Source organism: Perna viridis, chromosome 9 (assembly GCF_037379345.1).
Source record: "Perna viridis isolate PV_CMFRI_1.1 ecotype Kerala chromosome 9, ASM3737934v1, whole genome shotgun sequence".
Taxonomy (NCBI): domain Eukaryota; kingdom Metazoa; phylum Mollusca; class Bivalvia; order Mytilida; family Mytilidae; genus Perna; species Perna viridis.
Genome location: NC_142453.1, coordinates 7,584,975 through 7,729,153, shown reverse-complemented (window position 1 = coordinate 7,729,153; position 144,179 = coordinate 7,584,975). Strand labels below are relative to the sequence as shown.

General features: G+C 33.2%; 3 protein-coding genes and 1 pseudogene across 11 annotated transcripts in view; 3 read left to right on the top strand and 1 right to left on the bottom strand.

The window, feature by feature from the left end:
* The window catches only part of LOC148606528 (uncharacterized), a 22,038-nt gene extending 12,242 nt beyond the window's left edge, over positions 1 to 9,796 (top strand). For 3 of the 5 annotated variants that reach the window (XM_088544237.1, XM_088544239.1, XM_088544236.1), the window contains exon 2: positions 7,147 to 9,796. In XM_088544237.1, coding sequence (XP_088400363.1) covers positions 7,212 to 8,210 — 999 coding nt within the window. In that variant the 5' untranslated portion in view covers positions 7,147 to 7,211 and the 3' untranslated portion in view covers positions 8,211 to 9,796. Of the gene's footprint in view, positions 454 to 3,364; positions 3,570 to 7,146 lie in introns of those variants that run through there. The other 2 variants (XM_088544238.1, XM_088544235.1) reach the window with 2 other exon arrangements.
* Positions 9,797 to 27,419: 17,623 nt separating this feature from the next.
* Positions 27,420 to 35,901, top strand: LOC148606527 (uncharacterized; annotated as a pseudogene).
* A 38,373-nt stretch (positions 35,902 to 74,274) lies between these two features.
* On the top strand, positions 74,275 to 97,122 carry LOC148606526 (uncharacterized). 3 transcript variants are annotated; one of them, XM_088545621.1, is made up of 10 exons: positions 74,277 to 74,379; positions 84,677 to 84,727; positions 86,572 to 86,736; positions 87,672 to 87,817; positions 88,052 to 88,144; positions 88,426 to 88,492; positions 91,094 to 91,251; positions 91,780 to 92,912; positions 94,073 to 94,129; positions 95,429 to 97,122. In XM_088545621.1, exons 1-10 carry the CDS (start codon positions 74,319 to 74,321, stop codon positions 95,610 to 95,612), a joined length of 2,115 nt encoding a protein of 704 aa, XP_088401747.1. In that variant the 5' UTR covers positions 74,277 to 74,318; the 3' UTR covers positions 95,613 to 97,122. The 3 variants fall into 3 exon arrangements, with proteins under 3 accessions (XP_088401750.1, XP_088401747.1, XP_088401748.1); XM_088545622.1 differs by lacking the exon at positions 74,277 to 74,379 and adding an exon at positions 77,131 to 77,289; XM_088545624.1 differs by lacking the exon at positions 94,073 to 94,129 and having other exon boundaries at positions 74,275 to 74,379.
* Positions 97,123 to 98,302: 1,180 nt separating this feature from the next.
* On the bottom strand, positions 98,303 to 143,573 carry LOC148606525 (carbonic anhydrase 1-like). Of its 3 annotated transcripts, none has more exons than XM_088544193.1 (8): positions 143,269 to 143,573; positions 105,863 to 105,886; positions 104,861 to 105,037; positions 104,450 to 104,595; positions 103,711 to 103,803; positions 102,908 to 102,974; positions 100,282 to 100,436; positions 98,303 to 99,607 (listed from the first exon to the last, which is right to left on the bottom strand). In XM_088544193.1, the coding sequence occupies exons 1-8, from the start codon at positions 143,360 to 143,362 to the stop codon at positions 99,413 to 99,415; spliced, it is 951 nt and encodes a 316-aa protein (XP_088400319.1). In that variant the 5' UTR covers positions 143,363 to 143,573; the 3' UTR covers positions 98,303 to 99,412. The 3 variants fall into 3 exon arrangements, with proteins under 3 accessions (XP_088400319.1, XP_088400317.1, XP_088400318.1); XM_088544191.1 differs by lacking the exon at positions 143,269 to 143,573 and adding an exon at positions 131,732 to 131,932; XM_088544192.1 differs by lacking the exon at positions 143,269 to 143,573 and adding an exon at positions 123,951 to 124,258.
* Between the last annotated feature and the right edge of the window lie 606 nt (positions 143,574 to 144,179).

The following is a 144,179-nucleotide window of genomic DNA, read 5'->3' as shown; positions in this document are numbered from 1 at the left end:
AATGTGTGATAAAAATTCAGAAATGTATCGCAACATATGTTTACATACATGTACATGTATGTATAAAACTATTACAGATTATTAGATAGTGTTTTTCGTGTCATTTCCGTTTCACTCCCGAGAGTGAAGCATCAGGTCAATCGAGGTACATGCACAAGTCTAACTTGTATTTCATTGTCATAAAATTTGCACCCCGAGATGCCTTGGTGTGAATATCAGGTCTTTAAAGGACGTTGTAATTTAACAAGATTGGTACTGGAATGGGAACACGAGAGGCCTTCGCTGCTTGACATGGAAGCACAATTGGCCTTGATGTTTCAGTGCACTAAGCGACGGAGTCCTCCATGATGGAGGCGAGCTCTTATCGGAAATGTTTTTTAACTACACTACTACATGAGGGAGACATTACCGGCCATGTCAAATTTGCGAAATCAGACGTACCTGTCACCAAATGTACGTATATATCTTGCCCGTAGCCGAATTTTTATGGAGATCAGAGGCCGTTTTTTGTATTTATAAGTTTTCCTGTCTGTAATAGTGCTTAACCAATTTTAAGCTCTTTTTAACAGTTTTTTAAGCTGTTTTGCTTCCATGGGGGTCGTCGTAACCCTCCCCTCCCCCTTTTGCTTACGGGTATGTATAATTGTAATGGTAATATGCACTTAAACTGTTTATATCCTTTATACAAGTCAAATTTAATTAGGGGGTGACATCTGACGTGGAGACGACTGAGGTGTGTGACATGTTCAGGGAAATTCGGAATTGCGTTTATAGAAGTTTTTGGTACTTGGTTTTAAAGTGATTAGATTAAACTTGAGCTACTTGCACTTTACTTAAGGAAGAAGATAATTAACCGCTGTAATAATTCGCAATAGTTCCTATTTATTTGAAAGTTCATAGAATTTCCATGGAAGCGACTGACATTTCATATGAGATGTTACGGCATGGGTCTGAATTAAGCTGATATTATTTACTAATTGCTTTTACTCTGAGTTGGTGAACTATTTGTTTTGCAAAATACAAAGTTAAGAAGACAACATTGAACCAATCCCCATATTAAAACCTGTCAGATTCGTACGTCTTTTTGTTTGAATGCAAAGATAAACATTACTTTGAAAAGTTCAAATAATAGTTAATGAACTCTTCACTGGAAAGGTTTGAAAGGTGACCGGATATTAACCTCTTTATCAAAGGATTGTCGGTTTCCACAATATCGGAAAGACTGATAGGAAGGCTGATTGAGATATCATTGTTTTTCGAAAAATAGGGGGATATGGATATAATCGGTGGGCCAAAATATGTTATCAACCGTTACGTCGGAAACATTATCATTGAATTGATTTTTTTGTTAGGTTTATTATTATTATTTGTAAATACTATGGCAAGCCAAAGTGGACAAAAATGAGCATTTTCTAATATTAAAAATGAATTTTTTAATGTTACAAATTCATTTTCTAATATTACAAATTAGATTTCATATATCACAAAACACTTTCTTGATATTGAAAATCATTTTTTAATATTAAAAATTCAAATGAATTTCTAATATTAAAAACCTATTTTTGAATATTAGAAAATGATTTTTTTAATATTAGAAAGTGGATTTGTAGTATTCAATGACGATTTTTTAATATTAGAAAATCATTTTGTAATATTAAAAAATGCAACTGATTTTCTTATATTACAAATTCATTTTCTAATATTACAAAATGTGTGATATTTTATAATATTACTAAATCATGAATTTGTAATGTTAGAAAATGAATTTGTAATATTACAAAATGAATTTCTAATATTAAAAAATCTTCTAATATTACAAAAATGATTATGTAATATTAAAAATTCATTTTTTAATATTACAAAATATTGATTTTTGTCCACTTTAGCTTGCCATAAAATACTGTGAATTTCGGGGATGTCAATAACAATTAAAATGATTGAAGGTGACTGTAATGTTAATTTCTGCTTTGTTAGTTTTCTTCAAATTGATTATAGTGGATTATGGGAAGTGACACCGAATAATTCAGTAGTTTACTTTAAAATCATTGGTAAATTCACAAAAATGGAGATGATTGAAAATAAACATGATAACTCAATATTAACTTGAATGGATTTGCTAGACTTTCGATCAGCATCAAAACTTACAATTACTTTTAAAATGTACATATTACATAACATTATTGTAATTGTCTTATTTTAAAAGTGATACAAATCATACTAAAACTGATACCAGTTAAAGTTTAAATTTCATTACATAAAAGAATTTAATCAACTGTCGGTGCAAGACCGTTCAAATGCTTAGTGTTAATTTCATCTCGGTTTTATTGAAAACCGTAGACATATCCTAATGCGAATGATACATAATCTGTTTGAAGATCTCTGGTCATATTACGTTCAATATCAAAGTATTTTTCCATTTAGTTCACCGCATTTTATACTTGTATACTTATATATTGATTACGACAAAGGTATTTAAATCTGAACCCCATCAATAGTACACAGGAAGTAGATATAGCTGAGAGGTTTGTTCGATACTATGTGACGTCACGGAATTGCCCTACTAAACTTTTGACTCCACACAAGGAACAGTGACCGGTGATAAGGTCGCGTCAGTTATGTATTCAAGTAGACTGTATAGTGGACCTGTTTGAGTGTAGTGTTCATGATGAACAATATCATTCTAATGAACACTGAATACTGTCAGTGCTACGAAAATTACATTATGTAGAAGGGGAGGGGTCAGAGGAATGTGTAGGGTAAAAAGGGGGAACTATTTTTTTTAAAATCTGATATTCAGTGAAAATGGCCATGTCACCTATTTCCATAAAAAGGATCTAAACCATGTTTTCTCGAGGAAAAAGAAGACCAAATTAAATTTTTAAAAACATTAATAAATCGAAAATGGATGGCTCATTTTAAATTTTTGTTTTGTTTTTGTTTGTTTGTTCGTTTGTTTTTACTGTTTGTGTTTTAAAAGGAAGTTATGCTATGATAGAAAATTAAATGTTCTGAAATGTTTTAAAATCTTCTTTATGTACATCGTGGAAATTTGTTTTTATAATTGCCGAAACTATAAAATGTCAAGAAAAATCCGCGTGTTTAATTCGGCAATAAAAATCATTATCAATGTTTGCTTATGTGATAAATAAGTTTGATATTTCCACTTATTCAAGGACCGTTGCTTCTTTACCCCTTTCACCCCTGTTATTCACACAATGTAAATATGTTAGTTTATTCACCTTACCATAACCCGACCATCCATTGTTATTTAAAAGAGCCTTAGCGAATGGCGATATCGATCGAGCAAGTTCACCGCCCACTGTGTGTGACATCGAACGGTCACTGTCCGGTGAATTACACATTTACACACGTAAAATGATGTAGAACACTTAACATATATATACAATTTCTATCTAGCTTTTAAAACATAAGCCTTGAGCGTTAACAATAGTGTAGTTGCGTATTTGGACTTATAACTTTTTTTTTTAATATATGAGGGAAGGAAAATAATATGATGCATTTCTCGAATAGTGACGCCTCGATGGAAGTTACCTCAGATTCTTCTAAAGGTAACATATTTTTTGTATTTCACTTTTATTTACTTAAAGTTGACAAAAACATTTTTCATAAAACTTAAACAATAATAAACTTTCTTATATAATATATAAAATTTAAAAAAAAAGATGAAATATGAATGGTTACTGTGAGAAGAAAAAACTTGGTGTTTATCACGATGTTAGTTATCCGACGTTTTTTTTTTTTTTTTTGCCACTCGATCTAGACTTTGAGAATGATGAGATGTATTTTTTCTTTCATTGTTTATATTGTATTTGTAAGGTGTAAAATTTATTAACTTATAGAACTATGCGAAAAAGCAGTTTAGCTTTCTTTTATATTAAAAGATCTAGATGTAATCAAGATTTGAAATTGATGATTATTAGAAATTTCAATTTATATTTAGATATTCTGATTTCAATTGAGTGGTTTCTTATGTGTGTCGAAGCCGACCATTAGCTGGTTTTGGCGACATTTGTGTTTACATCCATGTTCTGCTTGAATTAAGATGTTACTCTTTTATTATCACTAAAGAAGACGCGTGTTCATTCAAGGACAGCAAATTATATTTTGAAAGGTCATACGTTGTGCCTAGGGCAAAAGTGTTGCTATCAACAATGCTTTACCTCAGCGAAATTGTTCGCTGGCTCAACTTTGGTTCTACATGTACAAGTGTACTGTGACTCCAATCAACACTCTGTTATAAAGATGTTACCGTTATATATGTTTTATGACAATGTACAATATAATTACATATTTACTGGACCTTCGAGAAATCAGGGCTTCTCCTAAAATTTGCTTTCCCTCTGCTGTGAAGTGTGTATGTGGTTTATTCTGTTTTGTGTTGTTTTTTTTTTCGTATTTTTTACTTGAAATTCGAGATTTGGTAAAAAATATATGTACATGTATCTCTGGCCGACAGATGGAATTGTATTACGGTTGATGTACACGTATTTATATATTCGTGCAAATTTGTTCTGTCCTTGTCTCTTCTTTACTCCGTCCTCACACTTTTCTTTGTATGAATCTGTTGCCACAATTTTTTTCCTTTATTTGAACATATTGGTGCATGTACATTTAATATGTATTGATTTGAATAGTACATGTAGTTTAAATGCTTCACGTGCGTCTAAGTAGGGATTGATTTTTGTACTGAAACAACCAAAAGATTCGGATTTCCGGTTTCGAAGAATTCAGGATTGGCCTACCGACTTGTTGAAGGGAGCTTCAGTGATTCTTTATATCTAATCAGCCAATTTTTCAACATGAATTTAGGGGCGTCTTCACTTGATTCAGTTGTGGGCCGGTCAGCTTTATGAGATGCATATTTTTTGTTCATTTTGGTAACAAGACTTACGGTACAAACATGACTATATAAGTCAACATGCATTGCATACGTTTGTTTCTATTTATATCCCTTTTGAACATGTAGCTGTTTTCTTCATCATTACCGCATGATCGTGGCGATCAAATTATACATGTATAAGTCTAAAACTAGAAAACAAAGTGAGGATAGCTCAGAGAACATAACATGTAAGATGGACGGTACAAATACAGTAAAACCTACCTAAACGAGCACTGAATAATCCGAATATATGTGTAAACCAAACACGTTTTAGTTTAAAGTCCTTTATAATCGATATGCATTGTAAATGTATTTTACACCTTGATATACCAAGTACCTGTCTTTACCGTACAAAAGTTGTTCAGTTTAGACAGGTTTCACTGTATTAAGTACAAATGATGGAGGGGCAAGATGAAAAGGGGTGATGCATGTTTAGATAATCCTTTTTCAACGCTTCAATAACTCGGTCAGAGCACATCTCGGTCATAACATTACCAAGGCCACGTTCGATTGATCTGCGTTCTCCCTTGACTTTAAGGTTAACTAAGTAATATAGTAAAATCATATTTACATAGTGTGTTATCTGATAAAAAGAAGTATAGTAATTAAAATGCATTTAAAAAAAAAAGATTGTCGGAAGAGTTCAAATAAAGGTCATGAACAGGTCGATACTGTATTTTTAATTGTTAAGCAAAGTAAATAATAAATCATCGTGTACTCTTCTCGCCATTGATCGATTTCCCAACACTTGTATGAATTAAGTTGTGATCGGTCGTGTGACGAAGTTACACAGGACACATTAGCTGATGATCATCCGTTGGCAGACAGAACTCAGGGGTTTCTGGGGAGAAAGTGGTGTCACGAGGCGGTCAAAAAAAGACTTGAATCAATGACCACAAAAGCCATTTCTTTGTCATGTTGATACACGATGTATTTTTTCTTCTATTTTCCCATTTTTACCGTTCTTCTCTTAAAAAAAACCAAATTGAATCTTTCGAACGGGACAACTTTGAGTTAATCCTCCTTAAAAGCCAACATTGTTTACACTAGTTAATAAGATACTCACCAACACAAGAAGACTTCCTATGAATAATATATAAATATTCTAAACTTAATCTTTCTTATGAAACAAGATTTTTTTTCAGTAAGTATTGATAAAAGGGAGTGGGGTGAAATCCTTCCCTTTTTTTTTAAATTTGAACTGAGGACAGTAGTTTGTTCCATTCAAGACTAGATGGGTTGTACAATTGCCAATTATAATCATTCAAACGTAATTGACAACATTTTTATGCATTGTTGGACGTATCTTTGTTTTTTGTTCAAATGCATGACTTCCTGTGACATAGTTTGAATTTTAATGAGACAGGGCTAAACTGCAGCACATTCTTATTATTGTCACCTGTCTTACATAAACGTGTACATGTTCTTTCACAAGGGGAGACATTTACATGTAAAACATGTACAATATACATATACGTGTATCGCAATGTAGATGGAAATGCATGTGCACATGTACTTTCCACATACCACGTTATGCAGAATAGTCTTATATACATGAAACCATTCGATATTCCTAAATGCATGTGTATAATAATACTTATTCATTTTCAAGTCTACAATTTAAACTTTGATGTGATATCTGTATGTATGATACCAGCATTAGGTGTCAGTTTGAGGTTGTTGTACTCGTTTACTCTTACGAACTCAAACCGGACATGTATCCTATACATGTACATGTGCAAAATGGTATCGAACAAGTATGATTCAGTCACCATATGAAACTGGTCGTTTAGTTAGCCAGTGTGATTTTCTTTAAAATCCTCTGAAGTGTCGTAATATGATAGTTCATTTTTAGCAAGACTGAAAATACCGAATCTCTCGCGTCATTAACAACCCTATAGAGAGAAAACTTAGTTTCTAACTGAACGCGGTCACTATACAAAATTAGAATATAAGAATAAGAATAAGAATAAAGGTCCAAGCTAGCGGAATGTAAATGCATACAAAACATAAACAACACGTGACATTAGACATATATACCAGTATGAACGTGTACATGTATTCTGACCTGCCATCTCTCTGAAGTGTATATTTCTGAATGCAGCGTGCATTGAGCCTTAAGTTATATAAACGTGTGCACATACTTATAATTATTTGCACCCTAGGTTTTATCACAAATTTACTGCCGCCGTATTCACTTCCTGATACACCGATTAGACTTTAATTTCTGCTTTTTATCTTTTCAGGAACTCCGTATCCAAACCCTTTATCACTATTTCTGAGACGGTCCAGAGAGGTTGTTGACGAAGAAATGGAACAACCTCTAGATCTTAGCCAACGCGAACCAGACCTTGAAGAACCAGTATGCCAATACACAAATTGCTCATGTCCACGTAAACATTTATTATCATTGGATAATAAGGAGTCAAACTCCACCCCTTTCAGACCACGCTGTGAAACAGCTTCTTCATTGGATTTTTCTCAGTTCCAAAAACGAACACACGAACAGACAGACAATAATACACAATGTCATCCTAAAAGGAGGAAAATAGAAGAGTACAATAAAAACATATCTCGATCCTCATCAGACACAAATTTGTACGGGTATGGAGGACCATCGGAGACATTCAGATCATACTCACCGTACGCTAGCGAAGAAACTAGTCTAGCTCAGAGAAGTTCTCCCGAGGAGAAAGTTCATTCGTATTGGAAATCTAGTCAAGTCGTTACCTCAAGAAACACATATCCATGTGCCTCTCGGGAGTCACAAGATAACACTGTTATTGACGTTAGAACGGTACCGAGTCATACCGAACGTCTTCCAAAGAAAAGATCTCACGCAAGGAATTTATCATACGAAAATCTGTATCCAAAGCCTCAACATAACGAGAGCAAATTGTCTCGAACACCTAGCCCCCAAGAAATGATTATTGATAATGAAATGTCTCAAGGCAGTGCTGCGGAAATCACAAAACCGAATACGGATATAGTTCTTCCGGAACTTAATCCAGGCACGAAAGTAAAGGGAGACGAATTAAGAGCATCAATTATGAAGGAACTACGGGAGAATCAAGACGATGAAGACGTAGACGAATTCAGGAAGAGGTTTTTCGGTTCCCTTTTCTCTCGTGCCAAAGCGCCATCTGGGAAATCAAGTCCTTTAGATATTTTGATATCAGACAGATGTAAAAGTGAATTGGATTTCAGACCAAGAAGTTCCCACATTGACCAAATTTTGAGAGGTGAAAAACAAGGAAAATTGTGCTTAATGGATATTGTTGAATTACAAGTAGAGATTGGATTAGCATGAAAGTGGTGCTAAGAGTAGAATTAATATATTTATAAATGTTAATTGTTCGTATGATAGTAATAGAGATATATATTGATGTTAGTGTATAAAAGAGTCGAGAATGTTTCTCAGGTTGGCATCGACATTTTTTATGCTTGTTGATCAAAGAGAGATAACTGTATTTTGTTCTTAAAACTGTTATGTATTCTTTATTTATTCCCACTCCTTTTCAACCATGTTGAAAAATTTGACAGCAAAATATTGTTCAAGTGTTAAGTGTTCCTTTCTTGTTTTATATATTCTTTCAAAGTATTTTAAGCTGCAATAATTTTGGAGTAAGATTTTTCTAGTCAGAAATTTACGAGACCATATGGTATGAGAGCGTCACTATTTGGTGGTAAATATGCTTATTTAAATTTACATTTTTATTTGTATATAATTGTTGAAGTACAGAAAAAAATGTTTACACGTGCCACCCATTCCTAGTAAATTACTAAACCTATCTACAGGGTTATCGTCTCTTTATAACAGTGTAACTTCATTATACAGATATGAAAATTAAGTTTAATACATTTTAGCACTCTGGAATAAGTCACTAATTTTACAGCTCAAGTAAAAATACATTTTAAGATGATTAATATGTAAAAAAAGATTTGAAGATAACAGCTTTTTAACGAAGGTAGCTTTTGTAAAATGGTGGAAATTCAGAATATAACAAAAAAGGAAAATTAGTACTTTAGCCAGTTCAAATTTTAAAAAGGTTTTCAATGATTTTAAAGTAGAAAAAAGCTTCTCCTGAAAATATGAGTGTAGAAATTTTTGATTTCCTGTGTAATTTTGTTGTGAGTTTTTCCTCTTTCTCCTTTTAGGTAGGTAGACCTACTCTAAAGGACAAACTCTATTTTCAATATCTTCAAATTCTGTCAAACATTTATTAGAAACAGAATGAAATAAATCTCAGTTACTTAGATGCTTATGAATTAGATGAGATTTATGTAAAATGGTTTGCACAAAGGTACATGTACCAATGATTTGTAGAGTTGTACCCTTCAAACTAGGTCTTCCTCCTTAAATTCATTCGCACCGGACATTTCGTCATTAATCATGATAAAGCTTTGAAACACAAACATTTCTTGTATATGATGAATGCTTGATATGAGATGATATTTGTATCAAATGATTGAGGATTAGATGTAATTTGTGTATTTATTAAATTATGACAGTTCCTTTTCAATATTAGGCAAGGTGCATGTAGAAAACTTCTTTGTTCTTGCTTTCTTCTTGTTTTGAAACTTATAGATATTTATTTGAGTCCATCATTTCACTGATAATTACATATAGGCATTTTAATAAATGGTATGATCGTTGGAGGGCGGAATGGTGTCTTAACTTTTCTTATTTCGCTCTCTCTCTTCTTAGCTTTAGATTCATGATAGTACTCGTAAATCCTGCCTGCATATTGGGAGGAACTGTATTTGTTTGTTATTGTGATAAATGAGTGAACCTGTAGTTAACACAGGTAAATTCATATTAACACCGGTTATTTAAGAGGTTTCCAACTTCTATATGTGACCACATTGTTCAATTAAAAAAGATGAAAAAAGTAATGTTTAGTTTAGTAGTTTAGATGAAAACAATCAGAATGATAACTACAGCGAAGTTCCAACAAAAGCTGCTGTTGATAGTCCCCATTTCTTCTTGACAGTTTGTAAACCTAGCGGAATGAATCAATCATTAATCTCAGCTTTCTAAAAACTAGAAGTTATCACAAATATTCTTGAACATGCACAAAAAGGACATCGTACACTCATGGCATTTAAGGAGGTAGGGACATAAATTATAAAGTCAGTGATATGTTTGTATTATATTCAATTTCACCAAAGCTTCTCAAGCTTTCGTTTGAAGCAGAATAAAATGAATCCAAGTTAATTATATGCTTACATAAGATTGATGTAAAATCCTGAATTCTGAACACAAACGTTCCATTGATTTTTAAGGGTTATGTCCCTTACCCTAGGTCTACCTCCTTAAATAATTTTTATATAATATTGTAGGAATTTACCTCTTATACACCAAAAACCAACCTGTTGCTCAGATAGTGCTCGAATCTTGCAGACCGACTGCTTTAAATCTACACTTCAGAAAACGTCTTGCAATGCACCAGATTCAATGCATATTAGGTAATTTTCTATTACCAACTGCTAACCGCGATTTTTTTTTCATTGGAAAAAGTAAAAGAAAACTAAGTAAATGTATTTGGAGCGGTCGACCTGAAAATGTGTTTGCTCGAAGTGCAAATTTATGTTTGAATCGTTTGTGATAGATTTCCTTGATAACATGAGAAAGCAAGCGCTCGTGTGATCTTAAAACTACAAGACTCCTATCAGTTGAAGGTGTCAATTTCCCGGTTCACAGATTTTAAAGATAATCAAATCCAGACAAGCAGAGCTCCGCTCATCCCTGTTCGTTCAAAATTGAACATCTGTAGATCATTGGGTAAGGAAACAAAAGTATATTATACATATTCGGTAAACCCATTCAAGAAAAGTAACTCTTGCATTAACGAATAAGTTGGGATTTTTTGTAATAAATATCAACGCATTTCCCTTTTAAAATCGCTAAAACATTTTTCCACTGAGCGCACAAGAAAACATCTAATGTACATGTATGTTACCTAAAACTGCAAACTACATGTACATGTGCTTGAAGTTTGGTGTTGATAGAACTTCACTTCGCTTTATTCGTGGTAGAAGTCATTACTCGAAGATTTTATTCATCGCTTCGGAGTACTGCCGCTTATATGTTTAAGTACAACTTGCTATTGTTCTTAGATAGAAATTATATATTCGATTCACATTATTCAGCAATGATTACACCCTAAAACAAGTCGTTTAGTGTTCAACATCTGAATATGGGATAACTTGTGTGTTAAGAATAAAGAGAGTTTCTAACTGTTGAAGCTGTTTCTCTGTATGTCAGATTTACGCTGTATTAGATGTTACCATTGTGAAAAACTGTTAATGACAAATTTCTGTTACGAAATTGAATTATAAAAATAGGTAGAGCTTTTGATTTTATGTATGTGATCATTTTAAATGATAGTTACAAACAATCAATAAAAAATAAGTATAAAAAATTGTATTGTTTTGTTTAATGATTTAAAGTGGCTGTGTCGTTACAAAATTTCATTGGCTGGCGTGAAATATGGTTGTGTCGTTACAATATTTCATTGGCTGGCGTGAAATATGGTCAAAACAAGAGAAAAAGCACAAAGAAGACCCATTATTTGAACGTATTATACTAGAAATTCGAAACATAGGTACACCAAAAATTACCTACAATTTTATAAAACACGTAAATGTTTTACAAACTAAATCATAAACTAAATCATGGTCTATAACGATTATTGAAGCCGAGTTCCGTCACCATGGAGACAATGAACTCCGGGAGCCAATCAGAAGGTAAAATATATAGGTTTTCCGATAGATTTATACAATATTCAAAACTAAGAAAACAAGGACAACTATTGAATTACGATACAATTAAAATACAAAAAACACAAATTAAACAAGCCCCGCAAGAACAACTGCATAAAAATATGTAAAGAATAACATTGGACTCATTCCTCAGCACAAAAAGAGCACTGCACATTAGGAACACCGGTGGATTAAACGATCGTCCTCCACCATATTCAAGTTGCCGATTGCAAGAAGCAAAGATTCAATAGCAATGGAATTTATTTGTGTTGGAGAAAAACTGTATTGAAAGTGATGTAACCGTCCATTTCCATCATGGAAGCTTCCGCAAATTATGTAGAATATTGAAACCACGTTGAGTTACAAATAATGACATATTTTATACATGAATGACGAATTCCGCTAACATAGACGTTTTAGATTGCAGGATGCCATTGGCGGGGAACCACGGAACTAAAAATGCACAGGTGTTCTAAAATCCGTTGAAATCTACAGAGAACATTGAAAATGAAACAAAACTAATCAATATAGTCTGAAACTGAGTTTAGTTTAAACATATACCATGCAAAGGGGATTAGACACAAATCTTACTTATGAAGTCTTTTCCCGTTAATTGATCGATTCATTTTATCATCCATTTCATGTTCATCACCTGAATATAGCTGAAATATTGCTGCTCGGGCGTTAAACCCCAACAATCAATCAATCAATTCATAAAAAATCTTTTTGTTAAAATGCATGTAGTAGAAATGTCATATGAAGCAAATAATGTAACCATTGTTATTATTAAGTTAAGGATCGACCCCACCACCACCACACTTGTTCTTTTCTTTAATTGTAAAGGAATTACAACTGACTACCAAACCATGAATTTGAGGTACTAGAACTTCAGATATGTGTAAAACAGACCTGAATATTATATGTAGGAAAAGGAACAGATTTGGCGAAACGCAACAAATGCCCCACCGTATAACCTTGATAAAAATAGTTAACATCACGGGTAAAGATACATAACTCATAATCATTAAGACTTAGAAACATGTATGGGTTGTGTTTCCTTAGACGATGTTTTATTACTTTATCATGGTCTCAGTCTTGTATTCTTTGCCCCATAGCCTTCTAGGTACCAGTATCGTATTGCATATCCCTGAGAGGGTAATATGTAAGGACCATAAGAGTTACGGTTCAACGCTCAGGTAGAGTTGCTGAAATTTTGCAAGGAAACTTAAAAACCCTTAAATAAGCAACCATACCATTTTTACTATTAAGAATTTCCGATTTGATGCTTGGCCAATCTGAAAAGCTTACAAAGGGTACATTCCACCCAGGTTAAACAACATACCTATTTCAAATCGTGCCCCGTGCAGGTCCGAGTGTCAAAAGAATAGGCCTGCAGCAGCGCTAAGCTTGTCATAAAAGGCCACTAAATAGTGCTCAGAAACCTAGCCGGGGCTAGGCGCTCTGCCCACAGAGCAACTGGGAAGTGTGCCCCAGGTGGTGGAATGGGATACCCCTGGCGTGTTACATGCTGGGGTTGTCAGGCTATAATACGGAAAACCTGACCGCAAACCATAGTGGTGCACCGTGTTGGAAAAAATTCCACGTCTCTTGGACGTTAAAGAACCCTTCTGTGGTATTCTCCTGGAGTAGGAACCATAGGGCTCCGCCACAGGAGGCTAAATTGCCCGACCCTATCCATCCCTCCCTTTTATCTTGTGGCAATCAAAATTTGTCGACTCCATTATCCTTGTGTCCCATCCCTTTTTCCATTTCATCATCATCATCATCATCATTTCATGTTCATCACCTGCATATAGCTGAAATATTGCTGCTCGGGCGTTAAACCCCAACAATCAATCAATCAATTCATGAAAAAAGCTTTTTGTTAAAATGCATGTAGTAGAAATGTCATATGAAGCAAATAATGTAACCATTGTTATTATTAAGTTAAGGATCGACCCCACAACCACCACCACCACACTTGTTCTTTTCTTTGATTTTAAAGGAATTACAACTGACTACCAAACCATGAATTTGAAGTACTAGAACTTCAGATGTGTGTAAAACAGACCTGAATATTATATGTAGGAAAAGGAACAGATATGGCGAAACGCAACAAATGCCCCACCGTATAACCTTGATAAAAATAGTTAACATCACGGGTAAAGATACACAACTCATAATCATTAAGACTTAGAAACATGTATGGGTTGTGTTTCCTTAGACGATGTTTTGTTACTATATCATGGTCTCAGTCTTGTATTCTTTGCCCCATAGCCTTCTAGGTACCAGTATCGTATTGCATATCCCTGAGAGGGTGTACGTCAAAACATGAATGCTATAAAAATATAGTGCATTTTCTTTTTGCCTCACTACAAAGTAATGTTTTGTCAAAAGATATGAACAATGACTTATAAAATAGAGCAAACATCACACTGTAAGATGAAGAACTTGTTTAAAATCTTACATAATATCATAAAATATGTTCCACTGAAAAGGTTGGTTTGATGAGTGCAAAACGAAAGTGAAAGTAGGGGAAATGGCTATTTATAGTTCAAGACTACTTTTCTGTCCGATCTTCGTGGACTCACCCAATTTTCTTTGCGGGAAATTATTTTTCCACATGTCCTTAGAAATGTTACATAAGTGAAAGTTTTATTGAATCAATTTACATATTTTTTTTAAAAAAATCCTAAAAATATGCACTTCACGATAGAAGTCTATGGGAAAATTAATACGATACTGAGACCTCTACAGTATACCTTAAATTTTCATTATTTTTTTTAAAATAGACAAGGAGTTTCAATCTAACTTTTGACCATGTTTTTGAATTAAGGAAATGTCAAAAATAATTTTTAGGTCCATTTTAGAAAAAAGGCACGAACTGTGGTACATCAGGACAGGTCGAACTTAAAATTGACTTTTTCTACTTTCACTTTTATTTCGAGTTCATAAAATAGACCTCTTTTCTGAAGCATTATTTTTCTTGAAAATACTGTTTTTCCTCAAAAACAGGTTTTCTTGTGTCATAGCTTGATACTTACCCTGTACTTTTGATGAAAAATGATAGTCATTTGCCAAAAAAACAAAAACAGGAAAAGGCAAAAAGTAAGTGCACTATATTTTTTTTAGCCTCCATGTTTTGACGTACACCCGCTCAGGAATATGTAATACAAGACTGATACCTCTTCTCAACGTGCAGGGGAGGATACAGAACTTTTGTAAAATTGAGGATTCAAGAAAAAAAGGAGCTTCCAGAAAAGTGAGAAGTTTCTGAAAAATATTTGCTCATATTTGTCAAATTTTTGTACGACATTCAACAAATTTTCCAACAATAATTTGATTGCAGCAAATGGAACCTCTTTAAATCCCCCACTGTATCGTACATTCTTGTTTTTGTTTTAAACAATCTCAATTTCCATACAGACCCGGGAGTATAGAAGCTGTATCGGATTAGCTTTTTGATTCCTTTCTGGAATATTTAGAAATTATTGGGTTTGTGGGGAGTAAAGAATCAATAATTTCTTTAAACCCATACCTCAGAATATTCATGCTTCCCTATTTTCTGTTTAGAAATAAACAGTGTACCACAACTGTTCCTTGATTGTTCTTTTGTGACTTGTGGCGTTATTTGTTAGTCAGAATTAACAGAGTAAAACTAGAAACGTAATATTCAATTAATTCATAATGCGTAGCATAAATTTTTATAAGTCGACAACGTCTTGGAACCATCCACTCATTTCGATAGATAATTCATTACTCAATTTTTTACATCATGAAACAATGCAAGAAAATACTACAAACAATGTAATTTTGATTATTTTTTTTAATTTTCAAAATAATTAATATATACAATGTATATATAAAATAAAATTATGACCCCAGCATAGTACAATGGTTAAAAACACACTCTTGTCATTATCGCTTAATTATCAAGATAACGATATACCAAATACACCTGCTTAGTTATTGTATAATTTTTAATAATAGAAAATTTAAGATTTTGTTTCACTCGTTACATTCTATTTTGTAAAATACCATAGTTGTATGGATGCACATGTATATGATTCAGTAAATTTATATATTTAAATATAGTATCTTAGTTTTTAAATAGCCCAAATTATAATTTTTGTTTGATCGACTGATTTTTGGTGTTTAACGCCAAAGCAATATTTCAGCTGTATCCGGGTAATGAACATGAAATGGACGAGAAATGAGCATGGGATGACATGAAATGATGCTGTAATGAAAAACGGGATGAAGCACGAGGATAATAGGGTCGACGAGTTTCGATTCCCACTGACGAAGCCAAGGCTTCTTTTCTTGTCGAATACTAGAGCAGGGTCTTTTACATGCGAGGAACGTGGTATTTTTTTTCCAACACGGTTTACCACTATCGCTTGCGGTCAGGTTTTCCGTATTAATGCCTGACGACCCCAGTATGTACATGTAGCATTCCAGGGTAACCCATTCCACCACCTGGAGCACACAAATCAGTTGCTCTGTGGACAGAGCGCCCTAGCCACGGCTATAATTTTGAGGGCTAATAAGGAGGTAGACCTACAGTAAGGGAAATAACTCATGAAATCAGTGATATGTTTGTATCACATTCAATTTCACTAAAGTCTTTCATTTGAAACAGAATGAAATCAGTCCAAGTTACTTCGATGCTTACTTGAGATTGATGTAAAATGCTGAATACAAACGTTCCAATGATTAGTAAGAGTTGTATCCCTTACCCTACTATGTAGGTCTACCTCCTTAAGTCGCCTGTTATGACAAGCTTAAAGCTGCTGCAGACCATTTTCTTTTGCCACCCGGACCTGTATTAGACTAATTATTTTATCTGTTTTAATTCCATTAAATTCATGAAAAATTGCCATCCTTTGCCATAAAATTCACATACTACACGACCATTCTATTCTGACATCTTTTGCAGCACCATATAAAGTACGTCCAATGCTCTACGCCACTAGGCAGCTAGGTTATATAAAAAGATATAGTTTTTATTAACCGAGTAATACTTCCTGGTAAGTAAATCTAAAGCGAGGACATCAATTTTTATTGTCATCAAGTTGAAGCTGCACACCAAATTTCAAGTTGTTCCCATGGAGGACTGCTCAGTCTTTTGCGACACAAAATTACTTAACCCTTATCACACAAAACAAACCAAAAATGAAAGCTGATGACTTTTAGGTGCACTCTTATCTTAAATCCTTGCCTGATTGGTTCAATTCCTTTTTTTCAATTGAAATTTTCAAAAACAAAATATGCAACTAAACTGTCACAGCTGATCCTCAGAAAACTAAACACGACTAATCGCCCCAAGGTCAAGCTTCACTTGATATTGTTCCAATAAAAGGTAGGTGAGAATTACTTAACATTTATAATACATTTGGTCCAAAAGAAAACAATATGTAAGGACCATAAGAGTTACGGTTCAACGCTCAGGAAGAGTTGCTGAAATTTTGCAAGGAAACTTTAAAAAACCTTTAAATAAGCAACCATACCATTTTTACTATTAAGAATTTCCGATTTGATGCTTGGCCAATCTGAAAAGCTTACAAAGGGTACATTCCACCCAGATTAAACAACATACCTATTTCTAATCGTGCCCCGTGCAGGTCCGAGTGTCAAAAGAATAGGCCTGCAGCAGCGCTAAGCTTGTCGTAAAAGGCCACTAAATAGTGCTCAGAAACCTATTGTGTAGGAGGAGTAAAGGATAAGAGATGGGTTCGTCCACGTCCATATTTTCATAAATGACAAAGTCCGTGTTTTGCTATATGAAACCTACGCATTTATTTTGTCAATAATCTAGAATAATGAAAGTTTCCTTAAATTTCGCAGAGTGCTGTAGGAGGAGTAAGAGGAGAGAGATTGGCACCCCCTCAATCAGAAGGTATGAAGGAAGGACGGACATTTTTTATCACTTCACATCCCTAACTTTGAGTGGGGGTATAAAAATGCCGTCAAAAGTAAAATCTGTAAAACTTGTTAAATTCGAAACCCTTTTGGATGGAAGGTTTGTTCAGTTTAAGGAGGTACATGTAGCTCGGTTCCTATGGTAAGAGGCATAACTCTTGAATCAGTGATATGTTTGTGTCTTATTCGATTTCACCAAAGCCAATCAAGCTTTCATATGAAATAATATGAAATCAGTCCAAGTTACTTTGATGCTAACATGAGATTTAAGTAAAATTCTGAATACAAAAAGTGAAATGGCCAATCCTTAACATGACATACAAGTACACCTTCAAGGAAGAGGCATTGTAATATGCATATGACTTGTCCTATGGCAATCACAGTGGCTTTTGTTCCCCATTTAGATGTTTAGTAACACACCTTAATGGATATTTATCAACATGTGCATAATTCAATTATTGATATCAATAAATGGAGAAGTTTTCTAGACAATCCAAAAGTATATTCAAAACAAATCGTATGTATGTTCAAATTTGCTCTTCGGGCGATACCAGTCTGCGTCCATACTTGCCCCTCGGGCAATGCCAGTCTGTTCACACTTGTTCAAAGGGAAAAAAGAAGACAGACAGCTGGTTATGATATACTCGCTTTCTAAGGAACGGTGAATATAAGTCTAGTAAGGAAAACTTGAAGAATGAAAGGAAACATTCGTCCATAATACCATTCATTGAACAACTTATCGAAAGCTGAAAAAAATATACTATGACTGGTGGAAGAATGGATAAATGTAGGTCTTTGCTTCTGTGACTTTTGTATAAAAAAAAAGAATACGCAGATTATTTTTAGTTTATTCTTTATTTTGCATAAATAGCTCGAGATGAGGCCTTTAAGATAAGGAAGAGACGATGCTCATTTTGTCCGCTGTGACTTTTAAAATATTTGCTGTTATTTTTGTAATATTCAATTGAGTATTTAAACGCATGTCAATCATTAAGATATTGCCGATATGTTTAAGATTTGACATAAATATTAAATATGATTCAACCCTTGATTAGAAAAACTCAATTGTGCCATGTATAACTACATATATTTATTTTTGATATTTCGTTTAAGGAGGTAGACCTATGACAAGGAACACAACTCTTAAAAATCATTGGAATGTTTGTATTCAGCATTTAACATCAATCTTATGTAAGCATCTAATTAACTTGGATTCATTTTATTCTGCTTCAAATGAAAGCTTGAAAGACTGGTGAAATTGAATATGATATAAACATGTCACTGATTTCATGAGTTTCGCCCCTTACCCTAGGTCTACCTCCTTAAAATGTTGTACTAAATAAAACATGTGGCGTTCCATATAACCCTTGTTCTTAGGAGATGAAAATTATATAGAATGTACAGTAAAACTCTAAATTAAAGGAAATAACTCTGTAAATGACATTAAAATACAATAGAAACTATGAATTTTCAGTATGAATAATATCTTTAGAGCAGATAGGTTGGAATAAATAATTAAACAATTTATCATGTAGATCTGTAAAGAAAATTAATTACAAAAATAAAAATGTGTAGCCTTTTTTTTTTTGGGGGGGGGGGGGTTGTATAACATGGAACATAATTTGCATGATTCTTACAAAGACTGCTACTCAAGGCCTTGTATTTGATAAAACTTCTTGGTGTTAGATTTGGCTTGCTTTGCATTTCGATATTTTTCATTTTTAGTACATGTACTACCTGTATACAGTGTATTTTCCTGTGTATTTGGTTCTAATGCTGCCGATGCGAGATTACTTCTTGAAACACGTGTTGAACGTGACTGAATTTGCAATATAAACATAAGCGGAATTTTTTTAGTAGACTAACTATTATATGGGAAAATATAGACCCTTTTGTGCTAACGTTGAGGTAGTCGATGAGTATGCGTAGAGCATGCTTAATGTACACTTCCGCGAGGAAAAATATTTTTTTCTACCCAAGCCCTACCTCGCGGAAGTGTATATTGAGCATGCTCACCAACTTACCACAAAAGGGTCTATTTCAAAATAAATTATTAGTGATCATTTTTAATCATATTTTGACCCGTTGGGGACATTCATTAGAAGCATTTTAGGCAAAAAGTACCAATGATTGAAAATTGCCTTTTTGAAGCCATCTTGTAAAATTACATGTGAATTCTTTGTAATATTTTTTTTTACATGTACAGTATTCTAACAAAGTATTGTTACAATGTTACAATTGCCTTCAATTAGCAAATATAGTTGTAAACAGTTATTTTATAGGGACTTTATGACAAATTCGAATAACAAAAGCGTCGGAAGGGACTAATGATGTGACACATGTGATAGATTATTTGCATAATTTATTTCTCTCATTTAAATCAGTAATTAAAACCATAGTGAAAACGTGGAACACCAAAGAGATAATAGGCGAAGAACAAGAAACTGGAAGGGTCTAAAAGGTACAAACACGTGCAAGCATTAAAAACCCCACGTAAAAGGGGGACTGAACTCAGGTTGTTCAGGTGAGTGAATGAGCAGTTTCCTCTTTTTAAGCTCATATCTTGTAAACGAGGAAAATCATCTTGAACTGGCATTAAATATAGGTCACTCAGGTCATAAAAGCCCGAAAATCAGAAACATGCATGTCAAAACCCCACATGCATGATATCAGTCAAGGATGCTGTCTCTATATGAAAAGACCATTATTTAATCTCTGCATCAATGGCTTTGCTCAGAAATTTTTCTATAGAATCGTAAAAAAATGAGGTTTCGAAATGCCCTTGAAATGTTCATTTTCATTGCATTTCAGTGAAATTGTAACTCAATAGTCCATAATGATATGGAAAATCTCGTCTGTTTTCCTTGATTCTGATGGTGCAACTAGTTAAATTATACTATCAAAATGATGGGTTTTTTTCATAGCATGTTTCACCTACTGCCTGATTCTTATAGAGACTGACACTTAAGTGTTGATAGGATACCCTTTTACATTACTTTTATTGCTGTACCTATCTTCGTCAAAAACAGGCAGTGGTAAAACATAAAAAATATTTGGACACTGTAAGTTAACTTTTGTTAAGTCACAGCTGATACAAATGACCAGAGTTGTCCTATTGTTTGGTAAAATGAGTAATAATTGTATCGAAATAAACTACATATGTACAATTCAGAGGCAGCTACTAGTGAATCTTATTGGAATCCTATTGAAATTTCACTATATCTTCGCCCCGTGCAGGTCCGGGTGTTAAAAGAATAGGCCTGCAGCAGCGCTAAGCTTGTCGTATAAGGCGACTAAATAGTGCTCAGAAACCTAGCCGGGGGCTAGGCGCTCTGCCCACAGAGCAACTGGGATGTGTGCCCCAGGTGGTGGAATGGGGTACCCCTGGCGTGTTACATGCTGGGGTTGTCAGGCTATAATACGGAAAACCTGACCGCAAACCATAGTGGTGCACCGTGTTGGGAAAGATGCCACGTTCCTCTCACGTTAAAGAACCCTGCTGTGGTATTCGATAGGAGTAGGAACCTTTGCGCTCCGCCACAGGAGGTTAAATTGCCCGACCTTACCCATCCCCCCTTTTTCCAGTGGCAATCAAATTTTGTCGACCCTACTGTCCTTGTGTCCCATCCTTTTTTTTCATTTCATGTTCATTTTATCATCCATTTCATGTTCATCGTCTGAATATAGCTGAAATATTGCTGCTCGGACGTTAAACCCCAACAAACAAACAAACAAACACTATATCTTCAGACCGATAGAGATATTAAGAATCTAACATAGCTTGAAATGCAAGACAGAGAAATCTCAGAAGACCAAGGGTAAATTTTCGATGTTCTCTACCAACGTTATGCCGAGCTAGAGAACAGTGAAATCTTTCTTGAGGGCGTACGATATTCCCTAATCTGTCTAGCAGTGTTTGATTTTTTTCTCACTTTTATAACTAATTTTGTTTGTGATTCGCGCGCCAATTAAAATGCTCTACCAGGCATACATGACGTCATGAGAATGTTATATTGTGATGTCACAAACGTCGCTTGTTTTAACGCACCCGTTGGTGAGTATCTCACTTGATAAGAAAATAGGAATATACTTGTCTCTTTGGCGAGAAGAGTAATACAGATCTAGAGGACCCGTATGGTTATGAATATTCTATTGAAATTGTGCATTTAGGAAACGCATCAATCAAAAGTACTTGGTCAATACTGGTAATCAAAAAGAAAGAAACAAGAATGGCTGAGAAGTGCTGAATATACATGCATGTTCCATTTTTTTTCTAATTTATCCTGATCCTTCAGTTTTGTACTTACAACTTCTATCTTAAATATTTGGAGGACAAACAATTTCTCTAATTTGACAAGTTAAATATTTAAAGTGTTATTTGTGCAAATACGTAATTAAGTATTAAACTACGGAAGCCGGTTAGGGTCATTTGAAAAAAAAAATATGTCGAAATTACGACACACTAAGTCGAAATTACGACATACTATGTCGAAATTACGAAATATTATGTCGAATTTACAACATAGCTATGTCGAAATAACGACATAGCTAAGTCGAAATTACGACATGCTATGTCGAAATAACAATATAACTATGTCGAAAAAACTACATAGCTAAGTCGAAATTACGACATAGTTAAGTCGAAATTAAAACATAGTTAAGTCGAAATTACAACATAATATTTTGATATTACGAATTAATCGCGCGCAGGACTGTCGCGGGATTTCCGGAAAATGAAGCAATGGCGACCGGTGGAAAGAAGAAAGGTATGTGAATGATTTTTCGATATTTTTACGCGTTACTATGCCAGTGCAGAATATTCATGTATGTATTATAATGACTATAGCATATCTCTAGATGATACTACTAATATCTTTATGTTATAAATTGTAGACTAGTTCGTAACCATACAGAGCATTTTTATCCCTCAGTCGTTCTCCGAAAAAACTACATTTCATGAAATTAGTCTGTCGCATGCGTTTATTTTCAACAAAATACATAACACATTGCTTTAAATGAGTTTTATTTGGAAGAAGCGTTTAGTTATTGATAAAAACGTACATAGATGTGGAGATATAATGTATTTGAGTAAGTATGGACCTTTCATATACCCTAAAAACCCTAAAAAAAACAATGTCACCCACAATAGGTGTATGATTTTAAGACCTGTACTAGATTAAAGCTCACACTGTCACGTTTTGGCTATCCCGTTTAACTACATTTTTATATAAACACAGTGAAACGGTAATATAAGTATCGAATCGAATCAACGCGTACTTAAAACGGCTATATACGTAGCTATACTTAGATTGATACGTGACCAGTCCGGTTTGTATTGGTCTGCACAAAACAAACGGTACGAAAATTTAAACGTACTAAAACTTAGAAAAAGGTATCGCAAATGTATCAATGCGCACTAAAAGCGTGTTAATGCCTAATAAAACACTAGTCCAAAGGTGTGAATACATTTGAGTACGAAGTTGATACATTCTGATAGGTTTTGTCATGTTATGTTATGTTAGATGATACATATTTTAGGCTTTACTATACAGAGGTATTTTGCGTTTGTCGTGCGTTTCCTTCGCATTTACCATTGACGACATTGTTATTAAGTAAAAATCCACGTTTGACAGCATTTTCAGCATTGGTTGCATAAATCTGCAATACTTAGAAAATATTGTGAACTAGAAGAGCACGGTTTGCCAATTTCGGTTCGTGTTTGCATAAACAAAGATTGAATATAAAGATTGATTTTATGCTTCATCTTTACTGATTGGTCAATATAGGTCTCGGAATAATAACAGAATAACCATGTAAATCTGAGGAATGTAATTATGAACAATTCTGTTATATTGCAAATTTAAAAATTAGTTACTTGAGCTTTTGGTTTGCTGATTTATGAGTATTTCACCTAAAAGATTGAGTTATGTATGCCGTTTCAAGCGATATTTGTAAGTTAAAACGTGGTGACACGTGATAGTACGTAGCATCTACGTACAAAACTTTAAAGCGTATCATAGCGTACTAAAACGTATTTGAAACGCACCTTACCGTAGTTCAAACGTACTGAATCCTAGCGAAACGGAGTAAAATGTACATTATACGTGACAAAACGTTTTGAAACCTAACACAAAAACCTGAATCATCCGTAACATAACGTAAAAAATTTGTAGAAAAATGTGAAAAAGCGTATAACAGCTTAACAGTATAATAATTATTGACCCTTATAAATGACCGATAAATGACAAAAGATTAAATAAACCTTTCAAATTAAAACGTAATAAAACCTAGCTGGCGAAACGTGACAGTGTTACTGGGGAATAAATGGTTGATAGAATATCACACAGCAAAGTAGGGCCACGGCCAAAAATATATATATATATATATATATATATATATTTAATTCTGGTTTGATTTTGAAAAAAAGCATTATGTTCCTCAATAAAATCTCTGCCTTGGTTTTTAATTAGATTTTTGATAGCTCTTATGGTTTCCGAGTAATTAAGGGTCAAAGGGGCCGAATTTTCATTTTTCATTGGAATTTAATGGTTTCTTCTCTAAAATGTAGCTTTAATCCACAGCTTTCAGTAATATGGCAACGGATTTGACGTATCTTAAATCGTTGTAATGAAAACTTATAGGGCCAGAGTTGGGCTACATGTATGACCACAAGTTTAACTTTTGATTCTTTGTCTGATTTTGAAAAAAAAATCATGCATTGTTTTTTTTTAAAGAATGCAGTATGTACTAACATGTGCCAAAGATGCGTAGACAATCCACAATTCTCTTCATGTGTCCAAGGCAAATTACTGTCCATATAGGTCCCCCAATATTCTCTGTGGTATCATGCTACACTCGGCGTAGCTTTGTAATTAAAAAATCATTATGGCCCGGGAATTTTGGAAATATATATTCTGGCTTCCATACTTGATCAGTAGATAGATCTCGGTTACACGTAGTACAACAGGATTAATTATGAATTAGGTCACCTTGACCTACATTTTCTGCTTGAGCGACTTGGTTAAAACGATCGGAAGCATGCCTTGGCTCCACGTGCTTGGCTCATGGACACAACTTCTAGTTTTATAAAATATTGAAAGGGGGTGACCATATCATGTATCCCATTTTGAGAGGAGGCCTTGTAAGATTTATTGAATAAATGATTTAAATCGGAATAGTTCGAAAACTACAAAAGAGTTAAGTTATGATTCCAAATTAGAACTTCATATGTACGAAACTGTTAGGAGTTTAACAAACTTTATTTCATTAAAATCGGTCATATTTACTTCATGATTTGTGGGGTAATTATTGAATTGGAACTTTGGGACGTAAAACTCGGCTAAATGTCCCCAACTTGGGGATAGTGAACCAGTTGCGTACTTTCGGAAAAAGTAACAAAAATAAAAACACACATTTTAAAGATAAAATAAAGGTTTTATGCAATGACTGATTGGGGGCCTTGAGCGACCCCCCCCTCCCCCACCGAGACCCCTCGCCGTAATTTTACGTACAAATAAAACAGGCCTATTTACGCCCCTGTGAACCACATTCAATTTTATTGGGCGTTTCTTTTCCCCTTGTAAATCTGGTGCATGTCGACAAGACCTACAAAATGAAATGTATTTTTGTCGTAGGTTTTCTCTTTATTTCACATCCTGGCATTTTATTTTTTCCCATTAGTACTTATAATATGACGAAGGTGAAACCTTTTAACGCTCCCCAAGAAACATTAATAAAAAACAACTTAGTTTGATATTTTTTGTCAGCTCTGATTTGATGATTTAAACATATTTTAGTCAATAAATAAATTGAATAGGATTTGCAAGGCATATATATATCCTCTGCATACAAGGCAACAAATACAACATGCATATAGAAGATATTCACATGACTTGAAAACACACACACGTATATATATATACGTTATTGCGCGTGTCACGGTTAATGGTTCGATTGTCGTGGTCCGAAATGTCTTTGGGTCGTTTGGGAAATCGCATGGACTTATGGGTAATGGTACTTTCGTAAACATTGGAGCGCCTTCTGTTGACTGTTTTGACAATTCATATTTTGGAAAAAAATATGATATGTTTTTAACTTAATCAAAAACGTTACTGAGTCTAGTTCTGTTCTCAATCACATTTTTCGAATTGTACGAAAATGAAGTTGTCATTATACTGTTTTTAAGTTCCTGAATTTACATGCACAAACCGGATATTGATGCCTTTTCTGCCCATAAGTATACATGACCCAGTTGATAATACAGCCATTTACTTTATATATACTTCATATATAAGTACTGATCAATGGCGGATCCCGAAATTTTCATAAGAGGGGCCCACTAAACAGGGCCAAACATTGGCCCCCCTCTGGATCCGCCACCGCTAATGGAAAAAAATCGTAGAAACAAGTGCCCGATATAAATTCATTTAAACATGCTAGGTCAATGAAACTTGGTGTATAGTTGCATTAGCATCACTTGATTACAAATTCATAGCCGCATTATGCATAAATCCTCCAGTCACGGTCAATCGACTTTAAAAATTTAATGTTTTTCTGCTTACATCAGTTGAAGATGAACAACGTATATGATAGGTCTATGATATTTAGAATGCAGTTCCATAAGCATCACCACATCACAAATTGAAAGCCGCTTTATTCATAAACATGCTTCACTCCTCCCAAATGTTCTTGATAAAGAATCGTAACTGTCTTTATTTTTTTTGTCTAGAATATCAATAAGTTCAAGATCACAAGAAAGAACCCTATTACTTATTTTCACAAAATAAACGAGTTTCTTTATTCCAAAAAAATTATAAATGGCACAAATTAATAAAATTTTATCCTTTGGATTTTTTAGACATCATATAAAGACATTACGATTGCTAAATTCTATGAAATGAATATATATTTTTTTTGCTATGGGAAAAATTGCTTCTCGAATACAATGGGTGAGGGCAGTAAGTCCAAATATAAACGTCGCGTTTAGAAAATGCAGAATAATGACCGAAAAGCTATTGTAAAGGTAAAACAGGATACTCTAAGTTGTATTGTGGTAACGTCCCCCCCCCGCCCGATATTTACACTTGCTAATTTTAACGATCTTTGGTTTTTAGAGGAAACATTGTATCTGGAATTGAATGGGATGACAACAAATATGTTCTGGATGGCCATTTTAATAAAACAAAAATTGAAATTTTTCAGGCAAATTTTTACGCTTGTTTGGATTTCAACAATATTTGGTTTACACCGGAAATGATGATTATGAAAATTTTGTAAATGGCTTAAGCCATGATTTAACATCTTTAGATTGTTTTTCAGCAAATTTATAATGTGCCTTGCTTCGTTGCTTAGTTCATAGGGCATTGTTTGCCGTAAGCGATTCAGGTTTTTGTGAGCCTCTTGTTTTTAATATTATTGAGTACAAAAAATTATTTGTTTCTTTACATTTCACAGGGAGTCCAGTTATGGATATGGAGAAAGAAATTATTTCCTTCTTAAAGACAAGAGGCCATACTGATGACCAAATTAAAGTCTTGATTGATAATAAGTTGGTAAGTGCAAATGAGGTGCCATAGCAATGAGGGGTGAACAGTTGGGCCCTTTCACCCTTCTCCCTCTACTCCTCTTCTCCCTTTCCTTCCCTTCTCAAAATTCTGCACTTTTCTCCCACTATCATATCATAAGCTATATGAAAAGCATGGTTTATCTACAAAAAAATTACATCCACTTCAGAATTAAAATAATGCATGTATTCATGGTTTTTACCCTTGTTTTCTTAAATTTTATGAAGCTTCAAATGGTTATAAACATTATTGGCAGGGGCATCGTGGATCAATATCCTTGATAGAGATGATTGGATATTTCAAAGATCCAGGAATATGTGACATTCCTCTATCATTTACAAGAGTTCTACCAAATGGAGAAACTGAAAAGGCAGAAGATTCAGGTGGTGTATTAAGAGACTTATTAAGTGAGTTTTGGCAGTTGTTTTACGAGAACATACTCTTGGGAGAACAGTTAAAGTACTAACACTACGCCATGACTTTGGTGAAGAAGAACGGAAATCAGTTGCACGTATATTGGTATATGGGTTCAGAAAAACTGGATACTGGCCTATTCAGATATCAAAACATTTCTTTCACAATGTCTGTTGGGTCATAAAACTTGTCAGATGGAAGAGCTTATGAATGACTTTTATAATTTTGTATCTGTACCAGATAAAGAATTTTTGTTAAAGCATGTTCAAACTTTTCAGAAATAGACATGGATGATTTAATTGAGGAATTGGAGATTCATGAGTGCAAGAAAATTCCATAAAATGACACTTATAAAGTTATCCTGCAAGAAATATCCCACAAAGAGATATTACAATCACCAAGGTTTGTGATAGATTGTTGGAAAGATGTTTTTGCTAATAACTACATAAGATTAAAATGAATTGATCTAAATGATATTTATGGACAGTTAGAACCAACCAATAAAAAGGTAGTACAGATTCTCCAGTTTACAGAACCAATGGATGCACAATCATCAGAAGTACCTAATTACCTGAAAAATATGTGAAGAACTTAAATCATGGAACATTGAAAAAATTCCTTAGGTTTTTTACTGGATCAGATCTGTTTATAAGTAAGTGTATTAAAGTGGAATTTGCAGTTATGCAGGGCCTACAAAGGAGGCCAATTGCTCACACATGCGGATGTATACTAAAGTTATCCAAAATATATGAAATTTTATGAATTTCCGTTCAGAATTTGACAACATCCTAAGCGAGAACTTTTGAATGATGGATATTGTGTAAACATATCATCACTTGGTGTTCATCATCATGTTGTTAAATGAGAATACATGATATTTGCAATGAAGATATTGCTTTTTTATACGACTCTTTTCTAAGCTAACTATTATCATGAGTATATTACCATTTTAATATCGTAATTGATAATTTTTCACAGTGTTTCCTTTACAAAAATCCAAGTGGTTGAGAAAACTTTACTTGACAAAATTAAACTCAGCTCAACATTATCTACAAATATGATCTCCTTATAAGAATTGTTCTTCTTTAACATCAGAATTGATGATTTTCATAGATTTAAAAAAAAACCTTACACTAGTTCGGGCTTAAGCTAAATAGCAAATGAGATGTTTTAAAAGACTTTGTGATCTTGTTAAATGTTTGATTTGTTTAGTGTGAACTCCAATTTCACTTTTATTTATTTGTTGTTTTATTTTACTTCTATATGGATAAAGAATACATTTGATTTGCAATAAAGACATTGTTGCAATAATGTCAATTATGAACTTGTAAACATAAATTTTATATTGAGTCTTAAAGCTAAAGCTAAATAGCAATGAAGTATCGGCAGACCAGATAAGACTTCCATCAATACATAAATATATATCAGATTGTACATTTGATTTGCAAATAAGACATTGTTCCAATAATGCTTAATTTTAATCTTGTTAACATGTATAAATTTTATATGGAGTCCTGTAGCTGAATCTAAATGGCAAATGAGGTAATACATGTATGTATCTGTAGACCAAGGTGTGACATTCCAGCTAATAGTTATGGAACATGCTTTATGATTTTGTTTTTTTATGTATATACTGCAATAACCTTGTCTGTCTGTCTGTCTGTCTGTCCGTTCGTTACAATTTCTACAGGAGAGAATGCTTAGTTATTTGGTATATTACTTTCTCATGATGACTTGTACCATGTCTCCCTTTTTTCAGGTTTGTTGCTAATACCTCCATTTTACCAATCTATTTTGTAATTTTTTTTATATCTGCATAATGTAAATTTTTGAAACAAACTAATCAGCTGCTATTGCAGGGAATACTTAGATATATGGTATATTGCTTTCTTATGATAATTTGTACCGTGTTCCTTTCAAAGCTTTGACTGAAATTGTTGAGTGGGGGTATCCTTAGCATGATGTAGGGTTCAACATCTTGTTTTAATTTTATGTGCCAAGAACACCCGATTATCAATAAAGACATTGTTTCATTTTAATGTTATTTTTATTGTACTCAAAACAATTTTGACTGTATAATGCATTCACCTTTTCTGTATATTTGTCTGACATGTAACAGCTTTGCATTTACATTTACCATGAGTCATGAGCAACCCCTGCAATTGAAAATAGTTTTGAGTTTAAAAGTGCATTAAAAGGCATTTCCCATTCCAAGGAGGCCTAAGGGTGTAGAAAACACTTTTTATACCCCTAAACTGAAGTTCAGGGTATGCCAGTTTTGTTCGTCAGTCCTTCTTTCTGTCTGTCTGTCTGTCCGAATTTACATTATCTGTTAGTCCTTCTAGGACGATGATAATAAGGGTGTTCTACATTTATGGTTTTTATATGTATATGACCACAGTCATAACCCACTGAACATGTGTAACAGGTAATGCATATTTCTGAGTTAAGTGTTTATTTTCTGTACCATCTTTTGTCAACTATCCGTTTTTAGATGGTGACGCCCACTTCTCACCATCCTGTTATATATTATATGGTGTTTACATATCACAATTGGTTCGATTTGCTTGTATTTCTAACAGTGTTTTAAATTTCAAAAAAGAGTGATCAATTGCAAGACAACCAAGATTCTAGCGGAAATCAAAAGACAAAGACCAGGAATGAAAAACAGAGAAACACAACAAAGAACAGAATGTGACAAAAATAATACATACAAAGTAACATCAGTAAATGAGCTCCTATGTATGGACTGAAGATGTATCGTGATTCACCACCCGCATTGGAAGAATTGGGATTGATATTACATACGGTGAGGGTATAACTTTTGCGGCTTTAAACTGGTCTGGAGCTGGCATGTCAGTTAACTGCTAGTAGTCATTTTCTTTTACATTTGTATCACGTTTAAACAGTTGAAACTGTTTTAACAAGGGATTCGGGCGTTTTTGAACTGATGTAAGTTCGTTTATTTGTGTAAGATTTTTCCACAGTGATTAGATTTTACAGGGAGAGGGTTATGTTCTCGGCAGATTACTTTGACACCACTGCATTTTGAAGTGATTTCAATTTTAAAATTCTATTGCAGAACTCGAGATTGAGGACTTTAAGGCTAAAACACCTGACTGTTCTTGCAAAAACTCTCCATTCAAAAATGGTTCTTTGGGTCACGTCGTTCCGGGAGATTTAACCATAATTGAAAACGAATCTCTGAGTAAAATCCTTTCTAAAGGTCCCAAATACCGTGAACCACGCTCCATAAATTGGAATTATAACTTTTAAGTTTTTATGGATGCCGTGGAGGACTACGCAAGAAAATGGAGAAAACGAGAACACGAAGACATTGATTAGAATTCTGTCAGAGTGGTTAAAGGCCGTGAGGGCTTTAATTTTGAAACGAATGAAAGTTTTAAGTAGGCCAATGAGTGCCAATGCTACATCAGTTTTCAGAGACCCCAATGTAGCAAAAACATTGTCTACTATACATGACAAATATGTTGTCGTACCAGCAGATAAGCCCAAAACAGCATTGTGTTTGTCTGCAAAATGTTTTACATCCAATTTTTATTATAAGAGGTAGACGTAGAAAATAATAGCAGTGATAAGACCTATACTGCTACCACACTCTCCAAAGAAGAAATTGTGGAAAACCATAAATCTGTGCTATCCTCTTTTGGTCCTCTACCAAGGACGATGATTGTGATTTACCGTCTATGTAATGGATTCCTAACTCCACAAAAATCAATACAAACAAGGTTACATAGCTGGAATTGCAAAATGTACCACCAAATCTCTTTCAAAATTTTTAACGTCTATACTCTGCAGCTGTCAAAGAGGGTCTGCAGTCCTACCACAACACTTGTTACTCCCGTAGTGGTATCAATTCAATGTGGATCCTGAAAAAAAAATTCGAAAGATCTTTTAGAGACAATCAGTTCAAGACTATTATCAGAATATAATAGCATTAAAACCTATAATTTTTCAACACGGTATACTTCTATTCCCCATACTCAGTTAAAATCCCTTCTTAAAACATTATACATCGATGTTTTTCCAAAAAAAATGGTACACCTGGATATATTATATAGTTCTTGGTAGAGATTCCTCATACTTTGTGAAAAATAATTCCAAATCATCTTCCAAATATGCAGAAGAAGATATTTACAAAATGCTGTAATTTTTAATCGACAACATATTTGTCCAGTGTGGTGGACGCGTTTTTAAAAAAAAACGGTCGGCATTCCAATGGGATCAAATTATGCTTTTCTACTTGCTGACCCATTTCTTTACTCTTATGTGACTTTATAGCTGATCCTATCCGAAAGAAAGAATATCGTTTAGCTAGATCCTTTAATCTCAGATGACGTATTATCTTTAAACAATCCTAATATCGGGGATTTGATACATCGCATCTACCCCAAAGAACGTGAGATAAAGGATACAACAGACACTGTGAGGTCAGCCTCATATCTTGACCTACGCTTAGAAATCGATGGTAACGGAAAACTGTTGACCAAACTTTACAACAAACCTGATGACTTTTCATTCATGATTGTCAACTTTCCTTTCATCTGTGGCAACATCCCTACAGCACCTGCGAGTTGCTCATTTGTTTTTGTTACTTTGTATGTATGATTTTAGTTACTTTGTGTTCTTTGTTGTATGTGTCTGTTTTCCATGTGTGGTATTTGTCCCTGGATTACACTCTGTTGATTACCGCTATTACCTTGGTTCTTTTGATTACTCTTTCAATACTGCCAGTTAACTCAGAACATAATGTTTATCTTTTTAGTAGCCTTCATCTTTATTATTCTGTTTTTAAAATGTCAAAAAAGGATTTTGACCCCTATTTTCAGTTACGATGGCCATGTTCGGCCCGTGTTCTGAAGGTGAACAATATTACCCTCCATCAGAATTTTGCATAATTCAACTGTTTTTGGGTTATTTGCACAAAAATATGTATATTGACCCCTATGTGCTATTTTAAGTAACAGGGGCCATGTTTTTTCACAAATCAAAAATCCAAACTGTCATTTTGTGCAAGATACCCTAAGAAACAATCATACATACTTTCATTGAAGTCTTGGAGCTTTTTTTCTGAGGAGAAGATTTTTGAAAGTAATAACATCAAAAAACAGCAAAGGAAAACGTCCAAAAAGGATAAATCCAACATGGGTCAACATATTTTCACTACAATTAGACCACATATAGATCTCATCATGCTGAACACTTTTACTTCGTCAGAGGTTGATTGAACTTAACGGTTTTTGAGATACATACAAAACAACTGCTCTCTGACCCATATGTTTATTTTTAATAACGGATCAAAATCCGAAGGCCGTTTTGTGTAGGATACCCTGAAAATGACAAAAAATGAAGAAAGAGATTTTTAGGGTGTGGCCCCATTCAGGCCTCCTGTAGACTAAAATGTCAAACGGTATTTTAAACTGGTCAAAACTCACAACACAGAATTTTATAAGAAACGTATTAAAAAAAAGAATCGTTAAAATTGAATAAAAATTAAACCTTCTACATCATTTTAAATAAAGACATAATTTACCCCTTTTGTCCCCCTTTTTGCAAATGTTAAACGGTAGGGGCCAGTGACCCATAAAATACACAGCTGCCGCTAGAAGCAATGAACAATATATTAAAATTTCATTTAGTTCACTACATCTAAAGTTATCGCATAAAAAAACTAACTACGACAACGACGACGACATCCTCATTGCATAATAGGACCGATTTTTTTCCCCGGTCGTATAAATTCAACAAATCTAGGTTTATTTGACATCTTTTGCTTTTCATAAAATTTAAAATGCCAATGGCATAATTGAAATCAGATTGACTGATTTTGCAACGAAGAGTAAAGTCCTATTATTACCCCCACAATTAAGTTGAAGCTGCGATCACATCTAGTATTACTAACAATCGCGCAGAATGAATTTGAACAAGGTCTCTAAAACCATGTGTTTAGAAGAAAGTGTGAATGATGGAGAGACAGATGGAAGCAGACTTTTGGCATCCCATTTTCGTTGCACTATGCATCGGGAATAAAAGGAAGCAATTTGACCTAAGATGAGAACAAAACGGCATATATATCAGATCATCAAATAATCTTTTATAATTGCGTTGATTACAAGTCATGTAGAAAGCAATTCCTAAGGTTTGAGTACAGAAGTAAGACTTCGTCGATTGTTGCTGGCAAAGTCCAGCTGTTCTCTTCCATGTAAATAAGGCAGAGCTCTAAGATATCTTCATCACAAAATCTCTGGAAAAATGCATTCGGTTTTACAGACATATATTTTAACTTGTTCAACTTCAAATAGATACCGTCGAGTCCCATAGGAGGCAGGAAGCATGTACATGACCATTGAACGTCCGTGAAGATAATTTTGGTCTTTGGTAGGGCGAATACGATGTGTGTTCCATGTAGTCATTGTATTGTCCAAATCTGCCTGTAAGGTTAAATTAATATTTATTAAATACACATATGAATGTACATCTACTGTCTACTTTACTTCGAACTGTCAGTATTAAATGGCTAAGTGAAAGACAAATAAAAAGGAAAAAGTAACATAAAACCCTATTCAACCTTGCAAATGGTATCACATACTATTATTGGACGAGTCACATTCAATCTATTATCATTTGGTTCCTTATCAAATACCGAAAGAAGCTTGCACTTTGACCATTAATACTAACTCTTACCTACTCTTATATTAATCCCAACCCCTAGACCCATACTTGTACTAATCCTATTCTGAGCATTAACTTTTACGTATTTGCTCTGGCGGCGAAAATAAGTCTCCATTTTCCTGTTTAATCATGAAAATTTCGCTTGCAAAATACGACGAAATAAACATACTAATTTTGTACAAAACAAGAAATATTCGTTACACATATGCTTTGCTAGTTACCTGAATTTTGAAAGTAAGTTCATATGAAGAGGGGGCAAGCAGCAAAACTGTAATATATATCTGTCTAGAATTCCAAAGTCAAAAAGACCCTAATCTGCTTAGGCTCCTAATTTATCAATCCAAATCTGGCAACATTGTCTTCTGAAATATTCCAGAACATATCTATTCTTTGATTTGCCATACTTCTGCCATAAATGAATGATTTTTCCTCTCTCAAAAAATTTTGCATTTCTGCTACATGTCCGTTTTCTGTGCCTCGGTCGCCTCGCACATGGTTTGGGCACCCTTTTCTGGAATCAGCTTCTTCCATATAGTAGCCTGCAACTACTAGTGGATTACTGCTGGTTGTATACGCGTGTAACGAAATTACCTGCCTGGAGAACCTATCGATACAGCCGTTAATGCACAGTCCATATCTTTTTAACTTGTCATAAGATTTTGTTTGTTTGTTTGTTGGGGTTTAACGTCCGAGCAGCAATATTTCAGCTATATTCAGACAATGAACATGAAATGGATGATAAAATGAACATGAAATAAAAAAAAGGATGGGTCACAAGGATAATAGGGTCGACAAATTTTGATTGCCACTTGAAAAAGGGGGGATGGGTAAGGTCGGGCAATTTAGCCTCCTGTGGCGGAGCGCAAAGTTTCCTACTCCTATCGAATACCACAGCAGGGCTCTTTAACGTGCGAGGAACGTGGCATCTTTCCCAACACGGTGCACCACTATGGTTTGCGGTCAGGTTTTCCATATTATAGCCTGACAACCCCAGCATGTAACACGCCAGGGGTACCCCATTCAACCACCTGGGGCACACATCCCAGTTACTCTGTGGGCAGAGCGCCCTAGCCCCCGATAAGGGTTCTGAGCACTATTTAGTCGCCTTTTACGACAAGCTTAGCGCTGCTGCAGGCCTATTCTTTTAACACCCGGACCTGCAGGGGTCCTTTCCAGAAAGAAGATCCAGACTACAAACTTCATCAATAGTTTGCTGATACTAAAGTTCCAGAGAGAGACTCATGTTCTAGCCTAGTCCAGCTACAAGACAGTATTGGCAACTGGGACAACCTCATACTGAAAGATGGTGTAATTTATCAAAAATGGAGAAACAACACCAATGATCAAGAACACTTACAACTCCTGTTTTCTTTTGTCTATAGAAAAGAGATTCTTATAGCTTCCCACAATAACTTATATGCTGGTCACATGGGAATAAAGAAAACGAAAGGGAAGATGAAGAACTTCTTCACATGGCACAATATGGGCAAAGACATTCGAATACACCTAGACCAATGTGAGGTATGCAGAAAAGTGAAAGGAGAAAAATTAAAACCAGCACTTGTCGATTATAGAGTTGGTGGCCGCGGAAGGTTGTCAAAGCCAAGGGGTGGTGTTGAGAATGGGTTCTCAACATCATTTTAAATGCCTTTTTCGGCGTGCGTCTCAAACAGCCTCTGACAACTAAAGTCAAACTCCAACCTTCACGACGGGTTTACCAACTTGTGGACCTGGTCAGGCCATTTCGACTAACAGGAGAAGGGGCGAAGGCGAGTCACTGGCACCTTAAAACCAGATAGCCTCGGGTAGATGGGGCTCGTAAACCTTGGAGGGTAGCCCATCTAGGAGAAGAAAAACTCTGATCTAAAACCTCCGCTGCATTGCGGCTACACCCTTCGACAAGGAAAGGCTTCAGGAGACAACCTCGAGGAAAATCCAGAACTAGGAATCTGTAACTTCCTTCTTGTACTCCAGGATCAGAACTTCAGTTCAGAAGCTAAGGATGAGGAAATCCCGACAGACAACTGAAGACGGAGGTGTTGGGTGATATAGCGCACTCGAACAGACCACAACACCACGCACAAACAGCCAAAATGACACTTGAAACCATTCTCCGTAATATAACGGACCAACAACAAACTACCACAACCTGAAAGAGCTATTTATTCCATCAGGAGCCTTAAAACTGCCATACAGTGGATACCTTCACATTGTGGAATCAATGGAAATGAAAAAGCTAGCAAAGGAAGGCGCTCAACAACAGCAAGATGAAAATCCTGTCTGCTACACAAAGATGAAGACCATCATCAAGTCTCTGCACAATACCTCTCAGGAGCAATATAGCTACCATCAACTAAAAAAAACTACAATCTTCAGGCTCAGGACAGGACACAACAGACTCCACCAACATCTGTACAGAGTTTTGAAGGATATATCATCACCTATGTGTCCCTGTGGAGACAAAAATATTCAGCAGAAGTTTCAATCCCCCTGGACTGGACCTCACCTTATAACCGAAATTCTTAGCCCCATAATATATAAAATTTACTCCAGATTGAAGATTGAAGTTGTGCACTATAATAGGTTGAAACCTTATATAGGCGAAATACCAGACTGGGTAAAGACAAAAACCACAAATATGAATTTCAAATAGTTTGATTGCAGCCAATTTCGATATTTTGCATATGTGCTAATTTTTTTATTTTTCAGTACAATGCCAGCTGTGTTATTTCAATGTTCAAGATGTCCATTTCCAGAAGCCAAAAAAGAACTCAATTTATCACTACCTGGCAAGACATACTCCAAAAGAATAAGTTATACAGAGGAAGATGTTTACAAAATGCTGAAATTTTTAATCGGCAACATATTTGTCCAGTGTGGTGGACGTGTTTTTCAACAAACGGTCGGCATTCCAATTTGAACAAATTGTGCCCCTGTACTTGCTGACCTTTTCCTTCACTTTTATTAGGCTGATTTTATAGCTGATCTGATCCGAAAGAAAGAATATTCCGCTATATAGATTACGTATTATTTTTAAACAAACCAAATTTCGGGGATTTGATACATCGCATCTACCCCAAAGAACTTGAGATAAAGGATACTACAGACACTGTGAAGTCAGCCTCATATCTTGACCTACACTTAGAAATCGATGGTAAAGGATAACTATTGACCAACCGTTACGACAAACGTAATGATTTTTCATTAAAAATTGTCAACTTTCCATTCATCTGTGGCAACCTGTGTATGGAGTGTTCATATCACAACTCATACGTTATGCCAGAGGTTGCCGAAACTACGCAGACTTTTTGTATCGCGCTAGAACTCTAACAAATAGGCTTCTGGAACAGGGTTATTTTGCTACAAGATTTAAGTCATCACTACAGAAGTTTTATGGTCGTCATCATGAACTCGTTGATCGTTATGGTGTATCCATCTGCACCATGAAACCGTTCATAGTTTTCCTTTCTTCGTTTGTCTACCCCGGACTTGACTTTGTATGAGCAACTCGGCGGGTGTTTCTAGAAAAGCAAAGGACACTTCCCTACCTCCCTACCGGTGCACCTGGTAAATGTTCCCAGTTTTTAGTGGAGTCCGAGTTTGCCTTTGTTATTTTGTATGTATGATTTTAGTTACTTTATGTTCCTTGTTGTGTATATCTGTTTTCCATGTCTGGTCTTTGTCCCTGGATGACATTCTTTTGATTACCACTGTAACCTTGGTTCCATTGATTACTCTTCCGTATTATTTTAGACATGCAATGCCAAAACCATCTCTTTTGTTAAATGGAAACGTCATTTTAAAGAAACACCCTATATACAACATGTATGCATAAAGAGCTCAAACCCATACACTGCAACTTGTGGGGAGGGTATGGATTTTTCAGAGATTAAGTTGATATCAGAAATACCAGCGCCAGAAATCAGAAAACACACAGTGGTCAACCATTGGGACCCCACCATGGAAACAACAGTACAAATTATTGAAGTCGCAGTAGATGTAAAACAAGAGAGAATAGCCCAGCTAGAATGAAATAATTGAATTAAAGGAACTTAAAGAAAGTCACAAATTTGAATGCAACAGATTTGGTGAATTTATAGAACGTTTAGGCAAGAAGAAAACATCTGCAGAAAATGAAAACAAACAACTGAAGAAGAAAAACACTACACTGGAGGAGCAACTGAGATGTCGCAACTCCTTATCGCCAAGAAAGGTAGCCAGTGTTGTAGTTATCCCGCAGAAACTAAATTACTACAGAAGATATTAAAATATGGATATTTGATAAGTGAATGGAATATTGTGCTTTATTTGATTGTTAATTGTACTTTTATGCATTGTTTATGTTTACATATCAATATGTATATTGATGTGTCGCGAATACTATTTGGACTGTAACATAATTATCAGACTCATGGTAAAATTTTAACATACATCTAATGTTATGAACATGAATCGTACCATTTTATTACATCGTCATTGATGCCGCATCATCAATGTGTTTTGTGAGTCTTATAATTGATATTGAGAAATTCAATCAACGTGATATGTTTATTTCCATTCAAATGTTGTTTAGTTCGTGCAACTCAAATTAGTATTACAATTATACCTTTTCTTTGTTAATTCTGCGGACAGAATTCCTATTTTGACGGAGGGCAGTGTAGTGCAAATGTATTTCATTACTGTAGCTTGTTCAGGTGCCATTTTCAGTATCTCCCGCAAAATTTATAGTCCGGGAATTTGTCCATGCAACTGACGTCTTTCATGAGCGTTTCTTGTTATGCCCAAGGATCTCGCTTGTTGGCAATATTTATTTCTATTAAGATAATGTATTTTGGGCTGTATATCATTCTTTTATAACCCCTAATTTTGCCCTAATCTGCGCTTTTCACAATATTCATCTGCAGCCATCATATTTGTTCGTATGCCGGAAACGGAAGTATGTTAACGCGGAACGATAACTCTTGTTTTTACCATAAATGTTGTAGTATTTTCGAAATCTGACGATCAGCTAGCCAGCAGTAATTTTTCATAGTCCAGATATTTTAACACTTTACTTGTCCTAGTAGTTTCATTACATTGTAATTGAATTATACCATAACTTTATATATTTTAATCATATTTAAAGCTGATAATAAAAGCTTTATTTACATTTACAGTAGTTTTCATATGGTTATTTTTGAGTCAAAGAATCACAGCCAGAAAACACCACAGGTCTATACTCAATCAATTTATCTTAATCTAAAAAAATGTTTTTTGTGTGATTTGACTGTTGTATCTACTTGGGTGGCTAAATATTTTGCGTTATCACACTATGGGACGATGGGATACCAATAAAATTGCCGTTGTGATTGTCATAAAATGTGCTAGGTTGAAAGAGTAATCAAGGAACCCAAGTTTATAGCGACAATCAAAAGAATGTAATCCAGGGACAAAGACCATAAATGGAAAATAGATTTACACAACAAAGAACATAAAGTAACTAAAATCATACATACAAAATAAAAAAGCAAATGAGCAACTCGGACTTCACTAAAAACTGGGAGCATGAACCAGGTGCACCGGTAAGGTAAGCCTCCTTTGCTTTTCTAGAAACACCCATCGAGTTGCACATGAAAAGTCAAGTCCGGAGTAGACAAACGAGGAAAGGTAAACCATGACCCGTTAAATAAATCAATTTTCATGGTGCAGATGGATACACCATAACGATCCACGAGTTCATGATGACGACCATTAAACTTCTGTAGTGATGACTTCAATCTTGTAACAACATAACCCTATTCCAGAAGCTTATTTGTTATAGTTTTAGCGCGATACAAAAAGTCTGCGTAGTTTCGGCAAGCTTTGGCATAACGTATAAGTTGATATGCACTCAAGCTTAACTTATACACGGTTCAAGACGTTAAGGAGAAGCTGCATTCATTTTCCTGATTTGTTAATGAAAATTTACGAAACACAAATGCAATTTTTTGAGGGAAAAAAGCTGTCACAACGCGTCAAAGTCAAAAGCTGCATATCGAATTTGAAATTGTACCATAAAAGGTAAGATGCGAAACCTTTAACTCAGATGATATATTCCGGTTCACAAAAAGAATCAGATAAAGACAATTACAGTTATGGCATCGCAACAACTTGAAGGGTTGCTAAGCATTTTGCAAAAGAAAATTTTGTAGTTGATGTTTGACCAATCTGAAAAGCTTAGAAAGAGTATACGCCATAAAAACGAAAGAGAGAGAACAAAGATTCTAGCAGAAATCAAAAGAATGTAATCCAGGGACAAAGACCACAAATGGAAAACAGACATACACAACAAAGACCATAAAGCAACCAAAATAACATACAAAAATAAATGAGTAACTTGGACGCAACTTAAACATGGGAGCATGGACTAGATGCACCGCTATGGCATACATACACACCGATTTCAATTGTTTCCCAGGAAGTGTTGCTGATACATGTATTCTTTTGCACTGAAAAATTACAATACCTACTTAAAAGTCAAAAGAGCCCGAATCGCTCACTTGGAAACATTAGAATTTCGATCGCCATATAATTTGATCAAGTAGAACATTAAATCGTATTTATTAACAGAAGCCAAATTTCATTGAGTTTTCTATAGATCTTATTATCAAGTTTCGTTCTCTATTTTACTGTTTACAAGTAATCAAACGGACCAACATTTTTTACAATATATAGATAAAGGATCTGTTTGACAGATGACAGGGTTTTTTTATCATTTTATTACACACCAACATGAAAGGAAACCAGAACCTACCAATTAAAAAGTCCTTTGCTGAACTTAATGAAAGATTGAATCTCATATAAGATGATTGCTTAGCATAATATCACTTGCAATTCAGTATTTTATTTCATTATTCATTTAAATAATTTGTAGATAACCCACTTTCTCTTAGACAAAGCGCTACATTTTCCCCACGTTCTACCACTAAGAAAAAAATACGGTTCAGTGAATAACTGTCAGCAAGGACCATGAACTTAATATCCCACTCCCCCGTTTGATAGCATGCACCCTTTGACCTCCAAATCATTTTGGATCAAAATCAAAAATCGGAGCTGCAAATTTGAAATATGTAATAAAGACTATATGAAAGTATCATATTTATCCATTCAATGATGTGGAGGGAGTAATGAACAACAGATGGGTATCCCGTGTGCTTATTTTTATACAAGTCATACACATAATTGCTAGGTGAAACCTACAAACGATTTTGAACAAAATGAAAACAGAAGGAGCATCATGAGAATATATTCTAGACAGTTACATTAAAACTCCATTCAGTGGTATAGGAGGAGTAAGGGGTGGCTACCTCTTTGTGTAACTGAAGGGTGAAAGTATGAACTGAAAGACGGATATCCTTATCTCAATTTACCACAACTTTGATTAGGGGATATAAAAATGGTGTAATTAGTGAAACCTGAACAATCCTAATCCAATCTGGACTGACGATTTTGGTGGATCATATACCACAATACATCCATAGAAAAATATTCTCAAATGGATCACGGCATTGAAATGTAATTTTTGGAAGTTTGTAAAAAAAAACATTAAACCCACAACAACTGCAGAAAATGTTTAGTATATGTTTTTTTTAATATTTATAGAAATTACTCGAGGTAGAAGTCGTCAAAATTGGTAAGATACGATATACATTTTGTCTGATGTGACATTTAACATATTTAAAGTGTTTCTTTTAAAACTAGGTTTTATATAAGTATTGAATTCAGTAAGAATGTTAAAGAATATCAAATATTACTCAATACTTGATCAGAACTAGAAATACTGTCAGCAAGTGCACAAAGAAAATACCCCCGTATCAAATGGTCTAAAATGGAATTCTTTCATGCATATATGCCTGTAATACCCAACCTTCCTATTTAACATCATTAAATTCCATAAGTTTTTAAGGAGAATTTGCGCTTACAATATTTTATCTTGTAAAACCCTTAATTTGTATTATCTCCCTATGGAGTCCTCTAAGGGTAATTATTTTCCTGTATGCATATTATACCAATCTCAATATTATATCAAACCTTCCTATAACATTTCATCATAATCCCTTGGGCGGTTTAGAAAGATTTTAACTTTCAAGATTTGAACATGTAAACACTTAATTTGGATTATTTCCTTTTGGAGTGCTCTGACAGTAATTATATTCCTCCATGCACATCTGCATATGATACTCAACCTTCCTATAAATTACATCAAAATCCCTTGAGCATTTTAGAACGAGCTGCGCTTAAACGAAATGTGGACAGACAAACAAACCGACAGACGGGGTAATTCCTATATACTCTCAGACAATTTTTTGCGGGGATAAAGTCAATTGTGCCATATATTCCTATAACTATACATTTTTGCTTTAGGTACCGCTAGAAATATTTCTTTTTTGTATTTTGTATATATGGTGTGAATGTGGGGTTACTTTTTAAAATACGTGTACCCCATATCGAAACTTGTAAACAATAAATATAGGTGTTATGTTTTTTTTTCTATTTAACAACCCCTAGGCCAATGCCAATTATAATTGACCAAAAGCCCCGAGGAAATTTACCATTCTAGTAGTCAATCTAGTCTTACTCGATTTTATTGCCCATTTTGCAGTGCTACGGAATTCAAAAACCATAAAAGTTAGGGCTGGGTTTGGCTTCTCTTTCCGATATTTGTGGTTTTTAGTAGTACTTGTTTACAATTTATTTTTGATTGAGATCTACCTTATACTTATTCACGTCTACAGCATACATAAACTTTATTTAAAGCTTTATTTTCATTTGGCTACCTATGTTTTAAGAAAATATATGTGTGATCATTTTTAGTCATAAGTCAACGAATTGAAAACAATCATTAGACGAAGGTAATTTCAGGCAATATCATTGGCTGGCTTTTATAATTAAATTTGGCCTTTTGAAGCGTCATGAAATATATATATATACACAACGTCTCAGAATGTGACGACTCTATTTGCTACACTGCTCCATCGGATCAATTTGATACAGGGAAGATATATAAACGTATAGAAAAGTCTGAAAAATTTCCAACGATGTTAGAACTGTCAAATTTGCGATGCAAATGTTTTGTCGTTCCCTCCGCGGGACTCGAACTCGTATTGCTGTGACATCTGTGGCAACACCGCCTGCACAAAGTTCAGCGCCCTAGACCACTCGGCCAGCTAGGCTATATAAAAATATAGCTTTCGCTGGCCAGGTCATTCCTCCTGGTAGAATTAATCTAGGGCTGTAACTTAGTACACGATGTATGGTACACGCTTGACTTTGTGCAGGCGGTGTTGCCATAGATGTCACAGCAATACGAGTTCGAGTCCCGCGGAGGGAACGACAAAACATTTGCATCGCAAATTTGACAGTTCTAACATCGTTGGGAATTTTTCAGACCTTTCAATACGTTTATATATCTTCCCTGTATCAATTTGATCCGATGGAGCAATGTAGAGAATAGAGTCGTCACATTCTGAGACGTTGTATAATATTGATTTGTTGTGACATGCATCATTAATTTGATCCTCTATCCTACATAATAACACCTAGATGAACTGTCCCGTACTACCATACATCGTGTACTAAGTTACAGCCCAAGATTAATACTACGAGGAGGAATCACCCGGCCAGCGAAAGCTATATTTTTATATAGCCTAGCTGGCCGAGTGGTCTAGTTCGCTGGACTTAGTGCAGGCGGTGTTGTCATAGATGTCACAGCGGTATGAGTTCGAGTCCCGCGGAGGGAACGACAAAAATTTGCTTCGCAAATTTGACAGTTCTAACATCGTTGGGAATTTTTCAGACCCTTCTATACATTTACGTTATCTTCCCTGTATCAATTTGATCCGATGGAGCAATGTAGAGAATAGAGTCGTCACATCCTGAGACGTATAGCTTTCAAACCAAATTTAATTACATTTGGCCTAATTACAGCATATATGTTGTGTAAAATTTGGTTTTGTTTTCATAAGATTTAAATAACTTGTAGAAACTTAAATTGTAGAACTTGTTTACTAGAAATTGTTTACTCGTGATTTGTGAGATTATATCACAAACAAAACCCATCGACAACCTGGGAAAATAAAAGGGATATGGGACGTAAAACATGTAACTGAAAATAACTAAAAAGGCACAAAAAATAAAAGCTGAACAGACTCCAACACAACAAAACGTGGACTGAACTCAGGTGTTTCAGGTGGATGAGTAGTTCTTAATGAGAAACCAGCTGGGCTTATCGTTATAGGTTCCGGAAGAAACGTTAGTTAGAAAACTATGATAAATCAGTTTCCAAATCGTAAGCAAAACAAATTTGGGGAAGTAAAAGTGAAATTGGACGAAAAACACCTAACAGAAAGGAACAAAAAAAAATACACAGAAATACGGAAATGCACGCTTTTTTACCAAGAAAAAATTGGGAGACTGAACTTAGGTGCCCCTGGTGGATGAGACTTTCATGCGTCTTGATAACTGTGCTTCTCATTACAAATACGCAAGACAGTTGCGATGAATATCGTTTTGCCACGCTAGAAACACACTCGGTCAATCAAGTCATGGTATCTATTTATTTTATATACCAAGTAAATCAAAGGAATTAAAATAACAACTTGATATGTTGTTTGTACTACATTATGCATCACTTTTATTGTGTAAAACTCATTACCAGTCAGTCTCTGTGACAATCAGACGTAGGGTGAAACATTTGTGTTGTGTAATTGATCTATAGCTTTGCTTTTTACCATTTAACCTTAGGGATGCTCTTCTATGGAAACGCAAGTCACCTGATTGCAGTTCTTTTACCCGATTGGCCACATACTGGTAGCTTAGTGGTGTTCGAAATCCGTATCGAAAATTTGGAATTGCTTTCGAAAAAAGTTTATTGGAACCTTAAAATTGCGTGTCATGTGTTATTTTCTTGAAAGAAATGTAGAAACTTAGAAGTAAAAAAGAATAGAATTTTACAGCCTCGGCTATCTTTTTTTTTTGAAAATACAGTACTTGTTAAATGATAAATATTATAGACCAGATTATTATATCCTTCTGGTTTGCATGTGTTTTAGTCGTATTGAAATGCATTCTTAATTAAAATTTAAAAGAACACAACTGTTGTGATTTTCAAACCTCCTTTTCCAAAGTTCTTCTGACAGGTAGAAACAAAATGATGTTCAATATTTGTCCATTGGTTTATGACATCTATTAATATCAGAATATCGTAACGGCTTATCTAAAAAAATCAAATAGACAAATGTGAAATGCAGAGAAGTTCCGATAAGATATGCATGTTCTAGATTTTTCATATTTTAACCCGATTTTTGAAAGACTGTTGTGAACTTTCAAGTTTGGAAGGATATTCATGTAGGAAATATCTGTATTACCGATAAATTCGTTACCATAAAGTAGACAAAAGTTTTAGTAAATTCTTCCATCAAAATAAAGGTTTGATGCTGCAGTTTGGCTGTACATGATGTAACTTAATCAAAAATCGGATTTCACATCCTTGTTTTCATATAGAATTGTAATAAATAAAGGTTGAAAGTTTAAACAGAATCTTTTAGTCTGGACAAATATATAAATAAACCTATCCGTAAGGGTAAACTTCATCGTATCATGGTTAAATCTTTGAATTATGTTTTTATTGGTTCAAACATGGGCCCTCTTGTTAATATATTAAATGTTAATTGTCGTCTTATTTCCAGCCATTACTTTTATTTTTGCATTTGCAGGAAAACCTTGTTAAACTAAGACATTTTTTATACGTTTTCAATAAATCATGTTGGTTGACATACATACAACTATATGCCAGGTTTTATAGTATGCCGATGGCATTTATTAGTTCTTTTATAAAATTCAAGAATAACGAATCCCACGTAACATTATTATATTAATGTGCATGTGAACGTCATTGATTTTTATCTGGCATTTACATAAAGACCTTGTTTAACTTAGACATTCTCTAAATCCAGTTGGACGTGTTTTTATTTATATTTTTTCTTGAGTCAACAAATTGTGCTTATTAGTTGCTTTTGGATTTTTAACTAGCTTACAGAAACACCGAGTACTCTTTTGAGATAGATACAGTTTATTGTCTTTTGTCTTATTTTTTAATCTGTTTGTATTTTGTATCGATCTCAAGATTTAAATTCGAATTCAACAGTTTCTTGTAATTGGTTTTATTGTAGTATTTTCCATCTCTATCCCAAGTTAGGGGAGAGTTGAGCGCGCTCACAAACATCTTTTATTCCATCACATATTCAATGTGCTTGTTCTAAGCCAAGGACCTGTAGTCAAGTGGTTGTCGTTGTTTCTTTATGTCTGTAGTTATTTTTTTTACGTTTGTTTTTCTATATATTATGCCGATTTTCGTCTTTTATGAATAGTTTTACTTTATGTAGTTTGGGACCTTCCACACTTGCTTTATAGTAAGAGGTTTGCCCACATTTGATGACCGTGTGGTGACCTGTAGGAGTTTGTTACATGGCTTTTTGCGGATGACTGTTTCTTAGACAATCACACCACATCTCCTATATTTTAGATATATAATCAAATGTACATTCAGCAGTAATCTGATTTTTTGTAACATAACAAGGCTTCCTCTCGCTTCATCCTACTAACACCTAATCACCAAATAGTAAGATACTTCTTCATTACTATTACCAGTCATACTAAACAGAAGAAGTCACTTCTCCATATGGAACCTTAAAGCTGGAGTGAAGACTTGTTGGATTGTAATATACTAATATGTATAAGTACTGTAGGATGCCAGCCTTCCTGTGGGTTGTTGCTGTTGTGAGCTTCATGTCACACATGAAAATCAAAAGGAAATCAAAGGAATTAAAATAACAACTTGGTATCTTGCTTGTACTACATTTTACATCACTTTCATCGTGTAAAACTCATTTCCAGTCAGTCCCTGTAAAAATCAGACTTAGGTTGAATCATTTGTATTGTGTAATTGACCTATAGCTTCGCTTTTTACCATTTGACCTTAGAGATGCTCTTCTATGGAAACGCAAGTCATCTGATTGCAGTTCTTTTACCCGATTGGCAAAATACTGATAGCTTAGTGGTGTTCGAAAAATCTGTATGAATAGTTACAAACTTCATATTGTTTTAACGTTAGTACTGAAATAATATTAGATATGAAGAAATATTGAATTTAAAACTCAGTAATGTTAATTCAACCGATGTTCTGTTTACAAAACATTGTAGATATTTTATATATTTAATTACTAAATGAGTTTTTTTTCTTATTATGTATAAATGCACATACATCGTTAAAATTCAAGTAGGTCACGTGTATCACTTTACATAATCTGCTGATGATTCAACTTTCCCACAAATTGATTGCATTCAAATCGGCACACACAAAGCGCTTTAATTGCCGTTTTATTTTATTTTTTTAATTTTCACTCTTAGGTACTCTTATCAGGCAGGTTTTATCTATAAGTAACTACTACCAAAAGGAATACAAAGTGGCATGCACTGAAATGTCATTAAATGTTTCACTTTCAAAGAAGCTATATTGAGGAATATCGAAAATGGAAATAAACAATTGTCTTCAAAAACCAGTGTGCATGCAGCTAACATTTGTTTTGGTATGTTAGATTTAGTAGACGTCAGGTAAATTCAGATCGGGTGGATTATAATGTACCTAATGTATCGCAAGCAGCAACAGAAAATTTGAGAATACCAACGAGTGTTTGTCTTCCCAGCAGGTACTTTTCTAAGACCATTATTACAGACTCTGAGAAATGATTGTATCGTGTGTTATACGTGTGGTTTATGCAAAAATGACCCTCAATCTTATTCATTCATTTATTGATTTATTTATTTTATGAAACTGAAGCTCATTTAAGCATGTCTAGGTCTATATTATATATTTATACTTTCTAATTAAATCTCATGAAACAGAACAATTCACTTTTGCTGCTTTTAACGTATTGGTTATTTTATGTTCTTTGTTGTGATTGTCTGTTTTCCAACTCTGGTCTTTGTCCTGGATTACATTCTTTTGATATCCGCTAGAATCTTGGTTCCTTTGATTACTCTTTCAGTTGCTACTTAAACACGAATGTCTTAATCGTATTCACCAAGATTTACACTTTTTAAATTTGTTCATTTATTTTGGTTTCTTTTTACATGATATTGTTTGTTTTTTCATGTTTTTTATGTGTGTCTGTTTTCCCTGTCTAGTCTTTATTCTTGGATTATATTCTTTGTATTTCCGCTCAAATCTTGCTCCCCTAGATTACTATTGAAATATTTAGTGAATATCTTTCTGCATTTATGTTTCATTTTTGTCATTCTTAAGTGATGACAAAACAACAGTTGTATATTACCTTATACTGTAAAAAAGGTGATAAAGTGTTATAAACTGTATGTACCTAATGCACGTCTTAAAATAATTATTTTATTATTGTTACCATAACATACACTGTAACAGGCACATGTCGTTCCGTAATGTTAAAAATGATCAAAATATAAACGAACTGACAAATAAAGAGTCATGCCAGTTCTTCTTGTCTTAATTTTGTCAACAATTGTACCTAAAGTCTAGCAAGTTTTAGTACTTATTTGGCGATCGTAGATTTATTTAATTTTACACAACACAAATGTTTCACCCTACGTCTGATTCTTACAGAGACTGACTGGTAATGAGTTTTACACAATAAAAGTGATGTAAAATGTAGTACAAACAACATACCAAGTTGTTATTATAATTCTTTTGATTTACTTGGTATATAAAATAAATAGATACCATGACTTGATTGACCGAGTGTCTGTTTCCAGCATGGCAAAACGATATCCATCGCAACTGTTGGTCTGAGAATAAAGTATCAAATAATAGGTACAGATTTAGTTTATATAAAAGCGGAAATAGTTTAGTGCCAATGAAAAGGGACGGGGTTCTTCAGAAGATAATCCTGATTATAAATTTGAAAATTACGTTTAGGAGCACATGTACTGACAAGGAGAACAGTTTATTAGTCATTCGTAAATCAAATATGCTAAAACAATCAACTAGGTCATGTATACCAGTGAAGAGATGAGATTTTAAATTGTAATTCATATTTTAATTCATTTTCAATACTTTTGAAATCGCATTTACCTTTGAAAGCTTTTAAGGTCGTGTTTTTGATGATGATGAATAATGAGCTTTTGCAAATCCCTTGATATTTTGTGAGTAGAAGTATTAAAACTTGGTGCAGGAGTGGAACTGATAACACAATTTACAAAATAGAAAATACCCTGTGAAATAATCATGCTTAGTTAGGGTTGTTGCTCTTATGCTGATTTTCTAGAATAAGGTTAAATATATGAGGCCCCTGTATTTTCGAAGCAATATTCAGAAGGAACGTCCATATAAAATATGGCAGTATCAGGGTAACAAATTGAAAGTTGAAAATACAAGAAAATGGTTATACAAAATAACCGAACGTTTGAAAAAAACACCATTTTTAAAATAAAGCTTTTTTTATGCAGAGTATGCAATGTATTTGTTTATAAGCTTCGTCTAAAAGCCTATTTCCTAGGCACTGCAAGAAGGCGCATTACGAATTCAGAATAGTCACTACAAACTCTGACATATCTTACCAATAGAGAAATGTAAACACCATATGGAGGGAAATCTAGTATAAAAAAAAGTCTCGTTTGTCATTTATTTTTGTACTGAAATAACCATAAGATCTTGTCAAAAAGCTAGATTCGATGATTAAATACAAATCGAATCTTTTCCTTTTCCAAGATAGATAATCAAAACATTGATCCCGACTGTTTACGAAAATGACGTAATCGCCTTATCAATACTGGACAGTTCGAACAAAAGATATTTCGGACCATGACAACCCACAGTTTCTTACTAAAGAAGGACATATCAGTCCTTACAGGTTTCAGACAATAAGACAAAAGGAGATTGCATAAGGACAATGAAAACCGTATATCATAACATTTTTACCATTTAGGAAGTTAATAATAACAGGCTTGACAAAGATTATGAAAGAATTTTGGTGTTTGTTTCTTCTGGAGTGTTTAAGGTTTCATATTAGAACAACCCAAATTTACCTTTTGGAGTGACGTAATGTATCCCCAAATATTGAGCAATATCTACTTGTTATAAAACATTTACAATTTTGCTCTATATGACTGGTTACAAATGAAGGAGGAAAAAACTTTTATAACTAAGTTCTATATCCTTGGAAATGTCAATAAGATCATAGTAACGGCTGTAGACAGTTTATTTTAACATGTGCGACTTATTCAACTGATGTTTATACTATTATAGTACCTTAGTGTGTATTATACTGTTATTTAGGGCGAGGATTGTTATTTATTTCAATGTTCAAAATATTTTTTAATAAACTTCATTCATTGTTAAACCCACAGCCATGTGCAACTTTTGTTTACATTCTTTCAACTTTCGGAACTCTCTATTGTTTTCTACGTACATGAAATAAAGTACACTTGTTTCCGAATTATTGACAATATCACTTCCAGTATTGGTAAAATAGGTAAACGGCCTAATGGCGTCACTGGCGATTTGGTATACCAATTTGGTAATTGGTAAAATAAATATTTTATAGTTTTTATAATAAAATCAGTGTCGTTTTAACCTGGGCAATCTTGAAATCAGTGTTATGTTTGCATCATATTCAATTTCACCAAAGCCTATCAAGCTTTCATTTGAAACAGAATGAAATCAATCCAAGTTTCTTTAATGCTTACACGAGGTTGATGTCAAATGCTGAATACAAACATTCCAATGATTTGTAAGAGTTGTATCCCTCACCATAGGTGTACCTCCTTAGATAGAAAATATATTAATCTTTTATTCATTTTAATACGCAGAGATCTAGAGTAAATGTATTCTACAAATTTTTACTATTTATTTGAATTCTACCCCTGAGGTTGCTCGTGACTTTTGAATATATGTTATTACGTGTAGTCATATTACTATGCGTGGTTCATTCATTCATTGTACTACTTTAAACATGTCCTTACTTGTATACAAAAGAACATTCAGGAAATATAACGACTTTCTTAGGTTAACCAATGCCTATCAAAATATATTTTTTTCTAGCGTTATGTTAAGAATATTTCAGTGAAAAAGTTGATTTATTGTAGAACTGATTATCATCACGACCTTGTTCTGTCGGTGCTCGTTTGTTTATTTTGTTTGTTTTTGTTTTTGTTTTTGTTCTTTTTTTGTCTTTAAGTTGTATTGTTTAATATTACTTTAATTATGTCGGTGTAATGAAAAAGTCAAAGAAAAACACACCAAATTATGTTGTAAGTAAAGTTAAAAAAACAAATATAACTTTTTCATTAAATTTACAACATAACAGAGGAAGTCAGAGAGTAACCAAGGGAACCAGGTTCTAGCAGTATTCAACTGAATGTTATCTAGGGACAAAGATTATACATGGAAAAGAGACACACACAAAACAGGAGCTAGAATAACCAAAATAATACGTACAAAGCAACAAAAATAAATGAGCAACTCGGACTCAACTAAAAATGGGAGCATGGACCAGGTACACCGGTAGGGTAGTTGGTGATTCAATTGTCGGAAACATTTAAAAAAGATAATAGAAAAAAAGGTTCATGATGGAAATAAAAAAAATAATTAAAAAAAACAACACGAACACGAAAAGTTGTTATACAAATGTATGACTGTATGACGGCTGCAGCTGGTGATCTATAATTGTGTTATTACCCTTTTTGAATCAGTTTAACTGCGGAGTAGTCTTCATTCATGTCCAATACATACACCCGTTAGGGAAATTATTTTCTTGTTTTATGTTTTTGTTGTCTACTGTTGTATTTTGTTTACTTTGTGTGTGTTGGTGGTATCTGTTTTCAAGTATTTTCCATGGGCCGGGATATTGATGTCTCAATCAATTATAAAAGGCCATTGTAGAACCTCAAGATTGAGGACTTCAAGACTAAACCACCTGACTGTTCTTGTTAGAACTCTCCATTCAAATATGGTCCTTCTGGTCACGTCGTTACGGGAGATTTAAACATCATCCAAAGCGAATATGTGAGACATATCCTTTCTAAAGGTCCCAAGTACCGTGAACCACGCTCCATAAATTGGAAGTATAAGTATAAGTATAAGTATAAGTTCTTATGGATGCCGTCGAGGACTATGCAAGAAAATGGATAAAAACGAGAACAAGAAGACATTGATTCTCTGTCAGAGTGGTTAAAGGCCGTGAGGTCTTTAATTTTGAAACGAATGAAAGTTTTAAGTAGCAATGAGTGCCAAGGCTACATTAGTTTTCAAAGACCCCGATGTAGATAAAACATTGTCTACTATACATGAAAAATATGTTGCCGTACCAGCAGACAAAGCCCAAAACAACATTGTTTTTGTCTGAAAAATCGTTTTACGTCCAATGTTCATTATCAGAGGTAGATATAGAAAATAATTGCAGTGATAAGACAGTGAAGAGATTGTGGAAAACCATAAATCTGTGCTATCCTCTTTTGGTCTCTCTACCAAGGACGATGACTGTGATTTGCCGTCTATGTACTGGATTACCAAAGTTCACAAGAATCCATACAAAAAACGTTCCATAGCTGGATCTGCAAAATGTACAACCAAACCTCTTTCAAGACTTTTAACTTCTATACTCACAACTGTCAAAGAGGGTCTGCAGTCCTACCACAACACTTGTTACTCCCGTAGTGGTATTAATTCAGTGTGGATCCTGAAAAATTCGAAAGATCTTTTAGAGACAACCAGTTCAAGACGATTATCTGAATATAATAGCATTAAAACCTATGATTTTTCAACACTGTATACTTCTATTCCCCATACTCAGTTTAAATCCCGACTTGAAAACATTGTACTTCGTTGTTTTTTTTTTTTTTAAAAGATAGTACACCTAGATACAAATATATAGTTCTTGGTAGAGATTCCTCATCCTTTGTAAGCAATCTTCCAAATATACAGAGGAAGATGTTTACAAAATGCTGGAATTTTTAATCGACAACATATTTGTCCAGTGTGGTGGACGTGTTTTTCAACAAACGGTTTCTCATTCCAATGGGAACAAATTGTGCTCCTTTACTTGCTGACCTATTCCATGACTCTTATGAGGCTGACTTCATAGCTGATCTGATCCAAAAGAAAGAATATCATTTGGCTAGATCCTTTAATCTCAGTTTCCGCTATATAGATGACGTATTATCTTTAAAAGAGTAATCAAGGGAACCAAGGTTATAGCGGTAATCAAAAGAATGTAATCCAGGGACAAAGACCAGACATGGAAAACAGACATACACAACAAAGAACATAAAGTAACTAAAATCATATATACAAAGTAACAAAAGTAAATGAGCAACTCGGACTCCACTAAAACTGGGAGTAAGCGTCCTCTGCGTTTCTAGAAACACCCGCCGAGTTGCTCATAAAAAGTCAAGTCCGGGGTAGACAAACGAGGAATGGAAAACTATGACCCGTTGAATAAATCAGTTTTAATGGTGTTGATGGATACACCATAACGATCCACCAGTTCATGATTACGACCATAAAACTTCTGTAGTGATGACTTCAATCCTAATTTCGGGGATTTGATACATCGCATCTACCCCAAAGAACTTGAGATAAAGGATATTACAGACACTGTGAAGTCAGCCTCATATCTTGACCTGCACTTAGAAATTGATGGTAAAGGAAAAGTATTGACCAAACTTTACGACAAAAGTGATGACTTTTCATTCATGATTGTCAAATTTCCTTTCATCTCTGGCAACATCCCTTCAGCACCTGCGTATGGAGTGTTCATATCACAACTCATACGTTATGTCAGAGCTTGCCGAAACTACGCAAACTTATCGCGCTAGAACTCTAAGAAATAGGTTTCTTGTACAAGGTTATATTGCTACAAGATTGAAGTTTTATGGTTGTCATCATAAACTCATGGATCGTGGTGTATCCATCTGCACCATGAAAACTAATTTATTCAACGATTCATAGTTTTCCTTTCCTTGTTTGTCTACCCCGGATTTGATTTTTCATGAGCAACTCGGCGGGTGTTTCTAGAAAAGCAGAGGACGCTTACCCTACCGGTTTACCTGGTCCATGCTCCCAGTTTTTAGTGGAGTCCGAGTTGCTCATTTGCTTTTGTTAGTTTGTATGTATGATTTTAGTTATTTTATGTTCTTTGTTATGTATGTCTGTTTTCCATGTCTGGTCTTTGTCCCTGTATTACATTCTTTTGATTACCCTATAACCTTGATTCCCTTGATTACTCTTTCTGAACTGTTCTTATATTATGTATCGGTGTATTTTTTCGACGATAGTTAACGACGGAGTGTACATGCTTGTGGAATTGCTGTAGTATTTGTTGGACTAAAAACTTTTGGTAAAATGGGTTTTTCAAAGTGATTTTGACACAGTTTTCGCATACATGTAGTCAGAAACATTCCACCTTGAAGTATTTAATTGGATGCAGGTTGAAAAAGAAATCCATCTAGGAGAATAGATATATACGACTCTGTGATTAGAACTCATAACTCATAACTCAGCTCAAATTGTTTTACATCATCGGTCAACCACCCATAATATCATTCTATTACAAAACATACATGAAGAATCCGAAATACAGTGCTCCTGAATTTGCTCGCTTACGCAGAGATACTAAACCTTCCCCTCCCGAGCGTGACTATAAAAAAAAACAATGACATCGCCCGTGTATACTGATGATGCCACATCTGGACTCCCCTTTCCACAAACCACAACATTTGTATTACAGTCTGAAGATCTGACATCAATTATCACACGATTGAAATCTGCTCTTAAAGAAAAAATTGATAAAAACAAATCCGTGCTTTAATAAAAGAGGAAAAAGATTCATGTTTTAAGAGGTTATAATGCCTCTGCAACAACAAATAGATTCACTAAAAATGAAAATTCTAAACTTAAGGCAGACGTAGATGCACGAGAACAATATAGCCGCCGTGAGCTGGTGCTCTTCAGTAAAATTAAGGAAACGGTAGGAGAAAACACTACAGACATGGTCAACAAAATTGTTAAGTCAGTAGATCCGAGTCTGCAGGACGGCGACATTATTTGCCCGCATAGAGTTGGCAAGACTATACGTCTATCAGAAGGTACTATTAGGCGATTATCATTATTATCGTACGTCTCAGAGACGCTATCACAAAACAATGGATACTAAAAGCAAGTAAGGATCTCAAAGACTACGAACTTTAAAGCCACGTGAAAATAAATGCAGATCTAACTAAAACACGCAATTCGTTAATATACAGGGCTACTTATAGGCAATTTAAGAGCAAACAAATCTTCTTACAGACATGGACTGAAGATGCAAAAATATTTATGAAGGACAAAAGAGACCATATAACTGCTGTTACTACAAATTCCCATTTGCCATCAACATTCCTTATTCAACACCTAATGCCTATAAAATTGCTAGCCCGACAAGACCGACAAGTCGTATTCAGATGCTGCAGCTCCAACTTCATAAAATAATAATTATTAAAAACTTACAACTATGTTACATGTCATGTGTATTCAGTTAAGTTACGTGTCATGTATATTCGTTCTGTTTGTTTTCTGTATTCCCTTCTTGACCTGATATAACTCATTACATTATTGTTGTTTTGATTGAAATGCCTTCGACTCCGTCAATTCTGCATGGTCCATCTTCAGTCCAACTCTTTCAAAACTGTAATTTGAAAATTGTATTTATTCTGAATTTATTGATTTAAGATGCCCATTTTGCGCTAAATATTTCGTTGTAAAATCAACCAGTCCAGCGTAATTTGATCTTGAACCAATAACCGATTCCTCTAAATATAGAACAACAAATCCTCTTACAATGTCTCATCGTGATTACATGTATGTTGAAATATCTGTATCATATCACATAATCACGTTACATTTACACATTTAGTAATTCCATTTGTATTTTTGTATATATGTTGTCTTGCATATCTCACTTATGTTTTCATTCATTTTTTTTTGTATGAGATGCATCCATCTGTCTTGTGACTTGGGAAATTGTCATGAATACCTTATTCTGAATTTACTTAGTTAAGTTTTACTTACCTACTTATTTTCGGTCACTCTCGTTTCCAGTCCAATCAATCAGATGTGACGTATCGGTATAGAACAGTACAAGATGACAGTTGGCCGGTTTGTAATGAGCTTACGACATCTAAATAAGCGAACTTTACATCTACATGAGCTTCTTTCATTATACATATTAATTACATATGGTGGGGACATTAAGTTAGCATCATTACTAATTATTACATCGTGGTTTCTTACTAATTTAACAATCTCAGTCATGCAAAAATTAGTTTTCGCAAACACTATGCCTGAAGTATTTACCAAGAAAATGCGTGTGTTAATATACACTCAACCAGTTGATATATTAACTGCATATATGTCATACAAATAGCATTTCTACTTGTCGTAATAGATTGATTAATTGATTATTGGGGTTTAACGCCCGAGCTGCAATAGTTCAGCCGTATTCAGGCGATGAACATGAAATGGATGATTAAATGAACATGGAATGATGACGATAATGAAATGAAATAGTAATCAATGGAACCATGGTTATAGCGGTAATCAGAAGAATGTAATACAGGGACAAAGACCAAACATGGAAAACAGACATACACAACAAAGACCATAAAGTAACTAAAATCATACATACAAAGTAACAAAAGCAAATGAGCAACTCGGACTCCATTTAAAACTGGGAGCATGGACCAGGTGCACCGGTAGGGTAAGCGTCCTCTGTTTTTTTTCTAGAAACATCCGCCGAGTTGCTCATAAAAAGTCAAGTCAGGGGTAGAAAAACGAGGAAAGGAAAACTGTGACCCGTTGAATAAATCAGTTTTCATGGTGCAGATGGACACGCCGTAACGATCCACGAGTTCATGTTGACGACCATAAAACTTTTGTAGTGAGTGATGAAAAAAGGGATGAAACACAAGGTTAATAGGGTCGACAAATTTTGATTGCCACTAGAAAAAGGGACAGATGGGTACGGTCGGGCAATTTAACCTCCTTTGGCGGAGCGCAAATGTTCCTACTCCTATCGAATACCACAGCAGGTTCAGGGTTCTTTGACGTGTGAGAAACTTCGTATTTCGTATTATAGCCTGACAACCCCAGCATGTAACACGCCAGGAGTGACTCATTTCACCATCTTGGGCACACAACCCAGTTGCGCCGTAGGCAGAGGGTCCTAGCCCCTGGCTAGGATTCTGAGCACTATTTAGTCGACTTCGCCTTTTACGACAAGCGTAGCGCTGCTACGGGCCTATTCTTTTGACTCCCGGACCTGCACGGAGCTGTTGTCATAGAATATAACGACAATGTCCGGTATTAAAAGATATCCTGGTCATTCAAATGATGATACAAGTTTGTTATCCGAAACTGACCCATATTATGTATCCTTTTATATTTTTATATGAAGCATTTTCTACATGTATATCATTTGTTCAATTGAATTAAAAGAGTTTACTGCCTAAACTTGATATGGGTTTTTCTGAATATAATGAGTCTGACATTTTATCATTTACTGAATGAGTAATCAAGGGAACCAAGGGTAATCAAAAGATGTATTCCAGGGACAAAGACCAGACATGCAAAACAGAAATACACAACGAAGAACATAAAGTAAATAAAATCATACATACAAAGTAACAAAAGCAAATGAGCAACTCGGACGCCACTAAAAACTGGGAGCATGGACCAGGTGCAACGGTAAGGTAAGAGTCCTCTGCTTTTCTAGAAACACTCGCCGAGTTGCTCATAAAAAGTCAAGTCCGGGGTAGACAAAAGAAGAAAAGAAAACAACGACACGTTGAACAAATCATTTTCACGGCGCAGAGGGATATACCGTAATGATCCACGAGTTTATGATGACGACCATAAAACTTTTGTAGTGATGACTCCGATCTTGTAGCAACATTGCCCTGCTCCAGAAGCCTATTTGTTAGAATCTAGGGCAATACAAAAAGTCTGCGTAGTCTTGGCAAGCTCTGGCATAACGTATGAGTTGTGATGTGAACACTCCATATGCAGGTGCTTAAGGGGTGTTGCCACAGATGAAAGGAAAGTTGACAATTTTCAATGAAAAGTCATCACGTTTGTCGTAAAGTTTGGTCAATAGTTTTCCTTTACCTGTGGAACAAACTTACTCAGAATACCAGGAGTTCTAGCTCTACTAACATTTTTAGGAATAGGATTCAAAATCATTTGATAAAATGCTCGAATATTACTTTATTGGTACACGACTAGGGTAAATAATACATGCCAGATTACGATTGAACAGTGCTTCACTCAACGAACATCTGTTCAATCGTAACCTTGTGAAGCACCCTAATTGCACCTGTGGTCATGTCAAATTAACTTCCCATTTTCTTCTCTTTTCTCTCAAATATACTCTATAACGAAATGAAATCACATTCTCTATGGCACTTGATGTACCTTTTACTGTAAACTAATGTTGTACGGCTAAAATGTTCTAAATGCTGAACAAAATGTCGAAGATTTAATAAAGTTCAGAAGTTTATTATCAACAGTAAAAGGTTTATTAATGCTTGACTTCTATGTATTGCATCTCTTCACTAATTTTGTAATTCCATTTCTATTTGTTTGCCTTATTTAATTAGTCAGTTAAGAAAATCATTCAACACGCATTTTATTAATAATCATCTTCTTGTAAATTTACTCTTAAGGATACAGAATTTTGTATATTTAGCTATTTTATCTTCTTTACGAATCCTACTATGAGTTGTGTATGTAAATGTGTATACTGTATTTGCTTGTGCTTATATACTTGAATAAATATGTTTACACTCAATTCCATGGTAGGTCTTTACGTTCTTGTATATCTTTGAACAAGATATCCACATAAAGCATAATTTCGTATGTCCATAACTGACAATTATTGTGGATGAACCACTTCTTCAAGACCAGTCATATCACGTGGTCATTATATGCTTATTTTGCATAATTAATTACCAGTACCATAGGTAACTTCCCCGTACCAAGGTAAGTTGATTAGTTTTTGATGAATATACAATCTCTGTTCATCAATATTAATATTAACATAATGAATACAAATTATGCAAATATGCTAAAAAAAAAACATTAATTTCGATTAAAATGCAAAGTTTCCAAGGCCAAAGTATTCAATTGGTTATCTGTTATATTTATGCATTGATAGACGAAGTTTAAGGATTCGGTAACTTACTTTCGTTTTGAGTACAAAGTTTGCAAATATTAGTCATATCAAAATAATGTTTCTACTTATATTATTATATTCCTCTCCGATTCGTGTCAGAATAATGTACGAAACTGTATATTTTGAAAAAAATAAAAATCAACAGTAATGTCATTTATTACAAGTTTAAAGTTTCGTATATCTTATTATATGCCTTTTCTTTACGTATTAGAATCGTAGACGAGGATCCATTATCATGAAACCACGGAGTCACGTGACTACATTTCGTATACTGTACATTTGAATAAAGAGCAAAACAATTTTAACGTAATCCTTCCTTAATACAAGCTTGAAATCATAATTGTCTTCAAATGCAATGTGGATGAACAACCCAAAATAAACAATAGATTTCTTCGTTGCCTCTGTATCGATTTCGGTTTTTGCATTATTTAAGAATTGGCTATGATAAAAATTTTGTCTTTTGAAAAATAACATAAATTTTCCATGTGCATTTTGTTTATAGCGCGAAGTGCATTTATTTCTTATAATCATGGTTTGACTATATTTAGTCTATGTTTTTTATATATATATATTATTAAGCACTCCATCTTACAATTATGCAAAATGTGATACATGGTTGGAAAGACTGTATATTTATAGCTTTGATATTTTGTATAAAATTCTTAACTAAACAAAAAATAGCATGTGAATTTTCATGATTCTTGCAAAGACTGATATTTAAACACAAACAAGTGTAAGCGCGAAATGAATACAGCTGGTGTGGAAAATACATGCCAATATCTGCAAAAATGTCACTAAAAGCGAACTAGAGCTGAAACATAATTTTAAATGTAGGCACATGTCTGAATTTGCATTAACAAGCATTTTTACCATTCGTAAGTAACCTAACTAAGTTATTTCAAAATAATATTCATTTAATGTCACTGCTTAAAGGAAGAACAAAATTTTAGTAATTTATTAGGGCTCATTAAAATTATTTAAAATTCAGTTCACAGAGACTTATTAGGACAGCGGACTATTAATACTATTACGATGAACTAAGTGGTCGGATGTTTTTAAGCTGTTATGATGACCGCATATTTCGGAGACATAAAAGAACATACTTATGGGCAGCATGACATATAGATGTAATAAAAATGAAACAAATATTAATGTATAATCTAAACTTTCAGAAAATGTATGACAGGAGATAATAGATTAAGAAATACTGGATAATAATATTATATTGTGTAATTTTTTTATTGATAATTCTGTAATGTATGCCTTTTATAGATAAACTATGGAAATAATACAAATTTAAGTATTTAACTTTTTTTCTATACAAATACTGCCTACAAGATGCTTCTTCTAAAGTTAACAACTGAAACTACTTTTTAATGTAAACAATTTAAACTTATATTTAATGTTAACAACTGAAACTTCCTTTAATGTTAACAACTGAAACTACTTTTTAATGTAAACAATTTAAACTTCTATGTAATGTTAATAACTGAAAGTTCCTTTAATGTTAACAACTTGAAACAACATTTTTAAGTTAATAGCTGAAATTCTTTTTAGGTAAACAATTGAAACCTCTTTTTAAGTCAAAAGCTGAAATATCTTTTTAAGTTAACAGTTTTTTTGTCTCTTCAAGCTTAATACCAACCTATTTTAAACAAATACCGATAAACTTATGGTATATTTTTGGCTGCCCCTTATACAAAAAATAAAACAAATTGTTAGTCGTATTCAACGAGATTACTTTTTGACACCGAACTTAAGTGCAACTCCCTATTCCAGAAACAATTATTCCATAAAAACGTTACTGGAAGGTAAAACTCGGCTCTAAATACACAAAATTTTACAATCAAACATCATCTAGGACGAAATAAACAGCCCCGAACTTAACGTCTACCGGATTAATCTAACTTGCATTTTGAGATGCCCCTGACATACGTACCCTTCCAGAGCATTAGTGTCACTCTTGGATATCGTGAGCGTTCATTTATATTGCAAGTTCTTTAGTTTTGTGTGTGTGTAATATATTTTGTTGATGATTAGTATTGTTTGTATTACATTGCCAGGGAACACGTGTTTTTCGGCGGAAGAATAGATAAGAAAAAAGGAAGGAAAACTCTCTAATACTAAATATAGTACAGATAGAAGGATGAAGAAAAATTAACTTTTCAATCTATTTGCACATGCTTTGACCCACATTAGCCAAGATTTCATGACTGAAAATTGGGTTTCTGTCACTAATGAATTTCTTATTAAAAATGCTGCCCGATTTCAACTTCTTTGATTCATGCACATACATAAATGTATTGAATCACCTAAATGTATATGCAGGTTTCATGACTTCCCGATAATTGGCAACTAACACGATTTCTTGCAACAAATGCAAATTTTGAAGGCCATAGTAATACTTGTACATGATTTTTAATGCTATAAAATGAAAGTAACAATGACTGGAAAACTTGAAAAGTTGAGAAAGAAGGCACCTAATGACATGAATATCACAGTTCTTACAAAACCCCAAATTGTTAACCTGTTTGTAAGAAGCATTAATTTTTTTAAAATAAAATCTGGATATCGGAAATCAAAATTTAAGGCAGCGTTTTGGACGAAAATCTTTAATGACCTTGGTCAAAAGCTTGTCTCTTAGGCAGAAATAGAAAAAAAGGTACAGATATGGTGAAACGTAACAAATGCACCATCGTATAACCTTTATAAAAAAAAATAGAAAATGCTTACATAGATCATCAAAAGGTTTTAAAGCCGTAAAGGGTAAGGGGCATAACTCTTGAAATCAGTGATATGTTTATATCATATCCAATTTCACCACAGCATATCAAGCTTTCATTTATTTAAAACGGAATCAATCCAAGTTACCTTGGTGCTTACATGAGATTGATGTAAAATTCTGATAACAAACGTTCTAATGATTTGTAAGAGTTGTGTCCCTTATCCTAGGTTTACCTCTTGAAGTCTAAACACACCATCAAGAAAACTGTGAAAGACCCTGACAACAAAAGTAACAGAATCCACGGTACGGAACGATGATATTTCTTCAAAATAAACTTAAAAGTAAAATAAGGACACGACGACACATTAAGGACCAACATTTTCAAACACTAATGACATTAATTTAATAACCAAGTATCATGCTAAAGGCGCAGCAGACAACTTGAAAATAGTGCGACACATCTTGAATAGTCTATACTATTTCTGAAACACCTTATCATCTGGGAAATATAAACCTTAATATGCAAGGGAAGCTACGCTATTTCTACACAAAAGGTAAATCTATAGTTTAGAATTTCAAAATCAAAATTAACTCGTTCGTCATTCATTTTTTGTACTAAGGTGAGTGACTGCTTTTGTCAGATTCCAGGTGAGCCTTTAATAAGGAACATTGTCAATATATCGATATGTGAAATTAAAGGATCTTACTTCTATTGGCTTCTTGAAAGAGTTTAAGGAAACTCAGACTTACATGAATAAAGAAACAAATCGGCTCGGAGAGTGGCATAATTAGTGTCAATCGAAATGCCGATAAATTGTTGAAAAAGTGCCCCTCTCTAAAGGTTTCATATGTGTTGTCAAATAGAAACTTTATCATACTGACTACCAGTTGCTTATTGTAGCGTGTTTTGCTTTTTTCTGCAGTGGTAAAATATGTAGAATCGTAGCCTAAAACAACGAATTGTAACAGTCACCATTCATGCAGGATGGTTTCTTCAAGACTGATTTTTAGATCATCGTTGAGGAAGACCGTATGTAATATTGAAAAGTCGAATAAAAACATTATAAAATAATCCCTTTGATGTGATGATTATTTAACGACATAGAAGTGGTTACAGAATGTCCATATATATCATATTAAAAATTTAAATAAAACAAAATTACCACGTTAGTTTGTAGTGTGTAGATTGTGATGTTTAGATGTACCGTATATATATGTACTTTCGTTTTTGTTTTTGTGTTTGTTTCTTTGTGTGTGATTTTTTTGTGATTTTTCATTTTTTTCCTGTGTTTATGTATAATATTTGTTTTGTTGTGTTTAAAATTCTTTATGTGTTTTTTCTTTTTCTTTTTTTCTTTAGTTTTGTTTTGTTATGTTTTTCGTTTGTTTGTTTTTGTTTGTTTTGTGTTTGGTTGTTTGTTTGTTTGTTTTTTTTTTTGATATTTTGATTAACATGTCTATTTTGGAACTACAGTTGCGATGATAATATAATTAAGAACATTTAATTGATAAATAGTTCGATCAAAAATATGGCACATTTCAGCCTTTCAAATAACACGGAACTAGGTAGCGGTAGCCTTTTTTTTTTTGTTGTTTTTTTTTTTTTTTTTTTTTTTCATTGTTAATTTAATTTCTGTTTCCTTTGCCGCAATTATTATTGGCCATAGTAGATACTGACATAATGCATGATTCGCGTCATTCCCATTCCAAACATCGTGTCGTTGTTTTCTATATCTGGCGCGTATATTAAGTCAATTTACGTGGAATCACAAACTTAATATGTATGACCTCTTTGTCATCTGACTTTCAAAAGTCATTATAGTAAATAGATACACTTTCAACTGTAATTAAAATGCTTCCAATGCTTTCTATTATCGTGAGATTTTTCAATTAACAATTCAAATAAAGTATGAACAACGACCAACCAGACCTGATACGTGTTTCTTAGTAATACTGAAAAAAAAATTCAACCAATAAAGCATTAAGCCTTTTACTCACTACACTGATAGAGTTCATGCATGTCAACAAAGCTGTGCTGTTTTACACGTACACTCTTGCTCATACTTGATATACAGTGAAACCTGTCTAGTTTTTAGTTTTTAAGTAGTACTCCAGCTAAGAATCAAACAATGTTTACATATATATATATTAGCATCATCCTGATTATTTGGCTTTAATGCTGCTCAAGAGTGGTTAAACATTAATATATGCGCACATCATACTGGAATTTGCAATATTCTTATGCGTTAAAAAGCAATATTGATAATTGTCGACAATATACACCCTGTATAATTACCAGCCGTGGGACGACTCAAATGCCCAGTGAAACATCGCATTTGCTCCGTTCTCTAAACCTCAGACAAAAATAGGCTGCATTACTCTATTACTCTAATATTGTAGATGCACGTATTTTGTTGAACTCCAAATAGGGGACAGAGCTTACAAAGGGCAAACTTCCTACTCTACCCAATGCTCGTTGCCCATTTCTCCATGCTCCATTTCCGACGCCTCATACCCCATTGCCTCTTCCCATATATATATATACCAACACCAATCCCAATCCCAATTGCCACACTGCCTCATTCCCAATGCCTCATTACCCATTGCCCTATCGCCATTGCCCCATTCCCCATGCACCATTATCCATTGCCATATTCCCTAAGCCCCATTCCCATTCCTTTATGCCTCATTCCCAATGCCTCATATTTACCATCGCTTCAAACGTAAACATTTCAATATTTATGAAATACAATATTTGCCTTATATTAACTATCGCTATTGTTCTTGGTAGGGATTCCTTATACTTTGTAAGAAATAATTCCAAATCATCTTCCAAATATACAGAAAAAAATGTTTACAAAATGCTAGTATTTTTAATCGACAAAATATTTGTCCTGTGTGGTGGACGCGTTTTTCAACAAACGGTCCGCATTCCAACGGGAACAAATGTACTCCTCTGCTTGCTGACCTATTCCTTCACTCTTATGAGGCTGACTTTCTAGCTGATCTGATCCGAAAGAAAGAATATCGTTTAGCTAAATCATTTAATCTCAGTTTCCGCTATATAGATGACATATTATCTTTAAACAATCCTAATTTCGGGGATTTGATACATCGCATCTACCCAAAAGAACTTGAGATAAAGGATACTACAGACACTGTGAAGTCAGCCTCATATCTTCACCTACACTTAGAAATCGATGGTAAAGAAAAACTATTGACCAAACTTTACAACAAACGTGATGACTTTTCAATCAGAATTGTCAACTTACATCTGTTACAACACCCCTTTAGCACCTGCGTATGGAGTGTTCATATCACAATTCATACGTTATGCCAGAGCTTGCCAAGACTACGCAGACTTTTGTATCTCGCTTGAATTCTAACAAATAGGCTTCTGGAACAGGGTTATGTTGCCACAAGATTGAAAACATCAGAACAAAAGTTTCATGGTCGTCATCATGAATTCGTGGATCGTTAGTGTATCTATCTGCGCCATGAAAACTGATTTGTTCATCGTGTCATATTTCTCATTTCCTCTTTCGTCTACCCCGGACTAGACTTTTTATGAGCAACTCGGCGGGTGTTTCTAGAAAAGCAGAGGACGCTTACCCTACCGATGCACCTGGTCCATGCTGCCAGTTTTTAGTGGAGTCCGAGTTGCTCATTTGCTTTTGTTACTTTGTATGTATGATTTTAGTTACTTTATGTTCTTTGTTGTGTATGTCTGTTTTCCATGTCTGGTCTTTGTCCCTGGGTTACATTCTTTTAATTACCGCTATAACCTTGGTTCCCTTGATTACTCTTTCAAACATAAACATTATCAATATTTATGAAATACATTATTTTAATTAATAATAAATTTTATAATAAATTAATAAAAAATAATAATAATAATGTATTCGTCATGATTTTATGCTTAATTAATGACCAATTCCTCATTTCTCTTTGACTGTGTCCCATTCTCCTATGTTCTATTGTGCCATCCCCTATTTATCCCCATTGCAAATCCCCATTTCCCTTTTCTCCATGCCCCATTTCCCATGCCTCATTCCCCATTGCCTCATCCCACATATAGAATTGTCAATCCCAATTGCCACATTGCCTCATTCCCAATGCCTAATTACCCATTGCCCTATTGTCATTGCCCCATTCTCTATGCACCATTATCCATTGCCATATTACCTAAGCCCCATTCCCATTCCTTTATGCATCATTCCCAATGCCTCATATTTACCATCGCTTCAAACGTAAACATTATCAATATTTATGAAATACAATATTTGAATCAATAATAAATTTTAAAAATGTATTCTTCGTTATTTTATGCTTAAGTAATGACTAATTCCCCATTTCTCTTTGACTGTGTCCCATTCTCTAATGTCCTATTGGTCAATATCCCATTCTCCTATTTCCTGTTGTCCCTTGCCCCATACCCCATTTATTGGGAAGTTTACCCCAAGCAGGACCTGTATTTATCAATTCCATCTTATAATTCTTGTTTTCTTTCGCAAATAATATTTTCTTTAAAGAAACAAGACTGTCATATAGCTGGTACTATCGCAACGGCAGCTGATGTCTTTTTCTAACTTGTTTTATTTTTATTTCCTTTCAATGTAAATTAAGTAGAAAAAGATATATATATTAAAAGACGAAATCCTCTAATTTCCTGTTGTATTTCCAGGATCAAGAAGTTCTTAAAAATATTTCCTTGACACTTATTTGATGAGCATTTATTACCATGATTGAGGGAGGCATATGTTATTGTCAGCTATCATGATTTCCAACCGCAGCGTTCGCCACAAACACATGTACATCAAAATATAATTATCAAATGATACGACGTGTACCATTAAGTTATTCAAACCCATTAGGGTTTTTTCAATATGAATGTTCTAATAATTGAGGTTGTTGAAGTATCAGTCATTCTCATGATCATGCAAGGAAATGTTGAAAATATTACATGTATCATTATTCTTATTAGTTTAACATAATTTACATGATAGTGTAATTATTGTCATATAGACTTGCATTTGATATTAGTGACATAAGTGAGCATAGAACGCGGTTTTTAAAGTTCATTTTGAAAAAAAAAAATTAAAACGCGAAATTTATACCCTTATTAAAATATAGAGTTGGTAATTTCCCACTGTTTGAGTAAATTTCTGGTATATTTCTTACATTTGTTATTTGAATTAGAAAAAGATTTATTTGATCTTCACATTTGATCGCGCCAACGTGTGTGGAGAGCACCACATTTATGCACGGTTAAGACCCCATCTGTAATGTACTTTCTGAGCAGGCTTGGACCCGCTACAGGTGGTAACATATGCCACATTTTCCATTTTTCCAAATAGCGTTTTTTTTTTTTGTTTTTTTTTTTTTTGTTTTTTTTTGGTTTTTTTTTGGGGGGGGGGTTTGTTGTTTTTTTTTCTTTTGTCGTTTACCAAGTTATGCTTTTATTTTTCATCCCGGTGGGTTTGTTGTCTATCTAATATATTCACCATATCGATTCGCGCTATATCAAAGAGTGTAAGCGACATTTCAAGTTAAAAACTCAATTAATTGCTATTCTGTTTGTTATATACGCGTGCATTCGAAAACGCACGTAACATCAGATAAAACCTGCCTGATATTTAGAGAAATCGTATATACGTGTAGAGGGCGTCTATATTTGGCATACATCTTGACACAATTGACATGTAACGCTGCATCTAATATGCATAATATTTCTTTTGATTTTGAAAAAAAAATGCAAATAGTCTATAACCAAAATAAATAAAACTGCACAAACATAAACAGTTTCTATGAAACAGTTGATTTAATATCAAGAGTCCGATTCCTTGGGAACGTGTTTTAAAAAGTTTCAGGACTATTATTCTTAATTTGAGGTTTGTTCCTGCATAATAATGTTTTGACGCAGAACGCGTAATTCAAGATAAATATAATAGTGTATTTGCAGTTGTTTTTTTTTTTTTTCATTGCATTATGATACTTTTACCTTAATTGAACATGTCGATCAATGTTGCATCAGAAGCAGTTTAGATGATGACAAGTTTATCTTTTTTAATCTTTTTAGAACTAAAATAAAAAATCCTTTTTCACTATTTTCATTCCCGTTTTCATTTGTGTTCATTTTTTTTATGTTGATGTCTTTTAAATGGTATATTTTTGATATTTTCGAAATTATCATTAACCTCATACAGGACTTCTAAAAAGGAAAATCTTTTAAGAAGCAGTCTTTATGAGAACCATGCCAAATCTGAAATAAGATATCCCCAAAAAAGGCTACATAATTTTGTAATGAAGTATTTTTGTAATTTCATGAGTCTATACTATGAAATATGTAATTATTCATTCAAATTTGCCTGGTCTTAGGAGATAATCAACACTGAAAATCCAATAGATTCCATTGTATTTGTGTATCTCCCTTATTTGTTTTAAATATACAGTGCATTCAATGTATTTTTTATCTCCTTTGAACACGGGATATATGAAAAACTGAATGTTAATTTCTATTTACTTTGGCAATTCAAACAAAATATCAAAAATAAAAATATGTAGCCTTTTTACCCATGAATCACATTTTGCATGATTCCTAGCAGGGGTGCTACTTAAGAAGTTCTTCACAAAACAGCTAGATTGTTTTTTAAGTGGTATAGTAATAGACCAATCATTATTGTATAATCGATGGTTTTACAGATTACATTAAGGAAAAACTGATATTTTACAGCTTTCTTCTTTGAACCTAAAAAAACTATTTGGGGTTACAACTCAATATTTAATAGCTTAACTTACATTTTAGACGGGATTTAAAAATAAAAAATACAAAGCTTTTTGTTGAGACATATAGAGATATAAAAACCACAAGCATGTATCTCTTATTACACTGCTCTGCTATCGAGAAACATACGAGACATGGTGAATTTCGAAGCGTATACTCCTATTAATTAGGTCATGGTAGAGTTTTGATTTTTTGTATTCTAAAAGACATATATAATGTTTGTGCGGCTGCATTTCCTCACATGATTTAAATAGGTTAACAAATTCGGTGAAGCAGGTGCAACAACTCTCAAAAATAATCTTGAAATACATAGACTTAGACCGAAAGTTATGAATAAGATTTGGGATTTTCCCTCAACTTCCCAGGATTCTCAAAAGTTTAATGATATAATTTATTCAATCTTTTTAATTCATTAAGCTAATAAATTAATCAAGTTGTACATCAAATGTTAAAGAATAATCATTAATTAAATTTGATGCGACAATATTACGTTTTCATGTTTAATTTATGATCAGGAGTACTATCTTTAGTTCAAAAGGGCAGACATACTAACATGAATGGCAAAAAGTTAACAGAGGTCAAATTCCACAGAATCTATTATATATTATGGATCAATGTAAAAACCGGGCAGGTTGTAATACATTTAACATTTTGCAGACAGGGGTAAATTCACTGACACTAATTTCAGGCTGAAGTTTCGAGTTACTGTTTGATATTTTCTATTTCCCTATTTTAAGGAGATAGACATAGGATAAGGGACATAAATTTTGCAAATTATTGGTACGTTTGTATTCAGTATTTTACATCAATCTCATGTAAGCATCAAAGTGACTTGGACTGATTTCATTGTTTCAAATGAAAGCTTGATAGGCTTTGGTGAAATTGAATATGATACAAATATATCACTGATTTTAGGAGTTATGTGCCTTACTCTAGGTCTACCTCCTTAAAGCTAAAAAACTATTTGAATACTGATATACAGAAAATACAAGCTGTTGTGTCAACCTTTAGTCATCGGTAGAACACAAAAGTTTACTTCAACGCAGTTTTAAAGAATGTTCACGAAAAAGAGAGATTTAGGGGTAGGTTTGTATCCTTGAATATAGCGCGCAAGTTACCGTAAGTTACAAACAAGATCTTTTGTCAGTAGTTGTGACGGAACAGAAGGACTTTTTGTATTAATATCAAAGAGTTCGATGTTTTTACATAATTTCATAAAATAAGCTATTTTCAAACATTTCGGCTAAATTTTCCAGTTTTGTTTTATTCTCATCGACAATGTTCGTGCACGAGGAATCATGGGAACCGAGGTTCTAGCGGAATTCAAAAGAAAGTAATCCAGAGACAAAGACCAAACATGGAAAACAGACATGCAAAACGAAAAAACATTAAGTATTTAAAATAATACATACAAAGTAATTAAAGCAAATGGGCAACTCGGATTACACTAAAGATACACGCATTTACAGCAATGGAACTTTGTTTTTAATGAAGGCACATATTTAACTAATGAATTACACAAAAATTTTCAAATTTATTTGAAACACTTTACTTCTTTGGGCTGATTTTGATATGTTCTTATCCTACACCTTTGTATTGCTATGTGCCTTCAAATTGTTTGGAAACAAATTATGATGCTCCGACAGAGTCTTGAAAAAATGTATGTACATGTAAGATATAAACAAATGCGGCAAAATTATGCAATGTATTTCAATTTTTTTTATTTATTTTTTTTTTTTTTGGAAAAATTATATCTATCTTCATCTTTTTACAACAGATCAATATAATATTTTGGGCTCTTCTTGGGTGTATTTTAGTATTAAAAACATTTTATAGGTATCAGTGTTTTTATAAGTATTTGCATGTCTCCAAACCACGCTCGTCCCGAACAGGTCTTGCGTTCGAGCTCTCTCCTTACCCTCTTTGAAAATGCAGGAATCCTGCAAAAGTGAATGTTTGTACTTAAGTTGTCCGATTCCAAAAACGATGTCAGATGTGCTTTCCAAGCACAAATTTCGGAAGATCTGCAAGTAGCGATATGTTATAGAGGAAACAAATGTATGTCGCTGCTTAAGACTACCTGATTCTAACGGGGATATGTATACGATATAAAAACGGTCAACAATAAGGTGCTTTGTTCAACTCATAATTTCTTGTCCATACGCTATTGCTTATATTATTTAACAGTAACTGTGAATAAAATGTAAATCATTTTAAAAATTTTAGTTGCCAAACAGTTTATGTATCTCAAAATATATTGACAAGTTTATCATAGCTTTAAATTGGTTTATTTTCTTAGCAGACATTCCTAAGAAAAAAAATGCAATATATAGATAAAGTAAAACCTGTCTAAACTAATCCAATGTCGGATTCAAGATATTTTTTCTGTTTATGCAGGTGCTTGGTTTACACTGGTTTACAATGATGAAGTAATACTGATAAAGAACATAAAACCATGTCTGGTTTAGACAGGTTTCTAATTTGAGATAAACTTTAGCATATTCGTATAAAAATTCTTTAGAAACTGAGCATGCGCATTTATTCTGTATGTTCCACATAGGGGTGAACGCAGCAGCCTCCCCTTAAATTTGGAAAAATTTTTTCTTCATGGCCGCAGGGTCAAGAGGACTGTTGGTCTATATATCTTTATATTCTGCTTAGAATGCGATGTATTTGAAGATTTTTTTTAAAGTTTTTAGACTTGTCTTATAGAGGAAAAGTCTTCATAATTGTAATCATCACAAATTTGACCTATGGCCTTACATGCAACCCGATTTCAATGTGACAGAAATTTCACCTGTAATACCTTATAACGATCTTTAATCAAACAAAATGTTCTTAACAAAATTGTCAAATTATGAAAGAAAATGAATCGTTATTAATGTAAAACTGTAAAAGGCATCAACATATTATCCAGTTCGTATTTTTACAGGTAACAGGCAACAGCTGCCAAAAATTGATATAAATTCTGAATTATTATCAGTGCAGTGGAACGCTACCGTATGTTGTTCAAAAACATTTACGATAACACCACTTAAAATCAAAGTACAAAATCATGCATTAAAAGATAATACAAAAATAAATTCCTGCGGTTGACCAAAGCTAAGTTCAAGCATATTTCAAAGGAAAAAAAGCTGTTTTAAGCCTATGCTAGGAAAAACATGTGACTCACAGCATAAAAAATAATTGTGATTATAAACTACTAGAAAATTCAATTATAATCGTGTTAACAGTTCAAACCGGAGATTTTGACATACATGTACGAATATGTCCGGATGTTTTGATATTTTCATAATGTGTTTCGGGTTCATTCGGTGATATGGAAGTTTTGTTGTTGAATTTATTTGTTTAAATTTAAAAGTATTTTCCTCATTAGCATCAAAAGGTTAATTTTTTTTTAACTTGAACTTTTATTTCTAACGATCAATGAGAGGTTACTAATATGTGTACAACAAACATTGATAACATTGGTGTTCAAGGAGGGAGTTTTCTTCCTATTGTCTTTTATTGTGATAAAGAGAGAGCTCTAAATAATATTGTCGGTATTATTATATTTTTATTCCCTTATTAGTTATTCCGAAAATTAGTCAAATGCGAATAGATACTATATTAAATGGCTAGAAATTTTTAACACTCTAAAATTCACAAGGAAATGTAATCCAAATGTCAAAAAGGTGTGGAATTAGTTATCTTTGTACAAGTATTTCTTTCATAAAACTTATTTAAAAATTAATATTCAGTTATTCCATGACTCTCGATAAGTTATGAATAGCTATTTATAATCAATGAATGTTTTCGCTATGATTAATAATTTAATATTAACAGATGCGTCAAATCTGTGTCAGTGTGTCATATAAGTATCAATTACTGTATCGTTTTCGAAATGACGAAACGCAAACTGTTATTTATACAATTGTTTTTTTGGGTCTTCAGAACATTAGTGTAAGTACATGTTTCTTACATTGCCCAACGTACATGCTATAAGCTTACCATGCGCGTTACTTTGCCCTAGAATAAAAGTAGATAAAAAAGCATTATTAAAATTCACCAACTTTTTTCTTGTGATAATATAGTTTGACTTTTCACATTGTGAAGAACAGAAGCCACTTAAATTTAACCTGAATATCAATTTTAACTAATTTTCAGACGTTTGTTCGAAATTCAATAACCTCTTGTAGGAAATACATGCCTGCTTTTATGATTCACGGCGGCCATATTGGTTTCAGGTTGACTAAACGCCTTTGTCATAAATACACAAAGATGTATACTTCTTGTGAACGAATCAGTATGAATACTGGATATGATTGTCGCCTTCCCCCAGAGTTAGGAAATCCATCTTGGTTTTCCAAATTATGAAACTGCAATGTAAATATTTTTTTTATTTACAGCCTAAGAGAATTACAATTAATACAGATATTGTGACACGTAGCTACACTATTTAATTTTAATTGTTACAAATCAAAATGATAAGCTGTACGCCATGGGGGGGTACATTTTAACAACATATTTGCAGGTGGTTTATCATCAGGTCAAAATGTATTTACACTTCATCCATTCCCCGTTGACATTTATAGTAAAAGGGTGTGTGAATGTGTTTTCATTGCCATTTCTTCATCTTTTGTATGTACGATACTAAAACATGGGAGCAGAAGGAATATACAAAGGTCATAAATAAACAAACCATGCAGTGCTTCAAGAATAAATAATGTGTCATATTTAACTATGTTCACACCTAGAATGTCATCTGAATTTTTCATTACTAGAAGCAAAAACATATATTATCAGATTTAAGTACACCCTTTCAATGTTTTTTATGGTAGAAGGTGTCCTTCATATCGCTACATCTTGGCCCAGGTTAATACTTTGAGAAAAATATATTTTTTTTTAATCAAAGTAGGGCATTTAATTTCAGAACTCCATCCCTGGGTTAATGACATTCTTAGACCACATTTTTTTTTTTTTTTTCTTTTTTTTTTGTTTGTTGTTGTTGTTGTTGTTGTTTTTATGATTTTCAGTATTGAATGTCTTAAATTGTTTAATCAACACTGTAATTTATTCGGATTTAAATATTTAAAAAATGTTACAGAAATCTCAACAATCACCTTATAAAAAATCTGAGACACTTCTAACACAAATGACGTAAATTCACAAGTCTTTGATTTCTTTTAAACAATAAATGTCAGTTAAAAATAATTTGTCATATTGAAATTAGACGAGGTAATTAATTGTGTATTGATATTGCTGTGATTTTTACAGTCAGTGTCAGTCAGTAATCTGAGGACCGTTCAGACAACAAGGTGTCATGGGGGAGTTATCAGTGATGCTCACTTTGAGTCTTCTGTATGGAGGCATGGTCGACCCAAGTAAGTACTTTTAGACAACTTTTAGTTACTGCTTTATGCTTTTCGCATGACCAGTTTAGATGATTTGATCCAAAAGAAGGAACAATGTTTAGCTATATCCAGCTCATGGCCTTCCTTGAATTATAAGTGAAATGGCGAAAGGACTTAAATTTCGTTGGTTCAAATAATACTGAAAATCGCGAAAATAGTTTTCATTTATATATTGTTTCGTCTTTAACGTTGAATGTTTTGAAAATAATATCTGAAACATATAAAAAAAAAGAGTTAAAAACTCATATTATATGCTATTTAAAACGTATCTTAAAATTGTCTGATGCTTCTAGAAAAGCAGAATGCGCTGACCTTATCGGTACACCTGGTCCATTCTCCCAGTTTTAAGTGGAGTCAGGTTTGCTCATTTACTGTTTTTTTCTTTGTACGTGTTATTTTGGTTATTGCATGTTCTTTGTTCGGTGTGTTTATTTTACCTGCATAGTTGTTTTCCTTTGGTTGTATTCTTTTGACTGCTGACAGACCTCCGATTCCATTGATTTTACGTTTCCAACCATGATATCTTCCGTCCGGTGTATAGTTTAATCTAACAATTATTCAGAAAATATCCGTTTACATACTCTTATCAAAGATCAACGGGAATTATTTGACACAGTAATAATTGCACGTATTTTACGTATTTTATTGTTTGCAGTTGTATTAAATTAAGTAGCAGTCTTTGTAAGAATCATGCAAAATCTGAAAAATGTGATACATCCCAGAAAAGGCTATATTTTTATTTTTTGTGATTAAGTTGTTTGATGAGTCTATATTGTGAAATGGGTAATTATTCATTCATATCTGCCTGCTCATAGGAGGTAATCAACATTAAAAATCCAATAGATTTTGTTGTATTTGAGTGTCATTTCCAGAGTTATCTCTCTTAACTTTGAAATCTACAGTACATACTATATAGTTTTTTATCTCCTATGAAAATGGGTTACATGAAAAACCACGGGTTACTTTCCGTTTACTATGATATTTCAGAAAAAAAAATATATAGGCTTTCCAACCATGAATCACATTTTGCATGATTCTTATGTGGAGAACTACTTAACAGCATCAATCACTTATTCATAATTGTAGTTTTTATAATTGTTTTGTTTTAAATGAGATTAGGTGGGAAATGAATATTTGGATTATAAAATCTGCTTTCACCTACTATATAATTGAATACATATCGATTGCCTTTCAATAATAAGTGATATCGTATCTCCAAACTAGAAAGTAAAATCTACATTTTACCCTTGGGAGTGGAGGGAGAGCGTTTAAAACAAGAAAAAATATAAGAATATCCATTTCTCCCGTGAAATCTGTAAATATAAACTTGTTTGGAAAATGTAAAGGTGCGAGAAACCTTAGCAGAAATAAAGTTAATCTGGTGGTTAAAAGCCACGTTACCTTTTTTACTATTTGCTCAGCAGTATGAGAGAAAATGCAGCACCGTTAGTTTTTCTAAAAAAAATGTTAAACCAATAATAAGTCCTAAAAGCAAACGCACGAAAAAAATGCGATTTATCTGAATTTGATTATCTCCTTTTGGTGAAATAAACCAATATTGGTAATATTATAATAGTCAATGTATTGCGTATGATGTTTATCATTCTATTAAAACCCTTAAGTGGATCAAGGGAAGTTGCACTCTATAAGCATTTTAAAACCTTAATTTGATTATCTCCTTTTGCAGGCTTCAGACATTTATTATACTTATTGATGCGTATGATGGGGAAAACTTCAAATTCTATGTTGTATGGGGCGATAGGGAGGATGGGGAAATTAGTTTAAAATGTAAAAAAGTATTTATTGATATGATAAATGTATCAAATGTAACAGTGTAAATATTTGGCAAAGAAAATTTTAATGTTGATTCTCTGATTTTGGGGGGGTCTATCAGAAATGGTGTTGAGGACATTAGGGTGGTATATGGTGTAAACAGCATTCAATAGCTGTACCGAATTCTTTCTATAAAATGTATCTATCCATATAGTAGTTTGGTAGAATGCGCGCTTGCGACAGAAAGACAGGGGTATTAGTATATAACTCTAAAACTTAGTTTCGGGGGTATGCATGTAATTAAACTTTATATTTCAAACAGAATTGTAAAGATATGCTTGCCCAGTAAAGACGTCAATTTTCAAGGAAAAAAGAACACTGTAGTTCCTGTATGCACTTACTCCGGGTTATATTTGACTCGGGATAAAATACCAGATACCTTGTCATATATATTTGAAAAGAAATAGTGTTTATTCCACTTACAGTGGAAAATTATGACCACACTTAAGTAAGCACATACATTTTTTTCGTTATGACATAACAATAATATTAAAATATTACATAAGCCATGGGCTGACATATTTGTAGGGTTTTTTGTCCATTTTGCTTGACATATATCTGTTTACGCAGTATCGGAAGAATTATTGCTCATTGCCAAAAAATCAAAATTCCACATTAGTCATATCACAAGCCATAAAGGGCATCGTATTGATAAAAATTCCTTGTCTGACTCCTGTGGCAAACAAAAAACAATTAAAGTCAATTTTCAACTTTACATCATAAGACAAATTCACACATTGCATGAAGTCCTGTCTACTGCTAATTAGTTAACATTGTCTTTCTTTCCTTTATTTTGCTGGAGACAATTAATTTTTAACCTTGTACAATTTTTCCTACTTCTGGCATATAAAACTATTATGACTGCATGCATATAAATCAGCGATACGTGTTAAGAATTACTTCGCTGTCTACATGCTGATGTGCCTGGAGTTATTTTGGAAATGGAAACATAACAACACGTGAAGATTCTAAGGGATAATGAAGTCCGGATGGATCTCATGTGGACAGTTATTTCACTACTTTATGGATACTCTCCGAATTTAAGTGGTAATTGTTTTCAATATATATACTTTTTTTACTTTAGGAACCTTTTGTGCGGTTTATTCACGTAGCAAATTAAACTTATAAAGTTTTTTGTCATGTGATGGAAAATTTAAAACTACATATTTTTGCTTTATGCTTAAAACCCAAATCGCGCTATGTCTTTTGTTATTGCTTTACTACTATATTTTTTTATTTTTGCGTCTTCTATCCCGGTTTTTCTAGGAATGATTATTTTAGTTTCATTTTTCTTAGGTCAAGTGTATAGTGCGTTATATTATTGGGGTATTATATTTTTGTCATTCTTATCAACTGCTAGAGGGACTGAGTGAAGAGATCCTCAAAAGCTACATTACGAAGAGAACAGTCATATTCTATGTCATATTTAGTTTTTGCTATCATTGCTTAATCCTAATTTAATTAATTTAGTACATTCTTCATTTCCTGGTGTATGTTTTCAATTTCGTGAACAGGTAAACTATTTTTTACTGCAAAACTGACAATTTTATAGCTTCACTGTGGATAAAATGCGAATCGATTTACACTTTTTTGCATTACTTCGTCAAAGTAGTTAGATATCTAAGATTGTTTTTATCCTTTTTGCTCGAATAGTTAAAATTTAAATAGTTTTGATATCATTGAAATGAACGACATGTTTTACGCTTAGACACACGTAGTAAAAATCTTCTAGAAGGGCACATTGGTTATTGCAATGGTATTATAGTTATGTTTTGTTCAGGTGTTTTTCATTAAGTCATCGTTTGTATTTTTTTTACACGTAGACCTCCTTAAAGCACAAAACAATTTTTGTGACTAAAAGTATGCTATCATTGCTGCATTTAGAATTGAACAACGTCAATTTACTTGTTTTACTACATATTTAGTATTTTGTTTTGTTTTGTTTTGTTTTTTTTTGGGGGGGGGTTGTTTTTGTTTTTGTTTTGTTTTTTGTTTTTATTGTTTTTTTTTGCTTTGTTAGATTGTTTGGGTTTATTTTTTTGTAAGTGTTCATTGTTTCATGCACCAGCTTCCTTATATGTTTATGATAATGATAATAATACATAGTTATATGTGCTTACACTCGTAAACAAACAGCAAACTTAAATAGTTTTTATTTTACCTATTATTAGTATCTTTTTCTTTATATAACTATCATTTTGTCATAGCTGTCCGTTCTATTATTACTTTTGCATACATTATCTGATTTAATTCATAAGTCCTCACAACTACAACATAAAGAGTTTTTTTTTTATTTAAATGTGTCTTTTAGTCTACAGTTTTATTATTTAAAAGCTCATTACTACCTAAAAGAGGCTAATACAAGCCCAGTTGTACTATTCATACTTAATACGAAAATAGAATAATATTGCTGTGTTCCGACGAATGGTTTAGATTAGACAATCATAAAGCCAACTTTGATTTGTTGATTTAAGGAACAATTTAGGAAAGTTTCTGTTGAAAAGGTTAAACTAAATGATCTGAATTCCGGCAGTTAACAGTTAAAAAAGGAACGGTGCATAAAAATATGTAAAGTTGTAAACTGTAAAGTTAATAACAATAACAATAACAATAAACAAAATAATCCGGTTTGCACTTCAAGAACCAACCGATCAGAATATTGGTTTCGAATCAAATGAAATGTTTACCCTTATATTGCCATTTATTATACGGACATTCCGTCTGACTATTCCGTATGACTACAGTCTAGATTATATCAGTTCTGTAATTTTGTTATTACCCATCATTTGAATATTGAAATATTTCACAACAAAGGCATCTATAGCATGAATAATTACTTTCCTGTTTACACTTTATTGTAGCTTTGGTCATTATTGTCAAATTATTGTCAAAACATTCTACTTGCTGACCTATTCCTTCACTCTTATGAACCTGATTTTGGCTAGATTTTTTAGTCTCAGTTTCTACTCTATAGATGACGTAGTATCGTTAAACAATCCTAGTTTCGGGGATTTGATACATCGCATCTACCCTAAAGAACTTGCGATAAAGGATACTACATGGACAGACACTGTGTAGTCAACCTCATAATTTTATCTACACTTAGTGATCGATGGTAAAGGAAAACTATTTACCAAACTTTACGACAAACGTGATGACTTTTCATTCAGAATTGTCAACTTTTCTTTCATCTGTGGCAACATCCCTTCAGCGACTGCGTATGGAGTTTTCATATCACAACTCATATTTTATGGCAGAGCTTGCCATAACTATGCAGACTTTTTGTATCGCGCTAGACTTCTTACAATTAGGCTTCTGGAACAGGCTTATGTTGCTACAAGTTCGAAGTCATCACTAAGTTTAATGGTCGTCATCATGGATCGTTACGGTGTATCCATCTGTACCATGAAAACTGATTTATTCAACTGGTCATATTTTTGCTTTCCTCATATGTCTACCCCGGACCTGACTTTTTATGTGCAACTCGGCGGGTGTTTCTAGAAAAGCAGAGGACGCTTGCCCTAACGGTGCACCTGGTCCATGCTCCGAATTTTTAGTGGAGTCCGAATTACTCATTTACTTTTGTTACTTTGTATGTATTATTTTAGTTACTTTATGTACTTTGTCGTGTTTGCTTTCTATGTCTGGTCAACGTCCCTGGATTACATTCTTTTGATTTCAGCTAAAATCTTGGTTCCCTTGATTACTCTTAAAAACAAGAGTAATCAATTGCCAGCGAACCAAGATTCTAGAAGAAATTAAAAATCTTAAATCCAAGGACAAAGACAAGATATGGAAAACCGACATACACACAACAAAGAACCGAAAATAACCAAATAATATACATACAAATCAACAAAGGTTAACGAGCAACTCGGACTACATTAAAAACTGGAAACTTGAACCAGGTGCACCGGTAAGGAAAGTGCCCTCTGCTTTTGTACCTTGAAGTATATGATTATTAAAAGACGATCTATACACTTTTGCGCCCCGTGCAGGTCCGGGAGTTAAAAGAATGGGCCTACAGCAGCGCTGAGCTGGTCGTAAAAGGCGACTAAATAGTGCTCAGAACCCTAGCCGGAGGCTAGGGCGCTCTGCCCACAGAGCAACTGGGATGTGTGCCCCAGGTGGTTGAATGGGGCACCCCTGGCGTGTTTCATGCTGGGGTTGTCAGGCTATAATACGGAAAACCTGACCGCAAACCATAGTGGTGCATCGTGTTGGGAAAGATGCCACGTTCCTCGCACGTTAAAGAACCCTACTGTGGTATTCTCCCGGAGTAGGAACCATAGGGCTCCGCCACAGGAGGCTGAATTGCCCGACCCTACCCACCTCTCCCTATTTCCGGTGGCAATCAAAATTTGTCGACCCCATTGTGCTTGTGTCCCATCCCTTTTTCATTTCATCATTTCATGTTCATTTCATTAACCATTTCATGTTCATCGTCTGAATATAGCTGAAATATTGCTGCTCGGACGTTAAACCCCAACAAACAAACAAACAAACAAACATAAACTTTGCATAATAATATTAAAATTTATCATGTCTTAATGCTTTTTTTAAATTCCAAGATAATTCTGAAATGAAAAGCTAACGTAAGTGGTGGCTTTGGTGTCCAAGAGATAAAGCACGTGATATATTGTATTGAATAACTTATGTCAGAAATCAGAAGATTTGTACATGAATAATGTTGTTGTTAGTTACAATTCGTCGAAAAGACGCAAAATGCAAAAACATTTCTTAAAATAAAGAACTAGAATATAATTGCATTATAAAAGTACATTTTAAAGAGTCAACATAGAAAGTAAGTTTTTGCTATCCAAGAACAAAGGGGGTTTTACAAACTAAGGCATGACTTGAAAATAAAATAATTTTCTATTTCACTAATGAAAAGGTGTTTTACAAATGAACAGTCTATAAAATACTACATTTGTTCAAAGTTTTATTTAAATACTTATCGTTTAGTTAAGAAACAGTGGTCCTTTTCACAAAAAATCGTAAGTGTTAAATTAATCGTAAGTTGTGACGTAACAATACTTAGATTTACTATGACGTCATAACTTACGACTAATTTTACACTTACGATATATTTTGTGACGATATATTTTGTGAAAAGGACCACTGACCAATGGGCAGATGTGGGGATAGCTTACGCTTACGCTCGTTATTTGTATCGTTTAATTTTACAAAGGTACCTAAAAACTAAACGATTGTAACAGACAAAGTTTCTTATAGCCAGATTGTAAACGTACGTTGATTCATAAAAAGAGAGTTGACCTTTAATGACAAAAACTTGTATCATTTACTATGTACTATGTAGTTTTAACTGAACCAGGAAACCGGAGGAGAAAATTAATTATTTTTGAAAGATAGTATCAAATCTTTTTATGGAATTTTGAGGTACGTCAATTCGGTCCATAAATAAATGATTGCCTCAATACCACAATGAATAAGACATCAAAGTAGTTTTCGAATCTTTATATAGAATTTCGAGGTATGTCAGTACATATTTGAAGATATTTGCTTAAATACCACAATGAACAAAAGACATCAAAATAGAATGTCTCGAAGACATTTCTTTGCTTTTAGGTAAATGACTCATTTTCAAACTTCCTACCATTTCTGACAATTGCATGTCAACCCTAGTATTAGTCATTTAATACAAATTTCACACTTAAAGGTAAATGTAGGTTGATGTATGTTATCGGATTTGTATGTTTACTATCGTTATATTTTTTCGACCAGTTCATATGTTAGTATGACTATATTTATTTATTTATCTATTAATATTTTGAAACAAAAAGTGCAGGCGCCTTTTTATTCCGTATTGTCAACTTTCCTTTTAACTGTGGCAACATCCCATCAGCAGCTGTGTATGGAGTTTTCATATCACAACTCATACGTTAAGGCAGAGCTTGTCGTAACTACGCAGACTTTTTGTATCAAGCTTCTTACAATAAAGCTTCTGCAACAGGGTTATGTCTACAAGATTGAAGTCAATACAAAAGTTTTATGATCGTCATCATGAACTCCGGACTTGATTTTTTATGAGCAACTCGGCGGGTGTTTCTAGAAAAGTTGAAGACGCTGACCATACCGGTGCTCCTGTTATATGCTTTCAGTTTTAGTGGAGTCCAAGATGCTCATTTACTTTTGTCATTTTGTATGTATTATTTTGATTATTTTTTGCTTTTTGTTGTGTGTGCCAGTTTTATATGTCTGGTCCTTGTCCCTGGAATATATTCCTTTGACTTTCGTCAGGACCTTGGTTCCCTTGATTACTATTTACTAAAAATCAAATAAGAAGACTTGTCACCCATAGTTTTTTTCATATGGTCAGCTCCTTTGTTTGTACACATGTATGTATTTTATATTGCTGATCTGTGTATCAGTATAAATAACTAAAAGGTAACCCGTGTGTACGAAAACATTCAAATCACATGATCAGATGGGTTCTAAATTGCTAGTACATATGTATGCACAGCAAATTGTGCCACATATGATAATCAAATGGTGCTTGATTCATATCATAATCATATGGTAATCATATGAAAATCATATGATATCTAACATATGATAGTTATATGATTATCATATGATTCTCATATGTTAATTTTTGCTTGAAAATATATGACAATCATATGTTTGTGAAAAACATATGATTATCATATGTATAGCAAATCATATGATTATCATATTGTGCTCGATTCATATGATAATCATATGGTGTAAACTAATGCTTTGAAAAAACTGAAAAGTGTATAGTTCGTACAAGTGTTTTCTAGCAAATTGAAAACGGTGGTAAATAAATGCAATTGTCTGTCCGTTTATTAATTGATACATGTTTTCATAGCTCTCCAGGTAGAACTAATCCCTCAGAAATATAACATAGAATCGTTTTGAAGGCATGCCACTCTTTGAAAATCTGCTAAAAAGTTATTTATAAAATGTAAAATACTTAAACTTTATTTCTCTTTAAAGACAGGTCATTAGTTTTGTTGGTGTGCTTATGAATCCATTGATTTTTTTCTTCACTTTATTATCTAAGTTTTGCTTTTCATTCTGACGTATAGAAATTTTTTCAACGTTTTGTACGTCAAAACATTTATTTCTTATTAAGAAAAAAAAATTAAAAATATTAACAGATGTGTGGTACAAGGTAACCTAAACTACATACCCCAAAGTGCATGTTGTGATATACTGATATGTACAAGGTAACTTTTCTACGACATGAGAAATTTTGAGATGAATGAAATTAGAATAAAATTCTAATTAATCTCAAAACATGAAATTTATATGAAAAACTGTCGTTCTACGCTGATAGGTTGCACTTGACACCTCGCTTGTGCTAATCAAAATGACAACTTATTACCTAAAAACCGGAAACAATTTAGACAGATTTTTCTACATTTCTATGATTGAAGATATTTTCTTCGTGATCTTTATTTGATTTTTACGCATTGGTTTTCGGTAATACGTATTCGAGTTAAGAATGCTCATTAGTCGATTTTCTGATTCATCACCTTTCTACTTTAACGGCATGTAGCAAAAAAAATGACGTCTGCCACTCCGGTGGCATGTCAAGAAGCATAATTAAAAACGTTGATGTACAAAGCAGAACAATGCTATCATGACAACGCTATTTCGAACACGTTTTAGCCACTTATACTATAGGGTTACCTCGATTTATTATCACATCTGTGTCAATAGTTTATCCAAAGTGGTCGTGTTCATTGCATGTTTTGTAAAGCTACTACGAAGAGCGTTGTGTTCTTATATATCTTTGGCATCACTAAAATGCTAAGAAAGCTTTCATTATTTTGTGTTTAAGTGTCCTGGTTAATGAGGAAACATTCTATTACTACTTTTTTCTTTGCAGTATAATGAGCTCATTTCTTGTATCATATTTACTGCACCGTCTGCACTATACAACCTTTTTTAAGTGAAATACTTAAATAAATGGCTTTGTCGCATCTTTATGTATTTTTTTTACCGAAACATTCACACTTGGCCGTCCTCGGAGAGGGTAATTTCTTGTTCTATATTTTGTGGGAGGTAGGAATGGGGCTTTTTGAATGAACGTTGAGAAATCATTTTTAAAGTTAATTTCAAAGCTATAAATAATTAAGTTAAAACAATAGTTAATAAAGGGAAATATACAAATGTTAAAATGTGGTAAAAATACAATAGGGATTCCATTAGTAATGAGACGATATTTTAAGTAGCTTATGTACACTGAAAAAGCATCGTTTGTTTGGTTGGTTTTTCTACACCATGAATCACTTTACCATTGGCAGTGTTTAAATTTTATATGGACTGGTATTTCATTCGAAATGGAAATGTAAAAAGGAAATGGGGTTGACAGTGATGTAATGATGAGTTTATCGTTTTTAGGAGCTGTATGATTATTTATGGATATTTCTTTTATTTACAGAGACAGGCAAGGACCACAGTGGACATCATTGGAGCTATGTAGGTGATAGCGGTAAGTTCTGCAAGTACTGAAAGAAATGACACTGTCAGTTTTAAAGCTGATTGTATTTAATACGACAACAACAGATAATTATTTTGGGTTTTTTTTTTAACATTGATTAAAGTTTGTTACTTTTACATCTATTTTGAACTTTTTTCACCATTTTGTGACAATGTTGTCAGAGGACTTGTCAATTTATTTTCAGATTTAGAGAATGTCATCATAGTACAATAGAAAAAAAATAGGGTTAAGCTGTTTTTGCCATTAGGTTACAAAAACTATTTACGTTGACTATTAGTTAGTTAACATATCATGCATATGGACAGTTTTTGAGTCATAAATCTCCTTAACTTAATGCATGTTTGCGTGAAATTCCATGCCTTGTCAAAACTTAGTTCCATGCTTTTAACCTTAGAATTTTTAATTAGTTGAATGACATGTTCTTTTGAAATGTTTATCCTACACTGTGTTTCCGAAAGATATGATCATGTCATGAACGACAGTTTTGTCATGATTCCTGTAAGAAAATGTTTTCACGGTCATGTTTTGTGTCGTCGTTCAAAATCCCATGACGTCAAAAATCTAGATAAAAAAGTTTCGAGACTGAAAAACAATTTGTAGGCAAGCACGTTTGTGTGACTGCATGCAACTGACTTTTTATGTATCTTTTTTATGTTAAATTGAACTGAACTTTAAACTTACAGAATATAGCTACCTTATTACCTAACAAATATGGTCGATTGTCTAAATTACATTAACTAAATGTAAGAAATCAAATTATTATATAGAAAGCAGAGTTTTATCGAATGTTCCCAGTGTAATGAATTTCGATAATTCACACTGTGAAATAAATTCGGTAATTTCACTCTCGGACATTCTCCCGCCAAGTACATAATTAAAACCTCATGTTGAAAATATTGATAAATTATGAAGAAAATCTATACAATAAATATGATAATGAATTGGATATCGTGAATAACCAAAATATGATCATTCGTGCCAAGAACGCTTGAGGATTTAATTCGTGCGCGGAACAAGTTCCGCACACTCGTTAAATTTAGGCGTTCTTCGGCACTCGTGATAATATTTGGTTATTCACTCTATCCAATTAATTATACTATTAGTCATGTTCTTTTCCTTTGTAACAAACGTCAAACTTAACAGTCACAGTGTTTTATATCATGTAGTCAACTGTTTCTTATTCAGTTCAACAAGAAATTTGATTTTATGGTATATTATGTGAAAAAAAAACACAACAGTTTACATTTCCTTTTTCTTCATTCTGCTAAGTGTTCTGGAATATATTCAGCTAGTATCTGTGCTGATTACTGTGAAGAATGACAGAGAGTCCGCCGGTTATTGAAGATATTGAACTTTCTTACAAACAACTTTATAAAAGTTTCTTTTAATTAATTAATCCATAGCTTATTCCATCCAATTCATTTTCTACAAATTCTTTTCCCTCAACAGTACCTGCAAATGCTATCACCTCAATAGTTTCTAAACTCTGCAAACATTTCCTAATAAGGACTGTTTCAACCTCCGACAGTCCTAGAATTGATAAAATTAACATACCAGTATACAGTAGAGCAACAATAATATTATTTGTGACGTAGTTTAGTTAGTCATTCATAGGAAAGATCAGTAAGTTAAAAGATGTCACATTTAAATGGTAATTGTAATTCTAATTGTGCATTTGTAAAACTAAACTCAATAAATCAGGTAAAACATGATAAAAAGGAGAAAGGTGCCCAAATTTTCTATTTTACGCCTTCGTCAGAAGACCAAGGGTCAAAAATTTAATCTGTTTGGTAGAGCGTTCAGAACATATTTTTTTAAGTTTTATTTCTACACAGGACCAAATCATTGGCTGGACCATTACCCGACATGTGGCGGGCACCGACAGTCACCTGTTGATATAAGGACAGGGGAGGTCGAGTATGCGTCATGGTTGGATGATTTTCAATTCTTCGGCTATGAAAAGTATATTGGGAACACCATTAAAAACAATGGACACACTGGTAAATAAGTAAAATAATCATTTGGACAACAGCGTATTGTTTACTTAACTGTGACACGTAACTCTTTCACACATTACATAAGTCGTATGTTTGAAAAAAAGATACAACCTAACATTTCTTTCTTTCCTAAATACTTGTATTTATATTTTGCCATCAATGAAATGATACAATGTACTATGTTTATCATACAGTGTTTATTAGAACAAGAGGGCAGCGCAGTGTAGTATTTACTTCTTCTTCTGTGTAACCGCCTGCACACAGGGTTTTTTCGTTATTTCAAAGCATTACACCTCTGCCATACTCAGTACTCAATGCCGCCTATTTATGCAAATAAGTACAGTACAACGGAAATGATTTCGTGGATTTGTGATGAGTAGTGCTTGTGCCTTGTAATTTTTTTATTTATTTTTTTTTTCACATCCTGTTTAGTAGATTCAATTAGCTGGGGGATTGATATGAGGTATATCAGGAAGCCGTAATAGGTCTGCAGAGAAGATTGCCTCCTGTGTCAATATTCTGTTCGTCAAAAAGAACTAAATTACTTCCTTCTTTATTCAGACAAAAACATTCAGCAGTTTAGACACGTCACTTTACGACCACGAAACACATTTCATTGTTCCATTTTTTTCCTAAATGATTGGAGTTCAAATACAAATGTTGTGAATTACCTCATTTAAATAGTAGTAACCTATCAAAATCCCAATCAAAATTCAAGACTTTATCGCAGCAGGTTTTATTGATATACTTTGGTTTGTAAAATTGTAAGGGTTACTGAAAAGAAATAAAGTTTACCCGGACTCAGTACCTATTTTAATTATTAATCAGGCCATAATTTTCCACAGAAAACCTGAATAGTATTTTATGTCAAAATCAATGCAGGACACATTGATGTACATTTAAAGCTTATTGTCTGTAATATTTAATGACTTTTTCAGCAAGTATGGCCATCACGGATAGTCTTACACTACGTGGAGCCCATCTGAACGGAGACTACCAGTTAGCAGAGATGCACATGCATTGGGGTAACAACAATAGCATTGGCTCAGAGCATGCACTAGACAGCAAGAAAAGACCGGCTGAGGTATGGCGTAGTGCTATTTATGTCGTAAGCTTTTCTATACATGAGTTTAGCAGATCCACAACTTTGTTGAAGGAGTACTCATGACATATTAAACGAATATGAATTCAATTTGTCATTGTTTCGACTTATAATTGCATGCTATCCTCCGCGGTTTCTGCTGAGAAACACTTGACCAAAAGGATATCAAAGGATAAAATAGAATAATAAAACTTTATTTTTGTGAATCTATTTCAGATTCACTTCGTACATTTCGCCAAGCGTTATGGTAATTTGTCAGAAGCCATGAAGATGCCTGATGGTCTCGCTGTAATTGGAACTTTTGTTGAGGTATAGTAAAATTGATCATGTTTAAGGTTATGTTTCAAGATTTTGTTGTCGCCTTTGTTTTATCTAACATCTTAATCATTACTGAGATTGCCATGATGATGATCCACTTCGGAGGCTTACACAACCAGAAAAATATGATCTTGATGAATTAACATAATTATAAAATGATTATCGATACGAATCAATCATCTCCTGTTGATGTTGTAAGTATCATTTAACTTCACTAGGTCGACGCTTATAGAAATACAATTTTAAAGAAGAAACTTTTTGTTGAATTCTAGGTTGTACCCGACGATAATTATGCATTTGAAAATTTGGCTAATGGTATTGACAGTATCATAGAGTATGGTATGTATATTTTTTTGTATTTCATCTTTTGTTTATTTTGTTTTGTTAATATGTTTTTTATTTTATTTCATTTTTTTGTGGGGAAGGTTGATTTTTCCTTATTGCCTTCTTTTATTTATTTATTTTTTTTTTTTTTTTGTTTTGTTTTGGTTTTGTTTTTGTTTTTTTTTTTGTTTTGTTTCGTTTTTGTTTTTGTTTTGTTTTTGCTTTTTTATGTTGCATTGATTTCTATCACTATCAACTACCAAATTTTAAGATGATTTGAATTCATTTGAAAATTCTTTGGTTTTGGGGGCTTTTTTAGATATAAATTTTACCTGTACAAAGTTCTCCATAGCTGTTTATGCTCGCGAGTTTTCCAATCTCTTTGTGCCTCAGACTAAAATTCGTTGGTGTTGGGGGCATTTTTAGATATAACTTATACCAGTACAAAGTTCTCCATAGCTGTTTATGCTCGCGTGTTTTCCAATCTCTTCGTGCCTCAGACTTAAATACACTGCTATTATTCCAAATCTCGATTTTTATATTCGTTTGTTGAACTGATTATTATTTCTGGGCTGAAATGTCAGTTGTTTCCCTCTTGATATTTTTAATTTGATTCTTATTTTCGTTATTTTCAATACAAGAAAGTACATTAATATACATTCTGTTTGCATTTATATGGAATTTCCATGCTTTTTAAACCGATTTGTTCAACGTGCTATAGTTTCTTTCCTCATTCGTCTACCCCGGACTGGTCTACTTTCCTTGTGTAAGCTTTGTCTTTTGATTTCCGCTAAAGGCTTTGTTCCCTTGATTACTTTTTGAAAAATGCCATTAGTTTTCCAGACAGATATACGTATTCAAGCATTTAAGTGCTGATGGTGTGTCTTTGACCGCCTTTGAACTTGTCATATAAGCTGCCAATGTCTGGACAATGATCATTGAAATTCCATCTCTAACTAACGATAATTAAAGAGCGGTAATCTTTTCAAAATTTCATAACGACTTCCTGTAATCAGGTCGTAATACAAAATTGGGTCTTACATAAATCGTCTCTTCGAAGTCATTTAACTAATTAACAATTGTCATTTATAGTTAATTAGAAAAGAAAATTTGACTTTAATTGGGATTGAAAATGTCATCATAAAACTTCTGTCATTGACAAAAAGAATGATATATTCTACGTATCTGTTATTGCGTGCATTTCTCTCTTGTCTTTTGGGAGTATTATAAATTCACGTTACGTACTGGATGATGTGTATAAAATAACATTTATTGCAAAGTTCGATATGCTGTAAATGTGTTTCAAGAAGCAACCTCTCATTAGCAACATTAGTATCAAAAATATAGGGATATCTAAATCTTAAAATGAGTACTTAAAACCAGCTCTATCAAAATAGGAAGCCAAAATCCATCACCGAGAGGTTCTACTCTGTGCAAGACAATAAATTAGGTCTGTGTGTTTTGTGTACTCTTAAACTTTTCATACTGCAAGTTTTGCTAATTATGATAAAAAAAAATCTGATATGATTCGGGTTCAGACAAGTCCGAATACTGCGTTGGTGAATACCTTCTGGGACATTTGGTCCACCAACAGTGGCACTGACCCAATGGTTATTTCGATTCGCTGTACACGTGTTTTTAGGAGTAACCTGTCATCAGTAGCATTAGAATTAAATATATAGGAATATCTAAATCCAAAATTTAATTGTATCAGAGAACTGTATATTAAGATAGCGCACAGAAAGATTAAACCCATTGGTAACCAAGTATTTTGCAATAATTCATTTTGCTTTGTTTGTTCTATTGGCATATGTACTGTTTTGTTCTTAGGCATGTTTGAAAACTGTTCCTTCTACGGGGAAATTAATTGATGTACCGGTCGGGTTTTTTCATTGTACAAAAACAGCTTTTGCTCTTCCGTAGACAGGTTTTGGTTTTTAGGCAATTTTTAATGGAAATTTGTTTCTATGCGTTGATAAGAGTTTTTAATGATCTCTTTATGTAATTCAATCTATTCAAAATAGACCTACTAGATGTCTCATTCAGTCATTGCATGTAGGGTATATCAACACTCCATTCTTCTTTCAGTCTTTTGTGTTATTGCTTGAAATTGTGATTTAATCAATTATTATTTCTGAAATAAAAAAATATAAATATATATATATTTATTACTTTTTCTATCAAACCCCTGCATATTATAAAAAAAACCTCAACAAATTGACACATTTACCTTGAATAATTATTATATTCCCCATGGAAGAGGCCCCAATCAATTAAATAATTGCAGTAAAAACAATTACAAAGTCTCACCTAGCCTACATGAATTTAATTACCTGTAGGTACCTGAAATACAAAATGTTGGCTAAGTGAGAAGACACCCCTACATGATTATGATCGACCAATCGTGACTGTGAATGCTTTATTTAAAGATTGAAAAAAACCAGGTCGGGATTCTGTTAGATCTTCTGAACCAAAAGTAGAACGGAGTTTTGTTAGATCCAGCATGTAGTGACCGAATTAAACAATAAGAGGATCTAAGTTTATTTAAATTGTATTCAACTATTCGTAGAGATTTTTTGCAGAATCAAAGAAACTAGTTCTTGTAATATGTTTTAGGTGCCAAGACCAATTTAACGAATATCCGTGTCATGGACTTTCTACCAAGGAACACAAAACAGTTTTATCACTACAGAGGTAGTCTAACCACGCCCCCTTGTTACGAAAGTGTGATGTGGTTTGTCATGGCAAATACAATCAGGATGTCAAATCGTCAGGTACATGTGTATACTCAATTTCGATTAGCTTAAAAATAAATCATTAATTGTTTATGAAAAAAATATTCAGTAGTTATATGTGTTATTTAAGTAAAGGTCTTTATACTAATTGGGAAAAATGGCAATATCAGAAAATCTGAACCGTGTATGGCAAACAACGCGCCGATCTTACAATATAATTTCAATTAAGGAAGTCTTCTTTATTTGAAATGACCACTGGTGATCTCTGCAGCACTGGACATGTTTGAACATTTTTCCTTTAAATAAAAGAACAAAATTAAGGTTTTGTGTTTTATGCCATTAAAATGTTCATTTTCGGTGCATAGAAATGAAATTATATCTGACTTTACCTTAACGGAATAGATTTTTTTGCGTTACTAGTTTACTTATACTGTCACAGTTATAGGTAATTGTATAGCATGGTTCACCCACTGTTTGGTACATACGGAGACTGTGACTTAACCGTTTTAAATACCACTTCAAAAGTTTGAGGTTGAGTTTAAATTCAACTATTTCATATATTTGTAGTTGAACAGGTTCCGTCATTTGCAAGAGAAGATTCATGAACACGTGGCTGCTACTGGTAGTGCCAATTCAGTGGCTAGTAGAGTTTTTAAATCTGATCCCGTGTACATCCGGGACAACTTTCGTCCACTTCAGCCCTTGGGTACCAGGAAGGTTTACTGCAATATGATACCCGTTGATAGACCCAAACTACAGGAATTTAATGCACCAGGGGTAAAGGTTAGTCCTATCAGAAAGCAACGGCCTGTACCCCAAAGGGCACCTGTTCAAAGTCGTGCACCACAGCACAGAATTTCTCCTGTTCATACCCAACCCGCTCAAGCTGCTCCTCAACGATCACATAACAATTTTGGGCATGCTCAACCGGCTTCTTATACCGGAAATTCTGACACCATTCACAAAGGTTTATCACCAAACAGATACAGCCAGCCACAGAGCACAAATATAAATGGTGTTATATCAAATGGAAACAATCTTCTGATCGGAAATATAGCTACTAACAATGTGAAAACAGGCTTGTTTCAGCATCTACAACCAGATAACAAGTATCACCGACATCAGAAACCAGTTAATGCAATTAACAAAGGCGGAAACCGTAACCTCCATGTATACCGGGGACCAGATACCGCAACAGTTTTAACCAACAAGTTGAATCAGGGAAAATCAGCGCCATTATTGGATTATATTTTCACCCAAGTAAATGGTTTAACACCGGTGAACCAACAAAGACGACGATATGACACGCACGATCATCCAGGTATATCCCGTCCAAAGGATCGTATATTTTCCGGACTATCCGATCTGCTGGCTAACCCATCTAGTTCGAGAATCTTGTCGAATCCATCTTTAGACACAACATTTTTCCAAGCAGATCATGGCACACTGAATAAATATAACAACAATGGAAACTATCGCACAAGTAATGGCAGAAGTAACTACAGGCCACCACCACCAGTAAGCAAAAACGTTGAAATAAACTACAATAGCAAAAATATCAACATCCAAAACAACCAAAGCGTAAACAATAATAACAATAACTACCAAAGCTACAATGGTGGGGCAAGTCCGACTGGACAGAACTATCAACGAAATTCCGGATATGTAGCACCGACATCGTACCCGAATTACCAATCAGGGTATGTATTTGAAAATCTTCATTACTGTTTCTAAAAGTTTCTAAAATCTTATTTGATTGGCTATCTGAATAAGATTTTAATGCATTTTTTAACTCATTCAATTAAAGACAAAACAATTACATTCCAAGCCTAGACAGATAGAGAATATTATTTAATTTTTTTGTATGTAATTACAAAAAATTATAAGTAAAACTATGAATGAATGTAGTTGCCCTTTTGGAATGACTCAGAAAACAAATAGCATGAAATTAAATGAAGTAACGGGTGTCAAGATAAGGTCAGTAGGCTCACCTTGTGAGAAAAACCATCTGGCGTATGTACATACTGAAATATAGTTGTTAGAAAATTTAATATATTTTTACCATGTTATGCCTGGCCTAGCGCTATTTATGGTGTTGTACAATGTGAATGTCCTTATTTACTGAATTATGTAGTATATTAGTCATTAGCGGTAGTACCATTGTCTTGCCGAATGATCCTATTAAGTATGCATCTTACTATAGTATGTAAATTATTATATGAAAAATGAATAATTTAAACTTGACGTTTCAGAAAAGGAAACTGTAAGAATTGTTTGCAAATTGAGACATTATTCTCTTAGTCATTATCACATAGATTAGAATTTTTCACAATACTTTTATGCAACATTTGCACGTTCAGCTTCAAGAACTGTCACACCAAGAATTAGTTTTAGGCAAAAAAATCTTTCCAAAAGCATGCAAACAACACTTAAGCCGTCAACAGCTTCATAGTGTCACATTATTATTTTAGCGGTCTAGCACTAGAGTTGTCTTTCTTACCTCGTTATAAAGACTGGTTTAACTCGGTAGAACTACTCTACCTTCTTGAAAAGTTTAAGAGGAATGAATAGAAAGAAATAAAACATTTTATTTAAAAAGTCCTCGAATTATTTCTGGATATTGCCACCATTTGTAGGATAGATTGGAACGCAAGAACCATTTTCTACGATGAGTTCTTTTGATATTTCTAAACAACGTGGACTTAACGGTGTACATATTTGTGTAAATAGGTAAAAGATCAAATATAAAGGACCATACTTGGACAAACATTATAAAGGATGTGGTATTAATCAGTGCTTTAAATTTCAAAACAATAAGGAAGAAAACTGTACCTTAACACTATTGTTGAAAACTTTGCAGTCTTCTATCAAAGATAAAGAAGTTGGTAACAAAACGTTGCATTCGGTTTGTTGTGAGGTAATATAAATTTCATATATATATCAATGATATAAACATTTACAGCTTTATAGCTTTGGTACATCTTTATCTTTTTATTCGCCTAGCGCAGAACCGGAAGTATCTACATTTATCTATGTTATCTATGATTTCAGTGAATGCATGTAAAACAGCTTAAGCTTTGAATCGCTTTTGATTGACTTGGCGTATGCAAATGATTTTTGCTGAATCTGGTTAATGATTATGCTTATTTTCAATTATTCGATTAGGAGAGTTTGCAGTTCTGTCAATATGCTTAGATTAGTGTGGAATGTGCGATATCAGTTGTATAACTTAATACATTCCTGTTTACAGGAAGTAAAACATAGAACTGTGAGAGTGTGATACCAAATACATGTATTAACTATCAAAAATAACACGAAACTATGAAACAGAGACAAACAGATATGTTACAGCATACCGAAGGAATCTGTAAACAGCCAATATTATCATTACAACAAAGTAGTGCCCATACGACTCTAATCTACTACAATAACAATCTGTGTGTATAAGGCGCATACGATTTCAAGCGAGATATATTCATACATGTAACCGCTTCTGAGACCGAAGACTTCTCCTATAGTACACGGACAAATTAGAATCAATTTGCTGTACTTTGAGGATTTTCTTCCCTTATAGAGCGAATATTTGCTTTTTACAACCCAAATTCTACTGTTTTTTAACTGTTTAATTTTCTGTTAGTTTGTATAATTACTTTTTTGGCTTCGCCGTTGTGCCTCGTTAATTAATCTCTGAATTATTCGAACATAAGTCATGAAAATTGTTTGGATTTAAATATGTAGACCGAATGGAATCAATTTGTATATTATCAAACAACTCCGCATACTAATCTTACAGTCACTGAGAAGCCAACTGAAAACTTAAAATTGTTTAATGATATCAGTCTATTAAAAAACTATTTTCATAACGAATCATACCACACAACACTCTGCAATTCAAATCGCACAGACGTAAATTCATCTTGCTTTTATCATTTGGCGCCATTTTACTTCACGTTTAATGTTATTTTCATTTCCAAATCCATGAGAACAAAATATTTCATTTGTTTTAAACGTGGAAATATCAAACAAATTAAGGTGGTAACATTTCTCTTTGTTTTATTTTTATTTTTTATTATTATTGTTATTATTTTAATTTTTTGTTTTTTGTTTGTTTTTTTTTTCTTAGCAATCCCCTCCTTCATGCAAATAAAATGGTTGCTACCTTCAGCTTGTCCATTCAGACAATTGTAGTTAAACGACATATGTTTCTCTATTGTAGCCCTAACAGTTTTTGGTTACGGCCTTTCCTGATGAAGAAATGTCTGAAAAACATAGCAAAAGAGATCAAGCAGCACCATCACGTACCCGCAGAGTCGTTGAAAATTTTCGACTGTTATGGACGAAAGTGTGACTTGAAGGAGTACATATTATATAACATTTTTCTTCTCTTCCCTAATGGCTAGTACAATCATAGTTTAATTGGAAACAATGAGGTGCCTCTACCTCTAGGGAAGCTAGGAATATTATTTGTAATCTCTATACAAATATAATCTCTGGTGGTTCGTGTACTGTACCACAGGGGGTTAATAAAATAGTATCAATTGTTGTGGAACGAACTTTGTATTTTGTTACATTTTTGAGAAATATAAGGGCTATATGTACGCACTGATGGAAACCGTTGTATTGACTATTCTTAATTATGTTTTTGTATTTGTTTTAATTGGTTCGTTCCTCAATAACTGATTTTGATATTTGAGGGCTATTAGTTGTAGATAGTTCAGTTTGTATCGGCAGCTTGGAATCTAAATTTTTAAAATTGATGGTTCTCCGAACAGAGATCGATTTTATAAAAAGTGTTTAACTGTACTTGTATGTATGTGTGTTTCGGATGTAATGTGCACAAAAGAACTCGTATATTACGAATGTGTAATGTTCGGGTTCAAAAGTTAAAAATCTTTGTTAAAAAAAGCCTGTTTTGAAAGCCACTACGATGTTAATATTACATAAGAGCGATTTCTGTTCGATGCATCTCAAATATTACTCCAAAATTTTGAACATAATGTTTTTCTTGTTTGTTTAAATTTCACCCAAGTTTATATTATCGGATCAGGAAAAAAACTGCATCATTATAAAAAAGAGAAAAAAAGTCTGTCGCAACACTTTAGGCCTTTCTTTTTCAAAGTTGCTAATTACAGTATACTAAGAAACAGAATTATTCCCTCCGATCAGATGATAGTCGTACTTCTGCGGTTTCGAAATTTGAAGTTTTATTTTCTCGTCAAAAGATCTGGATAAAGTTGCATATTTCTGCATCAGAAATATGATAGATAAAAAAATCTGTTTTTGTAGGACTGAGGGAACAACCATTTGATTTTTATTGGGCACAAAGATGAAATTATTTGATTTGTTTTCACTCATTATCTTACAAATGCAAATCAAATTGTCCTGTTGGATCTATATCCATCATTAACTCTGCATTTCATCACCAACTGTAACAAATTAAGTACAGCTCTGCCTTTAAACCAGGCAGAAGCTAATGATAAGTGATTCGTGCAATCCTTAATCACATTTTTTATTGGAAATCTTTCAGTAGGCTTCAGGCTTCATAGAAGCTGTATTCAGCAATAAGCGTGCAAAAGATAATTGGTCACAAGAGATATAAACACTTAAAATCTGTTTGCGTTCGACTACAGTAAAGTACTGGATAATTTCCCACCAGAACTTTTATATCTTTAGCGGTCAAAAAATATTTCACGGTATATAGCAGATCAAAGGAAATAAATACAGTAGGTGTTGTTGTTTCCACTTAACAAATATATTTGAACAGTTTTATTGGTTATCTTGAGATATGATGAAATACCATCTGCCTGGTTTTTGAACACACCAATACTTGATTGTAATAAACCTTACAGGTTTGTGCTTTTTATTGGCGTTTGGTTTTGGTATGGTTATCTATAAAATATTCGAAATTAATATGCTTTGTTTTTTTTTTATAAAAAAAATCCTACCGTAAGGAAAGTCACATGATGCGATTCCTTATTTAAATAAAGAATATATTAAATCATGTGACACCTTGAACTGTTATGACCTGTGGTACATTTCTCATCATATTAGATGCTAGATTGCCTATCAAATTGACTGATTTCACATCACAATGGAGACTTCATATATGTTTTTTATTTCCAGCCATTTGATTGGTCAAAATTTAAAACTGAGAGAAAATTAAACCAACACACTACTATACGTGACTAGAAGAATAGAAAAAGTTCCTCGATTCGTCAGAAGTTGTAACACACTAAGAACACCTTAATAAAACATGGGCACATTGAAGTAATATCAAGCAAACAGGGTGTTTATAGGCTATATTGCTCAGTGCAACTTTTCATAAAAAATATAAAAAAGTGACTGTGAAATAAAAGTTAACGACCAGCTACTTAAGCGAACAGGCAGACAAAATGAATTACCTAGCAACTACAAACAGGCAAGTTGGTGAACAAAATAACCATTCAAAGATTCGGGGGAAAATGGAAACATTTTATAGCAAATAGCCATCGTGCGTGCGTACATTAACTGAATGGCGTAAACTGAACCCATTCAGTTGGGTGTAGGACAGTAGGAGATGGAACAAGAGTATGAAGCAAAGAGAGATTGGTCAATAGGATATATTGGTAATGGGCAATGGGAGATCGGACAATAGTGTAATGGGCAATAAGAGATGGGAGATGGTACAATAGTGCAATGGGAGATGGGACAACGCACATCTTGTTGTTACCACGTTGCAATGCATGAGAAAAAAATGTTCTCTCAGGAGATCGGCACATTATATCTCTCTAGTGATCGGCACATTATATCGACAAGGTTACTACTATCTCATGCGTACTATAACTGCTTCCCCGTTTATTACGTATCATTCCGTTAGTTTAAATTCTCTGCTATACAAGACGTGGAAAAAACATTTACAGGGCACGTTCACTACTCATTACAATCTGTGATGCTGTTTCCAGTGTACTGCACTAATTTGAATAAATGGGTTGGGTTTAGCTCTTAATATGGCTGAGGTGTTTAGTTTTAAAATAGCGAGTACACACTCTGCAGGAGATTGGTGAAGTGACTTATGTAAAGTTGTGAATTCAGAGGGATCAACCAAAATGTGTACAATAAATATCTTTAATACAACAAAAACAATATTTCTACAATACAAAAAATATATTACATTTAATACTAAAAGATAATGACTAAAATACTGGCAATCTTCTCTTAAAGACTAACGAAGGTAACTAAGAATATATTAATCTAATAAAATACTTATGAATTATACAGGCGAAAAAAAATGTCACTTGATACAAAAATTAAGGGTAATATTTATTAATAGAGTAAAAGGTACATGTATACATTTGGCGTTTTTTGCCTCTCGCAAGGCCCAATTTCAAAAACTCCTAATTTTTTTTCTTTTTTTTTGCAAAGAATGGACAAGACCGATTGGAAAAAAGATATGTGACAAATAGACAAACTTTGATAGTAGTTTAAAATATTTTATTTATTATATTACAGAATGAACATAAGTAAAATCACACTTACATGTATGACGTCATCTCCGCGATACAAATTATGTATGACGTCATCTCCGCGACTATACAAATTGTACATATATACCAGACTATTGATGGATCATTATTTGCTAAACAATTGTGATGCGTTCACCATATTAGACCCAAAAATCTAAACGATTAAGAATGAAGTTAAAAAAACTGCTCGTGAATTTAAAGAGAAAATATATGTCTATTCCAAGTGTGAAATATCCATCTTGTTATGGTTTTATGGCATGATGAAATAACTGCGCAATGCAGAACATTTTAAGTAGGAAATTTAACTTTGGGTAAAACACTTTTTTCACTTTTTTTTTTTTTTATATAAAAGTGTTATAGCAATTAATGAACATATATAATTATCGTTAAGATATTGGAATGTCATATTCTTTTAACACTTCAATATTGGTGACTTTCAAAAAATGACATTACATTTTGGAATTAATATGCACACGCTGCCGTCATTACAATCTACCAAAATCAAACGTAGATTTTTCATTACGATACCTAGACCTTTCATGTCAAATAAATATTACAGAGCAGTTGAATGTGGATGATTTATAACCATTTTTTTCATAGACGTGTTAAAGACACCATATCCCGTATGATGTTGTATAAAAACATCAGAAAATCCACAATTAATTTGGACAGATTGTAAAACAAGTATACAAGACTCGTTACATGTAATTAAAGAGAAGGACTACCATAATTGTCAATATAGAGCTTGTGACGTGAAGGCTGCTTGCGCCGGACTTGAAACTCCTTGTGATTGCCCGACCGTTGAGCTGCTGTACTGGTCTGTAGTTGTGGCCTATTTTGTGTTTGTTTGTATCACTTTTGGTGTTCTCATATACACTTCTGAACAGGTTTAGCTGTAATAGCGTAAAAAACGCAAAAAAACATTACAATTGTCTTCTATTATACACTGTATTGGTTGACTCTTTTTTCTTCCGTTTTTGGTCATGTGTGAAGTTTTTGATAGTCGTATGCGTGTTTGGTTTTGTGAACATTGAAATATTTACTATTTAGTGGAAGACTGGCTTTGGTTTGAATGCTAGACAATGGGTGGTTTGCCGGTGTCCAAACAAGTATTTCATTTTCAGAATTGTCCAAAAGCTATTTTTTGTGAGACCTACTCCTAGCTGAAGGGTAGTCTGCGCCTGATTGTAAATAAGTATCAGAACTAACATACAGTATTCCTATTTTTTTATGTTTGCTTTTGACAGGTTTCTTGTATATTCACCATTCACAAATACCAAATTAAAAATACTGTATAGTTTTTTTTAATAATGAATACAATATTCTTACATCAGAGTTTCAATCTAGCCCTAAAACAAAATACAATGTATAAACATATGGCAAGCCAAAGTGGACAAACATGAGCATTTTCTAATATTCAAAAATGAATTTTTAATATTGCAAATTGAATTTCTTATATTAAATTTTTTTTTCTAATATTACAAGAATAATTTTGTAATATTAGAAATTCATTTTCTTATATTACAAAATACTGATTTTTGTCCACTTTGGCTTGGCATATGAATACCTGTTTCTCTGATATAGGTAAAGGATCATCAAAAACAGTCCACGTGATGCTTTCGAAACATGGCGGGGTTGTCAGACTTCCTTTGTAACGGAAGTAATTACTAAGGGATGCTGGAAAAAGGTCAGCTAGGTTGATCATTACACTGGCTTCTTCATCTGAAAGTATAAATGCAGGCAATTAAACATCAATGCGAAGTTTTCTATACATCATTTTATAAGAGACCGGTGAAGCAGGTATGTATACCGACGATGTTGTAGATATGTAAATTGTCATAGTGACCTTCCCTATCAACTGCTTCTTAGTGCAAATGTATTATTTCTTGCCATATTTGTTTTCAAATGAAAATCAATGACAACCTTTTAAATTCGTTATAACTGCATAACAGATAACCGCGATTTATATTCGTATCACTCCGCTAGCTTGAAAGTTCATCAGTGTGTAGATACCCCCTCGATACCATCCTGCAGTGAAGCTATCCTGCAGTGAAGCTATCCTGCAGAAAATCTATACCTCAATACTCATTGTAAATTCATTAGTGTGTAGATACCCCTCGATACCATACTGCAGTGAAGCTATCCTGCAGTGAAGGTATCCTGCAGAAAATCTACACCTCAATAATACTCATTGTAAATTCATCAGTGTTGATACCCCTCGACACCATCCTGCGGTGAAGCTATCCTACAGTGAAGCTATCCTGCAGAAAATCTATTCCTCAATAATACTCATTGTAACTTCATCAGTATGTAGATACCCCTCGATACCATCCGGCAGTGAAGCTATCCTGCAGTGAAGCTCTCTTGCAGTGAAGCTATTTGCAGAAAATCTACACCTCAATAATACTCATTGTAAATTTATCAGTGTGTAGATACCCCTCGATACCATCCTGCAGTGAAGCTATCCTGCTGAATATCTACACCTCAATAATACTCATTGTAAATTCATCAGTATGTAGATACCCCTCGATACCATCCCGCAGTGAAGCTCTCCTGTAGAAAATCTATACCTCAATAATACTCATTATAAATTATGTTATGCAAAGACACTTCTCATTGAGAGTACTGTTTTAGTTTGCATAAATAAGCACGGTAAATTGCCAAATTTGTGATATAAGTATTGCTGCCATGTAAAATAGCTATAAAGTGCTATATAAAGGTATTTATATGAGAAGGAGGAAGGAATGTGGTGCTATTGTTATGTGTTGATCAGTTTGAGCATCAGGCAGTTTCTATGCTAAGAAGGGTAAAGCAAAACATATTTGTTTAAAAAGCTATTGCTGAAATTAATTCAATGCACCTAACAAAACAATCCATATTAAAAGTGCAATCAAGGTTTGAAAAAAATGAAGATTCAATTATTTGAATTTTTCTTGTAAAAGACTGATCGTCTTGTGAATATAATTGTATAGCGTTCTGAATTGATGTACTTATCACAAATTAAATACGAAAGGGAGAAAAACAATATAAAACTGTTATGAGATGCAAGACTAAGAAATATAAGCGGTGTTTAATTCTTAATTTCGCGCTTCACTACGATGGCTCAGTATTTTCCGGGGGTGTTTTTTGTATAAATTTGTTTGATTTTTGTTTTGTTGTATCAATGCCTGATTCTTAGATGGTCATAAGAATGTCATTTACTGTGTAACCTGTTTAAACCGAATGCTGAATAATCCTGAAACCTTTTTAAAGCAATTATTTTCAGTAGCAGTCTTTATAAATGTCAGAAAAGAGGCGATTCATTTTTGTCAAAAACCACCAAATTCACTTTTATTTCCTGTGCAGGAACTGCTATAGATCACATAACCTGTCTTTTCAATTGAGGCTTGCGCTTTTGAGATAAAATTTATATAGATTGTATTTGAAATTAGCACTTATCAAGAGTTACGGTTCTTGATTTGGCTTTTTTTTAGTTGATTTTAGTGGGAGATTAAAGTGCATTTCTCTCAAAAGAACAGGTCTAAAGGCTAAAAACCACTAATTCAACTTCCCATAGGCTTCTATGCTAATTTCACAATATTCAATGGCTTCTCTGGACTTTACCTTAACTTTAACCTGCAGATGACTATATATCAGCATGATTCTACATATGTCAGCTCACAATCCTCAGAATGGCATGTGGGGTTAGCAGACTTGCAGTGCAGTACTGGTCACCGGAAGTGAAGGGTCTATAAATAGCATGGGAAATCCCAGTGTTTTCACAAGATAGGGGTATATTTAAAATTCATTATGGAGATTAGGCTTCACATCACAAGAAGCAAAATGCACCTATAAAATGTACAGAAATGTTTTTCCTTTCAGAAACTGTTTAAATTTTTTAAATAAGATGAGAACTTTTTTCACAGCACTATGAGGAACAGGGGTAATTTCTGCGTAGGACTATTTTTGCGTACGTTCCAAATGCTCATTGGTTGAATTGGTGGTCTGTAACCTAAATACAGAAAAGACTATTGTCAGATAAAAATATGTTAGGCAGTGTCTGAATTTTATATGGACTGATACTTAAACAGTCTATTTATATCAATTAAAATGCATTTTAAACCTTTACTTAAACACCTGTCTAAACCGAACCAAATATAAAGTCCAAAAGGGGTTCGGTTTAAACAGATCTGAAACATAATAAAACACATCACCTGCATACATCACTTTGCTAACATCTGTAAATAAGGTTGAAAATTTGGCATTGTCTGTATCTGAAACCTGCAAAAAATAAACTCTTATAGTCAATACAAAAAACTGTTTTTTCTTGACTCCTAGCATACTTCAATATTCTATATCTCGTGATTCAATAGATAGTCACTTTTGTGTTTACCGTGGGAAGGTGGATGAGCATGCGTCGAGCTTGCTCATGCGCGTATCCAATACGGGTGTACCGGGCGTACTTTCACAAATTTTAACCCTTGAATTTTTGCCTCGTTTCGCTCGACTTTTAATTCTTTCAACGCCCATCTTAACCTAAAATTCTGGGCCCGCTTCTGATGCTCAATATACAATTCTGCGGGGAAAGTTCTTTTAGTAACTTTATGTTCTTTGTTGTGTTTGTCTGTTTTCAATGTCTGGTCTTTGTCCCTGGATTACATTCTTTTGATTACCGCTATAACCTTCAGGGGCGGATCAAGGATTTGAGTTTAACGGTGGGGGTGGGGGCGGAAATTAAATTAAATGCAGTGCAAAGCAAGGCAAAAAATATTATGGGGTGAAACTTGTGATGAAAATTTTTTTTCTTACGGATTTAGGGGGGGGGGGCAACGCCCGGTACGCCAGTCCTTGGATCCGCGCCTGTGGTGGTCCCATTGATTACTCTTTTATTAAGCCCAAGCCCTACCTTGCGGAAGTACATGTCCCGCAGGCTCATTGATTTAACACTAAAGGGTCTATAGCTTTAATCACCTTTCTATTACTTGGTAGGTAGGTATGTTTACCATGATGCACTTACCGAGAACCAAAATCCGAGCACAGCAAGCCCATCCGATTTATCAGCAGCAAACGACAGATTGTTGTACTTCATGTTGTAGCTAACCACGTGCATCTGAAATATAACAATAGGCTTTGAAATAAGGAAACCCGCATAAAATTCTGAAAACATATACAACGTATCTTTATATAGGAGCTGTATTAAGCCAAAAAATACAGTTTTCAATATTCCAATATGCATCCGCCGTATTTACCAAAACAATAGAGCATGAGACCAAATTCGAGTAAAACGAAACTGGCTCTGCAGCTATCCCCAACGTGAAACTTGAATATACTTCAAGTTCATAGACTAAGCTTTTGAAGAGTCACGACTCATCCAAGAAACCACAAGAGAAAATAGCTGATTAATTGATCGATTTAAATAGGTAGACCTAAGGTAAGGGACACAACTCTTATAAATCATTGGAATGTTTATATTCAGCATTTTAATCAATCTCATGTAAGCATAAAAGTAACTTGGATGGATTTCATTCTATTTCAACTGAAAATTTGACAGAATTTGGTGATTTCAAGAGTTTTTACCCTTACCTTAGGTCTACCTCCTTAAACATCGATTGGAAAAAAATTCATATCGACAATGGATCAGTCTGAATAAGATCCTACACAATACAATACTAGATACATTTAATTAGACTGAACATTCTAGATTACAGAACGGAGGGTTCGCTTCATACCACCAACCTAAGAAAAAATATGATTACCTCAAGAGGATATTGTGATCCACCGCGGGTGTGTTCTGAACCTTTGTTGTTATCAAGTCCCCAGTGAAAATGTAGCTGTGCGACTTGGAACTTGTTTGGAAGCATACCTCCAGAAACCATCACGTTCCCAAGAATGTTTAACTGGACTATAAAACAAAATATTTTGGAAGAGTGACATATAGAAGAACAAAATATCAAAAATAAAGATAGGTGGGCTTTCCAAACATTTTGCCTGATACTTAGCTGGACTGGTACTTAAAACCATGCAACTGAATAAATGGCATGTTTGTTATATAGTGGGATATTCTAGAATTACCGATACAATCGATTAAAATTTCTCGCTCAAGTCTAAAAAAAACTATTATTTAGTCAAAAAGAAACTCAGTTTAGAAATTTGAAAAGGAAATATACCTGTATGTCCGTTGTTAACGAGTTGTAACAAGGCACCGGAAGTACCACTGACATTGATGGGTGCAAGGTTTTCGTCAAACTTTACAGAACTACTGTCCCCTGGGATGTCTATAGGAGACTGCGCTGAGTCGTCACATGCACCATATTCCTGCTTCAATGTTGCCCAGTTGCCAGGAGCTATAAGGAAATTTTAGTGACACACACATAAAAAATGATTATACTGTACTTAACGTCATCGCATTCTTCCGTTTCTCAGTTCACTTGTACTTATAAGTTACTACATGTATTTCCGACGATTCATTATTTATTCCATTTTTGGCTGATTAGTCGCTGTATGTTTTTCAAGGGTCTTTTCAACCTCACCTTTATCTGTTTTGGGGTATTTAGTTAATTTTAGGCGTCAACGTTTTAACTTTACATTAGTACTATCTTTCTATGATAACATATTCAGTATTCATATTCACACTTGTTTTCTAGCTAATGGCCTAGGTCCCTAGGTTATAGCAGTGTCTTAAGTGGAGGCTATTGTAATGGATATATCCGATGAAAACCAGCTGAATACTGTGGAAGCGGAAATGAAAATGTTCCGAGTCTGACCATTAAATTTAACATACTCTTGACCCACAAAACAAATTTACAGTGCATTTCTGTCAAAGGCGGGTCCAAGATAGTGTCCCTCATGCTCGACAAGTTTAGTTGATGATGTAGTAGAAACATAAAATCAATGAAGCGGGCCCCTAAGATCAGTTTGCTACCCCACCATTACCTTTTTTCCGTCGGTTTATTAGATCAGCCATTGCCTATTCATGTGGTATGAGTGTAATCGTGTAAAATTCAGTGTTTCATACATGTATATTAGTTTCTCTATTTTTAAACATTTAAAATTTTGCTCATTGTTTAGATCTTAGGATAACAGGGAACGAAGAAATAATGAATTGTTTACCTTTACTGATAGTACTTTTCTTTTTTTAAATCGAGAAACTTTTCGTAAATCGTACTCACCACCTGCACCGCTGTATCCCCAATCTGAAAAATAAATGAGAAATCATAAAAACATAATTGGTTTTGTTTTGTTTATTTATCTCTTTGTTATTGTTATATTTATTCCTTTTTTGTTGTTGTGTATTTTTGTCAATTTGTGATTTGTTCTTGTTTATTTGTTTTTTGTTACAATGCTTTTTTTTTGAATTTTTTTTTGTTTTGTTTTGTTTTTTTTTGTCGTTTTTTTTTTTTGTTGTTGTTGTTGTTGTTGTTGTTGTTGATGATGATGTTGGTTTTTAAACATTAACCTTAAATGTCAAATTTAGCCCAAAAAGTAATAAGATTCCATCATGGACAATACACATATTCAAGTACAGAAGGAATGGCCGCGACAATGAAGATTAATTATTTCGATCTAGTTTGTTTGATAAGACAAAAACACAATATAATGGAACTCCTAGCGCAATTACCCATAATACAGTTCGTTCGTTGAATAACCTGATCACTAATATTTTTTTATAGATAAACTGATCAAACAATTAAAGTGGAACAACCGTGTTTGTGTCATTGATGGTCATACAACATGTGCTTATCGCACCACTTGACACAATATTTGAAATTCAATTAACAAGAAACCACAATTTACAGGAGATAACATTGATTATGCACTTTATAGACGAAATCGAAAACAAAACAAAATAAATGTCCATCGTTAGCAAAATTCCACTCATTACATTTGTTAAAATAATTCCATATGCTATACAAAATACAGACACACAAATATGGCATTAATGGAAGATTACATTCAGTAATACCCGGCCACGTTATGGTGTAAAAATGGGGGGTTGTAAAGTATTCAAAATGGCCTAACTCGAAAACTACATTTTGGACTTCACTTGTGTGCTGTGGTGACGAACAAAAATGCATAGTTGCAAAATAAGTTATTGATCCGGTCTTAATTTATCTTCTGGAAACCGTCTTTTTTTTTGAGGGTATCACATGATACCTCGCCATATGGGCTGACGGGGTATTAAAACATAATAGCTGCATACCTTTTTCACAATAATACAAAATTACAAAGATATTCATTCTGTCGAAAAAATGCTTTACTAGATGATACGTGAGTGAATGCATTCATGCCATCTCAAATTGAATTATTACAAGTACATGTATACCACTTTGAAAACTTACTAAAATATTTACAATTTAGTTCACTTCGGCATAAAAGGCGTAACAGACGTCAAAGATCACTTACAATGAAGAATTTAATAAACAGTGACTTTAAATATCTAACAGATTAAAGACAAAAATATATTTGATGTTAGTGTAATATAGTATGTACATTGTATATATCAAAATATAAGTAGTGTTTCAATTTTAATGATAATTGTAAACTAAAACCTAACCAGACCTCCCTCGGTCCACAGAAATTAAATACTTCCTAATTTAAGAATCAGGCAAAATGTGTATAAGGTGTACGTGGCACATGAAAAAAACACAGTTCCATTATGTAGTCATTAAAAGGCTTTAAGACAACAACTGTGGTTGATTTTCGATTGCTATATGAGCAGCACGCGATATATTGGGCGTGGTTTGTGTGTGTGTAAATTATTGCCCACCTTAATCATGTAAACAAACACACGTGACATTCCGATGTATCAGCTGCTTTCATTCAATTCAGTGGTGCAATTGAAAATTCATATTTAATGAAAACATTAAACTTCTGTTTTAGAAAAGTTATATTATATTCCGAAAAATCACTTACACACTTACACAGTAGCACTCGCCACGTACCACGTGCGCCATCATGTACGAAAACAAACAATAACAAACGTCAATGAATGAAACATTGTAGCTGTCCATATATGAACACTGTCACCTTATAATGCAAACAACTATTGCCATATCTAACATCGTTCCACTTAACTTGCCATTTCCTCTATTATAAAAGGAGTACAAAGCAATGTTTCACTAGCGACCATTTCAACTGACAAAGCGTAAAGTGTACAGCCAAGTGTGCATAAATATAGCGGATCTAAGGTTGCCGAAATAAGTCGTTTTTCATTCTTAAAAAAAGACCAAGTGATGAAAATGATGAGCCACTCATTGCCTGATTCTTACACAAAATTGTTCTTTATAGTTTGTATCAATCAGATAACATATAAGTTTTAGAAACAAGAAGGCAGAGCTTTCAGTCAGGTTTGGTTTTTAGTATATCTTTCGCTTATTTTCTATGTGTTAAAGGTGTACATTTTTTTTGTTTAGATCGTTATACTAAAAGCTTAGTTTAGACAGGTTTCCCAGTGACAGACCAAGCAATGCCTAAAAAAGTAAGGTAGGCTGACTTGAACTTTGAACTTTCTATGATTTCCAATTTTTACTACTTAGTATTTTATGAAACGAACTTTTCGAATAAAAGCCCCTTTTTTCCCTCTTGTAAACGCCTGTGTCTTCGTCCATACATATCTAAGTTCGGATAAGTTTGCATTATATTGTGGTTTAGACAGGTTTCCGTAACTGAAAGCTTTGTTGCAATATGTATTAAGGGCTTTTTTATTTGTTTCCCTTGCAAATTGGTTCAGTTGGACAAGTTGTGCTCCATTTAGGGCCTGATTTATGCAGGATTCCCTATGTCTATTTATGGTTTGGTTTAGACAGGTTTATGGTATATCATTGGTTTATGCCATGTTCAGTGTCGGGTTTGACGGAATTCTGGTAGTAAAGAGTAGATTAGGGACTTGGTCCAAATAGATTTCATCTGTACTAAGATTTCTGTGCAAAATATTTTACCGGACCACATTCAACACTAATAATTTGTAGTTCATTACAGGAATATTTATATAAATCAAACCATGAGTGGTCCCTCCAATATAAATAATGTTAAACACACACCAGGCGATTCAGCAGTCAAGAACCGTTTTGAAGTAAAGAGTTAAATAAATCAGTAGCAAGAAGCTCTTCAGCTTTGAAAGGTTGAAATAGGCCAAGCATATATTAGTTTTTTTGTCTGATATCTACTTATACATGAAATATATTAAATCCCGGTACTGCTTACAAGTGGACTTCACGTCTATTTTAGTACATTCAGTTCATTTTATGCTGCTCGTATATCCGTCAGTTATAACATATTCAAAATATATTGCCGCTTGAAACTATGCGTAGGTTTTTTAATATTTTTATGTGACCGTGGTTCTAATTTTTGTAATTTCTGACCTATTTCGCCGATGAAGCCTTGCATGCATGTTTAAGTATAAATTGAGACAATTTTATGAATAAACGGAGTTTTGGGCGGCTTTTAAAGAGAACCATTTTCACTTAAAAAGGGAACGATTTATACCCTGAAGGGCCGTCATTTATACCTGAAAAGGGAATCATTTATACTCATTCAAATCAAACCATTTTTGCACATAGTTTATAATAGTTAGACATACATTTCAAGAATTATTTTCAACTTTGTTTTGTTTTGTTTTTGTTTTTGTTTTTGTGTTGGATAATATGTTTCTCAAAAACTAAATTGATTAATAATTCGTTGATAATAAAGACCCCCCCTTTTTTTTTCTTTGTACTTTCTATTACTTCTCCTTCTTTATAATATGTAATATCGGTGCAAACTATGCATGGCTTAAAGGGCATGTTGCAATAAACAAGGCACTGAATACATGGAGTAAATGTTTTTACGAGCTTTAAAGTAAAAGAATGCACATGTACATTGTTATTAATAAAATGCACATTGCTACTTTAATCTATTATAACGAACCAGAAAATGCACCATTCAAACATTCTAATGTAAACTTTGAATTCTTGAAACAATTCAAGATAAACAATAATTATTATAGAAACGGAAAAAATAGTAAAGCACTTGGAATCGAGATCGAGTTTTATCCCAGTTAAGAGTGTAAAATGAGCGTACACGTTTGAATTAAGCATTTCTAATGTTTGAATAACAAATTATAATACCAGAAGAGCTGTTTGTAACTTGCCAGTTTATTATGTATTGACGTTCCATTTTGCTCCATTTATTAATTTATTTAAGTAATGAATTATTTATATGTTACTTCCGTAAAGGGAACGTGTACATTCAGCAAACTTCCCAAGGGAAAACAGAGAGAAATCCTGACCTACTAAATTAGTTATATGTTCCCTTTTGAGTTGACCTTTAACCTTAAGGTCATTGTGAATGTGTGTTGGTGTTTTTCTGGGGGTTTTTGTTTGTTTGTTTGTTTGTTTGTTTTTGTTTATGTTTTGGGGTGTTTTTGTTTTTGTTTTGTTTTGCTTTGTTGTTTTTTTTGTTTTTTTGTTTTTGTTTTTGTTTTTTTTGGGGGGGGAGGCTGGGTGTGTGCATTATTACTCGGTTTAAATGTTCTGTGTTTTCTTTTGTTTATTCGCTCTTTGTTTCTTTGTTTTTATTTGTTAGCATGTTTTTGCTGGTCTTCGTTTGTATTTACCTGTCTACCTGCGGGACTGAAGAATGTATTCAGTTTATGAAGGTGTTCGGTTAACACATGTTCAAAGTGCATAGATATTAAAAAGAAACAACCGTCTTATCAGTTTGGTTTAAACAGGATTCTGTTTATTCAGGCTTCCATTTAGACGTTTACTGTATTTAACTGTACATAAATGCACATTTTATTGTTCATACAAATACATATTTTAAAAAAATAATATCTTAAAACTCTTTGATTGCAAGTTAAAAGCGGTTACACCCAGACCTATCTAAATATTTAGGCCATTTTTTTTTAATTTACGGAAAGACAGATCGCTAAATGGTGATAATACAACTTGAACGTAATCTTCGTGCAGACGATACAATAAATCTTGTACACGTGGAGTGTAACCGGTCGAATTTGCGCTTCTTTTAAATGTAAGTATTTGTCAGGCTAAAAGGGACAATCAGAAACATGCATTTCCGAACCAAAACGATCTGACAACATTGTATCATATAGGGATGTTTTCACTAATTGAAAATATCACTATTTGATCTCTGTATCACTGGATTTGCTCAGATATTTTTTTTCAATAGAATTTTAGAAAAATGAGGTTTTTGACAAAGTTATGTGCCCTTGAAATGTTCATTTTCCATCGCATTTCATTGAAATAATAACTGAATATACCAAAATGATATGAAAATCTTCTCCTTTTTCCTTGATTCTTATGGTGCAAATAGTAAGAAAAAACACTTTCAAAATGGTGGGGTTTTTTTTCATATCATGCCTGGTTCTTACAGAGACTGACACTTATAAGTAGTCAAAGTAACTTTTTTACTAGTTCGATCGATTAAAACTGACCTGTTTTCACCGACAAAAAAATGGTTGCCTGAATGTGGGAAATAGCGCAAATTAACATTAATAGGTTAAATAATGCTTCAAACTTTTTGAAGAAAAATAAATAGCAAAATTAAATTTATGAAGTAGAAAGTTTTTTTAAAAAAAAAGAATTGGATAACCTCTTTATTATTTTGGTTTTTTTTTCAATAAAGTTTTCATGAGAACATTAATAAAAATCATTAAAACTAGATCTGGATTTCATTAAGATGATTGAAAATTTGTGTCATGATATCATGAACTAAGTAGTTCAAGGTCACAGGAAAAGACAGAAATCGGCGATGGAGTGGTAATCGTTATTGCCTATTCAGATTTCTAAGTATTTTTTTCAATTTCCATTGACAAAATTTTGTTTGGTAGCTGATCCGGTAAGTTTTCCATGGGTTTGAACCCCCTTCTGTAGAAAAAGATGTTCATTTGTACAAAATTTTAGCAAAAATAAGCAAATGGCACATGTAGTCTAGAATTCCCATTTACATGTATAAGGTTCTTGCATCTGTTAATGACATCATCAAATTTAAAAAGCGAAAATATGATAAAGACCAGTCCTGCAACTCAAGGAAACTTTAAAACGTGGGCAACTTTTGAATAAGGGTTTTTGTGAAAATAGAAAATCCTTGAATAAAATAATAGTTGTTTTTTTTTAGTAATTAGTTACTAGTGTTTATCCTGCAAAATCAATGATTCTAGTTTATACATGTCTTTTCAGTGCAAGGTTCAACGCAAGAAAGTACGATTGATGAAAAACATATTGTTTATCTTAAAGTGAAAGTTGTTAATTCAACATTTCTCAACACCTGATTCGTGATACTGATGGATGACCGGTAAGCTATTGATGAATCATACGAATGTCTGTATTTTTATATATCGCAGTGTTGATTTCAATAGGCGTTCGTTCAGTACATGTTAAAATGCATACACGTACATGTATGATTGGCCAATGACGGTTATTGGCAACAAAAAACCATAGTCGAATCCGCGGTGGATTGGGTTCCAGACGATCAGAATACTACAACCCATTTGTTTGAAACTTTTGTCAATTTTATGCATTTCGGGGGCCACTTAAAGCCTGAAACCATCTTTCCAAAAACTCAGGATCCGCACCTAAAAAATGTATTAGTTATTGATAGATATTCATCGCTAAATTTTTTTTCTCAAAAAAAATCTAAAAAAGAGAACCGCAAAAGAACCAGTGAAGCCCGTCAAAACCGCACTATCTTAAAAAGTTCACTAAAATGCGGAATTATTAGTGTTTGATTTTAAAAAGTTTCACAAGGCTATCACTTTTCTTTTGTTTTGGTTTGAAGTTTCACAACGCTATCCATTTTATTTTTGTTTTTTGTTTTTGTTTTTGTTTCTTCTTTTTTTTAATTATCTTCTTTGTGCCAATTTTAAGACAAAGTTTTAGAGAAGACGACGTAAATCTGAAGTCAAATCCTCTTTAATTTAGCAAGATACATCAATCCCGGGGTTTCTCCAATATTATGAATGAAGGATTTAAGGTTTATGGCATTTTCTGCATTCACTTATGATATAATTACTGATACACATAAACGTGTATTATCAAGAAAATAACGAGTGTTTTGTTAAGAAGTAAAAGTCATAAATATGCAATGATTACGACGATCACGCTGATTAAATGACGCCTAAATGTACATGCACAAACTGCGTGGTTTTTGCTCATGTGAACTCTGTGTTGAACTCACAAAAATAACGCTGAACAAAATTGTACCTCAAAATCCTCTTAATTAAGAAGGTAAACCTAGGGTAAGGAACACAACCCTTACAAATCATTAGAATGTTTGTATTCAGCATTTTACATCAATGTCAAGTTAGCATCAAAGTAAATTGGACTGATTTAATTCTGTTTCAAATGAAAGCTTTAAAGGCTTTGGTGAAATTGAATATGATACAAGCATATCACTGATTTCAAGGGTTATGTCCCTTACCCTAGGTCTCCCTCGTTCAATGCTAAAATGTTTAAAACTTGATTAAGCCATTCGTTTTATTAGACATCAATAACTTGTTCAAAATTGGTTTCTTGAAGATGAAGGTTTCATTTCTGTTAGAAATGCCTGTACAAAGTCAGGACCATGGAGGTTTGTTTCTAACTTCCTGATTTTGTGCCTTGATATTGCCCATTCCTTATATGACTACAGACTAGACTTTGCCTATCAGTAAGGCAATTTTATTATTACCGTTTATCCACGATTATGAGAAATATTTTTTTTTCGTATTAATTTTTTAAACTTACTTAAAGGCGGATCCAGGGAAGTTTCTGGGGTTGGAAACTCTTATCGGTTGGAAAATTGAGTGCGAAATTTGGTTAACAAGCACGAGCGGTGCTATGAAAACCTGGGGTGGAGTTCTACCACTGACATGAGCAAAGTTTTACACGCTTTGTTAATTTCTGGACGCTCGCACTGTCTTAATGATTAGCAACTGATGGAACTTATCCAGATTCTCTAGCATTTATTATGAATACATTCTCATTATAGAAATAAGTCAATCTGTATCTTAGGATGGTGGAAACGTGACCATAAAGACCAATTTTTATTTTAAACAAGTAGGCTTTGATAACTGATATTTAAAAAAAAGTTAAATAGATTTTTATAGTTAGATTAATCATTGAAAATTATCTTTTCTAAATATAGATTATACAACGTTCGAAGGACGAAACTTAAATGTTTAGCAACTAATATGTAAACATCTTAAAATAGCCCAAAATGGCGTTACCGGATTCAATAATAAAAAGTACATTCTTTCATGCAAATATTGTGGATCAGAATCAAGGCTTAAAAGAAAATGTACTGAATGCGCTCATTTAGTCTGCGGCAAATGTTATGAACATAAATTCGAGAAAAATCAGAGACACACAAAAGTGTCAAAACATTTAAACCCACCGAGACTCCACGATCTTTAAAGGAAAGACAACTCCTTATTAAACGAACATTTGCAACAAATGAGGATGTCTTGTCTTGTCATTTTATTGGACCATGCCCGAATGGCTCTCTTTGGATTTATTGTGACAACATCAACGATGTGACACTGCAAAATTAAAACCAACAAAATCTGGTCATTGACTTATATCATCACAGACGATGCCACGAATGTCAAATATTCAAGTTTTATCGGATGAGAAGTTTCTATTTACCGACATCACATCTTCTATAAAGATATATGATGCAGGTAATGTTCGGGATTCTGCTTACTCTACAGAGTCGCTGTTGATTGTCTGCGTTCACAAAACTCATGATAAGTGTATATTATTTGGGGCACGAGAAACGAAAAAGGCATTCCCTCTTCGAGGCCGTCGAGTCGTCATTATGATGAGCTTGCATGGAAAGGTAAAACAAGTGTGGGAATTTGACGGGGAAAACGCAAAGAGACTATTCATAAATCTTAGAAAACTATCAAGTAGCACACATGGAAATATGTTAGTTATTGATATACTAGGGGGTGGATGTAGGGTCGGGAGAATTGCAGACGGAAAGTGAACACTTACCACGGTCACCCTGTTCTGGAGAAAGGCCAGCATTTCACCCCTACTTCAATTACACGCACCCAATCTGATCATTTCCTTGTCAGTAACCGTCTTATTAATTTGCCACACTTGATAAACAATGTTGGACATTTTATATCTTACTTTGACACCAATGCTATAGGAATCGTAAGACCTTACTACCTAGCCTCAAGTCGGGAAGAAACCGTATACATTGGCTGTCTCTGTAATGATAACGTAATTTTGTATGAGGTGGAATCTCCCGAGTTTGTTTAAGAAGGGCATAACTTTAAAAAAAATGTTACATTTACTATTGCATTGTAGAATGTAATGGGTAAAACATTGAGTAACACTCCAGCTAAGAATCGTGCAAAATGTGATACATGTTTGGAAAGCCTGCATATTTTTAGTTTTTGATATTTTGTTTTAAATGCTTAAGAAAACAGAAAAATAAGATGTAGCTTTTAACAGAACCCTTGTTCATAAGAGATTACAATTATATAGAATCCACTGTAGAAATTTATGAAATATAACTCTGTAAATGACACTAAAAACAATAGAAACTGTAAAATTTTCAGTGTGAATTATCTTCTACGAGCAGACAGAAATAGTTATACATTTCATCATGTAGACCTGTATAAAGCAACTTAATAACAAATTCTTTTTGAGTGTATCACATTTTACATAATTTTCTTGATTCTTACCAAGACTTCTAAATAAAAAACTAACATAAAATTGATTTTTGTGACCTCTTTTTTATGGAATGCTAACGGGGTCAAAATTCTTAATCCGTAAATTGTTAATTTGTAACTTCTTGATTTGTAAATTGGTAAATTGTCAATTTGTAACTTGTAAGTGTGTAACTTTCCATTTTGTACATTGAAAATCTGTATTTGCAACTTTGAAATACCACTTCTCTAACTTTTAAATTCTTCATTTGCAACTTCTCATTTCGTACTGTGTTTTTCGGGACTTGTAAATCATCAAAATATTCTTAGTTTGTAACTCGTCATTTTAAACTTTCTTTGAAATAGCGGAGACTGCACTGAGATAATGACACGCAATTCTAAATAGCAGGGTTTTTTTATATAAAAATCAGACAGGAGGTGATTCATGCATGTCAGAAAAAAAACTACTAAATTCACTTTATTATTGCAGAAACAGCTATGTACAGACTACACAACATGACTTAATTTGCCATTCGATCGTTGCATTTATATTAATTGGGTAAACAATTGACATTTTGGTAGAGTTATCGTTCTTGATTTGTTTGATAAATTTGGAAAATGAATATCTTTTTGACAAATCTCTATATAGAAAGGATTGTAGTTATGTAAAACAATGCATAAGGAGAACGAAAAAAAATGTTGTTCAAAAGGGGGAGGGTCTTAATCTTAAATCATAATAATCATCGGCGCTTTTGGAATTAAGAATGCAATTATATATACACATCAGTAGGATGGGTATATATCCAAGGTTACCGAGTCATTGGTTCCAACGACTTTTTAATGAGAAGATAAAGTTTATTTTCTTGTAAAAGCATAATAAGTTTAAGGAAATAGACCTTTGGTTAAGAACATAACCCTTGAAATCAGTGATATGCTTGTATTATATTCGATTTCAACAAAGCTTATTAAACCTTCATTTGAAATGGAATGAAATCAGTCCAAATGTACAATGCAGAATACAAACGTTCAAATGATTTGTAAGAGTTGTGTCCTTTACTCTAGGTCTACCTCCTTAAGTATATAAAGTGTTTTATCTTTGTCATTAAACTTTTCATTTATAGTTTCTTTGATTTATCTATTACAACACATACATCATTTATGATTCTTAAATTCAGATAATGCTTAAGGACACCTGGGTGTATCCAAAGACAATTGTGATAACGTCTTGTAGTATGCATTTACTTCACCCATCAGAATGCCTTTTGATGTAAGAGTGGTGTAAACAAACCACACAAATTGCACTCTCTAATTTAAAGGGGAAATTCGTCCTACACAAGTACGAGTTCCTTTAACTATGATAAATACCTACATTGACAAATAGATAATTGTTTAAATTTGAATTAGTGATATCATTGCCTATATAAAATGAAAGACTGACCGATCACCAATTTTCAGAGCACTCAAAATATGACCTATATGAAAAGCAATTTCCACAGAAAAAAATTAAAATCATTTCTGGATAATGCCTCACGGGAAGGCGGGGGAGGGGCTGTGTATCAAGAAAAGAAGAAAAAAATGTTCTTTAAAGTCACTTGTAATGTAAACCCGATACATATAGCTTGGAAGCGGATTCCTTAATGCTTCGTCTCTTATTTTGAATGGAGAGTTACATTGTATTCATATAAAAGGTACAGCTTGGTAGAATAAACTCTTACGCGTATTTCTCCTCTTATATTTTAAACGACGTTCAAACATAAGTCAGTAATTCTACTAGAAGGTTAATTAAACACATATATAATCAGACTGGACAATCAGGGTCTCAAAAAATACGGTACACCAAAAAACAATTCAAGATAAACTAAACAGGAAAAGTTCCAAAAATATCTTTAAGACACAAAAATAAAATCTTCCTATTAAAAAATACATCAAATGGTCTGGGTTCATCATTCAACGTGTCGGACCAACAGTTGTATGAAAAAAATGGGCGAGTAGAAAATGTAAACCATAGTGTTTCTACGGTAGAGTGTTGATATGAGGAATAAGTAACGGCTTTATCCATACATTCCTGAATGGCATATTTTTAAACATAAGAATAAAATAAGGAATTAATGTAAACACTCATTAATGAGTTAGGTTAAAGATAAGAAGTGAGCATATACAGATCTCTGTCAAGTCAGTACATGTACTTGAAAATGTAAATAAAATGTGGTTTAATGCAACGTATTGTAAAAGCAAACGAAAGATTTGATGATGAAAAAAAGGAAACTTAGTCAGAGATCGTTGAAGAACCGAAAGAGAAATGAATTTTTTTTTCTTAAATGAAATACTTCTACCAATTAGAACAACTCATTTCAGATTAAATAAAATACAACTTGTGGTTTATTTGACAAGAGTCATACATCCGGTGTTGGAATAAAAGTAAACACTAAGCGAAGTTAACCAAACTAACCACAAAAACAGAACTATAGTGTAACAGTGTGAAATGACTGTTAACATCAATTCGTGTTTCGTTCTACTTCGACAAGAAAGTTTTCTGAACTTGGCAATTTGCGAACAATCTGCCAGAATGTCTCACAATGCTTTACGGCAAGGAAACATGGCAAGTGTCCCGACAGTAAGTACGAATGTGACAAGCAAGGCTTACTTTGGTTTAGAATAGGTTAAACATCATTTGAAAGGTTATCCATTATTGCACATTGGGTATGAAAATGAACCTATAAGAGCAGATATTTAACGATATGTAGGAGAGTTCCGCCAAGAAAAATATTAAGTTTGTATTTTCCATTAAAACGATGTATAGAATATTTATTCTTTTTCCATTCCTAATCAAAACAATATATTCCAAAGATAAAGACTAGACAGAGAAAATAGATTCGAACAACAAGGAAGTTGAAATAGACCAAAAGACACGTACACTGAAACAAAAGTAAATGAGCAACCCGGACAACACTAAAACACAGTTTACTCCACAGACCTATAACCACTTCCTGGTTTACTGCATATCACGATCTGCAATACAGCATGTAAAAACATTCTTAGAGTATAAGCACTACTCTTTACAAATCCTTTAATCTACTTCCGGTGTACTGTACTAATTTGCATAACGGGCGGTGTGGAAGAAAATTGCAAATGTACCTTCTGTGCAGAATACTGCACTTTGAACTTGATTAATGAATGAAATGGTAACTAAACGGACCATTGGATTGAGTGTTAAGATGCTTATATAATAGAATATGTGATATTACATTTCACTCACAAGTAGGTTAAATAATCAATCTATTATTATGTACTATTAGTACATAATTCATTTGACTATTTTTACTGTTAGAAAAGATGCCGTCGTTTTTATTTTATCTTGGATACAAAATTTTCCTATCACCTGATCAACAAACAAGGTCACGAAGTTTAAACCACGCCCTTTTAAGCGGACTACTTTTACCAATGAAAAAATCTGTCTGAAAAAAAGACATATGTATTGGAATATATTAATATAACGACATACTTTTTGCCAAAATATTTAATTATAAGGAATGTGACTAATATATGAATATATAATCTTGTATAAAGAACTTTCGTTCGATGTACGCATAATATAAACTGCTTTCCGCTTTATTTAGCGTAAATCGAACCAAAGTTCTACATAAAAGATAATATATTTAAATATACGTTACATCCCTTAAAATAATTGTAATGATTATTTGTACTCAAATGGAATAAACTGGTATATAATGGTACAAAAATAAACTATAAGTTCAAAATCTGAAAGACTACAAAACAATGAATCATTTTTATCTACAAGGACATAAAATATTCAATCGCAATGCAATCATCAAACTCTTGAAAATGATTTAATTTATCCTCAGAAAACTAATTTAATGTAAATCTTTTTTTGTTTTATGTCAAATACTTTTAAAACAACGTAAGTGTAATATAATGACACATTAAGATGATGCTAAAGTAATAATATCAATTCTAAAAGAAGCACAAATGAAAGTCAAGTGCGAGTCTAGATGGAATATTTTTATCATATAATTTAGATATAACGCAAGGGTTGTCCCAATTATATTTTTTGTTTCTACAATATCAAAAAAAAATAATGATTTATATCTCAAAATCGCTTAACAAAAATTCAATTATGATAAAAGAATCTTTTATATCGCCGTGGTTATTATTAAAAACAACTTCGAAAATTTTACAGATTTAAATGTGTTTAAATGACAGCGAAGTTATTTTATAAAACAAATTTGGACTACAAAACTATAAATTTACGCATAAAATGACAATGGTTGTTCAAAGAATGAATTTCTTAATTAACGTATAGATACAATAATTAGCCCCTAGTATTTTAAGTATCAGTCCATATAAAATTCAGACAATCCGAATGGTAAAATAATTCATGGTGTAAAAACATCGAACCGTGTTTTTTTTTTTTTTTTTTTTTTTTTTTTTTTTTTTTTTTTTTCAGTATTCAGATCTGCACTTTTAAGAAAAACATACATTCATCTCCCACTTAAATCAACTAAATCAGGAACGATGATAACTTTTGCGAAGTAATAATTTTTGGATTTTTTTTTCTCAAATGAAAATCAAGACTGATTGTGCGAATAGAAACGTATATTGTTGAAGAAACAAAATGTGAGGAATGTGAGTTTTTGACATGAATGAATCACCTTCTGTCTGATTTTTATAAAAAAGCTACTTAATTCATTTACCTAAGCGATGGTGTCTAATGCTTTTGATTATTTGCTTATCTAAATGTGTTAATATACTATACAAGCGTAAGCAAGAACTACAAAATTATAAAATAGTTATTTCAGCCAAGAATGACTCCTGTAAAATCAATTACATTTGAAATTTTACTTAGTACATAGCTGTTGATGTGATAAGCGGTGTACATGTCCGTCGATGGGTGTTTGAGTGCGTTTTACGTAATGACAATTAAAGTATTAATGTTATACCACGGAGATCAGCGGCATGGTAAGTATCATATCGCAGTATGCAATGAATGGTGTTTGTTATATTGAATTCGCGAAGTAATATACAGATGACTTATCTGCACATAAAGCATCACTTGCACTTTTGTTAAGAGGAAAGTACCGTCGTCTAAATGGATGCCATAAAATAATCGTTTTGTCGGAAGTGACGTATTTCAGAAACGACGTATAGCGTTAGGATGTGATTGTTTGAACTTTTAACGCAGATACAGAACGTGAGTCATACATGTAGGGCGTCTCGCATATTCCTAGTCGAGATATTAAAAATATCTCCGTTCCTTATAGCTTAATCTCTAAAAGATATTAATCTACCAACCTTTATATAATTATTGAGGCTTAGGTCACACTTGGACTGTAATCTGACTGCGCGATTGTTATGATCGTACCATTGATTTAAATCAGATTTTTACTTTAAAAAAAATAAAATGTTTAAAATTAATTTCACAAATGAGACAATATCCATGTATCTTTAGTTATTTTTTACGTGTTAGTGGACGGACAACCCCGAACTTGATACTAAGCCATTGATGTCACTCTCACTGTTTGTTTTATTTCGTTTCTTTTCGTTTTTACTCTTGTTTTCTTGTTTTTATATGTTCTTGTATTTTTTTTTTTTTTTTTTGCTACGTTGTGCATGTTAATAGCCTCTGTTTCCGGTTTCCACAAAGTGTCATGCATTTGGATTATGTCCCTGCTAGGTCTTTTTGTTTTGATGTTTTGTTATTTTGCTGATATATATAGCTTTATTTTCCATATAAATACTCATTTTCTCTATACATTTTAATGATTCTTAAAAACGAATATAAAAGCAATTTATACAGATAAAAACAGGAAGTGTTTTAAAAGACTTTTGCAATATCTTAGTTTATCGAAGCTTATATCCTGGTATCTTTGCATAAACAATTCAGACGTATAGTATGACCAGTCGATCAGCTGATCCGAGAGTGATTAAAGCCTTTATGGTTGTGAGCAAGATAGCAGTGTAAGCTTAGCTCTGTAGGTGAAATCTCTGTTTAATTCATTAACCAGGTTAGTGCGTACTTACACTTGATGATTATCACATACAAATGATAATCAAAGGTATTTGTAAATGACCAGCAAACAGCGAAACTAGAAATGTACACAAAGGAAACATGCACATCACACCCGATTAGTAGCTGGATATGAACTCAGATTGGAAGTTCCTTCTTAAAAACATTTTTAAACGCTTGCTCACTAAGTTTTTCTCTAATTTCCTCTCTCCGCCTTGCCCAGTGCCTCACACCCAAGTGCCATATAGATCATACAATATTCTCCATGTTTTATCCCTACTACAGTTCAATATTGTCTCGTACATATTAAATAAGGTTAATATGTGCAGCGAAATTAAACTTGTATTTACATTTTAATACAATATGTGCATCTATTACAATTCAAATAAAAATTCGATTATCATTAATGAATGCTTTATTAACACCGATTTACAATCCCGCTTGCCCCATAACCAAATGGAATGTGATTAACCATATACATTTTGAAGATCTCTTTGCTGCCTCAAATAGGCCACAATGAACTAAGAAATTGAGAAAAATGAATGTTATAAAATATATCAAATGCACATAATATTCTTCCGTTATTACAATTTCAGTGGGTAGCATCCCGAATTCAGAGCAATTATTCCACGAAATAAGATCAAATTGTATTAAACATGCATGGACGTTTAAGTGCCAATTCAACAGTTCATGGAAAAGAAGAAAAGAATCATCAAAATTCATCTATGAAGCCAATCAGTTAACCCTATGTCTAATTTGAACGAACGCTACAGTTTAATTTATTTTCGAATTCCCTCTATCCACATATGAATCACTTAATAAAGTGAGCTTTTCAGATTAGGAAAAAGATTTTCATCGACATTTCCTGACCCAGTTTATTGATTTGGTCACTTTCCCCCTAGTGTATTTAGTATGATTCTCATAATTACGTTTCTTTGCGTTCAAAACCTCAATTCTGTCATCTCTGAAAATAAGAAACGATTGGTAAACTTAACAAAAGAATTTAACATTGCAATGTCAGAAATATCGGATTGCATCTTATTCTTACACCAATATCTATTTGGAGGTAGACATTTAGTTAGCTCTTCCGAGTCATCCATTTATTAAGAAAACAGTGGGCTGAGCCCGTAATCACATTTACTAATTGTCTTAATTTTAACAATTAGTCAGTTTTTGGAGGAATGCATTGCAATTTCATCATCAAAATTTGATACGTCTTCTCCCCTATCATTGTACTTTAATTTTGAAACCACTTTTCTACATCAAGTGACTAAAATGAACAAACTGTCCACTCGTCTTCAGTAGACCTAAAACTGTGTGCCCAAATTGTCAAATTTGTGTGTGTGTTTGGTGGGGGGGGGGGGGGCAAAACATAAAAGGTATTGTTTACGTCTGTCGTGATCGTCGCAATGTTAAAAATAAGCTATATTCTGAATATCATTTAAAATCAACAAATAAATGGCATATACATTTATGTTTTTTTCATGAGCACAAAGGATTCTTTTTAACCCACCATTTCCAAGTCAGGACTTGCGTTTTTTTCCATTTACAGGTTTTGCCTTGAAATTGCCATTTTTTATATGGTCTTCCTTTATTACTATACCTTTTGACTATTTCCTTGAGTTTATCAGTTAGGAGAATTTAAAAAATTCCCACTGCTAAATCTTCATTGTTCACACTACAAAGATGCGTTCTCGCCATGAGTGATCATAGTTTTGTTATTCCCGATAAGCAATTGAAAATCTTATTTATGATATATATTTCCTACAGAATTCAATGCTATTTTCAATATAGTTTTAAATTTTGTAAACAGCGGACTGATATTCTTGTTGTGACGTTTCGGCGCGAGAAAGTCCAGGAGTGAAATAAACGAATTCATTAATGTCGAAGTGCAAATTATCGAAATTACTTACACAGTGAACGTTCGGTAAATCACAATATAATAAAGTACAATGATAACTAATTATCATTTTAACTTTATAAGTACGTGAACAAATAAGTACAATATTACTCTCTTATCGCTTCCGATTGTTTATTACTTAAATCAAGGGGGTTCATGTACTTTGACAAAATTTTGACGTTATATTTGTTTTATCAATAACACTTTCTTATCTGTTTAAAAATGTTCCATTTTTAGGAAACTTAAAAAAAACCTTATGTGTGATAATATCTTAACTTATACTGTGATTTCTGGTAATGATTACATCATTCATTCTTAATTTGAATATGAATGATATTTGTTTTATTAACACTTCCCTATCTGCTTAAACAAACATCTTTCATTTCTGGGAAATAAAAAAAACTTATTGTATGATGAATGTTTAAATTTAGACTGTGATTTCTGGTAATGATTACATCGGTTGTTCTTATTTTTATTATGAATGATATATGTTTTATTAAATAATATATAAAAGTCAAAAATGCGGAAAGCGCGTAAAAATGGAAACCTTATCAAAATAAAGTTAAATATATGGTTAAACAAAACCAACATCTGGTTAACTGTTTATTTATTTATTTTTTTTTTCTTTTTGTCCATAGATTCACAGTTTTCAAATAAAATACATTTTTGTGAAAAATTAAATATTATGCTTACCAGAGCCAGATACAATTCCTAATAACAAAACTAGAATAACAGCAGACATGACTTCTCGTGGTCAAATAGTTTTTCTTACTCTAAACTTCCCTTCTTTATGGGTATTTAAAAGTTCAGTCAAACGATATAGCGCACCTTGCTTTTTCAGCGAATTTAACAAGCTGACGTGAACTGTCCAGAGCAACAATCAGCTTCTGTCAATCACACTTAGCTAATAGACGCCTAAAATATAAGCACTTCTATTACGGAACCAGCCATTCGTAGGCTCTTCCTGCCTCACTTCTCGTCATTCACACTGGGTTAGATAATTAAATGGACAGTTTAATGGATGCTAATAGGGATGGCTTATCTCAAGTCATAACTGACACTTTATCTTTATAAATACACTGCAGTACATTCTTGTTATATAAAGATGCACCTTACTTGTATAGAAAATATAAATTCATGTAACGTAAATTCATAGATAAATACTTGTATAATCGTTGTATTGTTTAACCAGAATTTTTGTAATATGAGATATATTAAGTTTATAATAGTATTTTGTAGTACGTAATTTTTTGTTTTCTTTTTACAAATATGTTTTTTTACTCATAACATTATTTAAAAGCATTCAATTACTCTTACGTTGTAAAGGCAAAATTATATTACGGTCCTTGTATTTTACGTGGAATTCATGTGAATCGAGTTTTACATGATATTTCGGTGAACTTCACATGAAAAAAAGTCTGATTTTTACCTGAAATTCACTTAACATGAATTTCAGGTCATGTGAAAAATTCACATGAATTTCGTATGAAGTTCTGATTCATATGAATTTCACGTCAATTCTGTCAGACCTTTTTTCACTCAATTCAAGTAAAAGTCACGCGACATACGTGTGCAAACCATGCAAAATAATTTTGTCTAAAACAGTATAAAACAAACATTATCTAGCATAAAGTCTGGTATATAGATTCCCTAAAATTGTAAAGACAAATCATATTGCGGTATTAATATTTTACTTGTATTTCGGTTTTCTACCTATAACAAAATTATCCATAGATACTACTTCCGGTTAATTGATTTATATAACTGTGTCTGATTTCAATTACCTATTCATCGGTAGTATTGATGGTACACCTGTATTATTTCTTATAATTAATTGCTTGTATAAATAATCATTAACCAAGTTTTAATGAACACATCATACCTAATATTTGTAAGATTATGATACAGGATATTGGAATGGATGAGTAGTATACCTTCTGATTTCATAATGTGTATGTTTCACATCTTCTTTAAGTTTTTACCCTTGTTAACGTCAAGTTTAAATGCTGCATCATGTTTAATTTGCATATATCACACAAATATAATTTTATGTGCATTCGTTATAAAATGTAGTTGTTGGAACCATACTGATAAGTAGTTGTGCAGGATTTGACTTCATATTTATTTATTTTACTGAACATAGCATGATTAGCCATGATTTATCGTTCACAGTGATTATGTATTAAAGGCAAGTAATTTGCTTATTTATTAACACGTATTCACATGTTGTTTAAATGCTGTATTTCAATGTAATATATTTTAACCGTATTATAATACCTTATATACCTTATCACCCTTGTTAAAATAAAAGTCATATTTTTTTCCTCAAAATAATCGTTTAGCACCGGTTATGTAGGGTCTTTGTTTACAGATGTTTTAAATTTTATTTTTTCCCAAGAGAACAGATTAGATAACATGTTTGCCATTATCATTTATTTTTTTAATCCATTTTTGAACTTCCTCTGAAAATGTTATATTATTGTTTGATATACTATAAATAACATGATAATTAAATAAAATGCTTCGCAGGGCACAGCTTAATGCGACGGCAGATGTCAAAGCCTGAACAGTTGGGGCAAATATGGACACACTATTCAAACTTTATACAGAAAGAAGTGCTTGTGTCTGTCTCCTTGTGATCCCTTATTCTTACTTGGCTTAAGTCACAACCCCAAAAATTCTATCCCAGTCTTCCTGTTATGGTAAGGCACCTTGTAGTAAAAAGAGATCCATTCATTTTACTCAAGTTAGTGTTAGAACATAAGGGTTTCAGGCGCTTTTTTAGCCCTTTATTCCAAAAAAATCAAGTTTTAAACCTTAGAACATGAAGGTATGTATAGCGTGAGAATTTGCATATAGAGTACTAAAATTCCATCGGAAGGAAATAAATGTCTAATTCTTCAATATAAATTGGTTTATAATAATACAATTGTTAAATGATAAAACACCGGGGGAACGGGGTATTTTAAGATAGTATAGAGAAGTATGATAAGTGTGTGTATTCTTACATTAATCAGAAAATAAATTGATTTCATTTAAACACAGCATTTATATTTCTTTCCAAATCAAATTTATAACATGCCATAAAAATATAATTCTTTAATCTTTGATTGCGTTTGATATATGTATACAGTGGGAGAATGGAATGAAACTGAAACAAACACATTCAGGTGGAGACATATACTGGAGATTAAAAAGGTTGTAGCGTTTCCCGAACACACTTTACATGTTTTGAAAAGAAAGAGCTAAATGTTTAAACTGAGAGTTCGAATGAAGAAAATAACTTTAAAATGTGCCTACGTGTTTTTTGTTCTTTTTAATACATAAGCATAACTTGAATTGAAAAATATTGTACGCATTATCAAAGAGTACAAACTTTGTCGCTAAGATCGGTATGAAGTGCTGAAGGCTTATTTTAATTTACAAAAAGGAGACTATGGACTTTTTCATCCAAATACAAATAGTTAATTGACGTAAAATAAGTATATGTACATTGCTTTAACACCCCACGTGCAGTTTTCTCAATTTGCTAAACAAAAGCTGTCAAAGAAGGAATCCTTCAAAGCGTTTTGTCGAAAATTCTTTACCTTAAAGTTGTTATGATTTCATTTTTATTAGAACAACGTAATGTGATTTTTTGCATTTAGTGGTAAATTAAATTCGCAGAAACCACTGAAATTATGATAAGTATTCAATCGAAAATATCCTGTCACAGAACACTTACTTAAATTCAGAGAACGGAAGTGTTGCTCCTCCTTTTTTTCTTTAAACTTTGCTTTAGAAAAAAAAGGAGTTTTTCTATATATTCAAATATTATTGTGTGATAGTGTAAAACTCAACGACTAATAATAGAAAGTTATTTTTAGATCTATTTCAACAATAAAAAAAATACTCAATAACGAAAACACTCAGATTTCATACTTGTGTTTCACATGGTAGAACCTCTTGGTGATTGATTTGGCTTTCTATTTCGATAGTTTTGGTTTAGAGTACTTCTTGTATACACATAATTTTTGGGCTAATTAGATCTTCCAATATTTGATTCCAATGATATGATGACAGGTAACTCCTTGAAATAAGCGTACATCATAATGGAATTTTCAATATGCATTTTTTGCATATGATTTGTATTTTTGTATTTATTTAAGAAGAAAAGTGTTCTCTCAGCAAAGTATCACTCACTGACTTTCATTCAAAAATGAACATATCAGCTGATGTTTTTGTAACGATTAACCTAGAGTGCATAGATTGTTCATGCTGTGTTCATGTTTGTTTTTTTGGGTTTTTTTTGTTTTGTTTTTGTTTTGTTTTGTTTTGTTTTTTTTTTTGTCTTTGTCCCTAGATTACATTCTTTTGATTACCGCTATAACCTTGGTTCCCTTGATTACTCTTTCAATCTTACTGACAATTATATGAAGGATGTTGGCGTAACAACAGAACGTTCGCTTCCGATGTAATTTTCTGTTGCATATAATTCTAAAAAAACTGACTTAATATTATTTAAATATTTTGAGTTTTGCCAAAATTCGTTAAGGAAATCGGCTTAGAAACTCCATAAGCTTCAATTTCAATTTAGTTTGTTCGTACTACAATATAATATTGTAATATAGTGTCGAATAACGTCCGTCTTACATAAGGATATCAGGAACAAACCTTAAATTGCTAGAACATAAATGATTTCTGAAAGGTTTTGTCTTATGATCGTATTCGTTAAAACATGTCTAAACCGAACCCTGAATAATCAGAAAACATGTTTAAAAACGACAAAATGTATTAAAGTCCTGTTTTATCACGACATTTTGAACCTTGGTTAACTGAACGCATGTCTAAACCAAACACCTGTCTAAACCAAGCACATGTCTAAACCAAATACCTGGCTAAACCGAACACATGTCTAAACCTACCATAAGGGGTTCAGATTGAACAGGTTACACTGTAACAAAGAGAATTCAAAATAAACATATTTTACGTTTTCGGGATGCATTGATATAAAACTTAAAAGCATGGTGTGCAAAACTAGCACATAATCAAACATGAATACAACATGAGCAAGCTATGCACTCTAGGTTGATACAGATATAATATTCATATGAAAATTTGGTATGTGATGATGAGGCACCTTCGTACATTCTTTCGAGGAGATTTTGTCATTAGTGACAGGAATATTTAAAGAAAAAATATATCATATACAAGAAATACTCAAGTCAAAAACTATCGAAATATACCAGTATTTTTGGTGTGTTGAATTTTATAATTCTGCAATTTCCGGTTAGTAATTATATTATTTCAATAGGGTCAGACAAGTAAACATTTTTTTTTCACATGAGAAAATAACTTTCGTCATCGCTGCCGAAAAGCTTTTACTATTCTAATACTATATAAAGTGTTCTTAGTGACACATAGATATGGAAACACTTACTTATTTTTAAGCATCATTTCCGAGTTTCCCACTTTTACTTTAAAGTACCAATGTATATGCATAAAGATATGGTAGATGTGATTCAAGGTACAGAAAAAACCATCGAACAATCAGTGGTCTTTGGGACAACAGACGGCATATTATGTACGTAACTAGAGTCTTTCCGTATACAGATATATACTTTGGAGAAAACAATTCATTCGTCTCATGTACGGACTGCTACTTCAGTAAATACACAAGTAAGGACAGTATAATAGTAACAGTCGTACATCTTAATATTAATTTTTGTTTGGGAAGGGAATCGAGGGAACTAGGACTCGAACGATTATCGACAAAAATGATATTTCATGGATAACAACTAGAAAATAAAGTAAACACACAGACACACACAAGAAAATAAAATAATTTAAATGACATTGCGCATATAGAATCAAATGTAAACGAACAACCCGGACTTCACTAAAAACTGGGAGCATTTGGTGCGCCGGTATGGAAAATCTACCGATTTTCAAAAAACTCTCGCATAGTTGCCCATAAGATATTATGTCGGGAATATATTTGTGAAACAATCCTGAAAGATATCACAGTGCAGATCGAAGATAGCAAAAATAAAATTAAGTACAAAATATTTGAAGGGATCAGACAAAATATTAAAAGAACTGCAACACATACAAGAACCAATGCAACAAATCTGACAATCTACTTTTCCTCAAGGAAGCCCTCTTTTTTTTCAAATGGCCACTATTCATCAATACATCACTGTGAATGTTGTTAGACATTGTCATTGGAATGTAATTTTTTTTCACAGACTTATCTGCCCATTTTCAATGAAATCAAAATGTATTGCACCAAAACCTTTTTTGATGGGACAATCAAAACTATTAGAAAACTATTGACCAAACTTTACGACAAACGTGATGATTTTTCATTCAGAATTGTCAACTTCCTTTCATATGTGGCAACATCCCTTCAGCACCTGCGTATGGAGTGTTCATATCACAACTCATACGTTATGCCAGAGCTTGCCGAAACTACGCAGACTTTTTGTATCGCAGTAGAACTCTAACAAATAGGCTTCTAGAACAGGGTTATGTTGCTACAAGATTGAAGTCATCACTACAGAAGTTTTATGGTCGTCATCATGAACTCGTGGATCGTTATGGTGTATCCATCTGCACCATGAACACTGATTTATTCAACGGGTCATAGTTTTCCTTTCCTCGTTTGTCTACCCCGGACTTGACTTTTTATGAGCAACACGGCGGGTGTTTCTAGAAAAGCAGAGGACGCTTACCCTACCGGTGCACCTGGTCCATGCTCCCAGTTTTTAGTGGAGTCCGAGTTGCTCATTTGCTTTTGTTACTTTGTATGTATGATTTTAGTTACTTTATGTTCTTTGTTGTGTATGTCTGTTTTCCATGTCTGGTCTTTGTCCCTGGATTACATTCTTTTGATTACCCTATAACCTTGGTTCCCTTGATTACTCTCTCAGTTAAGATACACTGTCGATGTGATGAATATATTTTGCTTCATCCATTGCGACTGGCAATTCGTTGCAAAACACTGTAATATTTTTTGACAAATTAATTCTATTTAAGCAGTCAAATACTATTTAAAAGCAGAGGACGCTTACCCTACCGGTGCACCTGTTTAATGCTCCCAGTTTTTAGTGGAGTCCGAGTTGATCATTTGCTTTTGTTACTTTGGATGTATTATTTAAACCACTTTATGTTCTTTGTTGTGTTTGTCAGTTTTCCATGTCTGGTCTTTGTCCCTAAATTATTTTATTTCTGCTACAATCTTGGTTCCCTTGATTACTCTTTATGTCTCTATACCACGCTATAATAATTTGTATCAATGTGGGTGTTTCAAATGCATTTATACAATACAGCTGTATTCAAACCTTTTAGGCGTATCACTGCCTGCTTGATTCTGCCGGAGACACTTATACTTAAGTTATCATACTTATACACATTTACCCTTACATTATAACACATGTAAGTAAAAAAGTAATTATATTTCTTTGATATAATGGTCAGCTTGATTTCAAAATTAATATGAGAAATGCGTTAAATTACATGTGATATATTAAGACCTTTTTGTCAAAATTTTAATATGCCGAGTTGTGTTGTTCTGTTTAGCATTTCTGATAGCTGGCATTGTATGAGATATGCATTTCTTAAATACAAGTCCTCATATTATTCAGACTCTGCCTATGGTAGAAGTGGTTCATTGTGCAGAAAGACTCACCAAATTAAAATTGATGTGTGGGCCTACATATGCTAGTTTTGGCGTAACGATAGTTTTTTGATACACAGTGTATTTATTTTTTATTTAAAAAGTGCAACAACCAAATGACAAACTAAGAACAGTTATGTGGACTGTAAGTGCTTCCGCGCAAGAAATAAAAGAACATTTGTTGTTTTTTGACATGCATGATTCATCTCCAGTCTGATTTTTATTTAAAAAAATATACTAGTACTTATATGCTAGTCATATGCAAAGTTTATTTAGTTTCGTATTGGGTCGAGAGAGAAAGCTATTTAACTTGTCGTGGTTATGTGACCAACCGGATTCAAACATTCAAAATTATCCTTGAAAATTAAGTGATGTTTAATATAAATCATACAGAAATGAAATTTAACTATCTACATTACCATTAACGTATGTTGAGCCCTTCTTTAATCGTTGTAGGGGAAATTCTTAGAGCAGAAAATTGATCAACCTTAATCAATCTAGCCAGATTATTTATCATCTTCAGATTTTGATTCATATTGCAACAAACCACATTCAATCATCCAGGTACGATGAACGTTTTATCATTTGGTTTATCATGAATCGAGGAACCGAAAATCAACAATTAAATAAAAATATTTTGCTAATATTCAAATGTTAAATTTTAGAGAGTTACTGAATTATGCATACTTCAAGCATACAAATTTAAGAATTACAAAGCCCTTTTTTCGAACTTTAAAAAGTTACAGTTATTCAGTTATAGGTAATTTAGCTATCAATTTGATAGTTGGTAGGTAATGTTATATTTTTAAAAACTTACCGGAACTGGATACTATTCCAATAACGGAGCAGTACACTGCCAAATTCATACATGTTTTCCACATTCTGTGATATACTGTCTGTTTGCTTCTCTGTTAGCTATTATAATCGTGGTATCCTTTGATTTCTTTTTAAATTGTATACTTTGGAATGCAGTATATATTTCGATACCGAGGGTCAGTAGAGTCTCCAAGTCATTTACATTAACTTCAACAAAAGCATTTGGAATACGGGATAAGACAATTATACTGCTTTTCCTGCAAAATGATTTGTCAACTTCTCTTACGTCATATTAAATACTTAATTTATTTTTGTTAAGCGGTTTAAATTCTAGGTTAAAACCGTTTACGGATTTTTAAACAAAATTGTTTATACATAAAGAAATTACAAAAGTAAAGGATCTCTTGTAACATTTTACTATCATTTCAAATAAACAAAATAATAGTTCTATTCTCATATAGTTTCGGTAGTGTTTTTGATAGTCTGGCGTCACAATGGGGCAAAATAGTTTGTCTTAGTTATACAGATCTACTAATTAAGTATAAGTGTTTGTAAGAATTAGGCAAAATGGGAAAACTTAGAAACATGCATGTCAACAGGCCACCGATCTTACAATAACATATAACTCATGGATGATTTTTCTATCTTAAAAGATCATTATTTGATCTCTGCATCATTGGATTTGGTCAGAAATTTTTCAATAGAATTTTGAAAAAACGGGATTTTTTTTTTACAGTATTATCTGCCCTTAAAATGTTCATTTCAGTGCATTTTAATGAAATTGTAACTCAATGGTCCAGCATGATATGGAAAATCTTGTATGTTTTCCTTGATTCTGATAGTGCAAATAGTCAAATTACTCACTCAAAATGCTGTTTCACCTACTGGCTGATTCTTTCAGAAACTGATAATTATATCATAAGATACCATCTCTGCGCAAACTTTAACTCTTCAAAAACGAATCCATGATCACTGTTATAATAAAATTTTGATTTATTCATTTATGCACTGAATATTTGTAGAAAGAAATTTCATGTTTTCTGTACATTAGGTCAGGTAGAAAACATATTATGTTCAGAAATGAAACTGAACAGTATATAGATTGAAAAATAACAAAATCGTTTGCATGACATTGTTATGAAATATTTGAATGTTAAGATAAAGTATAGGCAAATAAATCGTATATGTTCTAGCGTTTGGCTTACTACAAAAGCCGTTATAATAGTACAAATGTAGTAACATTCTGTGGATGTAATGAAGTCACAACTCATTAAAAAATCAAAATTAGATTGATGTAATGAAGTAACATCTAGGTTGATGCAATGGATTCAGAACTAGGTTGATGTAATGAAATGACAACTCCGTGAATAAAATGGAGTCACTACTGCGTTTATGTACACACAATGAATAATTAAAGTTAACACGAATAAAACAAAATGCTTAGACGACTCCCTTTTAAATTGACCATGTTAATTTTCCGAGAAACAGAAGCGATTATATGGAATTCAATTTTGATACACACAACTGTCAGGTGAACGATTTTACACTAAAACTTAGCATTTAGCATAAGTCTATTTAAATCTATCAAGCCATGTCACTTTTTCGTAAATCAAAAAAAAAAAACACGACCTTTCATATTGCATGCTTTCTTGATATTTTCATCATGGAAGATGGTGTCGAATGAAATGTTATCATTTCAGTTATGCGCCAATAAAGCATTAAGTAGAAATACAAATTAGAATTGTAAAAATGGAAATAGTCGGAGACGATCTACATACCATGGAATACAAACTGAAGATAAGGAAAATGTACTATTAATTCTTTTATCCAGTGTATTAAATAATTCAGATAAATCAAGACAATACCATTTACTTCCATAGGAGTGCTGTACTTAATCGTCTAATCAATCAGTGGTCTTCCAATTAATCACTGCGTTGCGTTGGGTATAGGTTTGGCATTATTGCTTGCAACGAAAATAGTTGTTATATCATAAAGATAATACTTCTTTACATATATCACACCTGTTAAGTGTATGACCTTAACCTTGCATCATTTTTATGGTACGTTTGAAGTAATTCCTAGCATCTACAGAACAAAAAAAAAGAATTATAAAGATTAAACCTGGCTCTATAACAGGGCTTCCATTAGGTACTGAAAGGGTGGGCTGGGACGATTTCTTTGGAACAAAATATTTATGTTCTCTGTGTAAAATTAGTATTCGGTACTGCCTAGACAGCATGCCTCCGTTGGGCCAACGTTGTCTGAAGGTTGGTTCTTTGGATTTTAGTTGGCGTTGGCAATACTACGTTGGCCCAACGTTGGCCCAGTGTAACAGTGAGTGGTTTGTGGAAATATTTCCTCTTGATTTATTTTTACCAATGGCTAAACATACCGCTTTGAAATTTTAAATACTTTCATATCATAAAAAGGTTTTACGTTGGCCCAACGTTGGTCCAACTTTGGCCGCACATTTCAGAATAACCTTTGCATTTAATGTTTTTCTTAAATAACTTTTTAGAAGCTGTTTGTACTTGAGAGCATTGTTAAATTTCAATTTTTAAATTAAAACCATGCTTACATAATTTGTAGTTTTTCTACTTTAGTCCAACCCAGAGCCAACGGTGAGCCAACATTGAACTAACGTCAAAACAACTTTGGTGATACATATGTTTAAACAGCCTTCATATTATTTTGATGCAAAAGTGTATATTGATCTCAAGTAAAGTGAAACAATAAATCAAATCGGAACATATCGAAGAAAACTTGTGTTGCATCTAAACTGCGATACTAAGTTGGGCCAACGTTGGCCCAACGTTGAAATACCAAATATATATATATATATATATATATATATATATATATATATATATATATATATATATATATATATATATATATATATATATATATATATATATATATATATATATATATATATTACTCTGTTGGCTGTTTCAAAATACTGCTATGTGCATGTTTAATATTTATGTAACGAGTATTCGTGTTTATTATTTAGTACTTAATAACACACAAACTTATTATGAATAACCAAATCTAACTTATGATAACAATAATGTACGTGATTATCTCCCACTTAGTTTTGTAACTGAGAGCATAATACGCCTTTTTTAAATCAAAAGTTGTCTTTCATTTTGAACAAACGTATACGTATTTTCAATGTGTGAATTCTACCTAAACATAAAACAGTGACAAGCATTATCATATGTCTATCAAATACAAATGATTTGCAAACTTTCAATATCTATTATACCAATGCTTGTTATATCTGCTAATTTGATAATAGATTTTTTGTTAAATAAATCTTATCAACTGCAATCAACTTGTCATTGGTACATTCTTACTGTTAAGAATTTATATAATAAACTGTGGGGAATTTTGAGTGCGATCTTTGATATTTAGTGCATAGTATCAGCACCCTGCGACATAACAATTAAACAAATCATAAAATTTAATTCTAATATATCTCAATGAATACCATGGTCAGACCGCTTGGTTGGGTAAACGTTGAGTTTATGTTGGGCCAACATTGGGTATTCGTTGGGTCAATGTTAGCATTACGTTGGGCCAAGGTTGGCCCAACTATTGCTAGCCTCCGTTGGGCCAACATTGGCTCTATTTGCACTTACAACATTCGGCCAACATTGGGTAGCCCACGTTGGCCCAACGTAAATGACTCCGTTGAACCAACGTTGGCCCAACGGAGGCATGCTGTCTGGGTGACAACCAAGGTCGCCTACCAATACGGCATCGCTATAGGAGCAAAGAAATAAGTACTTTTAGATAATGGGGACAACAATATCTTGGTTACATATAACGGCGATTTTTGCATATACTCATTTCATATATTTAAAAGTGAAAAAGGGTCTTTGCATGTGGGATATAAGATATCAATTATGAAGTGCCCACCTTGCTTTTCCTATTGATAAAATATAAGGATAACATTCTGCGCCAATCAAACAGAATAATAAAGTGTATTGACAATGACAGCGGAATAACCTTGGACATATCAGCATAAGTCTGCTATAAATAGCATAATTTATACGAAGATATATCACTCTGTGTATGTTGTCAGAAATCGAGAACATTAGTGATTATTGATATATCACTAGTGTTTCCTTCTTTTACCCCGTCCTGACATAAAATCAATTGTGAAAATAGTATCTACGTACTTTTACACTTAAAAAATCAATCCTCATAACTATCGATGCAGAAGTTTTTGTAAGAAGTACATTTGTTTTAAACTAAGAGAGAGTATATTTTACCTTATGACATGACATTATGACACGTCCTTAAGAACGCAGCTAAGGCCTAGTATATTAGAGTTATACCTGATCTGGCAATCAGTGCCCTCAGTTTTGTTTTTTTTTGGGGGGGTGGGGGTGTTTTATTTTCCGAAATCCAAAATTTGACTTTTTTTTAAATTCTAAGATGCGCGTTTTTATTTTTTTTGTTTTGTGTTTCCTGTGTGTTCTATTCAGTATTTTTGTTCTCGCTTTAATCATGAATTACCTGGTATTCAATTTAAAAACTTCCTAGTAAAAAATTTTACTAAATTCACCATGATTACGGTTTTTTTATTAACTTCTTTCATCAATAAAGGTTTTCCATTAGCGAAAAAGTACAAAAATATAACAATAAAAGGATCTAACAAGTGCATGATAAATCCGTAAATAGATAGACTTAAATCGAATCGATGACACGCATAATGGAAGGAAATGAAAGATAGATTTATGTAAGTGGTTATACAAAGAAATTCAAATTAAATTATGTTGCGTACATAGTATATTTGTTCTGATTTGTTGCACTAGGATATCAGGGGCGGATCCAGAATTTTAGATTGGGGGGACGCACAGTTAAAGTTCGATTTTTTTAGGTTAAATTTTGAAATATTCTTCTAGAGTGGGTGCAAAGTAGATATCTTTTGTGGTAAAATTAGCGAGAAATTAAAGTTTCAACCTAAAACCGCCTAAATCTACCCCCTGACAAGCCATGCTTTGCAAATTTTAGGGGGCGCACGCCTGCCACGCCCCCGCCTGATTCCGCCCCTGGATATGGTATAGCTGGATCAGTAGATCTTGTTCATTTGTTCTCACTTCCTTCGGTCGTGAACGTAATACCTTATTGGCACAAAGTTCATCCAAACTCAATTATTCAAAGATTATTATTCTAACGCGTTTTGCACTTTGATTATTATCTTTGAAATAAAGATCAAGTCAAAAAAGGTTTCTAAAGTTGTACCCTTTAGGTACTTGGAATAACAGCAACAAATTCTGTCCATGTTCTGTTAAATACCTGGGATGCCTACATTACTGGTTTCAGATTCACGGTTCAAAGTTCGATTGCTTACAATCTATCTTCTTTATTTAATTTTCAAATTTTCAAACATTCTCACATCCACATTTTTTTCACGGAGTCATTTAATTCAAATGTAATTATTTATATATTTAAATCCGATCTACATAGTTTTAACCAACCACTTAATATCGATTTCGGAGCGTATACCAGTTCATACCGACTACAGCTTTCATTCAAATAGTAATATGCATGATCATTTTGTATCGAAATAAACATGTAAGTTTTAATAACCTATAATATTATGAGTTGTTCTCTCAGTTTCTGTATTATATCCGCTGTATTTTGTTTTATTTTGTATGCTTTACCTGCATCTTTGTGTTTTAAAGTTTCTCCTATAACAGCGGTTAACTAAATTAACCAAGAAATCCAGACCCAAAATTATATAGCAGGAAACAGAATAAGAATCAAATATGATAAAAGTTCCTGTCAGGTGAGGGTGTGTTCCAAGATATTTTTGAATGGTACAGCCACTTACTCTCGATTTGACTAAAGCATTGTCAAGTGTAGGTCAAGTTGATAGATACAATTTTAGCACATTAATGGCACACCGAACAAGGGGTGTACAGATAGGCATCAGTCTGTGTAATCAATACCAGCTTGTGGTAGCTTTTCAAATACTGAATAGAGTGGGTTAAATAAACTTATGTGCATAAGGTCGCTATACACTTAATTTTACATTTTGACCATATAAACTTTGGGAAGTGTTGAACGTTTTTTCAAGGTTACAGTTACATAACAATATGTGTAAACTATAATATCGATGGAGAATCAAACATTTAGTGTTTAAATAAATTAAATAATTGGAGAACATGCTTCTGTGTGTGTTATCTAATTATGCAACTGTTCAATGCTAAATTTTTGCTTCTTTGCAAGTTGCTAATTTTTATTGATTGTTTCTCTTTCTTTTTGCTGTTGGTGATATTTTTCAATATCACACTGGCTGACATTACCTTTAATTGATTTTCTTCACTGAAGGTGAAATACGGTTTATAGCAAAAAAGGCTAGAAGTGATTAATTTTACCATTTATTGGTTACCACTACAGTTGTCAAATACGGAAAAAATGTCAACTTAAATACACCTAATACATCTAAAAAATGACGTAAAAAAACGTACGAAATCACGTAAACTCTCGTATGTCACATGAACAAGACAAAACAGTTCGGAACATTCCAATATCGGCAAATCACAAGAGTAAATAAATATTTTGTTTGCATTTAAAAGTGGTATCATTTTCATAAGACAATTATTATAGTAAATACAAAAAATACAATGTCATGTATATTGCCAATTTCAATATGCTGTAAACTTGTTTCAATGAGTAACATCTCATCATCAGCATTAGAAATGTGCATTTTGCAATTCGCAACATAAAAGGATTTTTTACACAGCTTAAACTTTCATCATGTTAATCGTTTTACCCACTGCTAACAAGAGACCACTGTTGGCCTTCTTGGTTTTTTCTGAATAAATTCATTAACGTTGATTAAAATTGCATCTGATATGAATTAACTTGAATTCCCTGATGTAGAACAAGTTATATACACCTAGGAAGTAATGATCTCGATTAAAATGATACTCAAGGTCCTCTGTTGGTACATGTAAAATAGATTGGTCGTCTTGTTAGATGCAAGATTAATCATCGTGGATAGGGCATTTGCGATTCCGGTGTAAAAGTTTTTCGTAGTACTTGTATTTCTCTGGGGAATTTATGTGTTTGGAGGGGTCATTGTTTTGCACGAATGTGTGTGTGTGTGTGTGTGTGTGTGTGTGTGCATAGACGAGTGAGGAATATCAAGTGAAGCTCCATTTAAGGATTATGCAGTAAATATGACAAATAGTTGATTTGTCACTTTTTAATTTTATTTGCTAGATATTCTTATTTACCTGTTAATAACAACTCATTACAAATTGATGTTCATTATAGTACTTATCCATTCGCAAATCAATCTTTTTATATGCCTTGCTTTTGTAAATGTGTGTATTTTATGAAAACAGCAGCATGTCAACCTAATTGCACATTTTAATTTTGATTGCTTACATTAGAAACGTTTATTGGTTCGTGTGGGATTTCAATTAAAAGACGTATACATTCTCTCAAATCTGGAAGGATTACAATCTGATTTATACTCTCAACTCGAAGGTCATGGGATAGAGACAAAGCAACCAACATTAATCCAAATAAACAACGTATAAAACCCTGACTTGAGTCGGTACTATGACGTCATAAACGTAAACTGGTTCTCAGTCGGCTTTTTTAAGTAGCAGTCTCTATAAACCTAATAGAAGGTATTTTTTTTCAATTCGTGCATATCATAAACGAACAGAATTACTTTTATTTCCAGAAACAGATACACACAATAAAATCAGATGTCATTCTGTAGAGCACTTTTATGATAAAAGTTGTATGAATTGTGTAAGAAAATGACACTTTGCAAAAGTTATCGTTTTTGATTTGGTTGGTTTATGTGGGAGATGAATGTATTGTTTTCTCAAAACTACAGATTTGAATACAGAAAGGACTATCATTATGTAGAAATACAAATATGTAGACAAAAAAATGTTTGTTCGGAGGGGTTTTCTGCACGATAAATTACGTCCACATAGATATTGTCTGAATTTTGTATTGATTAGTATTTAAGTACCAGTCCAGACACTAGCTATGGTAAAGTGGTTCAACCAACAGAACAAACGATGCTTGTTTGGTCTACATATGCAATATTGTATGTGACAATAGATCTGTACTTTTGAGAAAACTACACTTTAACCTCCCACTAAAATCAACCAAATCAAGAACAATAACTCTTGCAAAGTGCCAATTTCATGTACTTTCTCTAATTTTTTTTTATCTCAAAAGCGCAACACCCAAATGAAAAACTAAGACTGTCTATGTGGTCGGTAACTGATTTTGAAATATAAGTAATTTCCGAGGGATTTTGACAGGCATGTAACAAACCCTGCTTGTTGCTACGTAAAGTTGTGGCGATGATTACCTAAATTTATGCTTACTGAAGCTGATCCCTGTCCATGCAGAAGGTAGAACGAAAACAAAAACAATACAAATAAATTGGTTACGTTAGGCTTGAACGTCAGAAAGAATCTGCTTCGTGTATTATTATTCAAGTCATATTGTGATATCCAAAACATCATTTGACTTCATTCAAATTTATTGTATTGTCAAAAACGTTGGAAAAAACTTTTCCAGTTATAACCAAAGTAAATATATAAATATATTTCGTCTCTGCAATTCTTACGAATTCAGACATTGCCCATGATCGGGATTGTACCCGGTCTTTTAGCGGTACGTGGACCAAAGTTTTCTCTCTTCCGATAACAATTCAAACAAAAATGGCGCCTGTACGAAGTTTGAAGCTTTTAATGACTTTGATGCATTAGGAAGTATTGGATAAGAGTAAAAAAAAAGAATAACAAAATTACCGAACAAGAATTTGATCTATAATCAAGTCAAGACCAAATTAATGTAATAGTGAAAAGCTCTCTTCAATATGCTATAATTTAGTCAGATATTGACAATATGATTTGATATCTCTGCTTCGTCAAGGCCTAAATTCCGCAAGGACATGAAAAATGTGTATAATATACCACTTTCGAATGAACTGTCTGTAACTAATAAAGGATGAGCAAGACATACAAGTCACGTACAATGTTGATACTGACAATATCATACGGAATGTATGGATGAGCTCGTCACTAACTATTCTTCTGTTTATAAGTTATGTAATTTATTTTGGCATTTTTATTCATATCAATGTACAGTAACTATTTTTGAACCACTTTTGTAGATTGTAGACAGGATTATCTGTCTAAAATATGTAATGGCAATTGACATCATTTTCATTCAAAACTCCTCATAAGATGAATGAGATACGTCACAATTGCAGCCGCGAATTCGTATGGGTGGATCCGGCGAAAGTGTCTCCTTACTCCCAAAAACTGCTAAATTACATTTTTGAATTTGCTGACAATTAAACTTAACCTGTATTTTATGATATGGAACAACTATGTTAAGTTTTTTTTTAAAATCAGCGATCCGTTCTCAAGTTCCCGTATAGAATCGGGCGGGACGGACAGACGGAAGGACACGCAATTTTTCTGTGGATATCACATAATACATCGCCACGTCGTGTGGTAGGGTATAAAAAACATTCGATAGAAACGGTTTTAGTGCATTAAATTGCCTCTTATTCTCGTGAAGATTTCTTGATTTTATTGCTACGTTAATTTTGGTTGTATAGTAGCAATAAATTTATCTATCACACGAATTAAGCTCTATTACATTAAACCCAATATCATTAGGTGTTCGACTGATCTACTGTCCGTATAAAAATCCCATTTCATAAACTTCGAGACAATCATGACTGTGTTAAATGACGTGATTGTCTTTAAAACTGAATTTGTTGATTAAGAAAGTCATCAACTGTATCCTGGAACTGTATTTTTTTTAACATTTTCCAATTACTATGACATAGCATGGAGCATTATAAAACAAAATAATAAAACAATTAAGATATTGATCTCGGAGTACATTCCAAATATGAATGTAGGTTTGTGTACTGCTACTTTATCTTGCATGTTACACATTCTCTTTATATAGTGAAACCTCTCTAAACCTTACCCTGAATCAACCAGATATCTGTCTAAACATAACATTTTTTTGAGCCTGTGTAAATCAATAAACTGCCTAAACCGAACAAGTTATTCAATCTCGAAAGGAATAGGTTTAGGCAGGTTTCGTTATATTTCGAATTTAGGACGATTACCCTACCGGTGCACCTGGTCCATGTTCCCAGCTTTTATTGGAGTTCGAGCTGCCCATTTGCTTTTGTTATTTTGTATGTATTATTTTAGTTATTTTATGTTCTTTGTTGTAATTGACTGGTCTTTGGTCCTGGATAACATTCTTTTTGGTTCCCTTGATTGCTCTTTTATTTTTTGTTGTGAGAAAAATTAAATTAAAACTTGTTATTTGTAATATAAATACACGATAAACTACACTTGAAGATGTGTTAATTTGGTCAAGTGCTTGTACGAACATTAATAATCATCATAGTATTGACCACAATGACTTCAGTGTAGGAAGAGGGGAAATGTTTGTTTATTATTTATAACTACAGTGAAACCTGGTGGAACCACACTTTAGGGGTCTAAAAGGTTGAGAATAGGCACGAGGCGTACATGGTCAGATGCTCGAATGTCAATCTAGACTCAGCGAATAATTTACAGATCAAATGAAGGAACAGGTAAATCGTTTTAAAGAACTACCTTTTCAACTTTTAGATTTGAAAAATAAAGGGCTGTCTGCTGCATTATTTTAGAGAGTTTACGAACATCCACTGCTGCGTGGAGCTTTGACAATAATTGTAGGCGATGAATACCAGCATGATTCTATAATTTTGAAATAGTTCAATTTAGATGGATTTCACTGTAAAACAAAACTAGTTACACCATCGTTTCAGAGTCATGGATCGATCTCAGAGTTTTTCTTCACAAGTAAAACGTATCTGTACCATATGACAGCTTACGATCATTTGACCGGATATCGCTAATCAAATTCTTTGCGAAAGTAGATTGGTAGGAAAACCTGGACAGAATACGATGCTGAAGAATTACTTTTACATTTCAAATGGATTTATATTACTGTTCCAAATAATAAAATGTTCAGTCAAAACGTGTTCTTTTGGAAGAGTCCTATTGCTCAATACAAAGTTTTTGATAGTCTATATGGAGATCAGTATGCTATTTAATACAAATATACTTAGTTCTGCCTTTAGAACATATTCTAGCGTGTATGTTACAGAATGATTGTTTCGTATAAAAGACATTTTCTTTTGCAATCGAATTGTTTTTGCTAATTTTGCAAGAGAGAAAAAAAACCTTTTTGAAGGTCAAGTCTAATACAGATGAAGATCATCCGTCAAGGCAGAAACGGACACCCTTCTTCATTATTATTATTATTATTATTATTATTAGTGTCCTGACGTTGTCATCAAAACTCGTTACTGATGTCGATCAAAATATGAGGCGAAGAAGACAATTCATATGAAAATATTTTACGACCAGAATATAAGTGAAATCGATGATAAAATCAAAAACAGCTCGACAATAACAAAACAAATATATTAAAAATGATATAAATACTTACCCGAAGAACTGGCAACCATTCCGAATAAAATCAAATTGCAAACTAGATGCAACGAGATTTCTGAGTTCATTTCAAAAATAAAAAGACCTGTCATGTCCTCCTCGTCACATACAAAATGTAATAACTTCAAAACTAATAAAAATCAATGTAAGTCGGTATAATACAGTTGCTAAAAAGTCGAAGATCGCCTGAACAGCATCAAAACGATTTTGACCAGCCTTCTTTTAGTTCTGATGCGATGCTTTTATATCTAAAGACCGTCCCTAACACAATCAGTGACTATATAGCATACTGTCAGAATCTGGTAGACAACTTTCCTACTAAACGATTTGTCGCTTGCAATAAAGATGTTAATTTGATAGACAATCTAAGTGATTTGGAATTCTATAAATTCATGTATCTCCTACCTTTGTCAGGGTGGTTATAAATCAAGCTGACAATTGTAAATATTGTTTGCACTACTAAGTCTTGTTACTTTTAATTGTTATTTGTGACAAATACATTTTAACGGTGATATGCTGAAAACATATTAATTTTCGTGGTATACTTATTTTCGCTATTTTCGCGATGGGCTGGTAAGCGCCATTTAGAGTACCACGAAGTTTATTTTTGCACACTGTAGCGCTAGTCATTTTTTTAATTTTTCGAGAGTTTGTGCACTCGACAGAATCTGCAACAAAAATAAAACAGCAATCTCGAATAATAATACGTTTACAGTACTTGTATACGCATTTATAGTTTTTAACAAAAAAAATAATTTTAATTGCTAACTTCGCTCATTTTATTGATTACTCTAATAACAATACATGTTTTTTTATAATCAATCATATTGAACAGTCGTATTTATCATCGTGTTCCTGTTTGTGTAACACCAAGAAAGTCTACTATATGATCAATCAATTACTACAATA

What these genes read in the sequence shown, in the direction of transcription:
- LOC148606525 (XM_088544193.1), bottom strand. Translation starts at nt 143,362, where the DNA reads ATGACAGGTCTTTTTATTTTTGAAATGAACTCAGAAATCTCGTTGCAT. An exon ending in AATGGTTGCCAGTTCTTCGG is followed by an intron (nt 105,887 to 143,268) that starts GTAAGTATTTAT and finishes TTTATTTTTCAG; the next exon opens with ATTGGGGATACAGCGGTGCA. An exon ending in GATCACAATATCCTCTTGAG is followed by an intron (nt 103,804 to 104,449) that starts GTAATCATATTT and finishes GTTATATTTCAG; the next exon opens with ATGCACGTGGTTAGCTACAA.
- LOC148606526 (XM_088545621.1), top strand. Translation starts at nt 74,319, where the DNA reads ATGGGGGAGTTATCAGTGATGCTCACTTTGAGTCTTCTGTATGGAGGC. An exon ending in TAAAAACAATGGACACACTG is followed by an intron (nt 86,737 to 87,671) that starts GTAAATAAGTAA and finishes TGACTTTTTCAG; the next exon opens with CAAGTATGGCCATCACGGAT. An exon ending in TCAGGATGTCAAATCGTCAG is followed by an intron (nt 91,252 to 91,779) that starts GTACATGTGTAT and finishes ATATATTTGTAG; the next exon opens with TTGAACAGGTTCCGTCATTT.